At 45.2% G+C, this 144179-nt stretch overlaps 1 protein-coding gene across 4 annotated transcripts; it reads right to left on the bottom strand.

Moving 5' to 3' along the window:
* Window positions 1–45201: 45201 nt before the first annotated feature.
* Window positions 45202–83988, bottom strand: JDP2 (Jun dimerization protein 2). Of its 4 annotated transcripts, XM_063091048.1 has the most exons (5): window positions 83534–83591; window positions 75647–75748; window positions 74415–74638; window positions 53036–53140; window positions 45202–46302 (listed from the first exon to the last, which is right to left on the bottom strand). In XM_063091048.1, the coding sequence occupies exons 3-5, from the start codon at window positions 74613–74615 to the stop codon at window positions 46117–46119; spliced, it is 492 nt and encodes a 163-aa protein (XP_062947118.1). In that variant the 5' UTR covers window positions 74616–74638; window positions 75647–75748; window positions 83534–83591; the 3' UTR covers window positions 45202–46116. The 4 variants fall into 4 exon arrangements, with proteins under 4 accessions (XP_062947118.1, XP_062947117.1, XP_062947116.1 ...); XM_063091047.1 differs by lacking the exons at window positions 75647–75748; window positions 83534–83591 and adding an exon at window positions 83919–83988; XM_063091046.1 differs by lacking the exon at window positions 75647–75748 and having other exon boundaries at window positions 83534–83589.
* Window positions 83989–144179: the final 60191 nt, after the last annotated feature.

Here is a 144179-nt window from a genome sequence, read left to right as displayed (position 1 = left end):
GTTTTCTTTATTGCATATGCCTTTTTGTATAGTTCAGTGTTGAATAAAGGTGTTGAGAATAGATATCCTGGCCTTGTTCCTGATCTTAAGAGATAACCATTTGGTCTTTTACCATTGCATATAATGTAAGTTATAGGTTTTTTTGCAGATGCCCTTTTGTCAGGTTGAGGAAATTCCTTTCTATTTCTAGTTTTTTGAGAGTCTTCATCCTGAATGTGTGTTGAATTTTGTCATTTACAAATGACAAATGCCTTTTCTGAACCTATTGATATAATTTGAAGGGTTTTTTTCTCCTTTATTCCCTTATTATGATGAATTATATTGATTGATTTTTGAATGTTAAACCAACCTTGCATTCCTGGGATACACTGTACTTGCTCATACTTCTTAGTGTCTTTTAAAATTGAGATATAATTTACAAATCATGATATTTACCCTTTTAAAGTACACAATTTGGTGGTTTTTAGTATATTCTCAACCATCACCACTATCTAATTTCAGAATATTTTTAATCACCCCAGAAATAAACTCTGTTAGCAGTCACTCCCTAGCTCCCTGCAGGTACTAACATATTTTCTATCTCTATGTATATTTGCCTACTCCGGATGTTTCATATAAATGGAATCATATGATATGTGGCCTTTTTTGGTTTTTTTTCCCTTAACATAATGTTTCCAAGGCTCATCCATGTTGTAGCTTGTATCAGTACTTCATACTTTTCTATGGTCCAATAATATTCATTTGTATAGATATACTACCCTTGTCCATTCACCATTTGGTGAACATTTGGGTTGTTTTGAAATTTTGGCTCTTATAAATAATGCTGCTAAAAACATTTGTGTACAAGTTTTTGTACGGACATACATTTTCAATTCTCTTGGGCATATATCTAGGAATGAGATTGGTGGGGTCATTTGCAACTCTATGTTTAACTTTTGAGTAATTGCCAGACTGTTTTCCACAGCAGCTGCCCCATTTACATTCCTATCAGCAAGGCATGAGGGTTTCAATTTCTCCGCATTCTCACCAACACTTGTTATTTGTCTTTTTGATTACAGTTATTTAGTGGGTTGAAGTGTTACCTCATTGTGGTCTTGATTTGCATTTGCCTAATGACTATTGATGTTGAGTGTCTTTTCATATGTTTATTTCCATTCTATATCTTGTTTAGAGAAAAGGGACCAATGTCTACCCAAATCCTTTGCCCATTTTAAAAACAGATTATTTGTTTTTTTATTGTTGAGTAGTGAGAGTTCTTTATATTTTTTAGATACTAGATGTTTATTAGATGATACATGATTTGCAAATATTTTCTGTGGCTGTCTTTCACCTTCTTGATAGTGTCCTTTGAAACACAAAAGTTTTAAATTTTGATGAAGTCCATGTTATCTATTTTTATTCTTTGGTTGCTTGTGCTTTTGGTGTCATATATAAGGAACCATTGCCTAACCCAAAGTCACAAAGATTTGACTGGCCAGTTAGTTCAGTTGTTTAGAGCATGGTACCAACCTAGCCAAGACCAAGGTCAAGAGTTTGGATCCTCATACTTGCCAGTAGCCAAAAAAAAAAAAAAAAAAGAACATAAAAGAAAACTTGAAGTCACAAAGATTTACATCTATGTTTTCTTCTAAGAAACAGTTTTAGAACTAGTTTTATAGTTTTAGGTCTTACATTTAAGTCTTTGATCTGTTTCGAGTTAATCCTTGTGTGGTGTGAGGTACGGGTCCAAATTCATTCTTTTGTATGTGGATATCCAGTTTTTTCAGCACAATTTGTTAAAAAGACTATTCTTTCCCCATTAATGGTCTTGGCACCCTTGTCAAAAACATTGAATGACTATAAATGTGAGGGTTTATTTCTGGACTCTAATCTCTTCTACTGATATGTACGTCTATCCTTATACCAGTTCCACACTGTCTTGTAGAAAGCTTTGAAACTGGGAAGTATGGGTATTTCAATTTTTTCTTCTTTTTCCAGATTGTTTAGGCTACTCTGGAACGCTTAACAATATAAATTATAGGATCAGCTTGTCAATTTCTGCAAAAAAGGCAATTGGAAAATGATACAGATTTCATCAAATCTGTAGATCAATTTGGGAAGCATTGCCCTCTTAACAATAAATATTGTCTTCCAATCAACAAACATGGAATACTTTCCCAGATCTTTGGGTCTTTAATTTCTTTTTCTTTTCTTTCCTTTTTTTTTTTTTTTTTTTTTTTTTTGGGTGGCTGGCTGGTGTGGGGATCAAACCCTGAACGTTGGTGTTATCAGCACCATCCGCTAACCAGCTGAGCTAGCCAGCCAGCCCTGGGTCTTTAATTTCTTTTGATGACATTTTGTAGTTTTTTTAACATACAAGGCTTATACTTTTTTGGTTAAACTTAATCCTAAGTATTTTATTCTTTTTAACATAAATTCTTTTTCAAGATGCATCTTTTAATATTGCCTTTCTCTTATAAGGTTACATAGTATATGTTAGTGTCTTATTAGGTTTGTCCTTTAGTCTTCATACTAAGGATGTAAGTGGTTTATTCACCATCCTTATGACATTGGAGTACTCTGAGCTTGTCTGTGAATTTACTTTACTAATGAGTTATGCACCTTCAAATGTTTTCTTGCTGCTCCTTAGCATCATCTTTCAAATAGAAGAACTCCCTTTAGCATTTCTGGTGAGGCAGGTCTAGAACTCCCTTAGCTTTTTTCTTCCTTTTTTTTTTTTTTTTTCTGTCTGGGAAAGACTTTATTTCTCCACTATTTTTTTTTTCAGTTTGTAAGAAAATGAAATTTATTGCTTATAGTTTCAGAGGCTAGGAAGTCCAAAGTCCAGGGAACATACCCAGTGAGGGTGTTCTTTGGTGGTGGCTTTATAGCAACCCAGGGGTCTCACATGGAAGAAAATGGCAGAGCAGAAGAGAGAGAACTTCTCATGTGATCTTCTCTTAAAGCCCTCAGAACCATGCCCATGACTGCCACTAAACCATCAATTTAATCACCTCTTCAAGGCCTCACCTTTCAATTACCATAATAGGAATTCCCACACTCAACAGTTATGGTGGAAATTGAGCTTCTAAAATATAGACTTTGGGGGACACAATAAAATCAATCCACAGCATTCTGACCTCTGAACTTCCATACTTGGGATATTTTCAGCCATTATTTTCTGAAATATGCTTTCTACATCTCTTCCTTTTACTTCTCCTTCGGGTATATCAGTCATGCAGAGGTTATTTCCCTTGATGGAGTCCCACATTTGCTGTATTTCTGTTTCCTTTTTTCTTATTCTTTTTCTTTCTGCTCCTCTGGTTGCATAATTTCATGTGTTTTATCTTTGAGCTCACCCATTCTTTCCTCTGTTTGATTAAATCAGCTGTTGGAGCTTTCTATAAAGTTTTTCACTTCAGATAATGTATTCTTTATTTCTAGAATTCCTATTTGGTCTTTAAAAATGGGTTCTATTCCTTGGTCAAGTTTCTCATTCCACTCCTGAATTATTTTCCAGATATCATTTAATCTTCTCCCTGTATTTTCTTGTGACTCCCTGAACATCTTTAAGAGAGTTATTCTGGATTCTCTGTCAGACATTTCATAGATCTGCTGTTGTTCTGCTTGCATTGCTGGTGCTTTGTTGGTTTCATTTCATGGCAACATATGTCTCTGTTCTTTCTTGATCTTTGTGCCTAGGCATTTAAGGAGACTGCTGTTTGCTGCTGATTCTCTGGTGATGGCTTTTTGAATGGATTGTTAATCACTTCTGGGTCTTGGCTGTGTAGAAATTCTGGCCCAGGACTGTCTTTCCTGCAGATTGAGCCACCTGCAGTTCTATTGCCCTGACCAATTTCCACTGAGACCAGCTGCCCACGCTGCACCCAACGTTCCTCTGGTGGGCCAGCCTTTCTCCTGCATTCCAACCACTTCCAATGAGGTACCGTGTACATGTCCTTCCTGATAACTCACTGGCTTCTGGGAAGCTCTTTCTTCTCCAGTCTGTTGTGGCCGTTGGCTCCTATGTGGGCCCAGGGGAATCCTGTCAGAGGTTTTTATGGCCTGCAGGCTAGTGTGGTACACTCCAAAGCCCTCTTCTCCTCTGCAGACTCCAAGCAGGTTTACGTGAAGGGTGCTGCTTTTTATGGCTTTGATCTCTGTATAACAGCTGGTCCCTGCCTCCATACCGAGCTGGCTCAGAACAATAGGCACAGTCCCCACACCCTCTCACCATTGCCTCTCACGCCTTCCTGAACTCTGCAGGTCTCTCCTCCTCCCCCAGCTCCAGTGGTTCCAGATTGACAGTCTTTGCTTTTTAATAGTTGTAAATTGATTACTTGTGGGGAGATAAGACGCCAAGAATTGCCTATTCTGCCATCTTGATGATGTCACCAGGAGCTGTCTTCCTTTTTGACATAATTTTTAAAATTATAAATAGAAGTGTTTTCTCAATTTCATTTTTTGATTGTTCATTACCAATGTACAGCAATATCATTGATTTTTGTATGTTGATCTTATATCTTGCAACCTTTGTGAACTTCTTTATTAGCTCTAATATATACATATTGAATCCAACAACATATAATATAGGGAATGTGTGGATTCTTTAGGATTTTCTGTATAAAAGGTCATCTCATCTTGTCAATAGAGATAGTTTTACTTTTTCTTTCCAATCCGAATGCTGTTTATTTTTTTTTCTTATTGCCTGATTTTCCTGGCTAGACTGTCTAGTACCATGTTGAATAGTAGTTGTGCAAATGGATATCCCTGTCTCATTCCAGATCTTAGTGGGAAAGCATTCACTCGGTCTTTCACTATAAGCATAACGTCAGCTGTGGGTTTTTAACTGATGCTCTTTATTATGTTAGAAAAGCTCCCTTCTGCTCCGAGTTTATGGAGTATTTTTATTATGAAAAGCTGTTGGAATTTGTCAAATGCTTTTTCTGTGTATATTAAGATAATTGTGTGACTTTTATCCCTTATATTAATATGGTGTATTACATTGATTAATGTTTATATGTTAAACTAATCTTGTTTTCCTGGGATAGATCCCACTTGGTCATGGTGTATAATCCTTTTTATATGTTATTGGATTCAATTTGCTAATACTTATTGATAATTTTTACATCTATATTCATAAGGGATATTGGTCTGTACTTTTATTTTCTCGTGTCTTTGTCTAGCTTTGGTATTAGGGTAATAGTGGCCTCTTAGAATAAGTTGGGAAGTGTTTCCCCTCTTCTAATTTTTGGAAGAGTTTGAGAAAGATTGGTATTAATTCTTAAACATTTGGTTGAATTCGCCTGTGAAGCCATTTGGTCCTAGGCTTTTCTTCATGATGGTTTTTGATTACTAATTCGGTCTCTATTTGTTTTTGGTCTGTTGTGGATTGATTGAATCGTGTCCCCCAAAGTCCATATATTAGAAGCTTAATTTCCACTGTAACTGTTAAGGGTGGGAAATCCTATTATGGCAATTGAAAGGTGAGGCCTTGAAGAGGTGATTAGATTATAGGACCATGCCGTAGTGAATGGATTAATAATAGTGGTCAGGGATGTGGTTCTGAGGGCTTTAGAAGGAGAGTGTGTAAGAGTTTCTCTCTCTCTGCCCTGCCATTTTCTGCCATGTGAGACCCCTGCATTCATATGAAATCACCACCAAAGAAGACCATCAAACAGGTGTGTTCCCTGGACTGTGGACTTCCCAGCCTCCAAAACTGTAAGCAATAAATTTCATTTTCTTACAAATGACCCAGTTCCAGGTATTTTGTTATAAGTAACAGAAACAGACTAATATAGAAAATTGATACCAGAGAAGTAAGGTGTTGCTTTCAACAAATACTTGAAAATGTGGAAGCAGCTTTGGAATTGGGTACTGGGTAAAGGCTGGAAGAATTTGAAGGAGCAGGCTAGAAAAATCCTAGCTGCTGGTGGGAGTTTAGAAGACAAGAAAACCAGGAAAAGTTTGGAACTTATTAGAGACTGGTTAAATGGTGGTGACTGGAATGCTTATGGAAGTATGGACTTTAAAGACCATTCTAAAGAGGTCTCAGATGTAAGTGAGAAGGGACTTACTGGAAACTGGCACAAAGATCACCCTTGCTATGAACTGGCAAGGAACTTGGCTACATTCTGTTCATGCCCCCAAATTTTATGGAATATTGGACTTCAAGGTGCTGACCCAGGGTACTTGGCAGAATAAATTTCTAAGCAGCAAAGCATTAAGAAAGCTGTGTGGCTACTTGCGACAGCCTATGCCGAGTTATGGTGGCGAAGGCAAGACATAAAGTAAGAATGTATAATTAAAAGGGAAAAAGAGTGTAAAGATTTGGAAAATTTGCAGATTGGTCATGTGGTAGAGAATGAGAGAGAAAAAAATTTTTAGGAGAAAACTCCAGTGGTGCAGCAGAAGGACTCGTTGCTAAAGACATCAGCATGGCTATGAGGCAGCCAGTTGCTAATAGGCAAGACAATGAGAGAAAGGCCCTGGAGGCATCTCAAAGATCTTGGAGGCTGAGTCTTCCATTACAGGTCCAGAAAACTAGGAAGACAGAATGGTCTCAGAGAACAAGCCTGAGGCACACAACATGGGCTCGCTGCCCAGTGCCACCTCAGAAAGCAGCTTCCCACACCAGCACCCCAGCTGCTTTGGCTGCTCCTGCTGTAGCTAAATTGGTCCCAGGTGTAGCTGGACCAATAGCTTTGGAAGATACAAGCTGGAAGCATTGGTGGCATCCATGTGGTGTTAGGTCTGCAAGCTCACAGAATTTCAGAGCTGTGGAGGCTTGAGAGCCTCCACCCCAATTTCAAGGGATGTATGGAAAAGCCTGGGGGTCCAGAATGAGCTCTATTGCAGGAGTGGAGTCACTGCAGACAGCCTTCACTAGAGCAATGCTGAGTGGAAATGTGAGGTTGTAGTTGGAGCAGAGAAACCCTATCAGCACCATGCCTAGTGAAACTGTAAGAGTGGGACTGCCACAGACACCCCAGAATTATAGAGCTTCCAGTGTGCAGCACCAGCCTGTGAGAGCTGAAGTATGGCCTTGGACCAGGAAAGCCATAGGAGTGGAGCTGCCCAAGGACTTGGGGACCCACCCCCTGACCCCACCAGCATGCAGAGGATGTCGAACATGAAGTCAAGATATGTGATTCTTTATCCTTGACATTGAATGCCTGCCCTGCTGGGTTTTGGACTTGTTTAGAACCTGTTACTCCTTTCTTTTGGCCTATTTCTCCCTTTTTGAATGGGAATATGTACCCTATGTTTGTCCCATCATTGTATCTTGGAAGTAGATAACTTGTTTTGATTTTACAGATGAGACTTTGGACTTTGGACTTTCTGAGTTGAAATAAGACTTTGGAGATGGAATGTATTTACCTGTGAGAAGGACATGAATTTTGGGGGCCAGGGGCAGAATGCTGTGGATTGATTGAATTGTCTCCCAAAGTCTATATTTTAGCAGCTCAATTTCCACCATAACTGTTGAGGGTGGGAAATCCTATTATGGTAATTGAAAGGTGGGGCCTCGAAGAGGTGATTAAGTTGATGGTTTAGTGGTGGTCATGGGCATGGTTCTGAGGGCTTTAATAGAAGATCACATGAGAAGTTCTCTGTCTCTGCTCTGCCATTTTGTACCATGTGAGACCCCTGGGTTGCTATAAAGCCACCACCAAAGAAGACCCTCACCAGGTATGTTCCCTGGACTTTGGACTTCCTAGCCTCTGAAACTATAAGCAATAAATTTTGTTTTCTTATAAATCACCCAGTTCCAGGTATTTTGCTATAAGCAACAGAAATGGACTAATACACAGTGTATTTGGATTTTCTATTTCTTTTTTATTAAGTTTTGGTAGTTTGTGTCTTTCTAGAAATTTGTCTGTCTCAACTAGGTTGCATACAATTTTTTATAGTATTCACTTATAATTCTTTTGATTTCTGTAAGATCAATACAGGTTCAGTATCCATAATTCAAAATGCTTGGGACCAGAAGTGTTCTGGTTTTCATATTTTTTTCAGATTTTAGAATATTTGCATATACATAATAAAATATCTTGGGGATGAGACCCAAGTCTAAACACAAAATTCATTTGTTTCATATGAACCTTATACACATAGCCTGAGGTAATTTTATACAATATTTTAAATAATTTTGTGCATAAAACAAAGTTTTCATTTTATTATCCTTTGTGGGCATGCTTGTGTGGGGGACTCTGGGCTTGCTCAGGAAAATATACAGTGCAGCTGAAGGGAGTTGGGAAGGTCTTTCTTTTCTTGGGGATGCTAAATAAACTATGTATTGTGCACCTGCATTTAGACTGCAACCTGTCACATGAGCTCAGCTATGAAATTTTCCACTTGTGGCATCATGTCAGCACTTGAAAAGTTTTGGATTTGGGAGTATTTTAGATTTTGAATTTTCAGATTAGGGAGTCTCATCCTATAGTAATTTCCATCTTTTATTCCTGATTTTAGTAATTTGAGTCTTGTCTGTCTTATTTTCTCGGTCAGACCAGCTAAAGGTTTTTCAATTTTGTTTATCTTTTCAAAGAACCAACTTTTGGTTTCATTGATTTTTTTCCTATTGTTTTTCTCTTCTGTAATTTATTTACTTCTGCTCTAATCTTTATTATTACCTTCCTTCTGCTTCCTTTGGGTTAGTTTGAGCTTTTTGTAGTTTCTTAGGGTAAAAGGTTAGGTTATTGATCTGAGATCTTCTTTTCTTTTTCTGTCTTTCTTCTTCTTTTCCTTTTTTTTTTTTTGCATCTGGCCAGTACAGGGATCTGAACCTTCGACTTTGATGGTATAACACTGCACTCTTGCCAACTGAGTTAACTGGCCAGCCCCTTGAGATCTTCTTTTCTAACATAGTTGTATACAGCTATAGATTTCTCTCTAAGCACTGCTTTAGCTTCATCCCATAAGTTTTGGTATGTTGTATTTTTGTTTTTGTTTATCTCAAAGTATTTTCTAATCTTCCCCTGTAATTTCTTCTTTTACCTATTGGTTATTTAGGAGTATGGGAGTTTTTTGTTGGTTTTTGGTTTTCTGGTGGCTGGCCAGTGTGAGGATCTGAACCCTTGGCCTTTATGTTACAAGGCTGTGCTCTAACCACCTGAGCTAACCAGCCAGCCCTCTTTAGAGTATGTTTTATAAATATCCACATATTTGTGAATTTCCCACAGTTTTTTCTGGTATTGATTTCTAATTTCATTCCATTGTGGTTGGAGAACATACTTTGTATGATTTCAACCTTCGTAATGTAATTGAGACTTGTTTTATGGCCTAGCATATGGTCTTCTCTGAAGAATGTTTCATAGTGCCCTTGAGAAGAAGTATGTTCTACTGTTGTTGGGTGGAATATTCTATAGGCCTGACTTAGGTGGTTTAGAATGTTGTTCAAGTTTTCTACTTGTTGATCTTCTGTCTAGTTGCTCTATCTATTAATGAAAGTGGTGTATTGGAGTCTTTAACTATTATTGTTGAATGGTCTATCTCTCTCTTCAATTCTGTCAGTTTTTGCTTCATGCATTTCAGGGACTCTCTTGTTAGGTGTATATATATTTATAATTGCTATGTCTTCTTGATGGACTGACCTTTTCATTATTGTTAAATACCCATCTTTGCCATAATAACAATATTTTTCTATTTTGTCTGATATTAGCATAGTCACTCCAGCTTTCTTTTGGCTACTGTTTGTATTACATGTTTTTCCATTCTCTTACATTAAACCTATTTATGTTCTTTGAACTTAAAGTGTGTTTCTTGTAGACAGTTTGTGGCTGGGTTATATTTTTTATTCATTCTGCCAATCTCTGCCTTTTGATTGGAGTGTTTAAGTCATTTCTATTTAATGTAATTACTGATAAGGTAGGATTTATGTCTGCCATTTTGCTACTTGTTTTCTACTTGTCTTATGCCTTTTTTGTGCCTCTGTTTCTTCATACTGCATGTTTTTTGTTAAACAGATATTGTCCAGTGTATCATTTTTATTTCCTTGTCATTTCTTTTACTGTTTTGGGTTTTTTTTTTTTAGTTATTTTCTTATTGGTTGCCCTGGGGATTACAATTAAAATCTTTCAATGATCCAGTTCAGATTAAAACAAACTTTAACTTTAACTTTGTGTATTATTATCTTTAATAATATACAAAACTTTATTCCTATATAACTCTATTTCTTCCCCCCTCCTTTGTGCTAGTATTGTCAAAAAATTACTAAATTGTATGCTATATGTCCATCAACACAGATTTATAGTTATTGCTTTATACAGTTATTTTTTAAATAAAATTGGAAAGAAAAAGTATTATAAACAAAATATATGTTTATATTGTCTTCTATATTTACCCAAGTAGTTACTGTTACTGGTACTCCTTATTTCTTCCTGTGAATTCAGGTTGCTGTCTAATGTCCTTTTATTTCAGCCTGAAGAACTCTCTTTAGTATTTCTTGTAGGGTAAGTCTGACAGTAAAGTATTCTTTCCGTTTTTGTTTATCTGGGAATTTCTTAATTTCTCTTTTACTTTTTAACAGCTTTATTAAAATATAATTCACATACCATACAATTCACCCATTTAAAGTGTATAATACAATGGCCTTGAGCATATTCACAGAGTGTGCATCCATCACCACAATTCATTTTAGAATTTTTTTTTACTCAAACAAAACAAAACAAAACAAAACATAAACCCTGTACCCTTTTGCCATCAGCCCCAAATCTCCAAACTACTCATACCTCAAGTTCTAGGCAAGCACTAATCTATTGTCTCTACAGATTTGTCTATTTATTGATTGAATTGATTTTATTAAAGAACCATCTTATGATTTCATTAATTTTCTCCACTTTGTTTGTTTTCTCTGTTTCTTTGTTTATTGAGTGTAGTTGTAGTTTATTCCTTCTGATTGCTGTTGATATTTCAGTAAATGAATATACTACAATTTATTTATCTGAGTTGTTAGGCATATCTTTGATAATAAGTTCCTAGCGTTTCAATCCTATTCTTTAATTATTTTTTATTTTTCCCCTTCACAATTGAATGTCCAGAAAACTGACTTACATCCAATGAGTAAAAACTTGCTGCTCACAGAATACTCAATAGTTTTCATTTTTTGTCTCAGTTGCTGGAAGGTTGAGAGATCTGCAATTATATTAGCACTTTCACTTTTCTAGTTTTACTTTCTTAAGGAAAAAGAAAATATGCAATCAAATATAAAATAATTGCACAGAAGATCTGCTATAAAAGAGACAAGGTTGCTGAGACTGAACGTTGACTGGCTGAGAGAACCACCAAATATCCCTCACCTCTCCATTCCCATTGACATGACAGTAAAGAAGTGCAGTAAGGAACTGACTTGTGCCAAGATTGATAATGGAAGAAAGGGGCATCAGCAGCCTAAAGATTCTTATGTATTTCTAGAAGGCTAAAAACAAATTGTCAGAAATATGCATTTTTTATCTGATGAGCAAAAATCCAATTTGGCATATGAAAGGAGACTAACTATAGAGAGACAATGGTACAATGGGGAACTATGCAGCCATTAAAAATGACATTGCAAAAGAATGATTAAAAAATTGTAATGATGCACAAAGATGTTCATAATACATTGAATTAATATATTAAATTAATAGTATAATTTAACATACAATTATTTAATATATTTTTTATTATTTAAATTAAAAAGCAGGCTAAAAAACAATATATTCATCATGTTCATACTTTTCTTCAGAAAATACAAATATATTTAATTGGAAGCCTATATACCAAAATGGTAACAATGACACAAAGAGTATACCTGTTTTCTCTACTAACTATGTTGCGATGGTTTGAATGAATTACCCCTGAATTCGTGTGTTAGAAATTTAATCGCCAATGCAACAATGTTAGGAGATGGGGACTAATGGGAGGTGTTTAGACAAAGCCCTCATGAATAGATTAATGCCATTATAAAAAGGGCTCTTGGGAGTGAGTTTGGTCTCTTGCACTCTTGATCACCCACCTTCTACCATTTGATGACACAGCAGGAAGGCCTTCTCAAGATGCTGACACCTTCATCTCGAACTTTCCAACCTGCAGAACTGTGAGTTAATAAATTTCTGTTCATTATTAATTACCCAGTCTCAGGTATTCTGTTATAGCAGCATGAAATGGACTAAGACACACACATCCTATAAAAATAATAAAAACTACTTAAAATTATTACACATCTACAAGAGACTGGAATTTTACAATATCTCCATACAATTCTAAGACTGTGGCTCTTGCGGAGGGGAGCAATGGCAGTAGCATGGATGGATTGGTGGTTTTAGCTCAATAAAGCTGATGAACTTGTGCAAGACTAGCCGCCCTTCTCTCCATCAGCCTCAGGTGTACATCTACCAGGCTTCACAATGCACGTCACAAGAAATTCTCTCATCAACCTGGTTTCTTGGCAAATAGAATGTAATTTGTCTTAACTTATATGGTCTCCATGTTCGACATACACGTTCCCACATTGTTCATGTTCTCTTCTGTGACCTTCTGATTTTCCTTTAATCTAGTTTCCCCCACGGTGGAGGTAAACATCCTTGAGAGCCTTGGTGACAGGATTAGTGGCCAGTCCCATGGAGCCTCATTAAGTGCCATTCAGGAATAGAAGGATCATTTTCCCCTGTCAGCCATTCTTTTAAGTACATAATTCACATAAATAAGAAATCTCTGATGAATGTAGTTGTAAACAGAATCTGGTGGTACTAAATTAACTGGAATGAATTTAGAAGGCATTTTATTTGTATTACCACCCTGGAAGTAGTCAGGAGAAAGGACATAACAGCCTCTCTGTGCTCATTATCATATTCAAGGAGGTATCTGCAGGATGCAAAATTATTATTTTGCTCTCATTCTACTGGTTGGTGTAGCTTCTTTGACTCCATGTAGATACATAGTAGGATTAGGGGTTAGGGGCTGAGAAAACTGATGCACCAATGGGCTTTCAAATTCTGTTACTATCTAAAGATTAATTTTAAAACCACCTTCCATCTCTCATCCAAAATGGACTGAGCCCACGTACTTGACGTGAACATCCCAGTGAAATGAAAGGGAAGACATGCAGAAAGGAACAAATCCATAACAATGCTTAATAATGGGAGTGAGGAATGTGAGCAGGCCAGGAGACAGTCTCAACAATTTCCGGGTACGGAAAATGGACAGGACCATAGTGAGAGAGAAACTGTGGTGGAAAGAGCCTTGGCTGGAAGTAGTAATGTGCAAGAGCCAAGACTGGAGTAGGAAATGGGGCAGAAATTAAGCTGTGCCATACAACATGATAGCCACTAGCCACGTGTGAGTACTGAGCACTTGAAATGTGGCTAGTCTGAATCAAGGTGTGCTGTAAACGTAAAATGCAAAATATATACCATTTTGAAGACTTAGTCTAAAAAATTATAAAATATCACCTTAATAATTTTTGTTGAAGTGATAATATTTTGGATATATTGGGTCAAGTAAAATATTACTAAATTTTTTTTTTCTTTTTAAAATGTGGCTTCTAGAAAACAAAATTACATATGTGGCTTGTATTATATTTCTATTGGACAGCACTGGTCTAAAGGAATATCTGAGCAAGTTCCCTATACATAACCTACCCCCAATACAGAATGGAGTTTACCCTCTGGGTAAAACTAGAAAATTCAGACTAAAAATATTCACAATTTTCCTGGGAATGAATAGGGTTCCTAATAGGCATATTAGCAGTGCGTGAGTGTGTGTTTGTGTGTGTGTGTGTTGACTGTACTCTGCTTGTACTCTGCCCCTGTGCTGGAAAGTGAAACCTGACACACTACACATTCCACCCACATATACAGAACTTACGTCAAGAAGTCTCTGAGGGAAGCAGATCTATACCCAAGAAACCCACAACATCCCCTCTGTTAATCAACCTAGTCCTTCATTCCTAAATATGATGGGACAACCAGGGATCATCAGGTTTATGAGGGAAATGATCACACAAAAGAAAGGACACATACAAATAAATAGACCATTGACCCTAAAGAAATAGAGCTAATTAATTTGTTATTATTAATTTTTATGATTAATAAAAGCTAGTTGAACAAGACATTACAATCAGAGGCAATGTGCAAACCTTAATGAGATTTTGGATTTTAATACATTATGAAGTTCATTTTGTGACAATTAGGAATATTTGATATATAGAAAGTATGTTAGATTATATTATTAAATTTTTATTAAATTTGTTTGGTGTGAAAATGGCATTGTGGTTATGTCCTTTGTCTTAGGAGATGCACAGTGAAGTATTTAAGGGTGATTATCATGTTATCTACAAGTTCTTTTCTTTTCTTCTGGCGGCTGGTATGGGGATCCAATCTACAAGTTGTTTCCTAATGGTTTAGAAATAAATATGTGAGCATGCATGTGTGTTTAAAAATGGTGAACCTAGAAGAAAGGTATATGTGTATTCACTGTTCTATTATGTCAATTTTTTGATTGGTTTGCAGTTTTTTCCAAAATTAAAAAAAGAGTGAGAAAAAAGCTACATGATCTTAGTTGGAAAAGCTATTGTTCTTTTGTCACTGAAATAAAATGACCTAAATCTCCAGTAAAACCAATAAAATCTATGTAGTTTTTTTTTTTTTTTTTTTTTTTTGTCTTTTTCGTGACCGGCACTCAGCCAGTGAGTGCACCGGCCATTCCCATATAGGATCCGAACCCGCGGCCGAAGTGTCGCCACGCTCCCAGTGCCGCACTCTCCCGACTGCACCACGGGCTCGGCCCAATAAAATCTATGTAGGACATTGCAGTCTGGATATGAAGCAAACCAAAATGTAATACAATTTGAAGCAATGGTAGAATGCAACAAAAAATCCACTTGACATTTGATGTTGGAACAATCCCCTTCAGGAAGCTCAGTTTTAATGGCATAGGATTACGTTTCCTTGTCTACTGGCAAAACCTCACTATTTAGTTCTGCAGTAAAGAATATTTACACAATAAACATATTGTAATTCCTGTCTGCTACTCTCAATTATTTTTGTTTTTTGGCAGATGGCCAGCACAGGGATCTGAACCCTTGACCTTGGTATTATCAGCACCACACTCTAACCAACTGAGCTAAATAGACAGCTCTGTTTTCAGTTTTTAGAAACAATCTTTGAACAAGTATGGAAGACTAAATTATAGTACCAAGAGGGTAGTGGATTGAATTGTGTCCCCCGCAAACTCACTGAAGCTTGAATTGTGTCCCCCAAGTTTTATATATTAGAAACAGCCTCCACTGTGACTGTTAAGAGGGTGGGAAATCCTATTATGGTAATTGAAAGGTGGAGCCTTGAAGAGGTGATTGGATTGTAGGACCGTGCAGTAGCGAATGGATTAAAGATGGTGGTCAGGGGTGTGGTTCTGAGGGCTTTAAAAGAAAAGGGGAGTCTGTCTTTCTCTCTCTCTCTGCTCTCTCTGCTCCGCCATTTTCACAATGTGATACCCTGCCACCACCAAAGAAAGCCTTCACCAGATGTGTTCCTTGGACTTTGGACTTTCCAGCCTCAGAAACTGTAAGCAATAAATTTTGTTTTCTTTATAAAATACCTAGTTCCATGTATTTTGTTATAAGCAATAGAAATGGACTAATACAGTATGTAAATATGATAACAATCTCATCATTGACAAAGTAATGGTAGAATCTAATATGGCATAATGTTACTTATGGTGGTGTGAATTTTATTATTCTCTTGTCTGTATGTTTGAAATATTTCACAGTTAAAAAAATAACAGTAATTGTTCAGCTGACCAAAGTCAGAGATAGAAATAGGAGATATCAAGAAGATATTTATCATAAGTTCCCCAGAAATCAGACTCTGAGACTCTAAGACTTGGGTACAGCAGGTTTGTTGGAGAGTATTCTCAGGAACATCACCTGTGAGGGCTAAAGGAGGCAGGACCAGGCAGTGGAGGACCTAGCTGGCTGTGCTGTAGATACAAGGCCTCAGGTAGTGCTACAGGAATCTTGGGAGGAGCTAGATGGCCCTTCAAAGTTGCACCATTGAAGTGAAAGGGCTGGCTGGGCCATTACAACCCACCACACGTATGGACTAGTCATTGGATGTGGACTGACCTCTGAGAGGTGGAAAAATCTCAGCCGAGGTATCTCCCTTCAGCCATTCCTGGAGAAGGACTGAGCTAAGATCTGTTAGCTGCCAGCAGTACCAGAAGTTGGGGGAATGAGGGCTATCTTAGTCTGTTTTCTGTTGCTGTAACAGAATGCCGCAGACTGGGTGATTTATAAAGAAAAGTTTATTCAGCTCATGGTTTTGGAGGATGAGAAATCTAAGAGCATGGTGCTGGCATCTGGTGAGGGTCATCCCTTGATGTATAGCTTGTGCAAGAGAGAACTCACTTTATAACAAAGCCACTGCCACAACAACTAACCCACTCCCATGATAATTGCATTCATACATTTAAGAGGATGGAGCCCTCATGGCCTAATCCCTTCTTAAAGGCTCTACCTCTTCTTAACACTGTTACAATAGCAAGTAAGTTTCCAACACATGAGCTTTTGGAGGACACATTCAAACCACAGCAAGGGCCTTGGTCCTAGAAGGCATTTGAACAGTGCACCACAGTATCCACTACAAGGTGGAAGAAGTCTACCTGTGTGTATTTTTCCCAACTTACATTGTGTGAACGAGACATACTGTAAAAGGTGACGGACCAAGAAATAGAGATTTAAGTATATTGTTTCAAGTTATAAAGATTCCAATAGACTAAAAATAAAAGTATAAATAAAAATTGGGAGGGGGGAAAATGAAGTGAGATATAATTGGGTTAAATTCCTCAAAATTCAAAGTAGGGAGAAGTCTTTAGATAATATTTAAATTAGATGAACTGAGAAAGAGGACTATAAACATATTTGAGAATTCTGGATATAACCACAAGAACAAAATCCAGATCTGATTAAAACTGTTTACCTCTAGTGAGTGGGTCTAAGGGAAGGCCTGGAAATGGAAAAATCTTACTTTTTCTTTATCCTTTTAGTAGGTGTTTGAAATTTTATTACCACATATATGAACCATTTTTATAGTAAAGGACAGTAGCAACAATAAAAAATCTCTACCTTAGGAACCACTTGGGAAAGGCGTCATTCACCCAACAGATAAAATGAACTGGTCCTATCTGGTCTCTCCCATCTCATTCCTGATCAAAAACTACTGCCAGGAAAGCATTAAATGACCAGTCTTAAAAGGGACTCTACAGCTATAAATGTTTTTTTGTTTTATTTGTTACTTTTTATTTATTAATACAAAAATTTTAAACCTATTTATTTACCATTGTACGCCTTACAGTTTTGGGTGAATTCCATATGGCCACTTTTTCGAGAGTTCTCATTTTGGTTTTGTCCTGACCTGGTTAGCAGATCCTAAAAGAACAGCAGCTTTCAAAGACACAGAGATAGGAGGGAAGCTTCCACAGCCCCATCCTTCAGGCTTCCTACAGGGGCAAGAGCTACTGGGGCCTGGGAGTTGGGGTTCCAGGGTGTCCCAGCTCCACACGGCCCGTGCGACTCTCTCGGAAGCTTCTCCAGGGCTCATGTCTTCCTCTGTGGAGTGGGAATAAGAGCGGCCACACATGGGTTTGCTGAGAGAGTTAAACGAGATGATGACTATAAAGAGCTTAGCACCGTGCACAGGGTCACCACTTCATAAATGTCAGCTATGTTAGTGTCATTGTCGCTGTTATGTGTCACAACTGTTCCTGGATTTCTCTGGAAAAGCTCAGGGAGATGCCATCTGCAGGCCTCACCATGCATTTCCTCTGTGAGGAGCTCAGCCCCAAGGACAAGAAACGGTCCCAGTGCCTCAAACAGTCTCTGCTCTCAGGACAGAGGCAACGAAAACAACATTAGACCCAAGTCTCTGACTACTTTAATGACATCGAGAGCCCAGGCTGCACAAAGTTCCCTGACGTGGCCTGAGAGCCCAGTGCTCCTGGAGAGTGTGACTGCTCAGCCATTTGCTGGCCCAGATATCCTTGTGCCAACAAAGCTTGACCATTTCCTGCTGTGTTCAATGGTAGAACAGATTACCCACACAGAAAGTTCTGCTCACTCCACCCAAAATGCTTGACAGGAAGGCAGCAGCCTAGGTGAATTCTACATTTTCTGTTGACAGCCCTCAAACCATAAGGTTCAGTTTCCAGTTAACTTGAAAAAAAGCAACCAAAAAAAAACCTGTCATGGTGGTATGCACACCCAGAAATTCAGACTGGGAATCACCAGGTACAGGGGCTTCTAGAAGTCGAGGCAAAGGCAACACAGAGCCTGTGCCTGCTACTGAGGTTTCTTGGTCTGAATCACCCAGCACAGAGGCCACCAGTGGTGGCTGTGAAACTCTAGCCACAGTTAGAAATCTGGCTGACTCTAAGGAGGCTCCTGATCTCATCTGTAGAGCAGTTTTCTAATATGCACAGGGGTTGGGGGAATATTTTAGAACTTCTATGTATATTTATTTTGATCCAAACAGAAAAAAGTAAGAAGGAAACTATGCTATGATCATATTTAACATATTAGTACAAGAGCAAATATTTATCTTGTAAAAATATTTATATACTGCTTTATAAACAATTATACATATGCTTCATATTTATATTATAAATATACATATACAAAAATTTTTCACATGCACAAAAAAATTAACAGATGGAATACATAATCAAAGAGGATTGGAGATCACAGCTCTGCGGGACAATGTCCCAGCTCCCTAACGTGGTCACTCTGCTTTCCGGCAAGCTTTCTAGCCAGGAGCTGGAACCACGCTCTAGCTGCTCTGGCTTATTGAACTTGGCACCCACCATTCTTCCCAACTCTGCTCTTCTATTCCTGCTGTTTTGTCTGGATTGTTCCCTAACCCCTCTGGTCTAGCCAACTCCCATTCATCCTCTAGGCCTCCCCTAAGTTGCCATCCCCACCGGGAAACATCTTCTGACACCCCAGTGGGATGTTCTTGGGGGACCATCATTGCTTGTGCATTCCTTTATCATAGCATTTACATCTCATTACCATGACATTCTATCCACATGTTCATCTCACTCACTCACTATGAGCAGGAATGTCTTATTTGTCCCTGTTCCCCAGTACCCAGCACACTGCCTGGGCCTTAAATGACCACTGGGGTCTCTTCTCTCCCATTCACAGTGCCATGAAGGCTCCTGGCTAAAACCCTTCGCAAAAAAGAATTGAGTCTTCTCCAGAGTCCCATTCCTTCTGGGGCTTGAGTCAAATTGTGACCACCAGGCCAAGGGTCTCCCTTCCAGAAAGAGAGGTAAGTTCCCCTTTGCCAACATGCCCCCCTTCTGGACTGTGGTTCCTCTAGCGCAAAGCATAACCAAGGACTTCCCCTGGTGGCTCTGTCAGAGACCGGGTTGAGCGAGCTCCTTCTGCAGAAATTCGATAACATCAGAGTACGGTAAGGGTTCCAGGCAGCAGAGTGTCCTTCTCGTGTGACTGGAGCAGTGGTCTGAAAAAGAGAGGAAGGCCTCCTCTGGGTGGGGCCTCCCCAGGCGTGGGGTGGTGGGCTTCTCGGGGTTTCTCGTCACTCCTGCCCCTCTGCATCTGCTTCGTGTCCCTCTTTCTCTGCACACTGGCCTTCTCCGTGTCTCTGAAGATGGACACCCTCTGGCCCCTAGTTCCCTGAGCTAGCATTACCTCAGTTCAAACCATCAGAGGAGTTTGAGGAGACCCTCAAAGTCAAAATCCCAAATGGGGAGAGAGACTCTAATGGGTCCAATTTGAGTCAGGGGTCTGCCCCTGTGCCACACAGTCACTCAGAGGGAGTCAGGGGCTGATCTTACAATCGTGGCTGCTATGGCCCATTCCTACAGGGTGGCTGGGTAGTTCTCAGAGATGGGGGCATTATGGCTGAGCACACGCTCTCAAAACTGTCATCTGTAGGAAGTAAAGAAGGAAGCGGAACAGAAATATAAGCTGAGTTTCTATAGCGTGCCGGGTGCTTCAGCAAATGTCTTAAAAACAAGGAGTTGGCCCCCTGGAGAAGCTGTGAGGGACTGAGTAGGTCTCATCCAGGTCCCCAACAGTCCCTCTGCACCATGCCAGGAACTGTGAAATGGGGCCAAAGGTGGAGGAGACGCTTTTCAAGGGGCTAACAGTTCAGTTGGGAAAATCACAAGGGAGTCTGAAGTGGCATTAGAAAGCCCGGTGCCCCTTCTGAGCCCACCCACACCCCATCCATCCTTCAAGGCCCAGATCACGTCGCTCCTCCTCGGTGAAGCCGTCCCTCACCACCAGCTTTGGTGCGGAGGGGACACAGGGTGGTGTGGTAGAGAGAACCAGAAACTGGTCCTGGCTCTGCCACTAACTCACTGTGTCACCTTGGGAGTGGCATTCGTCCAGCCTCAGTGGCTTCATCTATAGGCTGAGGATGCTTGGCCTACGGTAGGGAAGCTCCTTAAAACATTAAGAGTCTATGAAAAATGGTATCTGCAACTCCTTGGAACCTCTTTAGAACGCGAAGTCTATGCAACATGATTCCTTTCCTAATTGTCTCATTGTGTATTCGTTCAAGGTGAAATTGCAATCTGGATGATTGACCAGGAGCATGGGCTCTGAGCACGCAACCTGCCCGTGCTCTGCAGCACCTGCTCACTGGCAGAATGATCTAGAGTGGATTGACTGACGGCTTCCTGTGGTATCATAGGCTTTGCAAAAATAGAAGGTTTCCCACCTCCAGTGGTTTTGCACACCTGGGAGCATATCAGCTCTGGACAGTTCAAGTGACATCTGCCTTTTCCTAGCTACGTCTGGGATCGTCGCTGGCATTATGGAACAAGGTTCTACAATTCTTGAAAATTCAAGCCTGCAGCTTCTGTTGCTGCTACCAGGATAGATGCCAAACTTGGAATTATAAGTTAAATAAATCCTATCAGTGACATCATGTGACCCTCTGGACTGTTATGGGACTGGAAATCTGCCAAATCTTCCATTACCTTAATGTGTGAAGAGAAACGAGTAGAGGTCCTAGGTATTTTCAAATATCTTGATACTTTATAGAAGAAGGAGAAGAAGAAAAGAAAGAGCAAGTGGAGGAGGAGGAGGATGGGGGAGGGGGAGGAGATGAAGAAGAAAATGGCACTGAAATTTGCCACAAAGAAAATAAACCAATTATTAAACCCTCAGGACTGGGCGGTGACTGTAACACGGTATTACTACAACCTCACGCGGTTGGTCTTTGTATACTGATGATGTCGCCACTTTCTGGGCCTATAGATAAAATCTCAAGGTGTCAATGTCAGATGTCAGCACTTGGAGGTGCCCTGAAACTACTCAGAGGAACAACATGAAAGGAAACCCTTGTACATTGAGATTTGAACTATTTCTCATGCCCATCTCTGAACAGACCCCATTTGGAATTGGGTTAAATGAAATCAAGAGTTTTATGATAATCCCCCCCCCGAAAGGGTGGGGGGATCTAGTCTGACAGCCTGAATTGAATCACAGCTCTACCACTTGCTGGCCATGGGACTTTGGGCAAATTGTTTAATCTATCAGCGCCGTACTGCCAGTATATATATCGCAGAGCTGTTTGGAGGGTTCCATGATTTATGACTTGGGTACATTTGGTGAATGGCAGCCACTGCCATTATTAATATGACCATAGACAACACCCTGTGAATTGGTTGTGAGTGCCCTAAGGGCAGGGCCAGGTCATGGTCACATTGGCCTTTACGGAGGTGCCCACCACAGTGCTGGGCACCTGGTGTTTGCTTGCTGAATTGGATTGATGAATCCCTGGGCCAAACTGCTCACGTCCCTATGAGGGCCCCTTCTTGGAGTGCGAGAGGCAAAGAGGTATCACATCGTGTGACAAGTCTTGGGGGTGAATGTCCAACAACCTCACTAATTCCCTCTCCAGAGCCAAGAATAACTTAACTCCATGACCAGTCATTTTTGCAGATTTCATTTCACTGGCCAGTTTACTGAGGCTCACCAAAGCCACGCTCTAAAACAGCCCCCAGCAGCTTAGCCTTGCAACTATGCGGAGACACACCAATGAGTAATTCCCCACACTGCCCCTCTCTGCAGTGTGATAGAGCAAGGGCCCAGCACTTTGACTTATGCATGCCAAGGTCTACAGGCCACTTCTCCCAGGACACATAGTGAGTGGGCAACTGAGCTGAGTTTCCCAGGAACACTTTAGGTATCACAGAAATGGGGAGATGGGGTGGTGGAATCTCCCCATCTGTGAAGATAGGTGACATCAGCATGGCCTGCGACCATCACTCAGGCAAGAGAAGGCATCAATTGTAATGAGACCACCATGCCCGCCCCCCAGCAAAATCCTCTGAGGTCAAAATGAACATGTGGACATGGACTGGGTCCCCTAGTTGTGGAAGGAGGGGGTACATGTGCACCTGCTTATGTGAATCTTTAAAAGATACTTATATAAGATATCTCTCTGTGACCTGATTTCTTTTAAATAGTTCCAACTTTCTTTATCACAGTGTGTATGTGTGTATGTGTATGTGTATTTATATATAAAGAGATGAAAATTTCTAATAGTGCAGAACTTACAATGAAGATCAGAGAGAAGCTTCCAGAAATAATAATCTCAGCTACCATTTATTGAACACCTACTATGTGCTGGGCCCTAGCCAAGCACTTTACAGGCACAGTCTCATTTGAGGCTCACACCACTCTGTGAGGTGGGTGTTAGAAGGACCCCGTTTTACAGATGAGGAAACCGCAACTTGCGCAACATCACATCATATTAAGAAAGGAACAAAAGTTAATACCATAAGCGTAGTTCACCTATGATCAAACCATGAAGACTGGATGGAAGGAAGCCCAGAAAAATGAAAACAGTTGATGTGAAGGGGTGATAAGATTACTGGGGATTTTTTTCCACTTGGTAAATATTTCTGTTTTTGTGTGGTGATGCCTTATACCACAGGGTAGAGAAGTTGATTTCAAACAGGTCTTGGCAGCCTCGCAGGTGACAAAGCAGGAAGCCTGTGGGTACAGGGGTCGTGGGCTTGTCTGCCTGGTGATAAATGCCCGAGGAGAAGAAAAGTGCCCTCCTTAGCGCCTGCCCCACCCCCCGACTCGCAGCCCAACTCCCAGCACTTTCTCAGCATCTTTATTAATTGCTGAGTGTGTGAAGGGAGAGTTTGGGGGAAAACCCTTCTCCAACTCCTTTGGAACCTAACAAGCTTTCTTCTCTTCTTCCCTTTTATGCATCAGTACAGAATTCGGCTGTATGGGCCAGAGAAGCTTCTGGAATACAAATCTTGCTGAGGTCAAAGACTCCTGGGCTTACAGACTCTTCCCTCCTCCTGCAGATTCTCTGTGGCACAGCCTGGGCATACTTCAGCCCAAGCCCCAAGCTGCCTCCTGCTCTCACTGCCTCCTGGAGCCTGGGCCAGAGACAAGATCCCCAGTCCCCCATCCCACAGGTGGCCTGGAGAGTCCCTGGAATCTACACTCTGCTGTAACGAAGGGAGAAGCTAGCAGAAAAACTTTGATCCTCATCCCCCCTAAACTCAGCCTCCCTGGAGGCATCATGAGATGTGCTCTGGCCTCCTCTCCACAATGGGCTCCAAGCCTAGTGACCCTGCAGGTACCATCCCTCTTTTCCTGACCTCCCCTAGGCTCCTTGTCTCCTCATCCCCACCCTGGCCAGCTGGTAATGAGAGCAGTAGCCTGATATACTTGCCCTTATTAAAGTGCCCTTGACATAATATGTTGTCCCCCTGAGGGCATTTTGTGTCACTGGACTCTCATATCCACCCAGGATACCTGGGTTCTATGACTTCATTTCATAGGTGAGAAAGTGGAGGCTCAGAACCATGAGGTGACTTGGCAAGGGCACCAGCCAAGAGGCACCAGTCTGGGATTTCTTGCCCCCGCCCACCCCCAGCAAGCTGGACCATTCCTAGTCTTGTTAAATTAGGTTTCTCATGGAAGGGCAGTTGTGGCATATAAGGGCCATTGTGCTGTTGTTCTGTTCATGGGCACTATCTTCCTCTTAATGTCAGCTGTGGAAGGGGATTTGTAGCCAGGGAAAAGGAGCAACTGGATGAGCTTGAGGGGTTGGGTCTGAAGGGGTGATTGGAACCCCAGAAAGAATGGCCAGGAGCTGACCCCAGACCCCTCCCCAATCCTAATCTTAGCTACCGTCCAAGACTCACAAATACCAGCCACCCAGGGACAGTGAGGTGGGGAAAGAAGAACAAAAAAGAGATCACTTAACCCAAGAAATTGTCCCAAAATAAAGACTTGGCTTGTAAGGGAAAACCAAACAAACAAACACTTATTTTGTTATTCCTGGAGCCATCAGATTTTCAATGATCTAATATTAACTGATTTTTCTCTTTTATTCAAGTTTCTTTCTCTTATCCTGTTCAGTTTGCAAGCTATTGCAAAGATTTTGGGAAGAAACAAGACAGAAATTGTAAACAAAAAAATGTGATTTATCATTGTGGTGGTGGTTTGTTTCCTAAGTTCAAAGCCAGGCTCTATTGGGTACACGGGCCCAGAACAGACTGAAGGAGGAGACGTCTGTGTGGGGTCCTCCTTGGGGACCAGGTGCAGAGGCACACAGACAACCTGTGACCGCACACAGTGTCTCAGTTCCACTCTTAAAGAATAGAGGTCCCAACCTCAACCTCAGAGGGCTTTCCAGCCCTGTTCCCGGACGAGCAGTCCCACAGTTCTAAAACTTGCTGACTGCAGGGGAGGCGGAGCACACACCCTGGGGGAGCCCCCAAGACCACTGTCAACCACTTCCTGGGCCCCTTCAACCACTCCAGACATCATCCATTTAGCAATCATGGAGCACCTACTTGTGCCAGGCTCTGGGGAAGAGACTGACCTAGAGTCCATGGTCTAATGGGGGAGACAGATGAGTGAATGATTGTGATTCCATGCAACAAATGCCACAAGACAGGAAGCACAGAGGAAGAGCGCCCGATCCAGACCTGAGGAGTCAGGATTTCTTCCCAGAAGAACTAAAACTTAAACCAAGACATCAAAGCCATGAAAGACAAGCCAGCGGTGGCAGAGCCTGGCTCTCAGGTCCTGTTTCCTCTGCCTCCTGGACACAGAGCAAAACTACATTTCCCAACCTTCCTTCCAGCTGTGTGTGACCATATGACTGAACTTTAATAGAACCTGGACAGTTGAGAAGCAACACAGTCAGGTCTGGCTCATGTTCTTTGCTTACTCACTAGCTAAATGCAGAGAACCCCAAGGTCCCAGAGGAAAACACAACCACAAGATGAAAGGAGCCTGGGTCCCTGAATCATCACATGGAAGACCTGCCCACCAAATAGGAATGTCCTCATGAATTACTGCCTACATGAGAAATAAAGTTCTGTTGTGTAGAGCCATAGAGATTTGGGGTTTATCTTTTACAGCAACTGGCATTTCCCTAACTTATAACCAAATAGGCGTGGAGGATGAAGTATTCCAGAAAAAAATATTAGTAAAAACAAACCTAACTTTTGGAGGTAGCAGTCAACCAAATGGATGGAAAAGAACGGAGGCTCCTGAGCCAAACCAACAGAATCAAACTCTGGCTCCATATTTCCCAGCTGTGTGATCTTGGGAAAGTTACTTAACCTCTCTGAATCTTAGTTTCCTCAATTGTAAAATGAAGATAATGATCCTTGAAGGATTGCAATGAGTATTAAATAAATATACTTAGAATGGTTCCTAGTACATAAAAGGCTTATCAAACAATAAATCCCTTACTCTTAACTATAGGCATTATTAGAATGACATTTAACTAACATGCTTTGGTAACTAGTAAAAGTGACAATAATAATACTGTAAACATTTATTGAGAACTAATCATGTGAGAAAATCAAGGCACAGAGATGTTACGTAATGTGCCCAAGGTTAACAGCTAATAAGTAGTAGATAGAGCTGGAGTTTAAATCCAGGCAGTCGTGGTTGCAATTTCCATGTTGCGGATGAAGGAACAGAGAGGTAGTGTGATTTGCTTAAAGCCACACCATCTCATAGTGTCTGAGGTTGAGGGCCCCAGCATCAGCCATGACTTGATGTGACTCTGTGGGAGTACAGAGCAGCCAGTCTCCTCTGAGTGAGAAACACCATGCTTTTGCATTTTGGCAGGTGTGCTGGTGGCTTTAGCAGTAATGATGCTGAACAAAACCGAACACTGCTCCTTCACTAACTGTGAGAAACCAGCAGGTGGGCACACCCCAGGTCTCTTCTAACAAGCACTCTCAGGTCCTCTCTGGCTGTGATATGGGGGCTGACAAGAGCTTTAAAGAGGCTTACACTGGAGCCACCTCATTAAGTTTAAAAGGCTTCTCAATTTCAGGAAGACAAAATAAACAAAACCAGTTGTAAGAAATGAGGCTTCTGAGAACAAACCTTAGGTAGAAGCCCCAAGAAAGGGGATTGGACATTAGACTTTCTGAGGTTCCAAATGACCACCAGAGGGCAGCAAAGACATTGGTTAGAGAAGACAGAAGCCCATTTAAAGCTCTTCCTAGAAAGGTCCCCAAAGGATGGGAAGTGGACAGGAAAAGCAAGAAAGGGCCTCCTCTGTGACCCAAAGAGCATCCCCTAGACTGGGAATCGTAGCCATCTATAAAAGGATGCCCTGTGGACTTGTTTTTCGGATCATGTAACTAATGCATGGAATTGCAGAAAATTTGGAAAGTACAGAAACATGTGACTCAAACTGTTATAATCCTACCACCAGAGAGAACTACTGTTAATTAATATCTTTTTTTTTTTTAAGATGACAGGTAAGGGGATCTTAACCCTTGACTTGGTGTTGTCAGCACCACACTCAGCCAGTGAGCGAACCGGCCATCCATATATGGGATCCGAACCCGGGGCCTTGGTGTTATCAGCACCGCACTCTCCCGCGTGAGCCACGGGCCGGCCCTGTTAATTAATATCTTAATGAATATCTTTCTAGATAGATGTAGAACTAGATGTAGATATAGCTATAGATACACATATATATAGTTTTTGTTTTATGACATCAACGTCAGTCATGCACAAGTTGGTGGTCCACTTTTAAAAACCCAACAATAAAAATATGTGTAGCCATATATATATATATAGAGAGAGAGAGAGAGAACAATTTTCAATCACTTGCTCACCGGTGAGCCCCTCAAGGGCCAGTCCCCACTGCACCCAGCACAGGGGTGAGGAGGCTGGCACAGCAAAGGGTGGATGGACAGGAACATTGTCCTCTAGGGCCATTGGTCACTCTTTTCACAGTCTGGGTCTCAGCTTCCTGCAATCTCTAGGGAGGAGAGTTGTGGAGCTTTCTAGCTCAAAAATACTCCACTGTGTGAGCAGGAGCTCACAGTTCACTGAATTTCATCAAAATAAGTCACACCAAAGATGTGAATGAGTGGCAGGGCTTAAGGCGTTATCACTTCCTGGATCCATACTGGTACATCATCCTTTAAGCCCAGAGGCACCACTAATGGTGGGGATTCAGGCAGCAGTAATGAGCATGCCTTTTTCTCTCCCAACACAAAGCCTCCAAACCATTTCTTTGTCTTTGGGTGTGACCACTTATTCCCAAAGAAAAGCCTCAACATCCTTACTCTGCAACCCCCTTGCTCATTGTTAAATGAGCTTCAGACCTAAGAAACCCACTGAAAATACAGTGATGCCTAAATTGAGTCTTCAATGAGACAAAGACATTCACCAGGTGACGGGGGACATCCCACCACCTGGATTGATAAGCAACGCTCACTATTCACACGAACGGATAGGACAGCACTGATCCCCCAAGGGAATTCTCTCTCACGTGCTCTCAGGTGAAACAAATCTGAATCTTTTGAATCTCAACTCCATTACGTGCTAATTGTATGTCCTTGGGCGAGTCCACATAATCCTGGGCATCCCAGGGTAGAGCCAAGGTAAAAATGTTGGAATAGTCCTAGAAGAAGCACCAGTGGTTCAGTCTGGCTGGAGCATAGGACGAGAGGGGCTGGGAGGATGGCCCCGAATGCCACACCAGGAAAGGCCACAAGGTTTTAAGAAAGGGCTAAATCATACAATGACATATATCTTCTACCAGTCTCATCAGGGTTATGGTCAAACCCAGCAAAATGCATTTGAGGAAGTGCTTTCGTAAACTAGACATTTATGTCATTGGCATTGTTAAATAAAAATTACAGGAGGCCATTGTTTTGAGCTAAGCTCTTGCACTAGGTCCCAACTAAAAATCAAAACGGAGTCACTCATGCTGAGGTTCCAAGACACCAAACTGAACTAAATTGTTATCTGAACTTCCGAAAGATCAGGAGAGAGAGAGCCGGTTTCCCAAACAGGCCAGTTTCAAGCTTCAGTCGGCATGACAACGAAGTTCCCTCCGTTTCAATCCTTAACCTGAAGTAAGCTGATGTTAACCAATCACTTATTTTTCTATTGTTCTGTCTCCCTGTTTCCACCTTACAAGGAAAGTTGACTTGGGAATGACCAGGCTGCTTTTTGTTCTCTGTCTCTGCTTTCTTCAGCCCTTTTTCTGTCTATAAAGCCAACCTTCACTGCTCGACCCACAGGAACACTTATTCTACTCGATGGAATGAAGTGTGGCCTGATTGCAGAATCACAAATAAAGCACGCTGAGCTCTTTTAACTAAACTTGTTGCAATTTTGATGCTTTTGACAGCACTGTTCTCTTCTACTTGGATGACCATTACTGGCCCCCACAAGCCTCCGAGGGGCGGCACTCCCACTGTCCATCCCCATCATGCCCAGGAGATCATTCCAGTGTGCACTGTCCCCAACATCTCAGATCTGTTGTGGTCATAGTCACAGCTCGGATGGTGGTTCCTTACCTCTTTCAGTCATGCTAAGCCTAGCCAAGTTGGGGTGAGTGGGGTGACTGGGGTGCGGGGGAGAGGAGGGAAGCCAGGCAGAGGGAAGAAAAGAAAGAGACGTTCCTAGCATTGGGGACACCTGGGCACTGAGCAGAGGGATGACATTCACAGGTGAAGCCCCCCGCCAGCTCAGTGCACCCAGGCCCTCACCCTGCTCTGTCAGAAGGGGTCACTAAGCCGGAGAACGGTGCTCATGCCTCTGCTGTAGCAGTGATTTCAGTCTGCCTTCCATGCTAAAATTGGGAGGCGTGTGAGGCACGTAGACCTGGGGCTGAATCCTGCCCCTGCCCCTGACAGGTTCGGCACTGTGGGCAAGTGATGTAAACGCTCTGGGTCTCAGTTTCCTTGCCTGACAAGGGAAAATAATATTTACTTATTCTTAGGTTATTGAGAGAATTAAATGAAATAAGCAAGCACTCAATACATTAAACTAGAATTATCATTACTAAAATTGTTTTGTGTTTAGATCTCTCTTGCTGGACTGAAAACTCCCTGGAGGGCCAGAATGTTATCATACTTATCATAAGTAGCATGGACTTACCCATTAGTCCCAGTACGCACAGTGCCTAGGGCCCATGATACTTTTAGAAGCCCATGGAAGTGTTTTAATTTCTTTTAAAATCAGAAGGAAAAAATGCATATAACCCAGCCTGATTATATTTGTCTTTATCTCAATGTAGTTGTAAAAATACCATTAACATTTTTTTTTTTTTTTTAATTTTTATGGAGGAAGGGTCCCATGAAGGCAAAGTGCGTGGGGCTTGTGAAAGTCAAAGTGAGGCCCTGAGTACAAGGGCTTGGAGTGAGACAAATCAGGTGGGATCCCAGCTCCACCACTGAGCTAAGGGCGTGACCTAGAGAAAGGTAATTTTCCTGAGCTTCAGTTTCTTCATCTGAAGAAAGGGTCATCTTATTAGATGACCTCCCCAGTCATTGAATTCTACCCCTTTTTATCTCTCGTTACATCTATAACTATGTATTCAATGTCTGTCGTTCCCCACTAAGCTGTAAGCTCCACAAGGGCAGGGATTCTGTCTCTCTTCAATTCCTACATATAATATTTACAGCTCTCTCTCTCTCTGTCATGTATTGCCCTAAATGCTTGAAATGCATGACTCAGCTAGGTAGTAGTGTAGCCCCATTTTACAGATGAAGAAACTAAGGTTGAGTGGTCAGGTGACTAACCTGAAATCACACAGTAGGAAGTGGCAGGAGGATCATGGTTTGAACCCCGGGAATTGCACTCTTAACCACAGCCTCTAGCTGAGACACTCAGCCCAGAGCCTGGCAGACGAAAGGGAGAAAGAAGCAGGTACCCAAAAGGATGCATGACCCAGCGGATGCCATCACTTGACGCAATTGTGATACACTGAAATGAAAATTTGTTCCTGGAGAGGTGGCTGTGAAATCGACAAGGCCATGAGCCAGGAGGAAGATGTCTTCCCAGCAGACAAAGATTTTCTATCCATGAAGGGGGGAAAGTTCAGGCACAGAGAATGACCTGACCACGTCGAGCACCATAGAGGCTCCCTCCTCAGTGAGAAGCTGGTCAGCTTGGTTTTCCTGGGTAGGGGAACCAACAAGTCGAGTGGGGCTCCCCAGAGCTCAAGGGTTGTCCAGCCTCAACTGGAACAGACCAGATACTTCTCAACTGGCTCCTCCCCACCTGTTCACTTTGTGTGACTCTCACATGTCCAGAGAAATTGTTTTTTGCATTGCGTGGGAATACCTATTTACCCTGAAACACTGAGATCATACATAATACTGTTTTTTGTAAACTATTTGGTAGAAGCTTTAAGAAAAACCATCAACAAAACAATTAGTATTATTGCTATTATAATTTAAAAATAAAATAAAATGTCAACTTGGATTCAGTATTCCTACTTCTTTCTAGATATCCAAGGCTATTACTGTAGTGCACATACAATAGGTGGCAAATAGTCAAAAGGGAGACCTTTGGCTCCTATCATGTCTCAGGATAAAATTGCATATTGTTTCTGTCAAGTGGGAGAGGAATCTCAGAAGTTCCATGGCATAGCAGACAGTAGTCAGCTATTCACCAAATCCATTTCCCTTTCCTCCTGGGCACACAACTAGGCTGCATTTCCCAACCTCTCACAGTTAGGTGTGACCATGTGATTGAGCTCCGGCCAGTGAAATGCAGGTGGAAATGGGCATTGTTGTGTAACAAATTATCCCAAAATCTAGCAGTTTAAAACAACAAACCATTAGTATCTCACAGTTACAGGATTGGCTTACCTGGGTGGTTCTAGCTTGGTATCTCCCATGAAGTTCTAGTCAATCTATTGGCCAGGACCTCTGAAGACTTGGCTGAGGCTTAAGGGCAGGGTCTACATTCAAGATCACACCCAGGACTGTTGGCAGAGGGCTTCAGTTCCTTGCCGCATGGGTTTCTCCATAGTACTGCTCAAGACATGGCTTCCCCCAAAGTGAGTGATCCAAGAGAGAGAGTGACAAGCACCTGAGATGGGTGCTGCAGTCTTTCTATAACTGAATCTTGGAAGTGACATGCCATCACTTCTGCTGGATTCTATTTGTTGAAAATGAATTACTAAGTCCAGCCTATACTCAAGGGAAAGGGAATTAAGTTCCACCTCTTAAAGGAAGAAATATAAAAAAAAATGTGGATATATTTTAAAACCACAATAATGTGCTATATGCCACATTCAGGCCTGACCATAACAAAACCCTGTGTAGTCTGCTATACTTTCTCCCCATCTGCTAGCTGAATAGAAAGGACTGCAAGGTACTACAGGAGACAGGCACAAAATAGAAGGAAACTGGATCCTGGAGTGACAGCATGGAGGAGAGCCCCCTACTTTGCTGCCATGTGGACTTTATCAGAGGAGAAGCGAACTTTTCTTATGTTAAGCCAGTGAGATTTGAAGTTCATCTGTTAACACAGCTAAATAACACACAAAGTATGAGATTTGTATTGTTTCTTTAAGTCTTATGCCTCTGGGTGTATGTTCTATTTATTAGGAAACAGTCTTTTTTCAAAATAATAGAATTACCTTAGAGAAATGATCCCTTCCATTGTGCAGAGAGGTTGAGAGCCCTGACCTCAGAGAGAAAGAACCACATTCCCTAAGGCATGAAGAAAGGGTAAGAGAATCAAGACACAGAAAGTCAGAGAAAACTGGGGTATCACAGCAGGTGCAGAAAGCTAAGGAAGGTACCTCGGGAGATCTGTAATGAGCACAGAAAAATTCTAGAGCACAGCATCGCTGCACAGGGAGTTTCCATTCTCCTAAAACACAGGGGGAAAGAATACAACAAAAGACAGGCCAAGATGGGCAAAGGAAAGTGATTTGGTAACATCCTTGTTTGAGGGATGTGTGCTACAGAAATAAAAGTATAAATACATAAAGGCATAAATGTATAAGGATGTTCACTGTTTATAGTAGCAGTGGGGGAAAAAAGAAATAATCTACGTGCCCATTGTGATAGTTAATTTCATGTGTCAACTTGACTGGGCTATGGGGTGCCCAGATTAAATATTACTTCTGGGTATGTCTGTGAGGGTGTTTCTAGATGAGATTAGCATTTGAATATGTGGACTCAGCAAAGTAGGTTGCTCTCCCCAATGTGGGTGGGGATCATCCAATCCATTGAGGTACTGAACAGAACAAAATGTGAAAGAAAGAGGAATTTATCCCCCCCCTTTTTTTTTTTTGCCTCACTGGTTGAACCGGGATGTCTCACCTCATCTTCTCCTTCCCTTGGACTGGGGTTCACACCATTGGTTCCCTGGGTTCTCAGGCCTTCAAACTTGGGATAATTACACCACCAACTTTCTTGGGTCTTCAGTTTGCTGATGACAGATCATGGGACTTCTTAGACTCTATAATTATGTGAGCCAATTCCTCATATATTATCCATTCAATCTCTGTCTGTCTGTCTGTCTGTCTCTCTCTCTTTCTCTCTCACTTTCTCTCGATGAATGCACACATTTACAGATATTTATGTATACATGTATTATACATATGTGTACATTTCGATATATGTATATAGACACATATATACATTGCTTAATGATTTTGTTTCTCTGGAGAACCCTGACTAATACACCATCAATTCTGGAATGGTTGAATAAAGGATGGTTTATACATATCATGGTGTGTTGTGAGGGTTAATTCCAGCAGGCCTGGAATTGGCATGAACTGATTTACTGAAGTAAGAGCTGTTCCTGCACAGCACTGCTGGTCAAGGCATTAAACGAACTGATTGATAGTGTTATTTTGTAACTGTGGGTCCGAGGGGTTTCAGGATGGTTTGTACCAGCTTGTCAGCAGCGTTTATTTTTATTTGCACTTGTTCAGCATTGCTTATTGACAACAGTGAGATTGATGATTTGTACTTTGTCTCGGTGAGACCCCTGGAGAACTCTGATGTTGGGGCTGGTAACACAGCAAAAAATATGCCTACATGAGCAGCAGGATATAAGAAGCCCTGATGGAAACTTCATTTTGGGCTTCCTAGTTCTGAGGTGTTCTGTGGTACATCTGTGATCTGAGCAAGAAAGCGTGTCTGGTATGGCCCCCTTCCAGAGGGGGAACAATTGGAGCTTATACCTGCCTTCTCTGGACCCCTTACTGTCTCGCTTTAATGCTGTTGCTTCATTAAATGAATGCTTTTCCTGCAATAAACTTTAGATTTGTGAACATTGACAATTTCGATCCTGTGAATCTTTAGTAATCAGACTCTGCGTAATGTCTACTGTTAGTGCACATAGATGGTCAGCAGGCCCTGTTTTCAAGAAAGCATTAGATCTGCATGTACAGCATAAAAGGAAGTCCATAATGTAACTGAAATGAGCAAGTTGCAGACTACTATGTAAAACATGATTTTATCTTTATTTCTTGTGCGTGTGTGATGCTATATACATGTATATGTAGATATTTTTATAGAAAATTAGTAGAAAAATAAGAAATAAGAAAGCATGTACACCAAATTATGAATAATGGTTACTCTACTTGGGGATATGCAGAGAGGAGTATATTAGTCTGTTTCTGTTGCTTATAACAAAATACATGGAACTGGGTATTTTATAAAGAAAATGAGATTTGCTTCTTACAATTTTGGAGGCTAGGAAGTCCAAAATCCGGGGAACACATATGGTGAGGGTCTTGGTGGTAGCAAGTGACCCAGGGGTCTCACATGGCAGAAAATGGTGGAGCAGAGAGAGTGATATCTCCTCATGCACTCTCCTTTTAAAGCCCTCAGAACCATGTCCATGACCACTGTTTTTAATCCATTCACTAGGCATGGTCCTCAGAATCTAGTCAGCTCTTCAAGGCCCCACCTTTAAATTACCATAATAGGATTTCCCACTTTCTTAACACTATGACAGTGGGAGTCAAATTTGCGGGGGACACTCAATCCAAGGAAAGGGGTAATGGGATGGGCTGCAATATCTACTGCTATGGTTTGAATGTTTTTGTCTCATCTAAAATTCATGTTGAAACTTAATCCCTAATGCAATAGTATTAAGCGATGTGGCCTTTAAGAGGTGATGGAGTCTTGAGGACTCTACCCTCATGAATGGGATTAGGTGCCCTTGTAAAGGGCTTGACAAAAGGAGTTCAGCCCTGTTTTACACCTTCCATCCCTTCTGTCATGTTAGGACACAGCGCTCCTCCCCTCTGGAGGATACATAAACAAGGCACCATCTTGAAACAAGAGACCAGTCTTTTGCCAAATACTGAACCTTCCAGCACCTTGATCTTGGACTCCCAGACTCCAGAACTGTGAGAAATAAATTTCCATTCTTTATAAATTACCCAGTCTGTGGTATTTTGTTATAGCAGCACAAATGGACTAAGACAGAAATCAGTACTAGAAAAGTGGGGTGTTGCTATAACAAATACCTAAAAATGTAAAAGTGGCTTTGCAACTCGGTAATGGGTAGAGGCTGGATCCATTTTGAAGTTTGTGCTGGAGAAAACCTGTATTGCAGTGAACAGAGTATTATGGACATTTCAGGTGAGGGCTCAGAAGAGGAAAGCTGTAGAGATAGCCACAGTCTTAGGGATTGTCTAAGTGGTTGTCAACAGAATGCTGGTAGAAATATGGACAGTAAAGGCCATTCTGATGAGCTCTTAGACAAAATTGAGGATATCTTATTGGAAACTGGAATAAAGGCCATCCTTGTTATAAAGTGGCAAAGAACTTGGTTGAATTGTGTCCTACTGCTTTATGGAAAGTAGAATTTAAGAGCTATGAATTAGGACATTTAGTGGAAGAAGTATCTAAGCAATGTGCTCAGCATGCTGCATGGCTTCTCTTACTGCTTAAGCTGCCACAGGCAAGCTTATAGTAAAATTCAAGAAAAAAATGATTTAAAGATAGAATTTATAATTAAAAGGGAAGTAGAACATAAAGACTGGTAAAATTCTTAGCCTGACCATGTAAAGAATAAAAAGCATGTTTAGTAGAGAAAACTAAGGGTGTGGCCAAGCAACCCTTTGATAAGGAGATTTGTATGGATAGAAGGAAGCCAGATTCTATTAATCAAGAAAATGGGAGAATGACCCAGAAGGCATTTTGGAGATCTTTGAGGCTGCCATGCACATCAGGCCCAGAATGCCAGAGCCTTGAGGGAAGAACAGTTTCAAGGGAGGAGCCCATGGTTCCCAAGGGACTTTGGGACTTGCTGTCCAGGGCCTCCTCCTCAAGCCTCTGCTCCATGCATTCTGGTTTCGCACTCCTTGGCAGCCTCATCTATGGCTCAGGCAGGCCCAGGTATGGCTCAGATCACTGATCCAGAGGGCGCAAGTGGTGAGCCTTGATGGCATCCACATGGTGCTAACTCTTCAGGCATGCACAGTGTGCACAAGCTATAAAGGCATGGTTACCTCCTCATAGATTTCAAAGGATGCCTCAGACAGTCTCAGGGCCCAGGCAAAGAAATGCCACAGGGGTGGGACTACCACCAGAGCAATGCCTAGTGATGCCATGGGAGCAGGGTCAGCCCCAAGCCCCCAGAACTGTGGAGCCACTGGAGTGCAATCCCAGCCTGGCAACTCCACAGGCAGGCAACTCCAGCCCCTCAGAGGTATTGTAGTGGATTGAATTACATCCCCCCAAAATTCACTGGAGCTTGAATTGTGTCCCCTGAGTTTTATGTATTAGAAACTTAGCCCCCACTGTGACTATTAAGAGGGTGGGAAATCTTATTATGGTAATTGTTCTAGTCCATTTTGTGTTGCTGTAACAGAAATACCTGCAACTGGGTAATTTATGCTGTAACAGAAATACCTGCAACTGGGTAATTTATAAAGAACAGAGATTTATTTGGCTTACAATTTTGGGACAGCTGCATCTGCCATGGGCTTCAGGCTGCTTCTGTTCATGGCAGAGAGTGGCAGGCAGCTGGCAGGTACGAGCAGATCACATGGCAAGAGGAAGCAAGAGAGAGAAAGCAAGAGAGAGTAGAAGTCAGAGTCAGCTCTCAGGGGAACTAATAGAGCGAGAACTCACTCATTAATCCCCCCTCCCCCAGGGAGAGCATTAATCCATTCATGAGGGATCCACCCCCATGACTCAATCAGTTTCCAACACTGCCACATTGGGGATCAGATTTCCACAGGAGTTTTGGCGGGGACAACACATCCAAACTCCATCAGTAATTGAAAGGTGGAGACTTAAAGAGGTGATTGGACTGTAGGAGTGTGCAGTAGTGAATGGATTAAAAATGGTGGCCAGGGGCGTGGTTCTGGGGGCTTTCAGAGAAGAGGAGAGTCTGCCTTTTACTCTCTCTGATCTCTCTGCTTCCACCATCTTGCAATGTGAGACCCCTGGGTCATGGTCGCCACCATCAGATGGACTTTGGACTTCCCAACCTCAGAAACTGTAAGCAAATGTCATTCTTTATAAATCACCCAGTTTCAGGTATTTTGTTATAAGCAACATAAACGGACTAATACAGGTATCTATTTCTTATTTTACATGATTAAAAAAAAGAGATGGAATCATATACCTTTTAAAAAAAATAAATAGGCTTTATTTTGTAGGGCAGTTTTAGGTTTGCAGAAAAAGTGAGCAGAAAGTACAGAGTTTCTATATACTCCCTGTTCTCCACCTCTGCCCCCTCCCGTACCTCTTCCCTGATAGTTTCCCCTATTATAAATATTTTGCATTAGTGTGGTACATTTGTTACCATTGATAAGCCAAATGATATATTATTATTAACAAAAATCCACAGTTTAAGGCCAGCCTGTGGCTCACTTGGGAGAGTGTGGTGCTGACAACACCAAGTCAAGGGTTAAGATCCCCTTACCAGTCATCTTTAAAAAAAAAAAAAAAAATCCATAGTTTAAATTAGGGTTCACTCTCTGGTTGTACAGTTCTGTGGGTTTTAGCAAATGTGTAATGTCATGTATTCACCATTACAGTATCATACAGAATAGTTCCACCGTCCTAACAGTCCCCTATGCTCCATCTCTTCATTTCTCCCTCTCTACACCCTGAACCCCTGGCAACCACTGACCTTTTTACTGTCTCTATAGTTTTGCTTTTTCCAGAATGTCATATAGTTGGAACTATACAGTATGTAACCTTTTCAGCCTGGCTTCTTTCACTTAGCAGTATGCATTTAAGTTTCCTTTATATCTTTTCATGGCTTGATAGCTCGTTTCTTTTTATTGCTAAATAATATTTTCTCTTATGAAGGTACCAGAGTTTATTCATTCACCTATTGAAGCACATCTTGGTTTCTTCCAACTTGCGGTGATTATGAAGAAAACTGCTGTAAACTTTAGTGTGAACATAAGTTTTCAACTCATTTGGGTAAATACCAAGACATGTGATTGGCTGATTGTGTGGTAAGAGTATGTTTGGCTTTGTAAGAAGTTGCCAAACTGTCTTCCAAAGCAGCTGTAGCATTTTGCATTCCCACCAGCAACAAGTGAGAGTTTTTGTTGCTCCACCTCCTCACCAGCATTCGGTGTTATCTGTGTTTTGGATTTTAGCCACTCTAACAGGTGTGTGTTGGTAGCTCCTTGTTTTAATTTGCGATTCCGCAGTGACTTGTGATGCTGAGCATCTTTTTATATGCTTATTTGCCATCCATATATCTTCTTTAATGAGGTGTCTGTTCAGATCTTTTGCCCATTTTAATTGGGTTGTTTGCTTTCTTATTGTTGAGTTTTAAGAGTTCTTTGTATATTTTAGATACAAGTCCTTTATCAAATATGTGTTTTGCAAAGATTTTCTTCCAGTCTGTGGCTTTTCTTTCCATTCTTTTAATTATAGGTCATTTTTAACCCTTGTATGTTTTTCAAGTAAATGTTTAAATAAAGAAGATGAAAGTAAACAGGGATGGTTCAGCTTAGTTTAGCCACCCCTTCCTGGCTAGGCTACTTGTAAGAACCCAAATGCCCCAAGGGATCACACCGAGGAATGTAAGCTGAAAAACCTCACCAACCTTTCCCTCAGGCCGGATATTGAACCCAAATGCCCCAAGGGATCACACCCTGATCACATAAGTCCTTCTCGGCCACACCCCATCATGGCGCTGGTTGCCCTCTAAGTAGGGATTGTATTTTAAGCCAATCAGCCTTCCCTAAAAGCCCTATATATATGTGTGGGTGCCGCCTAATAAGCGAGCTCTCTCCGGTGGATCGTCAACTGGTGTCGACTCGTCCTTTCACTACTAGTATAAATTTCCTTGGGAGGAGGAATAGGCAGCAAAATGAAATCCACACCCGGGTGTTATACTTGTAAACAGTTCCATATTTATGTAACTAACTTAGTAAATCCCATTAATTATCTATCAGTTTATGATGAAAGAAACCCACTTTTTCACAAGTCCTTATTAAAGATCTGCAGTCTGGTACGTGGGAGGGTAGAAACTGCTGGCTCCAACGGGCCCACATGGGTTACCTGCCCATGGGTGGGGAGCCCACTCAGGGATGGAGGTCGCCTGCAGGGCTCCCTGCCCCTCCACCTGCCTGGCCTACCTGCCAGGCCCCAAAAAGCTCTTCTCTAAGAAGCTGAATGTTTCACTTGTGCTTTTTTCATGACCCACTAGTGGTGACCTTGGACTCCCCTCCTTTCACAGTTCCCCTCCCTTTCTAATGAGGGAAGGGATGTCTCTGGAGCCTGAGCTGGAGGCTGCTTTAGAAGTGCAAAGGCTTCAGCTACTTGAAAGACATGCACTTAAGGAAAGTCTCTCCAGGTTTGCCCTGTGTCTTCAAAGAGGAACAGAGCTTTCTCAGAAACCCTGTATAATGTCAGAGAGTTCAGATGCTCAGGTCTCAGGCCCTGAGGAGGTTCTTCTCGGGCAGTGTGATGCAAATCTGGGTTTACAGAAGGGTGGACTGAATCTTTATTTTGAGAAAAGAAAGGTAGAGGAGAATTATCATACCCTTCACGTTTGGGCTATAAATACCACAGTAAATAGGGCTGGAAGGAAGGAATTAGGGCCTGAGGGGAGCTTAAATCCACTGAGCTTGTGACTGGTTTGTCAGAGTCTCTTCTCTCAGGAAGGATCATCAAGCCAGGATTGAGGGACTGTAACGGTCACAAACTAGACAAGCCACCCCGAGGAAGAGGTCACTGCTGCGGGGACAGCCTCCTGGTCACCTAAAAGAGGCAACTATGAATTGGCCGAGGAGAAAGCAGTTCATGTGCTGTTGGGCTGACCAGCGGGGATCAGTGGCCAGGACTGCTCTCAAGAGACTAAAATGTTGACAGGAGAGGTACCCTCAGGGACAAAATGCTAAGACGGTTACCAAACCACAGTGTGTGCCCAGTCCAAGGGGGGTTTATTTCCCGCAGAAGGAAAGTCACTGACCTGACGTAGAAGTCTCCTCCCTGTTGCCCTAGACCTGCCCCTAGTCCAGCCCTTACCATGTGGGTCTGTCTGCCTCCCCAGAGACTGTGCCCTTCCTGATGGCAGGGATTCTGTGGGGCCCACATTTGTCTTCCGGCTTGGAAGGAGCTCAGTAAATGTTGGTCGAATTGAATCCAGGTGTGCTAGCTGTGTGATGTTGGACAAGTCTCTTATCCAAGCCTCAGTTACCTGATCAGTGAAATGGGACTTAAAATTATAATACCCACCTCACAAGAGCCCAGCACATGCTAGGTACTCAGCAGAAGTTAGTGTCTGTTCTTTAGTTCCATCCTATCTGCTGCAATTGTGCATGATTTCTTCTTTACAGCTAGGTAATATGAGCCCATAAACTTTTACAGTCATCATCTGCCTTTTAACTCAGAAGACAATGTATCAGTATATTAAAATGAAAGTTTTGACTGAGACATGAAGACACAGTAGATGTGAAGCCAGATCACCATGTGCAGACTGTATAAATTTAAAAAACCAGGTCCAAGATGATTGGGCCATTATCCAGTTTGAACATATAAAACGGCTCCATCCAGGCATGGAGAAATGCGGGGGAGGCATTTGCAGAGCAATTCTCTGGACAGAGCCTGCGTGGGGCTGAGCCCTCACCTTCACAGGCAGGAGAGAGGAGCTGCCACCTCCTGCCCCACAGGCCACAGGACGAGGGGGCTCCCATGGGGCCACTTGAAGAAGTGGTTGTGCTGGGCTGAATCTGTGTACCCCAAGTGTCTCTGGGCAAGGGATGGCCAAGTGCTTCCCAGGGCCAGGTGTGGACTGTCCTGGGTTCTGTCCAGCAGGCCATCTAGATGATTCTGGAATACACCAGCAAGAAGGTGGAGATGAGAGACAGTCTCTTGGGGCTAAGGAAAGTGCTACCTACCCAGGTAGAGGGACATGCAGGAGAGTGGTCTCTAGAGACAGAAACCTCAGAAGCACCCACAAAAGGACCTAGGAAAGAAAGAATCAGCTTTAAACATGCGCCAAGACCAGGGTACCCAAAGCCAGCTCAGAACCCCGACAGGTCAGGGTCTTCAGGCCTGTTCCCACCCCTGCTCCCACCTCTTGCTCCATCCCTGAGAGGGGTCAAAACTGGCCATCCAGCTTGGGACAGCAAGTGGGAGGTGACATGTGAGGAGGCACTGTCAGGTTACACCTTGCTCACGTTTGTTCAGAGCTGGTCATGCATTAGAGCTGGAGGCAGAGGATTTTAAATGGAGCACAACTGGTGGCCAGTACAGACCACTCAGGTGAGCAGTGTCCTTCAGAAAGGCAGAGGCTGACGCTTAAATGTAACTTTGCTGCCAACGGTTGAAAGCATTAGGAGTCACTTCTTTAAGAATTGCCCACAGAGCAAGTTCAGCAGCCAAACAAGAAAATCAGCCTCTCACAACATTTAGTTTTTAAGCAAAAACAGTATGCCCCGCTTAATTAACATCCTTATTAACCATAATTTAGCTATCCCCAAAGAATGAAGATATGCCAGTGATAGAGTTTGGATATTACTGTCCCCCCAAAACTCGTGTGGAAATCTGATCCCCAATGTGGCAGTGTTGGGAGTGGTTTGGGTCATGGGGGCGGAAATAAACCTCTGTCCTTTATAAATTGCTCAGTTTCAGGTATTCTGTTATAGCAATACAAAAACGGATTAATACAGCCAGTATGGCAAACAAGATCACTTCAAAATTTCAGAACTTTAATGTAAGGAGTAAGACTAGCATCAGTTCCATTACTTTATATTTAACGTGTGTATGTGCATGTATCTGTGAATAAATGTGTGTATCTGCGTGTGTATCTGCATGTATATCTGACGTGCACAGAACTGTTTGCCTGTGTCTGTGTTGTATCACACATCTGTGAGCCTGTGTGTGTCTTGTGTGTCTGTGTACTGTGTGTGTTGACCATCTGCCATGTGCCATGCACTGTGCCAGGCACTGGGAATGTACGTACCACTGAGGGACTCCATCCTCACAACACCTACACGGGAAATAGCCTATCTCACCAAGTAGTAAGAAGGGCAAGTTAAGAACCTCCAACTTTTTTTTTTTTAAGATGACTGGTAAGGGGATCTTAACCCTTCATTTGGTGTTGTCAGCACCACACTCTACCATGTGAGCGAACCGGCCATCCCTAGATGGGATCCGAACCCGTGGCCTTGGTCTTATCAGCACCACACTCTCCCAAGTGAGCCACGGGCTGGCCCTAAAAACCTCCAACTCTTAATTTCCTGTCATGATAGACAGAATAATGTCCCCCACCAAAGATGTCCATGTTCTAATCCCTGGAAACTGTGACTATGTTATGCCACATGGCAAGGAAGAATTAGGTTGCAGATGGAATTAAGGTTGCTAATAAGCCGACCTTAAAATAAGGAGAGTGTCCTGGATTATCCAAGGTGAGCCCAATGTAATCACAAGGGTCCATAAAATATAGGAGAGGGAGGCAGAAGAGTCAGTGTCAGAGTGATGGGATGTGAGAAAGAATTGACCTGCTGTTGGGAAAAATAGAATAATTTAATTGGCCCCCTTGCCTCAGGTCCGGTTGGGGGTAGTGCAGCACATTCTTTGTAAACAACTTGTGTGTGGGTGGAGTTAGTGCACATGCGCTGCGCTGCCACTTGGCTGGCATCTACTGCCTCAGGCATCCGCCATGTGTGGCCATGCTCTCCAACCTAAGCCTCCAAGGATAGACCTGCACGTGAAGAGTTTGTGACCCAGTCTGGACAATGGGCTTGAGGGGACTGTGAGCTCCAGACCCAGCCCTAGCTCTACACCTGCCATTGCTGGCTTTGGAGATGGAAGGGACCATAAGGAAAGGACTGCAGGCAGCCTCCGGAAGCTGAAAAAGGCAACAAAGTGGATTCTTCCCTGGAGCCTCCAAAAGGAACACAGTCCTGTCAATGCCTTGATTTTAGCCCAGTGAGAACCATTTTGAGCTTCTAACATCCAGAACTGTAAGATAACAATGTGTGTTGTTTTAAGCCATTAAGTCTGTGGTAATTTGTTACAGCAGCAACAGGAAATGAATACACCTGTGAAAACTAGGTTCATATTTTTAAAAGGCTCCCCCTTTGCTCTGCTTCCAGTCCAACCGAGAGGTGCAGTGGAACTGCCTTTCACACAGGGGTTGGGTTGAAAAGTCAGCATGGAAGGAGCAAGTCTAGAGAGTCCAAATTAACCTTGAACATGCCTTAATTGCCCATTATGTAGAGAGCAGGGGCCAGGATCCACTGAAGTAGAGCAGATCAGCCTTCCCCAAGGTGCCCTCGCCCCAGGGCACCCTCCCCCAGGGGCATGGACCAGCTAAACGATTCACACGCTTTGAATTGTTTCTCTCTTCCTCTAGCCTCAGTTTACTCATCTGTAACATGGGAATGATATAGCACCTACCTCCCAGCAAGGTTGTACGGACCAGCTGGGACAGCACATATACAGTGGCAGGTGCGCAGAAAATTCTCAAATGCCAGCTGTTATGATGAAGCCTGTGGCTACCCACAGGAGGGGGGCTGTGGTCCTGGTGAGAGGACAACACCATGGGCAGTCTCAGTACAGCACGTGTCACCAGTTATGGGAGTCAGGCCATCCACATAGGCTCAGTTCTGGAGATGCTGGTTTGTGGCACCCAAGCACGGGAGCAGAGGAGCCACAGCCAGAGGCAGGTAGCAGTCCTGCAGGAATGTCTACCAGGTCATTTGAAGGACCCCTGTAAGTCCCCATCTTTGTTTTTCTCATGGCTTAAAAAATGCTGAAGGATCCCAGCCAAGGGTTTATTGTGGCTGCCACAGCTACGGTGAGTGACCAGGCTGCTTCAGGTTGTTCTTGACAGAAAGCATCATTGTCAACTAGTTATCTAGCCCCAGTGACAGAGGAGGAAGAACGCATGATCAGAAGGGAGGAGAGTTGGGGTCAGCTCCCAGTTCTCCTCTTTTTAGCTGGGTGAACTTTAGCCTTTGAAAGCCTCCGTCCGCAAGGGAACTAAAACCACCTATCCCACTCACCTCACAGAACTGTGACAGCGAATGAGATAGCGTGCGTGACAGTGCCATGGAGTGTCGAGTGCCGAGGAAATGGCAGTTACTCTGTGCATGGCACTGTGCAGCTGCTGCCCTGCAGGGCAGATATTCAGCTGTGCAGGTGACGGGGTAGGTGAGCCACCCACGCCCTCTCCCCTGGGTCAGGCACACATTTGCCAGGATGGCTGGTTCACTCCATGGTCATGGGACAGCCTGGAGCTCTACCAGCCTTCCAGACACTAAATCTATCACCATGGCCTCGTCAGCTTCCTGTTCTCATCAGGTGAGACATTCAGCCATGGGGACAATCACAGAGTCAGATGTATGAGAGAGTCACAGGATGTATTAGTCTTTTCTGTTGCTTATAAAAAAATACCTGAAACTAGGTAATTTATAAAGAAATTTATTTCTTACAGTTTCAGAGGCTGGAAAGTCCATGGTCCAGGGGGCACATTTGGTGAGGGCCTTCTTCTGGGTGAGCTCTCCACAGGGTCCCGTGGGTGACGCAGGCAATCACATGGTGAGGATGACAAGAGCTCTTTAACGTGATTACTTGCTCTCCTTATAAAGCCACAAGTACCACTCCCGTGACAGCCCATGTAAAACATTAACCCATTATTGCACGAATGGATTAATTCATTCACGAGGGCATAGTTGTCAAGATCCAATAGCCTCTTAAAGGCCCCACCTTTCAACACTGCCATAGTCTGATTTCCCATCCTCTTAATACTGTTATAATGGGGATCAAGCTTCATAAGTTTTGGGGAGACGTTCAATCCACAGCATGGGAGGGAAGTCATGGGTCTTTGGGGTCTGGATTCAAACACCAGCTCTGTCCCTTGCTAGCTGGTGGCCTTGGCTAAGTCACTTACCCTCTCTGAGCCTCACTAAAGTCATTTGTAAAATGGGAGGGATAATGCCTATTTTGTGCTGTTGTGAGGAGTAAATAAGACTATACATGCTTGTCACACAATAGGTCTTCAACCAATGGTGGCTGCAAGTTTAATGTTCCTGGACCTCTAATTTCCCATCTGTGAATTAGGGACAATTGCTGCTCCCTGGCAAGGCTATTGTGAAGATGAAATGAGACAATGTATGAAGCAAGCACAGGATTAACTCATTACTGTAGGCTCCATGAGAACACTCGGTGCCTTTTAAGGTGCCTGGCACACACACAGTAGGCACTCTGTCAATATTTGTACAGTGAATGAATGAACTAAGTGCTCTCAAAATGATAATGGCAGATTACTTTAACTTCTCTGAGCCTCAGCTTCCTCATCTGTAAAATGGGCATATTAATACTTACCTGGGAGGGCTGCTGTGAAAAGTAAGGGCATAAAGCAGATGCTCCAAACTTTCTCCAACACTGAGAATGCCTTGCACCCAGTTCCCTAGGCAGACACCACACGAGGCAGCTGGGTAAGTAAGAGCAATGTTTACTGAGCGATACAGGACTGAGTACTATGAAGGGTTTACAAGGATGGAAATGCACCCCACCCCCAACCCGGCCACCCTGATACCCCCAACACCCAAAGACTACAGTACTGAGGAGTTACACATAATTGGTAGATATCTGTTCGTAACAAACAACCCATAGCATATTTATACTGTATCACATCGAGTGATTATAGAATCCATATATATATTGCTTGTATAAAATCTTTTTTGTAAAAAATATTAAAAAAAAAAAAAGAAAAAGAAAGTATAAAAAACATGTGCAGTTGAAAGCCCTGCCAGGACAGCCAGTCTGTAAACATTCAGTGAGTGTGTGCTTTGGAAGGGCGCCCGCGCCTCAGTGCCCACAGCAAACTCCAGCAGGGCCAGCGAGGGTGTGCCCGGCTGCCACCTCCTGGGCAGGGCCACACTGGACCCAGTGGCCAGGAGTGTCAGGGCCCAGTGTGCCCCTCTCTGGCTTTGCATTGGGGCCAGGGGGCAGGGCTGGGGACAGACGGATTGCAGTTTCACTCTGAGTTCTATCCTCAGTTGCCTTTTGGTTGCAACTCACGGCTTTTCCTGGCTGCTCGGAGGTCCCTCAGGCGGGTGTCCTGGCAGAGAGTCTGGAGCAGTGTCAAGGCTGCCTGGGTGGGCGTCTCTGTGGCCCAGGTGCCCCTGTCCTGCCTCTTTCAAGCTGGGCCCCAGGCAGGACAGCCCTACCCTTGGGTCAACTTTGGTCTCAGCGCTTGGTCCCTCTGGGTTTCTTCAGCCCCCTCGTCCCCTGTGTGGCTGATCTGAGTTTCACAAAAAAGCCTGGCCCGTGCTGGCTGTGCTGAGCCTCATTGAATAGTTTGTCATACACCAGGGAAGGGTCCTCTGGGACCCCCTCCTCTGCCCTCTTCGTCTCTCTTCCTCCTCCTCCCCCTCTTCCTCCTCCCAGCCATGGTCACTTCTTCTCGAGCTGCTCCAGCAGCGGGTTGCCTTCGGACTCGGGGGTCTTGACGCTGTCGGTCCGAACGATGCAGGTGGGGCGGTGCCGGTTCAGCATCAGGATGAGCTGCTGCCGCTCCTGCTTCAGCTCCTCGATCTGGGTCTTCAGCTCCGCGTTCATGAGTTCCAGGCGCTCAGACTCCTGTGTGCAAACACACAGACACGCTGTAAGCTTTCACAAGGGACCGGCTCTGCCTGTGGGTAGGCACGGGGCACTCGGGCTGGCATTTGCGTGTTTTCTGTCTGTTTTCTGCTAGGTGCCCGCTGGAGGAAGCACAGCACCTGCTATTGAGCTCCTGTGTTAACTGACTTTCTGCAGGTGGAGCCAATCATACCTGCGGCACTGGCCCACGTCACAGTGGGATGAGTCCAGGTTATATTCTGGGGCTAGCCTGGCTCATGTCCTGCCTCTCTCCCCTCCCTCAATCCACTCTGACCTCAGGCCCTTTGCACAAGAAACAAAGGGTGAGAAAAGATCAGAGGCCCAGTGGGTCTACAGCAGGTTCACGGAGGGTCCAAGGAGAGGTCCGAGGTGGCCTGTAGATGGCAGTGTAATGGCGAAGCACTCTGATGTGTGACAAATGTGTGTTGGGGATATTTTGACCTGTGGGACGAATGAGCCCATTGTGGTCATGTCACATCTCCTAAAACATGTGCTTCCTGGCTATTAGTCTATAATTATTTAAACAGCCTCTTCCTTATCTCCTGTAATCTAGAAGCTTTGCCCACACAGGCAATCAACAGTCGTCCTGCAGAATCCAGAATGAGGTTTCACATAGACCTCAGGTGAGACTTCCAGTGAACTTCCAGCTCAGCTGGAGAGGCTCCAGGGGAAGGAAGGAACACTTCTGATTTGATGTGAAGATTTTATATGTTCATAATGTGCATAGGTGATGGGCATATCAATTCAAGGCTTGGGGTCAAACAGTAGAAGAGAAAAACATCTGAATAATTTTTCTTGGATTGTGTCTAAAAACTTATAACCAGTTTGAGAGTTGAAATTTATTCAAGGGCCAGCCAAGTTGTAGACCAGTGGTTCTCCAATAGGAGTGATTTCACCTCCCAGGAGACATCTGAAAATGTCTAAAGACATTTTTAGTTTTCACGACCAGGGGGAGGGTGGTATTGGCATCTGGTGGGTAGAGGCCAGGGATGCTCCAAATATCCTCCCATGCACAGGACAGCCTTGCAACAAGAGCCATCTAGTCCAACATGTCACCAGTACAGAGACTAAGCCAGCTGTAGTTGCAACCACGTGTGTGTGACAACTAGATGAACCATGAGCGCACGAGCTTGTCCCTCCCAGGGGCGCTGCCATCCACACACCAGCCAGTCTGACCGAATTGTTCCTTGTGCTCATCTCTGAGGGGACCGCACGAGGGCCAGGGAATTCAGAACTGCAGGGATACACAGGCCTCGTGACCAGACACGGAGAGAAAACAGCCTCAAAAAAGGAAATAAATGCTCAGAGGGGAAATATTAAAAACCAGTGATGGTGGTTTTTAGTTCAACAGGCAGAGAGACACAACTGGGAAGCTGGCCTGGCCCACTGTTCTCAGAATTTTGAGAAAAGTCCATCTCTGAGGTCCAGGAGAGCCCCCATGTAAAACCATAAAAGTCGGTGACCACTCAGTCTGGGGTAGTTAAGTGCCAATTCTAGCCACCTGCTCACTGGGTCTCACTAGCTGGTGACCCTGGAACTTCTCACAAACCCTCTGACTACCCAGTTCCCTCCAATCCAAGGTTTTAGCTCCTTCTTCAAATTCTCCTGAGCATCTGCCTCCAAGTGTCTCAGGGGAGGCCACTAGACCATGAGTATTTGCTGAGGACCTGCTGTGTACAGTGAAAGCTCTGGGGGAGTCCAGAAGCCATGAGCCCCCAACACAGCTTCTGTGCAGCTTCCCCCTCTAAGGGGAAGAAGAAATCCATACAGCAAGACAGAGCTTACTGTGTGGCCATCAGCCAGCCAGGTTTAGAAGGCCTTCAGAGAGGTCCAAATAGTGGCTCTGACCTTGGACTTGAAAGATGGGTTGACTCTGCTTGGGTAGAGAAGGCTAGAGAGGGAACCTCAGGTAGGGAGCCCTAAGTGAACAGGACACAGACATGGGAAAGCTTAAGATGTGTTTAGAAGACGAATTCCACTGTGATCACAGCTCACTTTAGAACATACTAGGGTATAAAGCAGGGAAAAGGGGTTTAGAGCCGAGCGTAGCTCTGGAAAGCTTGTAAGTTTAGAATCAGAGTCTAGAACAAGTTTCTTAACTTCTCCAAGCCTCAGTTATCTCATCCATAGAGGCGATGATTATGGGGATTAAATGAACTCACATGGGAAAAGCACTGAGTAAACCGAAGGATTAGAGAGGCTTAAGGATTTTTTTCTTTAACATATGAGCAAGAGAATAGTATGAAAAACAAAGAGGACAAGAAGAAAAGGGAGACATTTCAAAGAAACATGGGCAGGTCTCAGTGACTGCCTGGATTTGGAGAGGGAAGAAGGCAGGGCAGAGAGCTGACCAGGAGCCTGAAGGAAGGGTCCAGAACACAGCGTGGGAGGGGTGCTGCTCTGGAGAGTGATGCGAAGGGCAAGGGAGGATTTGGTTTTAGGTACCGTGAGTCTGAAGCTAAAACTGGACAAGCAAGGGAAGCATCTGACTCACAGAATTCAGTCGTACTGCACAGATCGACCTCCTTGAGAACACTGCATGTCAAAGCAAGCCTCTAGGCGGACATCTGAATCACACACAAAGACCAGCGCGACGTGGGGCAACTCGCTTCCCACAGGCAGTTATCACAGGAAGGGCGTTCCATTCTGCTGGTGTACAAACGTTAGAGTATATCATGGAATATCCTGAACTCTGGCTGTCGGAATGTAACTAACTGCTTTTTAGTTTTATTCCCTCTGTACTCAAAGAGTTATCGGTTGGTGCTACGTATTTATGTATTCTGTAAGTATAAGTTGAGTTCAGAAGAATCTTTTTTTAACCATGATTGTAGAAGTGGATTGTAGCCTTATAACAGCAATCACCTGATTTGTTTTCCTAATTAATGAAGGAACCGGGCTAGGATCTTTCTGTTAATCATGAAGTGAATAACTGTATTTTTGTTTATTGTTTTGCCTTCTGGTAGATATTTATTGCCCTGGAGAAAATGAAACCATTTGTTGTTTTAGAATAGACTTAGCACAAGTTAAGATTCTGCCTCCTATGCTGTGGTCATCAAAAGCAATAGAAAAAATATAAGGTGAGGGGCTGGGTGTTCTGGCTTTTCATCCTGACTGTGTGAACCTGGCCAAGTCACTTCCCCTCTCTGGGCCTCAGTTTCCTTCCGGAAAATATCATGACTGGCCCTGGAGACTTTAAGCACTAAGATTCTCTGATTCTATTTTTAAAAAGTTACCCTAAGGGACATAAAATAGAATTCCACTAACTTTCTGTAAGAGTTGGGAAGCAGCCCGGTGTGGCCTTCCAAGCCCAAGATACCTGTCTGGATTAAAATCCTGACTGCTACTTGCTAGCTGTGCCACCATGAATATGTTTCCCAGTTTCTCTGAGTCTGGGAAACCTGAATAGAGCACTGGGCAGTAGAGAAAGCGCTGGGTTCTAGTCCTGACTCAGCCACTATGTAACCTTGAGCAAATCTCTAATCCCTCAGGATCCTCATCAGTATAACGAGGCTGCCTTGCCACCTCCCAGAGTCACCGTGACCATCGAGGAGAGAGTGGCTATGAAGAATGCAGAGTGCCTTGGGAGTGTGAGATGGTATTATTGCTACCGATATCCAGAGAACCTGTGTTAGGCACAGCAGGGTGACAGCAGCTGCTCCTGACAGTAGAGAGAGGAGGTATTAAGGTAGCCCTGGGGCCTTCAGGGAGTGGACCCGACCCATCCAAAGGCCAGCCTGCTGCCTGGGGTTCAGGGCCTCAGCTGGTCTAGGCAGGTGAACTCTGAGACACAGTAAGAATCTCCCAGGGGTGGATCTGGGTGTCTAGGGGTCAAGAGGGGGAGGGTGACTTACACACACACACACACACACACACACACACACACACACACACACACTTGAATATATCACTTTGTACCTCTGAGCCTTGTAAATATTTTACTTATTAAAAATTAATTACAGAGAATCCCTCAGGTCTTCAGGCAATGGCTGTCAACACAGCCATCTGCACTCATGCCCTAAACCTCACACCCAACCTCTGCTCCCAACGCCAAAGGGGAAGAGAGAGGCACGGGGTAAAGGGGGTAAGGAGGTTGAGGGGAGGACGGGGCTTGTCCAGATAGTGCTGCCCAGATCTCCATCCCAGATCCAGAGGCCGCTCACTTCTCTTCGTCTTCGCAGCTACATCTTCTGTCACTGAGACAACACACACTTGAGAGAGATCTTCCTGCTCTATCTCAGCTGCCCCAATGCATGCCCCACACTGCAGCCAGAGGGATCTTCTGACTGTGTGCCTCTCTCCTCCTGAAACCCTTTGATGGCTCTCATGACCATATAATTCACTAATAGGGACACTTGTGAGAGTGAAAAAGGGTGCTATCAATAATTAGGCCAGAACAACAGGCATAAACTGGGATTGTCCCAGGCAGCCCAGCATACAGGATCACCCTTCACATTAAGGATCTGGGCCCTACCTGCCTCCTTCGTTCTCCCACTTTGTACCACACTGACATTCTTTGCAATGCCTTAAACACATCCTTAAATAACAACTCTTATGCTATTCCTGGTAACCCCCTACATCCCATGCCCTTCATGTCATTAGCTCCTACTCCTCTTTTATGTCTCAACTGAAGAAGTCTCTCCTCCACCCAGACTAGGACAGGGCCCCAGCTGGATGTTCCCACAGCTCGCTGCGCATGCCCAGTGTAGCACACAGCACACATTACTACTCCTCGTTTCCCGTCTGCCATCTCACTGCAGACACTGCCCGCTTGTCCACTGCATAGCAGGCACTCACTCAACACTTATTGGATAGGCGGTGGATCAGCAAATGGATGAATGAATCTCAGTGCACCACGTGCTAGCAGTGTGACCTTGGGCAAGTAACTTAACCTCTCTGAGCTACAGGTCAATCTCTAGAATGGGGATAATTAATATTTATCTCACTGGAATGTTACAAAGGTTAAAAATAAGACATATGAAATGCCTGGCACACAGTAGTGCTCAGCAAGCGTTACTGGAATGTGAAGAGCAGCGGGCACTGTTCATTTGGCACTGTTTACTGCGCTCGTGAGCTACTGGTGTGCTGTTTACTCAGGCGTATCTTGCCTGCTAACTGGCTAACAAGCCCTTGAAGGCAGGGATCTTATGTGAAGCTTCTCTGTTCCTCGCTGTGCCTCTCCCAGCTCTGTCCCCGGCAGGTACTTGGTGCTGGACATGAGGTATGTGACACTCCATCCATCTCAAAGGCCAGTGTCTTGGAAACTTCTTGAAGACTTCCAGCCCAGGGTTGTACTACCATCTCTTCCAAGAGAGCTCCCGGCTGTAGGAGTCTAACTCCCACCTATAATAACCGCTCTCCTGCCCCAAGTGCTCACAGCCTGGACATCTACACATGGGCCCACGCTGTCTACACGTGTGACTTCAGAATAGTTCTCTGCTTGTTGCAAGCATAAGAGATCCATAGAGCACCGGTGTCAGAGAAAACCAGGGCCAACCCAGCCTTGTCTCTCCAGCTGCTACTGGGACTGCGTCTGCTCCTTCCAGTGTGTCCCCAGGGCACCTAGCACAGCATGGGACATTTAGTACATGCTTAAAAACACTTGTTGAATCAATGAATAAATGAATGAATGAATGAATGAATTAGAGCCAGTATTGCAGAGTGTTAAGAACAAATGCTTTGAAATTAGCCCCAGGCTTGAATCTCAACTGTACCACTCAGTTGCTGAGAGAACTGGGCAAGTAACTGAACTTCACTATGCCTCAGTTTCCTCATCTGTAGAAAGAGAATATTGAAAGTACCTACCCCATATGGTTATTATGCCAATAAAATAAGATGATATATACACAGCACTTAGCACAGTGCCTAAATTTTCAAATGTTAGCAACTATTGTTAATTATTGTATACTTATAGAATAGTACCTGATCCGTTATGTTATTATTATATATTGTTACTGTTATTATTTAGTAGTGAACCAATGATTAGGGGTTGGGATACTGGAGACCACTGGCCTGGACTAATTGGCTTTCTGGTTATGTTCCCTCACTGCCTTCTACCATACTGAGATGCAGGCAGGTCTAAGGGACAGGACTCGGGGGACAAAAAGAATAATGCCCTCCCTGGCACTTTCCAAATGAAAGGGCAGGTAGAGCCAGCAGGAAAAGCAATCCTTGGCTGACACCTGCATACACAACTGACCTCTGACCCCGGGTACATCTTCAGTGGGGCTGACAGGGCAGCTAGATGCGATGCAGGGCTAGAGGGGCCATGAGCAGCTAAGGCACGCAGCTTTTCCCTGTGCCCAAGTAGCTGGCCCAGTTGCTATGTCCACTTCCCACATGCATGGCTTCATTAGGAGCCACCCTAGACAACTAGCCACCAGAGACCAAAATGGGCAGTAGCAGTCCTAGGCCATCTGGGTCAATCAGCCCCAGGGGTCTGACTTCAACAGAGAGGAACTTGGCTCTTCCCTCCTCTGGGCTTCCAGGGGATCGCGCAGGCAGGAACTGCTGCAGGCTGCCCTCAGTTGTCTAGGTTCAGGGAGGTGGTATTAGACAGAAAGCAGGGAAGAGCAGAGGGGCTGAGGCTGCTTGGGCAGCTGCCAGCAGACACACACTGATTGCACAGGCGTCTGTGACATCTCCTGGTCCAGGGTGCACAAGCGCACTCCAAAGCATGGGGCGGCCTCCCCATCCAGCCAGCTGCCCTGCTCACCCGCTGCAGAAACTCAGTGCGCTCCTTCTTCTTGTTCCGGCATCGGGCCGCTGCGACTTTGTTCTTCTCCCGGCGCCTTTTCCTCCGCTCCTCTTCCTCGTCTAGCTGTGAGGGCACAGAGCCACCGATCAGACAGTGAGGCAGGCCTGGAGTGCAGCTTCTCTCCTGACACACACACACACAGGGACCGTTCTCCCTCCCTAACCCACATCTCGGCAGAGAGCCAGCAGTCCTCGGCTTCCAGCCACCGACTGGAGAGAAGGATATGTGTCCCAGCCAGTCCAAGGATCCTCTCGGGGTAGGTGGGCATCCTGAGGAGGAGTCTGGGTCCCAGAAGGGCAGGGCTGCTTGGGTTCTGCCACAGCTCAGCAGGCCTAGAGCCTGGCAAGTCTACCCACATAGAGGTGGCACCAATGGGCGGTGATGACCTCTTCTCCTGCCCAGCCCAAGTCCTCTGGCCACGATTTTCCAGGCCAGTGGTTCCCAGGCACTTCCTTTAAAAATGCCTCAGGCCTGGACACAAGTTTCACATTCTGCCCCTACCCTTTCCACCTCCCTAACGCCCTTCCCTCTTGCCCTCTGTTGAGATTTTAAACCTTCACTGCTCCTCCACACCTGCTATTCCTCCCTCCTGGTCCTTCCAAACACGTGGTCTTCTCCTTTTGCTGCTAACCTGTCTCCCCAGCCTCCTCACCTGCTGTGATCCTCTTCCTTACCTTTGCATATGCTTCCCTCCAGGAGACCCACTAGAGAGAGCTGGAGGATCCCAGGGCACAAGCCAGACACCTCCAGAGTCTCCAGGCTTGTTTCTCCCTCAGCACATTTAAAAACATTCACCATGCATGAAACAGGGCCCACTACATGGGGAGGGGGAAGCTCACTGCCCGCCTACATTGACTTTGAATCAAAGTCACAGTTATTATTGTTTCATTAGTAATAAAAAGAAGAGCTGCCATCTGTTGCCTCCTTTGGTAAATGCTTTAAATACATGTCATTTAAATCCTCACAGTCAAAGTCCTATGAGGAAGGTACTAAAACTGTTCCATTTTACAGATGGTAAGACTGAGGCTCAACAGTTCAATCTGCTCAAGACTGTGCAACTAGCCACAAAACTAGGAAATGGCAGAGCCAGGATTCAAACTCAGATTTCTCCAGCTTCAAACTTACTGCTCTTGACCACAGGCCCACACTGCCCCAGTCCATCAGGAGTACTTTGGTGTGGCACCTATTGCTGTCCATTACCTATCAGGAAAATCTGGAGGATGTGTAGAACCAGCTGGTCTGGGGACAGCCCAGAGTCAGAGGCCACTAGAGAAGTCATTGGATTGCCCTGGGCTTGCCAACTCTCTCACTTCTTGAGCTGGGCAGTGGTGATGGGGGTGAATCTGGCAGCCTGAGGCCTGGAACAAGGTCTCCACGCAAAGGGCTATAGGCCAGGAAAATAAACAGCCTCTCTCCCTGCACACTCCCAGCATGCTCTAGGAGCTCAGGATGGACAGCATGGGCCTGGGCCCAGCACCTCAGCCATCAGCACAGACCCTGGCAGGGCAGTCCTCTTTCTCCTACCCCCAACTCTGAGCTTCTCCCTGAGCCACTCCCTCCCCACCTGGGAGGCTGCTGGAGAGGCGCCTTGTCAACACCACCACACCCAAGCACCTCCCAGCCCCTTGGCCTCCTTTGAAACTGAACCAGAAGTGACAGCTCCTCTGGCTGACCCGCATCTGGGAAAATAGAAACCTGGCTAAAATGGATTCCGCCCAACCTCAAGCTCACCCCCAACAAGGCCAAGGTGACCGTGACGACAGGCAGAGGGAAGGAACTGGAGGAAGTGGCTGGCAGTGCAATCTCCCCTCGGCCAAGAGGGTTTGCCCACAAACTGCCAAGGTGATGTGTCAGCCTGGGCACCGCCAGGCCTGCAAACCTGCCCCTGAGCGGCCTCAGGAGACACAAACTCTGTCCTCCAAGGCCAGCTCCCACCCCCACCCCTGCACAGGGCCTCATTCCACAGAGAGTTGGGGACACATGGAAGCTCAGCAGCACAGGTGAAGAGCTCAGCACTGACAGGAAAAGTGAACCGACCTACTGGGCCAGGATGGCCCCCAGATGGGGTCTGCTCCCACCCTCTCTCCAGCTGCATCGATCCCACCTGCCATCACCCTCTACTCCAAACATCTCACCCTTCCCCAAGCCATCCAGACCCTCCCAGCCCTGACTGAGGTGACCGGCCTTTCCTGCTTGGTAAACTCTTACTCAACCTTCAAGAGTAAATGTCACCTCCTCCAGGAAGGCACCTTTCGCTCCCCAGATAGAATGAACTGCTTTTTCTGTGCTGCTACAACAGTCGGAGTTTCTACCACATTCCACCACAATCCTTGGTTTATGGAAGTACCTGTCCTCCCTGCTAGTCTGGAGGATGGGGGCTCTGAGCATCCCCAGTACCTGAAACAGAGCATGGCACTTAGTAGGTACTCAACAAATGTTATTCAGATGAATGAAAGGAATAAAGGAGTCCAGAGAAAGAGGCCACAGGCTTGGATTCCTTAATTATAAAGTAACGCATTGCCCATGTTTACATCTGCATAACCTTTTCTCCAGCACCTTCTCTGTCTGTAGGAGGCCAGCAAAGCTTGGGGATTAGGGCCTGCCTTCCCCAGGAGCACACTGGCTGAAGGCAGAATCTAGATTCGGGGGTGCAGGCCCCTGATGGCTGTGCATGACTCCTTAGGTCTGCATGACTCCTAAGCAGGTCTGGAAAGAATCTGGGATGTGTGCTTAGGCCTAAAGCCCCCATTTCCACAGCCACCACCAGCTTCCTGGTCCACCTGGGACCTTTCCTGCACTCATGCCCCACCTTGGCTGACCCCTCCTTCCAATAAGGTAAGATACGGCCCCAAAGACCCATGGCCACATCTTCCCCATTGAAACTGTGCCGCATCACCCCTAAATCCTCCTGCTGCTGTTTAAGAGATGCCCAGATGAGATGCAGAAAAAACTCTTGAGGCCCTAGCAGAAATAAGATAGGAGTTTGGCAGGGCCCCCAGCCTTCTCCACCCGCTACCCCTGGCTAACTCAGGCTGGTTTCACCCATGCTGAGTGGTCTGCGCCCCCGACTGCGACCATGTGGTCCTCTCCCCAGCCCTCCTCCAGGCTCTTCTGTTGTCCCCAGAGTCAAAGCTGCTGTCTCCTCCTTCCTGTGCTTCCTGACTTCTCTAAAGCATTTGGACATGAGTGGGTGAGATGGCAGAAAGTGTTTTCACCACACACAGCTCAGACATTTAAAACCAGAACTCAAAAATGGGAGATGACAATTTTTTTCTGCAGATACAACTGGAGGAACCAGGATGTTAGAGGAGGAGGCTGCTTGACACTCAATACGTTTAGAGAACCAGGAGATGGGGCCTGCGGGATGGGAGGGGCACATACTCCCCCTATTCTCAAACGTACCTCTGGCTCTATTTTACCCCAATTCCCAGGAAGGCCCAAGGGCAAAGCTGTCTGTGTCCTGGCTGAGAGCAGTGCCCTGTGTCATACTTTGCATGGGAGGGAGGGACTTGGGCACCCAGACCAAGAAAGCCCGTGTGTCGACCAGCCCCTCCTCACCCAGACCACTCCTCAGAGAGCCTGTTCTCAAGCCCCTGCTGAGGGGCAGGGGGACCCCAGCCCCTGGACAAGGTGTGAATGGCTGACCTGAGCTGGGTATATTTAAGGAGGTGCGCACTCTCAGGGTCACACAAGTGCGAGCCTCCTTAAATGTCATGCCACGGGCACCCCACCAGGTGAATGAAGGAGAGAGGCAGAGACAGACACAGAACACAGAAAGACAAAGATGGGTGGAGAGAGACAAGAGAGAAACACACAGAGACATGGACAGAGGCCGACGGTATAGACAGAGGGACAGATAGTGAACAGACAGAAAGCACACACAGAGAAAGAAACTCTCCTGGTCCTCTTGATTCCACCCCTAGCGAGGCCTGACTCTGCTTGCTGACTTTGGGGTCCATGATGGATACCCCTGCATCCATCCATGGATAACTCCTGAAAACTCCTCCTTTGCCCTGGAGGGAGTTTGAGAAGTTTTCTGCCCCTTGCCACTGAAGGATGTCTGGGACACCATGGTTCCACCCTTGCGAAGTCAGGTGATGCCAGGGGCTAATGAAGAAGCAGAAGATGGTCCACAGCAATCCAGGGGAGAAATTCTACCCAGGAGCAATGCTTCTAGAACTGCTGGGAGAGGGACAGAGCCTGAATGCAGAAGAGCCCTTAAGCTGCAGCCAACAACAGGCAGACAGAGGTGGGTCACCTCGGTTGGTATCAAATCCCCTTGATTAGGGGGTCCCAGCAGAAAACAGATGGTTCATTCAAAGGAGTCCCTAAAGAGAGTTTAATGAGGGAACTACCTAGAGGGGTGAACATAGCTTTGGGAACCCGGAACCAGCAACAGTGAGGAGCCACAACAGCCCAGGCTGAAAGGGCCAAGTCAGGAGTGAATACTGGAACTGGGGAGAGTCACTTAGCCATGAGAGAGGATCACCAGACAGAGGAACACAGCCACTGCCCAAAAAGTGCCCAGCAGGAGAGACTGGAGAATGAATACCCCAGACTCTCTCTGCCCCTGCTGGTGCCTCCCTTTGGCCAAGCCCAACGGGAAGCCAGCATGTAAGGGACCCTGGGTAACGCAGTCCATGGAGATAGGCCACCTGGGGCACAGAGAGGGAAGGATGGGAAGGGATCTAATGGGCAAAGGAGATTATCCCATTAGGGGCTCTGTCTCTGTGATCCACATAGACCCACCCAGTCCTAGCCCCAGCCAGGGCTGGCAGGCAGGAGACAATGACAGCGATGCCAGGAACCCCTTACAGGGATCATGGTCTTCCCGATGGCTAGCACTTACTGAGCACCTGCCAGCAGCCAGACCCTGAGGAAAGTGTGGTCCCTGACAGCAGCACCAGCCTGACCCCAGCACTTGTTAGAGATGCAGAATCTCGCTCCCCACCCCAGACCTGCTGAGTCAGAATCTGCACGTAATAGGATTCCCAGATGATGCGCAGGGAAGTTTGCTCCGGGGGCCAGGAGGGGCTGCTTGAGCTTCTCTCCCCAGACACATTCCTCCCACTGTTGTCCTCATTTCAGTAAACACCACCACCATCTACCTGGTTATTCAAGCAAAAACAAACCTGGGAGTCATCCTTAATCCCTCCCTTTCGCACAGTCCACTTAGCAGGTTGCGATGATTCCACCTGCAAAATACACCCACATCTCTCCATCCCTGCCGCCTCCACCCTGGTCCAAGCCCTCGCCACCTCTGCCCTGGATGACTGCAACTGCTCCTAAGGGCTCCCTCTTGTTAAAATGTGAGTCAGCTCCTCTACTGAAAACCCTCTGAGGGCTCCCATCACATAGGAAACAAACTCTGGGCTCCCATGTAGGGCTCACAGGGCTGGGGACAGCTGGCCCCCCATGCCTCTCTTATCTTCCTCTACCCCTCAGCTCCAACAACAGGGCCTCCTTCCCTTTCCTCAAAATGCCAAGTTCCTCCTTGTCCCCAGGCTTTGTGCCTGCTGTTCCTCTGCTGGGACTTCTTGTCAAAGCCTCCCCTGACTACTCCAATCTAAAATAGAGCCCCTCCCCCGTTATCATCTCCCCGTTTATCTCCTTCAAGGTACTTTTCAGTAACTGCACTTACCTTTTTCATGTATGCATTTGCCTGCCAGTTGTTAGCTACCCACAAGAACGTTAATCTATTTATAGTTAATCTATTTATATAAATATCTTAGTCTATCTCCTTCACTGCTGTCACCCAGCCACCAGAGCTGAGCATGTCACAGAATAAGCCCTCAATAAATATTTATTAATTAAATCAACAACATTTAATTCTCCATCTCAGTAAACCTGCTATGACTGTTCTATTGTCCTCCCCACTTTAACAGATAAGAAAACTAAGGGCATCAAGGCTGCCTGGATGGTCAATGACAGCTCAGGATCCAAATCTGGCCTTGTGGCCCCAGGGCCTGAGCGCCTCCTGCTCCTGGGAGGGCAGGTGGTCTGTGTGTATCCCCCATCCTGGTGACGGAAACATAAAGCAGAAGCAGAAGCTTCCGGGCCGGCCCCGTGGCGCACTCGGGAGAGTGCAGCGCTTGGGAGCGCAGCGGCGCTCCTGCCGCGGGTTCGGATCCTATATAGGGATGGCCGGTGCGCTCACTGGCTGAGTGCGGTGCCGGCGACACCAAGCCAAGGGTTGATCCCCTTACCAGTCACAACAAAGACAAAAAAAAAAAAAAGAAGCAGAAGCTTCCAATGCTTCTTCCTGTTTGGGTTTTTTTAAACAAAAACATGTTTTTTGCATAATGAACATGAACGTGTAACATTCAAGCTACACAGTTTACAGGAGGGGCCACGTGGATCCTCTCTGGCCTAACACTCACCCGCTCACCGTGGTCGAGTTTCTCGGGTCCTGTCTGCAGGCCACTCAGGTTTTCCACAGTGGCAACTGTTGCCCAGGTGTGACTTTGAATTCTAGCTTTTCATAAGCATTTTCAAAAACATACGTTGTGAGACCCATGAAGAGGCAGAATGAGAAAGAGAAATGACACTTTCAACCCAAGGCACTGAGATGACAGAAGCTCTCACGGGGATAAGGCAGTGAGGAAAAAGAGCAACAGAGCAAGTGACAAGCAAAAACAGGAGACCAAACAACCCTGGCACTAACTACAGCCATGAAGGTGTGAAGGGCTCAGCTCATGCTGAGAAGCATAGCACCGGGAGAGGACAGGCTTCTCTGAGCTCGCGGCGTCAGGGCTGACACAATGGGCTTGGCAGGGGAGAGAGTCTTCACGGCCTGAAGTCCCTAGAGACTGCTACAGACCGGCCGTGTGCTCCTGGGCAAGTCACTTGGCCTCTCAGAGCCTGCTCTCCTCCCTGGCACATTGAAGGCACTGAGCCCTGCCACACAGCATTGTAATGGGGACTAAGATCCAGCCCAAGCCAATGCAGGAAGGGTTCTGTAAATGCCCGCTTTCCTGCCAGCCTTCCCAGGTGGGCCAGGGAGATAGCACTAGTGCTAGCAGCAGCACACTCCACCTCCCGCACCCACAGGTGGAAAGGAGACCTGGGGAGGAGGAGCAGGGTGAGGTGCTGCAGCGTATGCTGAGTTGTCAATGAGCAGGCCTGCAGGAAGAACTCTGCAGCCTCCAAATCTAGCACTCAGGCCTAGAGCAGCCAGCCAGGCCCACCAGGGCCCCCCCTGCATGGAGGAGCCACATTTCAACACCAGGGACCCAGGAGCACCCTGGGAAGTAAACACCCAAATACCAAACATACCAGACATTCCCCCACATAAACATGGCTGCACTGAGCCAGGGGCTGCAGTCCCTCCCCACTTCCCACCCCCCAAGCATCAACAAAGTAGGGCAGTCCAGGGGCAAGACCTCCCTCCCCTGCCTCTTCCCGCCCCAGCAGGGAGGAATGAGGAAACCTCAGGGGCCCTGCTCCAACACCCTTGATGACCCCCTGCAGGGCACAGGGCCAGGCCCTCCCCACCAGCATCTCCCCTGGGGTTGAGCTGCTGGAAACTCTCTGCCCTCCTGTCTCTCCCATCTTTTCTCTAGCCAGGCCAGCTTACTAAAAAAGCCAATTCCTGGACCAGAGCTGTGAAATATTGGGCTGTTTCAGGGAACAGTGGGCAGGGTTTTAAGAAAAAAATTGAGACTAATGGTCAGTCTAAGGCTGGGGTTGCAAACTCAAGTCACCTCCAGGGGCCAGGAGGGCTGGATGGGGCTGTGCCCCCTTGCTGTCCCCACAGGAGGGGCACCCAAATAGCCCCAGTGCCATGCAGGCTGTGTTGCCAAATCTTCCAAGTTTTCAAGACTAGCTGAAAATACACATGTTAAAAGTAAAATCTCCCTATTTTTAATGCTGGCAACTAATTCCATTTTGAAAGAAACACCGAATGAGCCAAACAAAATACATCTGTGAGCTGTACAGGTCCATGGGCTGCTGATTTATGACCTCTGGCAAGTGACAGGCCCTGACAGGGTCTGTCCTCAGAAGGGTCTAGCTACCACAATGCCCTGCTCTGCAGCCTCGGACAAAGCAGTTCACCTCTCCAGTCCATGGCTCATCTTTAATAAACATAACAGCTGCCCCTTCTCACTAGCCCTCAAACAACTCTGCAAGGTGGGCTTAGGGGCCTCATTTTACAGTGAGAAACTGAGGCTCAGCAAGGCGGAGTGTCTGCCCCAGGCTGCCAGGCTGGGAAAGACAGAGATTCGTCTCCGTTATATCGGGGGGCATCCCAGACAGTTGGCTGGACCAAAATCTCCCAGGGTCTCTTCCAGCCCCGACTTCCCTCAAGGGCAGTGGTGGCTTGCTTGAGAGGAGAGGAAGTGGGATGTGGGAAGGATATCCCCTTAACCCCTTTTAAGAAGTTTCTGCTTTCACAGATTCTTAGTACCAGCAAGGGGCTCTCAGCAAGCACCTGGGCCAATCCCCAGATTTTACAGATGAGGAAACCAAGGGAAGGGAAGAGAAGGGAAAGGCCTGCTCCAAGGCTCACGTTTGCAGGGACTGGGTCCTCGTGAACAACTCCAGAGGATACTGCTCTGTCCCTCCTCCCGGGCCTCCTGGCTCCGCCTGACGATGCACCATCCCCCTTTCCTGAATTCTCTATGCCCGGGACCCACAACATTGGACATGTCTGTCCTCTGACCTTGACTCTGCAGTGTCTTGCCTGGATCTTCCTCCCATCCCTGAAGGCTCACCTCTTCCAGTCCCCATGCTGGGTCGCTGCTCTCTCACTCTATGCACCAACCATGGGTCAGCGTCTGCATCTACATGTGTGGTTTCAACTGTCTCCTGGACACAAATGCCAACCAAGTCTTTATTTTCAGACCCAAACATCCAAGTGCCAGCTGGATGCTCAGTATGGATGCCCCTCAGCCCCTCATTGTCTCTGTCCTCAATTGGCCACTTCACCTCCATCCTCCACCACCACTGGCACCACCACCCGCTTGTTCCCTGGAGCTAGAACTGAGGCCCCCTCACCCTTTCCTCTCATTATCTCCGATTCTGATCATATGGCCCTCCCATTCTATAGCCTACACCTTCCTCAGATTGGCTCCCTCCTGTCCATCCCCCTGCCACTTTCCAGGCCCGCTCTCTCTCCTGGGCCACTGAGACACCTTCCTGGGCAGCCTCCTGATCCTGCATGACCGTCCTCCATCTCAGCCATTGGAGGGATCTTTCTTTCTTTCTTTCTTTTTTTTTGTCTTTTTGTGACCGGTAAGGGGATCACAACCCTTGGCTTGGTGTCATCCGCACCACGCTCAGCCATTGAGCGCACTGGCCCATTCCTATACAGGATCTGAACCCGCGGCAGGAGTGCCACTGCGCTCCCAAGCGCTGCACTCTCCTGAGTGCGCCACGGGGCCGGCCCAAGGAGGGATCTTTCTTAAATGCAAATCTTGACCTGGTTATTGGTCGTAGAGAGGAGTTCCTCTTTACCCTCAGGATATAGCCCCAAACTCCTTAATATGTCCGACAAGCCTCCCCATGACTTGGCCGCACCTGCTGTGGTCTCACCTCTCATCTATCCCAACCCTACACGCTGTGTTCCTGAAACACTGAGCTTCTATACACCCCACACTTCCCTGGCCTGCATGCCTTGGCCCTGCTGTCCCCCTTGGCTTACTTCTCATGTCTCCTGTACATTCAGCTCCAGTGTCACCTCCCACAGGAAGTCCTCCCTGATTCTCATGTCTTTTGGGCTGAGGAGGTATCCCTCTGCTCTGAGCTCCCATACAACTCTGAGCTTATCCTGGCCCCTACTGTGTTGTACTCTATCCTCAATTTCTGACTCCTCCACTAAACTGGGTGTTCCAAGAGGGCAAAGTCTGTGTCTTGTTGACTTTTTATGTGCTCAGCACCTTGCAGAGTTTGTAGCAATTAGCAGTGCTGAATAAATGTTTGCTAAAGGGAGGGAGGAGGGAAGCCTGATCCACAGAGCTGGTGACCTGGACAAGACCCCAGGACTCCTGACTCCCAGTTCAGTGCTCTTTCCACTTCATGCAGCTGCCCCCAAAGCCAGGATATAATCAAACACATTCACCTATGAACAAACCCACACACTGGATGCTGTGCTCACTCCAAGCAGCTCAGCCAACCAGCAGGTGAAGGCTCGGAACAAGAGCTGGCAGAGGTAATGGCTCCACCTGCCAAGATGATTCACTGGGCTCTTGCAGCCAGGGGCATGGGTGGATAGGTGATTGCTCAGCAGCTCAGCATCTGCAGGAAATGGTGGGAGAGCAGGGCTGTCAACTAAGCTCCACCCTGAGCTTCTGGAACTGAGAAGACCTGGAGACCCTGAATCCCTGCTGCATCCTCAGGTCAGGAACTCAAGTTCAGAGAAAGGGAGTGAGTGTGTCCAGGTCCCTGGGTCAGACGTGGCAGGATAAACCAGAACACCACTGCTTTCTGAGAAGAGGCAGGGGACACCTTCTTTATGAACTGAAAGCCTGACAACCTGCGATCTTTGTTGGGCATCAGAGCCACAGGTGGACCCACCCAAACCAACTTCTGTGTCTCCTCCCATCTCAGCAAGATGAAGCATTTCACTGACCTTAGGCTTACCAACCCCCTGGTCCACAATGTCCTCCTTCTCGGTTAAGAGAACCCATAAAACAATAGGCTGCTGAGGTGCAGGGCTGGTTATATGAACAGAATAGGGAAGGGCAATTCTCTCAAAAAGCAGCAGAGAATGGCCCATTTCCACTGCTAAGAAAAGACGGCCATTGTGTTTGGAACAAAGCCTGAACAAGCTGGCTGGGCAGGGTGACATCCATTTGTAGATGGTCCTGCGACGAAAAGAGCAAACACTGTTATCACAAAAGTGAGAAAGAGTCCGGGAGACATAGGAGAAAGCATGTTGGCTCAGGCAGAAAACCTAACATGGAAAAGAGAAAAGAGATGATGATTGCTGAGAAATCCTTTTGCCCAGAGAAGAACTATTCAGAGAACGAAGTCTTCTGTTGAAAAGTGTCTGTTTCAAGCCCGTTTCATATTTATGGTTTAGTGGGGTTCGGTTTCCCACTGGGCAATCTACTTTCTTGCCCAACTGACAATTGCTTCAAAAGATGAGAAAAGGAGAGAATAGCAGCCCCTGTAAGACTCTCACCACCTCTAAAAGACTGGTCGGAAGCAGAATACATCTCGCAGGGGAAAATGCATTTTCTTCTCAAGGAGTTCATAATACAGTTGAAATCTATTCTTTAACAACAACGACAAATGAGTTAATATGTCTTGATTACACTGGGTCAAAAAATGGAGACAAGACCTCCTGCAAAATGACTCTAATCTACAATTAAATGAAAATGCAGTCGTTGCACAGAATATTTATGAATAGGGCTGTTCTGAAACTCCCGAATTGGCCAAAGTAGAAGAACCTTTCAAGTGTCATCTTATTAAAGCCTTTGGAAGTCATTTGTCTTTCATCATGAAGGTGAAAGACAAGGTCCTTGGCTTAATTATTCTCCACCAAGGCAGTTCCGTTTAATCTGTATGCAGGGTGTACAGCTAAAACACCATTTCAGCCAATTTCTTTCAGACACAGGCACAGATAACACACAAATCACCCAGCAGAAAGGCGACCTCTACATCGAGGGTATTAAATGCCAGCTAATGAAAATACCACTGAGGTGACAGGTCAAATGAGTTCACATCCAAAGACACCTGGCCTGGGGGTTGGAAGGGTGATTCTATCATGAGTGATATTTGTAAGGACATAGATGCAATTAGAGTTAAGAGAGGGGTAAGGAAGGACTTTGCCACACTGAGGCAGATGAAGTGGGGCAGAGAGCTCCCCCTCACTGGAGCTATGGAGCGACTCTACAGTTCTTAGAACACAACCACTGCAACAGCAAAAGAGGGCTCCTTTGGCATCAGAACTGCTTAACTGATTCCCCCTTCTAAAACAACAAAAGAGCCCACCTTACTGACAAAGCTCAACAGCTGAATTAATGGAAAAGTCCAGTGGAAATAACTGATTTGGAAACTTTAAGGCGTCTGCTGACTCAGAGAGCAACCCTGTCATATACAGATCCAGGTGCCACACGCATTAATGAATACCTGATGGCAGGTGGATCCTTCCAGGAAGCCTGAAGCAAGTTTGGAGAAAAATGTGGTTTTAGATCCTTATAGCCATTCTCAGATAGAATCACTGCCAGTCAGAGCTGGAAGGGACAATCAAGTCACCTAAACGTGAGAGAGCATCAGAATCCCCTGGAGGGCTTACTGCATCACAGATTTCTGAGTCCCACCCTCTAGAGCTTCTGCTGCAGTCGGTTTAGGTTAAGACTACTGAACCAGGGGTTTCAACCAACGGCTACAGATTAGAACCACTTGCCAGTCCCACCCAGACCAACTGATTCGGAATTGGTTTTTCTCTCAGGTGGATTCTAATGAGTAGTCGGAATTAGAAACCACTGTTCAGCACCGTATTTCCTCCTGAGTTCTGTACAAAATCCTATCAGATTCCTCTCTTTGCTTCTGGATGGCTACTAGCTATAAAAAAGAAAGAGGAGATTCACACACACACATACACACACACACACACAAATCGGGGGGGGGAGGGAAGAAGATATAACAACCACAATTACTTGAAGTTGATACAACAAGCAAACAGAAAGGACATTGTTGGGGGGGAGGGGGGGAGGGAGAAGGGAGGGAGGTTTTGGTGATGGGGAGCATTAATCAGCTACAATGTATATCGACAAAATAAAATTAAAAAAAATAAAAAATAAAAAATAAAAAAAAAAAAAAAAAAAAAAAGAAAGAGGAGAAAATGCTCCCTAACCAGATCCTGGCTTCTTCACTGCTGTTGGCCTAAAAGGGGGTTTAATAATCATAGCTACTAATTCTGGAGCACCGCTACACACTGGGTGACTTGCATACATTATCCCATTTAATCCTCTCCATATCCCTGTGAGGCGGGTACTGTCCTTCCCTGTTTTTAAAACAGCTTTATTGAGATAAAATTCACACATCCCATATAATTCCACCACTAAAGCACACGACTCAACATTTTTTAGTATATTCACAGAGTTGTGCAGCTATCACCACCATCAATCTTAGAACATTTTCATCACCCCCAAAAGAAACTCCACACCCCCTAGACCTCCTTCCCCATTCCTCCCATCCCCCAGCCCTAGGCAACCAGGGGACAGCTTTTACTTCCTGTCTCTATGGATTCGCCTATTCTGGACATTTCATATAAATAGAATCATGCAACAAGTGGTCCTTTGTGACTAGCTTCTTTTACTTAGTATAATGTTTTCAAGGTTCATCCATATTATTACATGTATCAGTACTTCACTCCTTTTTATGGCCAAATAATATTCCATCGTGTGGACATATCACATTTTATTTATCCATTCATCAACTGATGGACATTCGGGTTATTTCGACTTTGGGGCTATTATGAATAATGCTGCTATGAATATCCATGTACAAGTTTTTCTGTGGACATGTTTCCCTTCCTATTGGGTATATATGTAGGAGTGGAATTGCTGGGTCAGATGATAACTCTATATTTAGCCTTTTGAGGAACTGCTGGACTATTTTCCAAAGAGGCTGCACCACATATTCCATTCCCACTAGCAGTTTATGATTACAACTTCCCCACATCATCACCAATATTTGTTATTATCCCTCTTTTATTATAGTCATCCTAGTGGGTGTGAAGTGGCATCTCGTTGTGGTTTTGATTTGCATTTCCTTGATGGCTAATGGTGTTGAGTATTTTTTCCTGTGCTTTATAGCTGTTTACATATTTTCTTTGGAGAAATGTGCATTGAGATTCTTTGCCCATTTTTGAGCTGGGTTGTTTTTTTTATTATTGAGTTGTAACAGTTCTTTACATAGTCTAGTTACAAGTCCTTTATCAGATCTTTGATTTGCAAAAATCTTCTCTCATTTTGTGGATTTTTATTTTGTGTCCTTTGAAGCACAAAAGTTTGTGATTTTGATGATGTTCAACTTATCTATTTGTATTTTGTTGCTTCTGTTTTTGGTGTCATAGCTAAGAAACTATTGCCTAATGCAAGGTCACAAAGATTTATGGAAATTTTCTTCAAAGAATTTTATAGCTTTTACTCTTAAATTTAGGTCTTTGATTCATGTTGAGTCAATTTTTGTACATGGTGTGAGGTAAGGGTCTATCTCCCCCATCTTCACAAGGGAGGAAATTGAAGCTCAAATGTCTAATGACCTCTCCAGAGCCAAACTATTCCAATGCGGTGTGCTGCTTTGCTACATTGTTTCCAAAGAGTCAACAATTTTTATTGGTGGGGGTTGGAGGGTTGGCAGAGGGCAGAGAAAAGGGCTTTAGAGGCAAACTATGGAATAGCTTGTCACCCAGAGTATGCATATGCACTATGCTTAGTAAAGGAGGATGCTGCAGTCACAGAGCCGAGCAGTTAATGAGCCCCAGCATATGGCAGGATGTGCACAGCCTCAAGGAGCTGCTAAACTCAGCAGAAGCCTAGGACCTCATTCCCAGCACCTCTGTAGCCTGCCTGAATCTGTCCATATGTCCTTCCAGGTCTCTGTGCTCCAATCTCAGGCCAAGTTGCTTTGTGCCTTTTGGGCAGGTTGGGGGGTGTGGGGAGACTTGAATGGTTCCACAGTTGTTCAGCCAGATGTGGCTCACCCATGAGAGGACTTGGTTTCCCAATTCTGAGTCCCTACTGCCAGTGGATCTGGGGACACCAAAGTAAGATGACCAGCACTGACTAAAGAGGCCACTTCAGAGGGTCACTAAAAAAACTGATGGTTGATGGGACTCCAGCAATGACCTTAACACTACAGGAAACAAGATAAGGGGTCACACAAGGCAGTTTAGGGGAAAACAGAGGATTGAAGAGCCTTCTCATTTACAGTTCATAATGATAACTAAAACTCCAGCCACATCTAAACTGCATAAACAACCAGAAACAGGAAAATCTGCTTGCTCCCCTGAAGCCCAAGTCATAGGTTCAACACATTGGAAAGGCCAGTGCTGACAAATAGGTCATTCGCTATCGCCTATTAAAGTGGACTTGGTCCCTACCAGAGGTAATTTACAGACATAGTGCATCACAGTCAAGGTCATTTCTACACACTGTGTTCACTTAATCTTCATAATGAAACCCTGTGAGTTTTTGTTTCCTTGCTTTACAGATAAGGAAAGTACTGCTCAGAATGACCAGCTAACTTGTCCAAGGTCATACTGGGAATGAACACTAGAGACAGACTTTTGAACCCAGAAGCTTGAACCCAAGCCCAGAGCTCTTCCCAGGCCCCAGAAGCAGTCCCTTTGGTTAAGAAGCCAGGATGGTGCCCTACTCCCACAACACCTAGGCACCTCCAAACACTCAGGCCACCCATTTCCAAGGGCAAAATACTCTCAAAGAAACGAAAGCCTAAGGAATGAGTTTCTGAATCGACAATAAAAGCTAACTTGCATAATCGACACATATGCAAAGTTAATCACAATCCTACCTTGCATTTGTGTGTCAGGCATCATGGGAAATCTTCACTTGCATTAGTTCATTTAATTATCATAGCAACACTAAATAGTACAGAAAATCTAAGAAGCTGCCACAGGACTTCCTGAACTTTTCAGAAGTGTCTGATTTCTGCTAAGAACATACAGATCCAGCTGTGTCCTTACCACCACCTCTCCAAGGGACCCCAGGCTAGGACAAGAGCAAGTGTGACCAACCTATGGTTTTAAATAAAAACTTCAGAACCCTTGTGAATGCTCGGGATATGGGATCAAATAAGACTCAGTTCCACAGGGGCCAATGTTAAACACATTTCATAGCTGCCTTTAACTATCACTGATTCTCTGATTTAATTGTTAAAAAGGAAAAGCTAACAGCTCTGTAAAATGTGCTAACAAAATGATGGAACTAAAGTAGAAATTAAGGATTTCAAAGATGAGTTGGGAGATTCTGTTCCAAGAAAGGATAGATTGGATCTCTCTGCCAAACAAGTCTGAGACAAAAAAAGCGTCTGAGTCAGGGGAGAGAGGGGCAATGCTATTCTAAAGAGCCACAAATTAAAAACCAATTACGCAAGCCTTGCTAAAAAATGTCAGTGGGCTGCCTTTACGTTTCAAATCACTAAAAACACAGGCATGCTTAGGCCAACATTTACCCAGCACTTCAGCTGGTTTGTGGCAACTTTTTATGTTCAGGCTAAACACGGATGATCATCTTGGTTTCTTTTATGAACAAACTCTGGGAAGATCACCTGTGGCTGAGAATGAACAGCCTTCCAAGGCTACCCTAGTGGCCACAGATTCCAAATCACACTTTATCCAAAGGTAAAAACCTAAACGTTCTACAGGGGCTCTAGCAAAGTCAGGAAATCACCAATGTGAAATTCACAAACAGCTAAGTCTCTTCTCCTGCTCTGAAAATGACGAGGACAAGGATCCAGTCCCCAGGTGGAATATGTGCAGGAAACCACCCATGATGGTATGTGCACACCAATTCCTCACACAAAACCTTCAGAATGCTCCCTGACATGGGTCAGAAGAGCCTGAGGAGAGGTATAAATGGTTTAGGGTCGTGTTCTAAAATGTATCTGAGTAATCTCTGAGCCTAATAAATATACAGATTCCTTGGACTCTGTCTTTGAAGATTCTAAGTCCATGGGCCTGGGGCAGGGTCTGGAAACCTATATTTTTAAGAAGTTTCCCAAGCTGTTTTGATGGTCAGACAAATTTGGGAATGGTTGGTTTGATTTTTGTTCTCTTTTTTTTCTGCTTGAAGTCGCTTAAATTCAGAAATAGAAAAACTAATGAACGATGCTTGAAGGTAAGAATTGGGAGATACAGCAAGCAAGGGAAAGAAAGTTTAAGTGACTTACCAAGTTGACACAGCTAATGATGTTCAAAACAACAAACATGTATTAAATATATAATCCATGCAACTCTGGTAGAAGTAAAAAGAAATGTAAGACATAGTCACCACCCTTGGGACCTTAACATGGGACACCAAACAAGCTATGTGAAGGAGTCTGAGTGTAAGGCGACAGGGAGTAGTGGGGACTGTGGTGAACTAAAGACTGCATGCTAATACAGTGAGCATCTGCTCCTCAGCTCCAGCCTCTCGTTGCTTGTAAGGGTGTGGGCTCAGAGTGGCTAAATACTCTGGTTTTTTAAAAGAAGCCAGAAAGTCCTTATTTCCTGGCTTTTAAATATAGCAATTCATTTGATTTAAAAATAAAAAGAAGAAAGAAAGAAAAAGAAAACCACAATGTGAGGGCCAAACAAGATTCATCTGCAGGCTGACTCCTGCTCCTGGAATGACAGTTTGCAACCTCTTTCCTAAAAGTTCATCCAGTCCAGCATCTCTTGAACTCTTGAGTCCCCTCTAAAGTACTGCAGAGAGGCCCAGTGGGTGAGGGGTCCCATCCAGCAGGAGAAGTGAGTGCTTGGTGTGTGTACATGTGTGTAAGGGTGGGGCTTCTGGCCTCCCTCCCCTCCCAACCCAAAATGCATGCCAGGCCCAGAGGCAGGGTGTGGCCACCCAAGCCACAGCAGCCCATTCAGGGATGACCCAGGAAGGGCCAAGATCTTCAGGCCAGTAGGGACTGGTTGGTTGAGGAGTCCAGCTTTTAGGGGCTGCAGAACAAGAAGTGAAGGAAGGAAAGCTCTGGAGAAAGCCAGAGAGCAAAGTTGTTTCGAAAAGAAATATTGGAAGAGAAAGAAGAAGAGGCAAGAAAGAAGCAACAGCTTTAAAAGTCTCATAACCCACAACATAGCGTCCCCAGAGTCCCTGGCCAACCATCTAGGTGAGCAGTCTTGCCACTGTCCATCCCCTTGGTCTGCTTAATTTTTCTTTACAGTACTGATCACTATCTGACCTTTTATACTGTATATTAATGTGCTTATTTTGGGATACCCTCACCACAATATACAGCTCTAGGAGAGGGGAACTTTGTCTACTCTGTTCGTAGTTCAGTTCCCAGTGCCTGGCACAGTGCTTGACACATAGTAGATGTTTAACAAATATTGCTTGAACAAATAGACTGCAGGCAAGCAGCTGGCACCAAAACAGTTTAACATTATGTGTCAACCATATAATAAAAACAACATCAGCACGAAGCCCTTTATAATTCACAAAACCTGTTGTTTAACATAATTCCTCCAATGCTCTTTTACTGAACTGCTTCATACAATTGGACATGGCCCGGAGACCACTGGCCTCTGCGAGGTGGACAGACCAAGACCCAGCTTCGACAGAGCTCCCTACATAGCAGCTCAGCCCACATGATCTCTGGGGCCTGGAGACGATGAGGCTGTAGAAATGCAGGGCTCAGCACTAATCGGGTCACGTCATCAAAATGATCAAGTGTTCTGGGGCCAGGTTCATCTGGCCTCTGCAGCCTGCTAGAGCTCTAGTTAGAGGCACAGGAGACAGCAGAGCATAAGGTTAAAGTTTTGGCTCTAAAATCAGGCTGCCTGGGCTCATTTCCCAGCTAGTGACCTTGGACCTCTGTAAGCCTTGTTGACCTCACCCGTGATGTGAGTACAACAACAACGATAATGACTTCATACGGTTCTTGTGTGAGATAAAGGAGGAACTTCACAAAAAATGCCCAGTACAGTACCTGGTGCTTAGCTCAGCGCAAGTGAGATGCGGCCGGTATGGTATCACCACGATCATACCACCACCATCATCACCACCCAGGCCACAGTGCTGCCACTTCCCAGCAGTGTGACCTTGAGTAACTTAACCTCCTCCCTAAAACTCAAATTTCTCTTCTCTAACATGGGGATAACCCGATCACCAGGACTGCGTAAGGAATAAATGAGATCATGCATGCTAAGCACTTAGCACAGGGCCTTGGTACATATTAAATGTTTAGTAAATGTGAGCTAGTATCTTATTATTATTCAAGAAACTTTTACTAGTCTAAAATGCTGATGTGAAAATCCACTAAAGGCAGTTTGCCATATGCAAATAAATCTTCAGAGTATGGGTTTGTCAGCTGCGAGTTTCTTCCCACCCCCTCTGGTTTGTAGTTGCTCTGAGAAGTAGCTCTCCCCAACCTTTGGGTCTGACCTAGGAAGCATTCGGACGTCGGTTGCCAGTGCAGGGCTGGCCTTCCTCTGCGCCAGCACAGTCTCTGCTGCTCCATCTGCCTCTTCGCCCCCACGACACTGCTACAGTCTGACAGCGAGGGACAGGACATGCAAATATGCCCTAAAAATGGCTTGTTATTTTCACAGCCTGCTTGGTGCGTGTTTGTGGGGGCCTGTGAAGACAGCGCATCACTGTCGGGTACAGGGCATATGCCACCAATTTAGGGTGGTTGTGAAATGTAAAAATACCCAACCCAAATAAAGGCCTTTTCCCCAAGAAGCAAGCTGCTCCAGGACCTTCTGCTGAGGACAAAGGTAATAACTCAGTCCCCCAGGCAAATCCCAGCTGGGCCAACCCCTGCCCGAGACATCAGGGTCTTCAGCAACCCCACACACAAACTCAGCACCCAATGAAACTGCTCAGCTACTGGCTCAAAAGGGCAGTTGTATTGTGGAATGACCCAGAAACAGACACTTTCAAGTTATGGGTTTGGGAAGGTGACTAGCAGAGGGCCAAAGACAAGGGTCCTCCATAAAGAAAACAGAACACTAAATAAGCCAGGAATTGCCATCAACAGCATGCTGATTTATGAAATCAATTCAGAAGACTATCATCACAGTCAGCTCTCACCTTGTTATCAACAGACTTTTGTGGGCACCTTTAATGTACCTCATCCAAGTACATTGAGTGCAGTCTTGAGTGCACACGGCTATAGTAAGGACCAGGCAGTCGAAGTAAATGAAGGCAGCAGGTCATAAGGAAAGCAAAAATCAACAGTGCCAGCAGGATCAAGAGTACTAGGGAGGTGTGGGGGTCTGCAGCAAACCAGAGAAAGGCAAAAAACAGAGCAGCTTCTCTGTCCATTTAGCCACTGCCACACAGGAATGGGGCATTTTTACATCAAATTTTCAAGTAAAATTGGTTCAATTTCTTTTAAAACACTATGCATGCCAAACAAAACACATCTGAGAGCCAGATCCAGCCCACAAATGGCCAGTTTGCCACCCCTGGCTAAGCCCCCAGCAGCCTATCTTTGCAGTTTCTTTTTTTTTTTTGGCAGCTGGCCAGTGCAGGGATCCGAACCCTTGACCTTAGTGTTACAACACTGTGCTCTAACCAACTGAGCTAACCAGCCAGCCACTTTTGCAGTTTCTATGGTACACGTGGGGAGAGGGGGAGCTGAGCAGCAGTTGCATCATATCCCCACCCCTCCCCTGCTGGTACCCAAACACCTTTCTCTATCCAAGAGTCCCTCCCTCCAGCCCTTCCAGCCCTCAGAGATCCACATAGAGGCTGATCTCCTCCCCAGATCCACCTTAAAGGCTGAGCCCCCCTCCGGGCACATCTCCGCCTGTGAATACTCCTCTGCTTCCCATGCCCTCCCCATGCCAGCCTCCTCTCCACCTCCCACCTCTGGCTCCTTCTCTCTTCTAGGGGGCAGATACTCTGTCAGGCCTCTGAAGAAATGGCCCTGCTGGGGACCTCACTGGGGAGGCCTTTGGATAAATTGCCAGCCCTGGGCAAGTGATTGGGGGCATGCACTGCACTGATACTCAGCCACGCTGGGGACTTCCATTTCTCACCAGTCCCTCAAGAAAAGCTGCTCTTCTGCAAGTCAGGCTCGTGAGAGCTGTAGGTGCAAGAGACCTGAGGAGGAGCTGCTCCGTGGTGGGTGCCTTGCACACACTATCTCAGGCAGATGATGCTGGTGACTGAGGCTGTGCCCAGCTCTGGCAGCTCCTTGAGAAGGGAGGCCACACCCCCCACCTTCCAAGTTCCCTTGAGACTGGGGTCAAGAGGGGTGGAGGCAATGATATGACTAATAATAATAATTTTTAAAGATAGCCCAATATCGGCATCCCCTTGTACACTTTTCAAAACATGTACATTTCCATTAACATCCCAGAGAGATTTCCAAGATATTTTTATCCATTATTATTGTTATCAGTCTTCCCCTGCCCCTTGAACAACCAGAAACAGGTTAAGCATCCTGCCCTAGCCGAGTGCATCTCAAACTTGAATGTGTCCATGAATCCCTGGGGATCCTGTTAAAGTGCAGATTCTGATTCAGAAGGTCTGGGGTGGGGCCTGAGGTTGCACATTTCTAACAAGCCTCGGAGTGACACGGATACAAATGGTCCTCAGACCACATTTGAACAGCAAGGCTAAGGTCACATGGCAAGTTTAAGGTGAGACCTTGGACTCTAACCCAGGTGTCCCACCCCTGGATTCCGCCACCAGGGCTCACTCACCTCACTTTTCACGGGTTGGGGTCTCTTGCCCAGTTTCACCTCCAAGAAGTGCAAGGGGGCGATCATGGCCCCGATGTTACGGATGTCAGCGTATTTCAGCTCCTCCACAGTCAGAGCCGAGCTGGGGAGTCCACTCAGGGGGCCCAGCCCTGGCAGAGAGCCTGCGGTCACAGAAGGGTCTGGGATCTGCCCAGGCATCATAGCAGGAAGAGCGGCAGGCCAGCCTGGAATGGGCGAGGGAAGAGCAGGACAGGCACGGTCAGCTTGAGGGGTAAGAGCAAGCCCAGCATCTCCCCAGGACCGTCCCTTCTTTCACCAATTTCCCCCCCAAATCCCTTCCACACCCACGTGCTCTTCCTGCCCTTAAGTTCTTCCTGTTACAGAGAAAAACTTGATTAATTAATTCGCACCGAGGTCATCCTTGGCACTACCAGGAGCGTTTGCCTTTTTTTTTTTAAGGCAACACTTAACCCAATCATAGTTGACATCTATTCAGCATTTGCTATGTGCCAGTCACCCTGGTAATCCTTCCAGCAGCCTCACTAGACTGGATCAGAGACTATTACACAGAGAAAGAAGCCTAGGGTTAGAAAGATGACTTGCTCAAGGCGGTACACAGTTAAAACTGGTGGAGCTGGGATTTCAGAGACAACATACTGCCTCAGAAGAGAATGAATTACAATGGTGGGATCTCAAGCACCTTTGCACCTGTTTAAGCGAAAGCTATTTTTGGTCTGGCATGATGCCTCCCTCAAATCACACATCCTATTCCGCATACTTGTTAAGACACCCTGAATAGGAGATGAAGCAAATCTAACTTAAAGGTGTGTGTGTGTGTGTGTGTCTGTGTGTGTCTGTGTGTGTGTGTGTTGCATGAGGAAGAGATTGAGGCAAAGGAGATGAATTAATTAGCATGTGCCTTCCCAGGGGAACCCAGTACCAGAAAACTCCTCCATAGCCTTCATTCTCAGAGCAAACACGTATTCCAGCTCTGCCAAACCCAAAAGGTGTACAAGGGGAAACAGATTCAGGCATGAAAGGAGGATATAAATGAGACAGGTCAACACCAAGGCAATTTTTATTTCTTCCTTCCCTTTACTTGGGAAAGCTCAGGGGTAAGAAATGGTCATTTCAAAGCACCGATGGCAGGGAAGAAAGCTTGTCTGCCAATAAAGCCAGACTCATCTAGTCCCTCAAAGGGCTCTGACCCATCCATCCTTCCAATTACTGACCTACTATGAGCCAGCAGACACTGGGAATATGGAGCACAGGATTAGCTTCTAAGCAGCCTTGTAAGTAGCACTTCAGTACAAAACCACTGCTGGACTCCAGTCCTGTAAAGAAAATTATTCCCCTTTTTCCCCACCTTTCTGCATAGGGCCATGAAATGAAAACCACCACTGTCTTAGAAACCCTGAGGGAAAATCTTCGGCTTATCCTTCCATCTTTACCTGTCTGTTCCCATGGACAGGGATCTATTTGGTGAGACAGAAGAGATCTGATGTTCATCAGACCATGTTTCTCTATATGGCCACACTGTTCTTGGGCTATTTGCCTCCTACAGGAGTGACCCTGGAGGGTGACCCACAACCAACTGCCCCCTTTCAGGGTCTCAGGTCTGGATTTCAAGAGAGGGGCATAAGAAGCCCATTTTGGCCATGAGCGCAAGCCACATCCCCCACCACTATTTCATTTTCGAAAGTGAAATCTGGTTCCCCATCCAAGTCCTGTGTCTGTATCACAATAGGCTCTGCACTCCAAGGAGAAAAACATGTGAGTAATTTGCACCCTCAAGCCACAAAGATGCCCACTGGACATCACTTTGTTCAAAGAGAGGTGCATGTGAACAGTGGACCGGCTACTTCCTCTTCAGCACATCTGCTGCATCTGTACACGGAGCCACCTGCACCCAGCTCCCTGCCTTGCACCCAAGTGTGTATCTGGTGCCGCCAGGCTCTTTCACCTGTGCTCCTGCTACTCCACCTCCTACATCTGGTCCCCTCAGCCCCTCCTTCCCACCCCACATCCTGTCTCTCCTTCCTTAGCACTCACTGTCCCCTGGACCATCTCAGAAAAGGATCTGAGACTCATTCACAAAGAGTTATAGTCCTAGAGCTGGAGGAGGCCCTGTGCTCATCTAAACCACATCCTCATTTTGCACATGAGGAAAGTGAAGCTCAGAGAGGTTAAATGACTTTCCCAAGGTCACACAGGTAGAGAGGGACAGAGCCAGAGCTAGACTCCTGGTCCCGGGATTTTACAACCAATGCTTTCCTACCCTGCCCTTTTTCTTTCCCCTCCAGGGGTCCAAGAGGTGTTGATGCCTTTAGCAGAAGGAATGACCTTCTAATGGTGGGCATACAGATACGAGCCACAGTAGAGAATCATTCTCTTGCACAGAGACCCCTCTACTCTGCATCCCACAGAGATCCATGTACAGGGAGTTCCCTGAATAACCCTAGAACCTCATGGCAGCTTGAGTGGGAGCCCAGACATAGAAAGAAACAGCCCCTGAGACCCCTCACATGTGGGCGCTCAGTGTGCTGTGACCCTCCCTCACCCTGAGCTGGACTGAGTCCAGGCTCAGCAAGAGAGCCACCCCTGCACCCCTGGGAGCTGGGCCTGCAGTACAGAAAGAGCTGTAGGCTTCCATACCAGGAGGCTGCTCCAGGGCACCGTGGATGAGCCGCACCCTCTGCCCTTCTCTAAGGAGAACAGGAGAGGGGCCAGTGCAAAGATCCATTCCTGTGTGGCAAAAGTGTGCCTGGGCCCAACCATGTGGCCACTTGGCAAGTGGAGGGGTGACTCCAGGTGGCAAGCAGCAGTGGTGGCTAGCTGTCACCTGGGTGACCCCAGCGGCTAGCATCATTTCTGGCACAGAAAGGGTAATCAATAAATACTTGTTGAAGTAATAAACAAATGAACAAATGATAACGAATTCATAGCAGAGCAAACCTCAGTGAGTGGGGTAAGGATCTGCCTCTGGAAGCTTAGATGATCATTATCAGGCCATAATTCCACCTCCAGGCTATTCATTCCCACAGTAGACCCCAAGAAAAACACTCCAGAGGCTTCTGTATGTTTCCCTGCCTAAGCCATTTCTGGGAGATGGAAGCCAGACCCCACTCTGTTCCGGGAATGATAGGCTCTTCTTGCAGCTTCTGCTTATTTTCATACAGATGGCACAAATGAGACACTAACAAGTGATCTCCAAATATAATGAATTTTCTGCTACTGTGGAACCCCCTAGAGGGGTAGCCACCCCCTGGGAGCAGTGGCCCCATAAATTCTTGCCATTCCTGCTCCCCTGTGAATCTACCCCAGTGACAAGCCTCACCCAGGGGACCAGGCACCAGGCTTTGTTTGTAGAAGCAAAACTCCCCCACTCTTCTTTTCTCCTGCAAAGGAACCCCTAACTGCTCAGATACAAACCACAAAGTCCTTAACACATGCCATTCCTACGAGACAACCATAACAGCTGACATTCACCAGCGAGAAGTCATCCTAAATGTCTCTGGGGTGGGGGGCAGAGGATGCAGGAGATGAGCAGCTGCCTCTCATAACTGGATCCTCATTCACTGGAAAGAGCTGGCTGACGATCTGGGGCTGAAAGGCAACTCCAGTGATTTGAAAAATGAAACAATTAGATGTGATTTAGGGATCTATAAAAAAAAAGGGGGGGTGGGAGATGAAGGTGGTGGTAGCAAGACACCAATAACAGCCAGGAGGAACTTACCCACTTCAAGGAAGACACAGGAGAGATGACAAGAGGTGAAATCATCTCCCAGACTGGTTGTTCCATACGGAAACAATTTAGTAGGAAAAGGAGAACTACACACTAAAAGCTTTAGGAGAAAGGACAGAGTTTTTTCCCTTCAGGGCTCAGGAGGTGTGAAAGGCAGATAAACACCCTTCATGTTTCCATTAGTAACTGGGATGGATAAATAAAGAGCAAGTGCTATACACTGGCAGAACACCAAATTGGGAAACGGGGCTCCTGCCTCAAAATGCAGGCCTAGAATCCAAAAAGACGTTGGCAATTTGGGACACTGACCAGGAATAAGTTGGAAGCTAGCCAATGAAGAAAAGCTGGGTAATGCGAAAGTTCAAGACGGGGGCTGACAAGCAAGGCATGAATAAGACAGAAAAGGCTCAGAAGGTCACAGTGGACCTACGCTGTTGTCGAGCCTGAGATTATGGGTGATTAGATACATCTCCTTAAAAGACAGCTTGAAGAAAAACAGGGACCAGATGGAAACAAGGGGAAAGAACTTAAAGAAAAGACCTGGCATCTGTATCTCTGTACTCTGATTTCCTCAGGAACTTGTAGACACACAGTTGGGGCGCTTCATCGAACAAGCAGAAGAAAAGCCACAAAACATTTCAAGCCCAGAAAATGTGCCCTATTGGGAGATATTAACATGAAGAGTCATTTAAGCCAAAAGAAAATGTAGATGTAACTTATTAAGCTTTTTTCCTCTTATTTTCTATGTTCTACATGTGAATCAATAAGATATCTTAAATCTTTTTTAATGAGGGTGTTTATGAATAAATAAATCTTTTTTTAATTAAATCTTTTTTTAATGGGAGTGTTTATGAATAAATAACAGTCTTGCTTTGGTGGGTCAAACTTGTAAACAAGCTATTCTTATTAGAAAGTGCCCAATAATCAGCACCTTAATCCAGAATGGCAAAGACAGGTTAAGAGGAATTTAGGATCTGCATCATGAACTTTCTGTCCATAGAAACAAGGACTTAAGGGAGACTGTATAATCCCTGGGCTTCTTTGAAAAGGTTAGTTCCTCCCTAGGCAAGCAGCTGGCCAGGGCTGGCATTAGAAACCAGCAATAATGTGCATGTGGGTGCAGACAGCTTAAAGCTCAAGGCTTGGTGTGAACAGAAAGTGGAGGTGAGTAACAGTAGGTCAAGGGGTGAGGGAGTACACAGGGGCAAGCCCTAGGTGCAATAGCGGATTAGAAGTCAAGGGCAGGGGCCAGCAAGAGAAGCAGGCCCCTTAGGACTGAGACTTGTGATAGTTTGAGCACAGTACAAACTATCGTGAATTTTGGAGAATAAAACACCAAACCTCTTCTTGGAGCTAAGGAGTCATCTGGGCTCATCTCTCTGAATGATGAATCTGAATGAAGTAGGTCAACAAGCTTCCAAATACAAAGAGATCCAGAAGATGAGGAGTGAAAGGATGGCGAACGCTCCAAGACAGAAAATAAGGGCAAGTATTGTTGGGTGGGAGGGGGGAGAGGGAGGAGGGAAGGAGGTTTCAGTGATGGGCCACAATAATCAACCACATTGTATATCAACACAATAAAATTTTTTTAAAAAAGAAAGAAAGACAATAAACAACTGCTTCACAGAAAAAAAAAAAAATAAGAAAATAAGGGCAAGTGGCAAAAGACCCCCTTTACATGGCTGTCCCAAGCTCTGCAGGCAGGAGAGCGAGGTAAGCTAAAAGTGGAAGATTTGGAGCCAGCTCATCTGAGTCTGAATCCCAAGCTCTGTCCTTTTCTAGCTGTGTGACCTTGGGCAAGTTCCCTAACCCCTCTGCGCCTCATTTTCCTCAGCTATAAAGTGAGAATAATAACGTTATTCGCCTATAAAGCTGCTGAGAGGATTAAATTAGTTAATACTTGGAAAGCACCTGGAACAGCGCCTGCACATAGTGAGTATGAAGTCAGTGTAGCCACGAGGGCCTTCCCTCCTGCAGGGGCACTAGTGCTAAATGACCCCTTGGGGTCCTTCTGGATTGTTCCCATCTAACAGGGGTCTCCCTTTCCTACAGTTATGATGAGGATTCTCCTCAGAGGATTCTCTGCTCTCCCAACTTTCCAGCTCTGAATCCCAAGGGGGTAGGGACATTCTGCATCCTGATAACAACTGCAGAATAGAAGCACAGGATGCCAGGTCAGGGCTGGGTACAAAGGTACAGGAATGAGGCCTGGTACCTGCTCTTTGCCTTGGTTTCTTCTAAGGTGTCCTCCACCCTGCAGGCCAGAACACAGCTGCATGGATCACTGGCAACAAGGCACTGCCAACAGGCTGGGTTTCCAGAAGCAGAGGGCCAGCATCTCTGCATCCTTCAATCTACTCCATACCTGTGCGGCTTGGAAGGGGTCACTCCTCGAGTTGTCATAAGAAGACAGTGAGGGGTAGCTGGGTCAGAAGTCAATGCACACTGGCAGCCATGATCCCTGAATAGCCACCCCAGCCACAGAAGAATTTGGAAACTTCTCCAAGGTGATTCCTGCATAAACACAGCTTTGTCCTCTGCCTAATGTAGGTGCTCAATAAATACACATGGAGTCATTTCTGCCAGGAATCCTTATCCTGGCCAGTGAAAAGAGGCTGGGGAGGTACTGCAACTGGACAAGTGCTCTATCCTGTCTTTCTGCCTCACTCTGGCTCTATTCCTTGGTGGCAGGAGTTAATAACATAACACATAACACACACACACACAGTGTGTGATAACTACATTGGTCCTTTTTTAAAAATTGCCATCAGCCAGCCTAATGCTTTCGAAATAGAGCTCCACAACTGAATCCCATGGGCTGCAGCAAGAAAATAGACTAAAACAAAACCAAGAATGGTGGGCTTTAGCCGGGCCTCCCACAGCCAGCAGTAAGTGTATAGAAACACAGGCTGAAAATTCCAAGCCTGGTTGCTAAGGCATTTGTCTCTGCTGAGTTTCAAGAGGCCAAACCACACACACACACAAAAGTGCATACACACATAAGCACACACACACATACACACAGGCACACAGAGCTTGGCAGCCCCTAAGTTCCAGAGCTGGTAACACAAGCCACGGAACCGACTGCCAAGACAAGCAACAGAACGAGCCAGGCCCAGTTTCATTGGCCACCATACGGTGCATATGGCCCGGGACGCAGCCAAAACAGTGTTCTCACCCTCCTCAAAGGCATAGGAGACCCTCTGTTTTCAAACACACCTCCATAGAGCCTTAATTAAAGGAAAATGGAAAAATAATGTGCCTGCTGCTCTCTCCCTGCCTATGTAGGTATGTGCACACACATACCCACGCACACTCACTCTATTTTTCTCTTTCTCCCATTTTGGTTTCAAACATAATTCACTCACATAGAAAAAAAGCAAACTGCATCCTGCAGCAGAAAAGCAGAAAAGAATGTAGCTTGCCTTCAGCCCTGGCTCTGATTGCTCAAGTTGAGCTGGGGCCGAATGAATGCAGAGCAGGCCAGCCTAGATTCTGTGTTGGCCCCTTCCTTTCCAGAGTGGAGCTGGAAACGGAGACATTTGAGAGACAGCCCATTGCAACACCAATATCCCCACGACAAACAAGGTCCAGAGAGCCTAACCCTGCCAAGGATTCTGCAGGTTGGAAAAGATGCCCACACATCCTGCAAACAGGTGGGGGAGACAACAACAGACTCAGGGACCCAGGAGGAGGACTGTTTCCCAGTGGCTGTAAGAACTAGGCTGTGAATGACTGGGGAGACTCCTATCTAAACCCTTTCTAGGGGACATTGTCACTACTTATTAGTATACCTCCATGGAGGTGGCTGGACCCAACCTAGGAGAAAAGCCAGAGGCCACCACACCCATGCCTTACTGCAGCCCTTCACATCACACAGCACCCAGCTCTTCAGGAAGATTCTGGAGCTGCCTGCAGCTCTGAACCAAAGCCAAAATAGAAGGGGAACAGAAGAGTCTTTGAGAAATCCATCCTCTCTGTTTTGAATAAGGCAAGACCTCAACCACCCACAAGCATGAGAACAGATCTTGCTTCTCTTCCCTGGTCCTCAGGTTTATATAAAACCAGAGCCATGCTCACACCTGATACCTGGTTAAACTCTCCCCTAGAAACCTGCAAAGGAAGATAAGCCATCCATCCAAGCTGCAGCCAGATTTGCTGCAAAGACGAAAGCAATGGGAGGTATTTTTAAAACCCTCAGGGAAGGGAGATTGGGGAGGGGGGAGGTAGTATGTGGAGACCGTTCCTAGCAAAGAGGGCAAGCAGGTATCCACACATGGTTCAAAGCTTCACAGTTTCTGATGTTCCTCAAACTAAGACCCTGGGGAGAATTAACCAAAATTTAAACCTGGGTAAACACACCCAAACAGTCTGCAACCCTTTCTGAGACACAGACCTGAGTACATGTGGTCAGGCCACAGCCCCATGCCCTGGATGCCACTAGGGAGGGTAGCACACTGGGCAAGGGTCAGGCCATCCTGCAACTGCAGCTGACCCCAGGGGTCAGTTGATTTCTCCTTCCACCAGCCTCTTCACCACTAGCCCTGGGTATGGCCCATCCATCCCTGCAAAAGAGCCAAGGCCTCCTCAGCTTCTCGCTCTTCCTACTGATTCAGGCAGGAGAGAGCCGTCTACACTGGGCTGGGCAGGGGAGAGGCTGGTTACCTGGACAAGCCGGCTTGCTTCTTTACGTAACCTGGCATGAGAGACGGTGAAGCCCAAAGGAACCCGGGCCACCTGTAGGCCCCCTGCTACTCCAGAACCCCTGAGCAATGGCCCTGAGAGAAGCCCTCTTCACTGGATTAAAGCCCCGAGCCCTTCTCAATACCCTCCTCCGGGTCCGGATCCTCCCGGAGCTGCGCTTCCTCCCTGCGAGGGAGGCGGCGGAGGCAGCACTTGCCGGCAGGTCCCTGTCATCCCTCCACTGCCACCACCACTACCCCACACCTCCCTGGCCTTTCACCCTCCCTCTCTCCACCCCACGGCCCGTCTCCCGAGGCAGTTTTCTCCCCACTCACCCCGCCTTCCCCGCCGCCCGAGGAGAGCACCTCCCTGTAGACGGGCGGGGGAGGAGAGCGCGGGTGGGAGAAGGAGCGAGCGCCCCGGCGGCACGCGGAGCGGACGGAGCCTGCCGTCCCGGGGCGAGAACCAAAGGCGAGCCACCGGCTCCCGGGCGCCTCGCGGGAGGAGCCGGGCTGCGGCGCCCCCCGCCGGCCGAGCTCGGGGTCCCTGGCACTGCGGGAGCCTCTCCGCGGGGCGCGGGTTCCGGAGCTCGGCGCGCTCCGCCCGCGCGGGGGCGGCCGTCCCAGGTGCCCGCGGCCGCCCCGCCCCGCCCCGCCCGGCCGGCGCCCCCGGCGCGCGCCCTCGCACCCACCGTGCAGAAGCCGCGGGCGGAGGCGGCGCCCCCGGGGCCGGGGCCCGGCTGCAGGCGCCGTGCCCACTCCGCGCCGCTGCCGCCCGCCGCCCAGGCCCGTCCCGGCCCGGGAGCCGCCGCGGCGCCAGCCCCGCCGCCGCTGCAGCGTCCGCCGCCGCCAGCGCCCCCCGTCGCGGCCGCCGAGCGTCCCTCCCGCAGGCTGTGGCGGGCGGCGGGACGGGTTGCATCAGCCCCGGCTATATAGCGGCCCCTGGGCGGCGGGGAGGGGTCGGGAATGCGGAACCGGCCGAGCTGCCAGCTCCAGACGTCAGAGGGGGACGGAGAGGAAGGGAAGGAGGGGACAGGGGAGGAGGGGGTGTGGATCCGGCGCTTCACACCCACTGACCTTCACCTCCCCCGCCGCCTCGGGCGCCCTCTTCCCGCGGCGGCTCGCGCTCGTCTCCCCGCAGGGGCGGCCCCGGCCCCGCAGCGCCCGCCCGGGCTGCATCCCGGCCCCGGCTCTCCCACCCCGCGGTCAGGAGCGCGCGAGCGGGCAGGACGCGGCGAGCGGTTATGTAAGCGCACCCCCGCGCAGCGCCGCGCACCGCCGCCCGGCGCGCACCGCCAGGCAGCCGCGCAGCTCCGGTCGAGCGGAACCGGGAGGCGGCCGCGCGCGAGGCCGGAGCCCCTGCAGCCTCCGCTCGCGTCGAACCATCCCCCCAATCCTTAGCGCTTCCCCCCCACACACCCCGAACAGGGGGAGGGAGAGAGAGACAGAAGATCCAGCAGTTCCATCCCTGGCCAGTTCAGGACTGAGAGAGGCGGTGGTCTCACAAGCCTCTCTTTTTCCACGGAGAAGGGTAGGTAGAGAATAAAGGCATGGGGGCCTCCACTCCTGCCGGCTAACCCACCTGCCACCACAAGCGCCCTTAAGCCCTGCCCCCCTCTAGGGCTGCAGCCTGAGGCCACTGCTTTCTCTGTGGCTGGCACCGTTTGACCCGAGCTTCCTGCTGTGCTCTAGCTGGCTTCTCTTCTCCACTCACGGACACACCAGTGAGCAGACCCCACCCCATTGTGACTTAAACTGCCAACTCCACTCCACCCTCCATCCTCCGAAAGAGGTAGAGGGTAAAGGGGACTCCAGAGGAGATGTGACATCCCTGGTGCCCTCCAGTATGTCAAGGGACACAGGCACAGAGCCCTCGGGCAGAACTGAGGCACCAGGGACCTTGGCACCATGGTTGGCATCTCCTACTTCCAGACCCCCTGGGTGCCCAGCCTACCTTTCTCCCTAAGCCAGATAGGAGTGATGATATTTATCCTCAGTGACCTTCACTCTCCTCAGAGTGATGTCAGGTCATCACCCACAGAAGAAAGGAAGTGAAAGGAAAAGTTCATGCCTTCTTGAAGTGCAGATGCTCACAGTGAAAGAAACAAGCCCGAAACAGATGGGAGCAGATGAGCAAAGCGAGCAGCACATCTCTCTCCCATGTGAGTACAGTGAGGTTTGATTTTCCTCATTTCCCCAGTGCAGTGAAATCTTTCTAGACAAGACAACTGGTCTTATGGAAGGAAAGACGGACCGAGTCCCAGCGACATTGCCTGATCATTTCCACCTCTACCATCAGCCGTCCCCCCTCACAGCACTGATGTGAGCAATAAGAAAGTAAGGCCCTGAACGAATATACACTGGAAAATGAGTGGTAATTTGATAGTCTCGTGGAAGAACATGACTCTCAGCCCCAGAAAGGCCAACTACACCTTTACTACAGCATAAAGATCAAAGCTAGGCACTATGAAACTGCCTTATGATGTTTCTCCTGTGAGACTAGGGTCTGGACGTTTATATGAAAGAAAACACTGAACAGGGGCAACGTTACTTTATGCGTCTTTGGCTGGGACTTTGAACAAACTAAACCGATCTATGTGCAGGGACTAATAATTAGTGTGTGTGGTTAGAGCAGGTCCTCTCTAGGGCCTACTTTGGACTGTAGCTGGGCCACCAGCAGTCCTACTAGACCTTTGCTTCCCCCAGAATTAAATATGCTACAGAGGTGGCATCAGTGGGTGACTTGGGGGTCTTTAGCCCCTCCATCTCCCTATGATATTTGTTTGATCTCCCCCATTATTTGATATGGATGTTTTTCAGTTTTATATAGGATGCTATGCAAACACAGCTTCAAGACCTCCCTTCCAGCCACATTGCCCCCTAGTAGGCTTCTTTTCCTAGTTACCGCCTCTGGGAGTAGCTGGAAGGAGAGGACATAAACTGGCTCCTTTATTGGCCTGCTTCTCCCTGCAGTTGCTGGATGGAGCTGACCTGCACTGCCTGTTAGGGTCAGACAAGTGACCCCACCTAAGAGTTTGAATTTGGGTTTCCTATCATTTGCAACTAGAAAAACCTCGATTAATACACCCAGCCCTGGGTCACATATCCTAAGTGAATCTGATAAGACTAGGAATTTTATGGATCTGCTGGGAAGAGAAGCTTCCAGAAGCTAGACCTGAAACTGTCAGAAGCTACCACATGAAAGAGGTCTACTGAGAGTGGAGCTAACACAAAGAAGTGTAGAGAAGAGAAGATCCAAGCCACAGAGGGAAAGCCGGATCAAGTTCCGATGATGTCTGAGTGCCTGAGTCCATTCGTGCCTGACACCATCCTGACCTCTGGAGCTTTCAGTTACAGGAATCAGTAAATTGTGTCTACCTAGCAAGCTTAAATTTAGGTTTTCTATTACTCATACTTGCAACTAGAAAAGTCCTGATTAATACACTGGGTTTGATAGTTCTGGCTTATTTGGACTATTTCATTTTAAAGCTTAATGGACATTGGTCAGTCCTAAGCTCTTTGCAAAGAAGAAAAATGAAATGGTAAGGTAAAGTAATTAATTCCCCAGACCTGTTCCTCCAAAATTAAAGAAGAAAGTGAAAGTTCTGAGTAATTAACCAATCAACTAGTCTTTATGCTAGTATTTACTGAAAATCTGTTATGTGCCTGTGAGGTACACGAAGTTTAAGACATGATTCCTCACCTGTCCCCACCTCCCATTTCATTAGGAAGAATGACTTAAAAACTCGTGAACAGCAAGACCAAGAGAAGCTAAGAGCTAATTATGTGTCACAGACTATAAGCACTGTAGGAGTTCAGGTAGGATACTGCTCCATTCTCTACTTAAATTGTGTAGACCCGAATTGCGAACTAGTAGCTGGCAGGCTGAATCTGGCTTTGCTGGCTCAACCTTAAATTTTTTAAAAATAACATATCAAAGATTACACACAAAAATCTAGATTTCTACCTTTAAAAAAAATTGGTCAGACAACATTGGGCACATGTAATACTTACAGTAGGCTAAGTGTTGCTGCAGTAGCAAACATCCTCCAAAACTCAGTGGCTTAACACAAGAAAGGTTTACTTCTCACCCTCACAAGACAACCATGTAGCTAGGTGATTCTCCAGGGTAGCTGTCCTATAGGTGACAGCTCAGTGTTGTACCTCTGTATCAACAAGTGCATTCATGGTCCCCATGGCAGAGAAAGAGAGAGAAGTAGAGAGGGCCAAGCACCAGCAGTTAAATCTTTCCTCTTGGAGTGAAAGACATCACTTTAGCTTACATCTCATTGGCCAAAGCAAGCCACATGGCCATTCTTAATTTCAAAGAGGCAAGGATGCTCGGTCCTCCCACGTACCAGAAATTAGTGAAAAATTAATATCTGCCACAGCATGCACTCCCTTATGGCAGCAATGGGCTGGAGCCCACTAGAAGCTGCCCCTTAAAGATGGAACTTAAACACCCCAGTTGGACAATCTCCACCCAGCCTGCCTCATTGAAAAGGCCTGCCTGGTCCCTGGGGGCATTTAATTTTGCAAGTCCTGGTATATACAAAGCCAATCTCAATTTCAGTCTTTCAGGTATCCCTGGTGGATACGTGGTCTTATCAGAAATTTTTCAAAAATATGTTTGGTCTGTCTAAAACAAAGACAAGAACATATGTTATAGAGAATTCTTAGGATGAAAGACAGGATAGTATCATAAAATCAACCAAGCTGAGACAGGCTGTTATATATTCTGCAAATTACAGAGCTCTGTTTATGGTGATTCCTTCCTCCTCTTCTTCCCTTCATCAAACACCTACCAGGAGAGACCAGGAGAAACGAGCCTCCCATGCTCTTCCCTAGGGTAGGAGAAGTTACATGGTAGCGATTTTGGGGGGCTGTCCGGTTTAAAGTTTAAAAGAAAAATATATTATTTATATATGTGAATGAATATACATATAGAGGTTTTGTATGTGTTCAAGGCTGAAGGATTTGAGAAGAAAATTTGTGAGTTGGGAATGGGCAGGCTTCTCTTCCAATAACTACCAATGAGAATTTTATAAAACACGTCTAAAGGTTTAAGAATAAATTAGCGCCTGTAGAAAGGCAGCCATCTCTGGGAAAAGGTCAGCATCTTCTCTTTAATCTCCTTACACAATAAGCATTTAGAAGTTGAAGAGATAGTAATGACTTGGTTAAAATTCTGGGGCAGGTGGGGCTCGGGAGAGGAGGAGTGCAGTGGATGTAAGTTATTCTCAGAATTCCTTTCTTTGGAGAACCACTCCTCCCCTCCTCCCCATAGCCCTGGAGGGGTGTTAATCCGAGTGCCTCCTCATCCCTACCCAGGCGTGGGTGTGTGACCTGAGTTGGCCAATTAGAGTAGTCCATGGAGTGGGTCAGGGATGGGCACATGACCCAAACAGAGCCAGTCAAAGTCTTCCCTGAGATTGCATGTGGGAATGCTAAGAAAGGAGCACCTTTCCTTTAAAACACTAGCGTAAGAATGTAGTTTGTGGCCATTTTGGGTGTCATGTGAAAAGATCCTGACTGAGAAGGAAACCAAAACACAGAGGATTAGAGAGCGAAGACATGTAAAGAGAGAAACAGCCACAAACATCATCACTTGAGTCCCTAAATCTAACAGGCCGTGTGAACATGCTGAGTCAGTCTTTGGACTTTGCAGTGATGGAGTCAACACATCCTCTTTTTCTTGTTAAGAAAGTTTGAGATGGGTTTTCTGACACTTGCCACCAAAAGAATGCTGAAGAAAACATCAATAAAGTGATCCAAAGTCAGGCTAATAAAGGAGTGCTGAGCTGACACCGTGGGATTTTATCTGTTTCTATTTTTGCCTCATCCATCAAAAATGCCACTCAACCTCTGAGAGACTAAATACAGAACTGCACTGAGCTGCCTTCTCACAGCACAGGGTTCAGTGAGTCACTGAAATAATTTAGCCAGACAACCTTGTCTGAGTGTTTGCTATGAGCCATGCACCATGTGCTGCCCTATTTGAGGAAGCAAAGCAAAAAGAAGATATCATCCCTGCCCATAAAGGATGACAGACTAGAGGCCCAGGAAGATGAATGATATCCACAAAAATGGGGAAATGAGGACTTGACTGATTTAGGGAAAACCTGATGCATTCTATTTCCAGAATATTATGTTTTAAAATATGCCCTGAAAACATCTGGATCTCCCCATGTTGGGGATATCACTGTGTAAGTCATTCATAAATAAGGGGTCCCTAAGGTTGACACCAAGATTGTGAATAGAATGACCAAACTCCTATAGATCAAAGATGATGTTTTTGTCATATTAAATTTCAAATCATAGAAGATGAACAAATAAGTGTTGAGTGATAAGTGAGTGAACAGAAGCTGGTCTAGGACTCAGTCTTAGGAGATGCTGATAATTAATGAACTGTGGAAATAAGAGGAGGCAAAGAAGCTGAGACAATGCATGCCCCAGCAGATAGAAGGAAGAGAGGCACAGTCACAGAACCTCAAGGCTCCTCAAATGCCCTCTTCCTTAACACTGGCTTCCCCAGTCATGAAAGTCAAAATGGGTTGTCAGAAGAGTCAAGTATGACACAGAAATAAGACCTGAGATTAGTTTATTGTATTTGCTCAGATCTGGAAGGTACATTATAGCCTTAGAGATGTACAGTCAAGAGGCCTCCCTCAAGTTATGTTTAGAAGAAGGATTTAATCTGAAAATGCAGACATTAGACATTATGCTACAGTGTTTCCACCCAGCATCCACACGATGCTGCTTTTAGTGGGACTGAAGATTCTTCTCCACTTTTTCCTCTCTCCTTAATTCCTGTCTCCCACTGCCAGCAGGTGTTGCTATAGATTAATCAGATGCCTCCTTAAAATGTTTGGACCTCAGTTTCCTCATCCATTAAATGGGAACAATAATGATGCCTACATTAGAGGGTTGATATGAAAATCAAATGTAATACTTGTGAAGCACCATATCCATACCTGACACATGTTAAGAGCTCAATAAATTTTGCTGTATTCATCATCACCACCATCATCATCATCATGACCATCAACATTATGTTTCAGCCAACCTAAGCTCTACTGCTAGTAGCCTTCTCAGATTTGTCAGATGCACCGTGATTTCTCCGTCTTCTGACCTTAAGGAACATCTGATCATTATGCTATTTAAGATTTTTGCTTGAAGTTACCTTAGAGACAGGGACAGTATCTTACATTTTTAAAATTCATGTGCTGAGCTTATGGTTGGCACTCAATAGACCTTAAAGAAATGATGGGCAGGGACCAGGAAATAATTTCTTTTGTATCGTCAAAAATGTTGAAAGCAGTCTGGGCTCTTGGCACTAAGAGAATATTCATTGAACAGATGCTGAGCAGAGGTATAATTATCAGTCACACCCTGAACAGTACAAACTTGTAGAATATTAAAGCGAGGAAGGGGCCATAAGTGACGGATGAGGAAGTTGAGGCCCACATTGATGACACAGACCTAGCTGAACAAAACTGACGATAAGAATAATCCTCAGGACTCTCCTACTATGTGTTTTAAAAGAACCACCAATAAAAAGTTATTTTAGCAAATGTTTATTGAAGGGGAAAAAAAGTCCCCTAGGTTTTCTGCGGGAGGTGACGTTTCCTCTTACACTCAGCAGTCTTGGTGGTGTGGCAAGAGAGAGGTGTGGGAAGGAGCCAAGAGGGCCCCTATGACTGGGCTGTTGTGTGGGCCTGGGTGGGGGAGGGGTGGGATTGTCACTTCTAGGCAGGAGGTTCTTCCAGCTCCAGGTGATCTGGGCCAGGTTTTGACACTTGCATTTCTAAGCACACTGCCCTAAGTCAGCCAAAGTGTGCCTTCCAGAGAGCGCCGCTCCTCCAGCTCAGTACTGGGCTCAGAGAAACTCACCCCTGTAGACCAGAAAAGGTTCCCCACTCATTACCTGGGGAATCTGCTGCCTTGGGAAAATTAGGAAAAATGGTTAACAATCAGAACGCACTCCTGTAAGAGGAGACATCTCTGAGCTGGCCTCAGGGATGGGGCACTGAGGAAGGCCTTGGGACAAGGGCTTCTTTGGTAGCCCTGGCCAGGCTCACAGGCTCCCTTTCAGGCTCTATGCCCACAACTCCCCTACCCTCTGCCTCCAGCCAATGTTTCTCTACTGCTTAAATACACCTCCCTAATCCTCTCCTTCCTCCTTTCTAAAGACTGCCTTTCCTTTCAAATACTTCTTCAAATGCCAGCTTGTTATTTTTGTGCTCTCCCTTCAAGATCCTTCCCCAAGAGCTCTGACTGAAAGTATGTTTCAGACCATAGGATTGAATTTTTACTTATTCTTTCCTTTGGTCATTCATTCATTTGACAAATATTCGATTATCTATATGATAACCATATAGAACAAGACTCATGTCACCACAAAATGACAAACAAGGTTGGCCCAATTCTTAGGTGAATGAATACCTAAGTAAATAACTACAAGTGTGCAAAGGAGAATTAAGGGGTGTTACGAAACAGGTAGAAAAACCATTGGAACCAAACTTCCTCTGTCAGAAACTCTTTATCCAAATCAGATTGGTGCCCCACTCACTGGCACAGGAGCAGGCATCCTTTAAAAAGCCTTCCCGGGGACTTGTTATGGAGTGGAGGAAGTCTCTTGTACCTTTCCTTCTTCCCAAAGGTCAGAGTTCCAGTGCTGCAGGGAATCTCTTCAGACTGCACTGTTTAGACATAATCCTTCCAGACCCATTGGCCATCTTGGTGGCTCAGATTGGTACCACGTATACCATGGCCATACACATGGTTTTCACCTAGCTACCTGGTCTTTTGAGATTGATGCATCATACAAGACAGTAGAGTATAGTAGTAAAGAATGTGGACTCTGCAACCAGACTGCTTCTGTTTGCATCCTGTCTCTGATGCATACTAGTTGTGTGGCCTTGGGCAAGTTACTTAGCCTCTCTGTGCTCAATTTCATCATCATTAAAAAGGGATGTGTGTGATAATGCCCAACCCAGAGGTGTACTAGAAAGATTTAATGAGTTACTGCCCACTTGGAACAGTGCTTACTACATAGTGAGGGCTTAGGGAGGCAGCTCTAGGATGCTATAGTGTGGACCTCCCCTCACAAAGTGTCCGGCTTTGGCTCCTAAAACCCAGCCTAGGTCAGTTTCAGGCTGCTGCTTGCCTGGAAAGACAGGCTGGAACTTAAAGCTAAATAGACAAGGGCACCGAAGCCAACTAGATGTGCTGTGTGTTGATCTTAACTCTGTAATACCAGAAGCCAACCCAACTGCTCATTGCTCAAACAATGAGAAGGGAGCCCAGAGACCTGGTTTTGAGCAGGACTCACCTACTCCTGACTTATTATATGGGTCTAAACAAAGATCATTTCTATGCTTCAATTCCATTGTTTAATGGCAAAGAATAATATTCATAGAGTCATGGAGTTTGAAATAAAATTGACCTTAGAGGAGCTGGCTGGCTAGCTCAGTCAGAGCGTGGTGCTGTAACACCAAGGTCAAGGGTTCAGATCCCTGTACCGGCCAGCCACCAAAAAAATTTTAAAATAAAATTGACTTTAAAGATGCCATATTATACCCCCCCCCCCATTTTCCATCTAAGGAAACTGAAAAGTCATGTGACATGGGCAGCCTATGGTGGTGGAAATAGTGCTAGATTCAAATCCCAGGCTCACAGCTTCTTCTCTTCTTTGAGACTCATTATCCTCTTTGGTAAAGTGGAGATAGTAATTCCTATTGCTCAGGGTCACCCTGCACACGAAATGAGACCCCATGTGCATGCACCTAACCCAAGGCCATTCCTGTGGTTGGGGAGGTACTCAATAAGGTGGTCCCCAGTGTCACGTGACAGGTTGGTAACCCCTTCCTTACCTTCATCACTGGGTTGCCAAAAGAATAAAGTAGAGCAAGAAAGACTCTGAAAACATAAATACTACGTAATCGCTCTGTGCTATTAATTGGACGTTAATCATCCAATTAAGACTTGCTAAACCCATTTGGGAAGCTGGCCAGGGTAAGAGGAGCTAAGGGGTTAATGTCCATGGGTAAACTTAGTTTCTCGCACTTGGAGGTTTCTGGTTTTCGCATTTTGGACTGTCAAAGAAGAAAGAGCTTTTCCCAGCCATGGTGCCTAGTAAGCAAGGTCTCAAGTAGAAAGCTCCCTTGAGGAGGGTTTCACTGCCCATTGCCTTTCCTCCTGCTGTGCTACTGCAGCAGCAAGGTAAAGCACATGGTGACTGGGGCTTGGCTGCTGGCCTTCTCTGAGAGCAACTGCAAATGTTACCAGTGGGCCAGCCGCTCAGGCACCTCTAGGTGGAACAGATGCACCCTCTCCCAGGGGAGGGTGGGGGCGGCTCCCTGCCTCAGGAAAGTGTGGAACTGCAGCCAAGTGCCTTCACTGTACATCTAGCCTCAGTGCCATCCAGAGATGAGACAAGGCCCACAAGCCCAGAGTCAAAGGAAGTCAGCAGCTAGGTGCTCTCTGGAAGGCAACTGTGCTCACCACTCTACCACCAACACTACCGAGTGCTCTTTAAAAGACTACCATGAGCAGTAAAGTAGGAATCAAAATAAAACAAGCCTGGCAGAAATTTAAAGCCTGCTCATCAGTGGAAGAAGACAGTTTCTTCTTTACTCAATTCCTAAGATCAAGGGACCACAAACCTCTTCCTTAGACCTCTTCCCCTCACATCTCATCTGCTAGGACTGAGTCACAAGCCCACCTCCAGACCAATTCCTGCCAGGGGGCTGGAGTGACTGTGATTGGTTTAGCCTTGAGTCACTTGGGGGAGGCTTGGGTACCTGCACTAAATAAATTGATGTTCTGCCAGCAGGGAAGGGGGAGGTGGGCTGTTAGAGATGCAACCAGCAATACCTACTCCAGTCACCTGTTCACATCCAGCAAAGGCAGAAAGCATTGAAACATACTATAATGAACATGGCTTTGAAGCCAAAGAGCTGAGTCCAAATTGTGCCTCTTACCAACTGAAAACACTTGAGTAGGACTGCTACAGTTTGAATATGCTCCCTCCAAAATTCCATGTGTTGGATACTTAATCCCCAATGCAACAGTGTTGGAACCTTTTGGAAGGTGTTTAGGTCATGAGAGCTCTGCCCTCATAAATGGATTAATGCTGCTATGAAAAGGGCTTGCGAGACTGAGTTCTCTCTCTTCTGCACTTCTGCCATGTGGGAATACAGTGTTCATCCCATTTTGTCCTTCTGCCTTCTGCCATTTGAGGATGTAGCAAGAAAGCCCTCATCAGATGCCAGCACCTTGATCTTGGACTTTCAAGCCTCCAGAAATGTGAGAGAATAAGTTTCTGTTCTTTATAAATTACTCAGTCTGTGGTATTCTGCTATAGCAACACAAAATGAACAAAGACAGGGACTCTTAGCCTCTGAGAATCTCAGATTCATGTAACAGGACTGTCATGAAGTTCAAATGAGGTAATTTAATATTCATGCAAGACCTTTGCAGACTTTAACATCCCACACTATAGGACACCTTCTGTCATAGTTATCATTATCAGTGGAAAGTGGGATGACACCATTAGATCTTCTATTAAAGACAACGTGTTTGCAGTTGCCTATTGGGGGTATTCACTCCTCAGTCTTTTATAGGCTATGGCCAAGTGACCCTTAGTTTAAAGATGACTTCTTGGCCTTTTGGGCCAACGCTGGCTGTATTAATTATTATATGAATTATATGAATACTTAGCTCATTTTTTTATCTAAAAGCGATATATCTCATTGAAGGTTCTTAGGCCCTAAAAAGTATGTGTCCTTTAAAAAAAATTCTAAATCACAATGCAAAGTACTTGTATTGATATGTACATGTATAAATTCCAAACACAATTATGGCATTAGAACTATTTGGGAAAATGTCCCATAAATATTAAATGAATTTAAAGTACACAACAAAATGTTGAAGTTTATTAGTGGTTCTCAGCTAATCTCTCAAAGGCCATGGTGCTCAAAGGTGGCTGCTATGGTCAAGAGATGATAAGATCCCCTGAAGACTGCACACTGATCTTAGTCTAATCTAGCACTGAGCTTTCTTCCTCAGAGTGACATTAGAAACAGAACAATGTTTGGTTGATTAAGGAAAGAATGGGGACCGGGGATCTGCCAGGCTACTTGGGCAAATGAGACATGGCTTTATCACTGTTTTTCCTGCCTGATCCATTGGAAGGTCCCATCAAGAGGCATTTTTTCTGGGCATCAGAGCATGTGTGGGCCTTAAAGCTATGGCTCTGAGAAAGATCTTTTATCTCAAAACACAGTGGAGAGATGTCATCCTGTCAGGCATCTGATTGTCTATCCTGAGTGTGAGGAATTGTTAAGGCCAAAAGGTAGCAAAGGTTGATTGATTGGAATCAGCTCTTAAAAAGGTTCACTATCTAAAAAGCAGCTTATATTGATTGAGCATTTACTCTATGCCACACTCTGCTCTAAAAGCTTTAGATTTATTAATTCTCTTTATCCTCACAGAAACCCAAGAAGCAGACACTATTATTATCCTCATTTTACAGATGAGGAAACAGAGGCAGAGAATGTTTAGCCAACCTATTGATGGTCACCGCTAGTTAGGGTGCAGAGCCAGGAATCAAACCCAGAGAGTCTGGTTCCAAAGCCTGCATTCTTAACCATACATGTTAAAGTGTTTCATGTTGCTTGTTTTTTTTTTTTTTTTTGTCTTTTTCGTGACTGGCACTCAGCCAGTGAGTGCACCCGCCATTCCTATATAGGATCCGAACCCGTGGCGGGAGCGTTGCCGCGCTCCCAGCGCCGCACTCTCCCGAGTGCGCCACGGGCTCGGCCCTGCTTGTTTTTGTTTTAAATAGACTTTCTTTTTTACAGCAATTTTAGGTTCACAGCAAAATTGAGTGGAAGGCACGGAGATTTCCCTTATATCCCCCACCTCTCCTACTATCAACATCCCACCGCAGCGGTACATTTGTTACGATGGATGAAGCTACACTGACACATTATTATCACTCAAAATCCATAATTTCCATAAGGGTTCGCTCTTGGTGTAACAGTCTAGTGTTTGAACACTATAATGACAAGTATCCATCACTGTAGCATCACACAGAACAGTTTCACTGCTGTAAAAATCCTCTGCCCTCTGACAATCCTTCCTTCCTTCCCTCTAACAGTGGCAACCACTGATCCTCTTACTGTCTCCATAGATTTGCCTTTCCAGAATGTCATATAGTTGGAATCATACACTACACATTTTTAGATCGGCTTCTGTCACTTACTAATACGCGTTTAAGTTTCCTCCGTGTCTTTAATTATCTTCTTTTTTTTTTTTTTTTTTTTTTGCAGTCCCCCGTGTCTTCATATGGCTTGATAATTCATTTCTTTTTAGCACTGAATAATAGTCCACTGTGTGGATGTGCCACAGTTCATTTATTTACTCACCTACTGAAGGATATCTTGGTTGCTTCCAAGTTTTGGCCATTATGAGTAAAGCTGCTATAAACATCTTTGTGCAGGTTCTTGTATAGACATAAAAGTTTTCACTTCCTTTGGGTAAATACTAAGGAACATGATGGCTGGATTATATGATAAAACTATGTTTAGTTTTGCAAGTAAGTACCAAACTATGTTCCCAGTGCCTATACCATTTTGCATCCCCACCAGCAATGAATGAAAGTTCCTCTTGGTCTGCATTTGGTGTTATCAGTGTTCTGTATTTTTCCCATTGTAATAGGTGTATGATGGTATCTTGTTTTAATTTTCATTTCCCTGATGACTTACAATGTTGAGTATCTTTTCATATGTTTATTTTCCATTTGTTTATCTTCTTTGGTGAGGTGTCTGTTCAGGGCTGGCCCTGCGACCTTGGACTTCCCAGTCTTCTTACTGGGTCCTCACATTGTGGAGGGTATAAGGGAGCTCTCTGGGGTCTCTTTTATAAGGCACTGGTTCCATTCATAATGGCTCTGCCCTCATGGACTACAGTAATCACTTACCAAAGGCCCCACCACCTAATACCATTACATTGGGGGTTAGGCTTTCAACATGTGAATTTTGGAGGGACACACACATTTAGTTTATAGCAACTGGTAACCTGCTCCATTTATTTTGGGTAATAACGTTATCTATCACTGTGATCATGAGACATCTTTAGGCATCTCCAGTTATCTTAAGGGGTTTTATTGAAGACTTCAAAGCAAACATTTTTTAAATTGAATTTTGTATCCCAGATAAATGACCTTTTACAAAAGTGATATTAGAAAAACAGAAGAAAAAACAAATAATAACAACAAAAAGCAATAGAGTATCTCAAGTCTAAAAAGACTGGAAATCACTGTGTTGCTGTTTCATATAAAATGTGTACTTTTTAGGATGCAGGTTGATATTTATTCCAGATAATGAAATCCTGGAAGGGGAAGGGGTGCCTCTTCACATTTAGACATTATTTAGACATTATGTGGGTTTTCTTCCCAGGGCATTCAGTGCAGAAGTGGCAGTGGAGGGGGTTACCTCTGTCATGGGCCTCATTCATATTTCCTATGGCTAAGTTCATACATCTCACCATACATGGGTGGCTCTGCTCACAGGGTCAGACTGAGACGCAGCATGCTAATGGTTCCAGCGCGGGCTCAACAATCAGACAGCCTGGGCTCAAATCAAGGTGCCACACATCCCTGCTCAGTGACCCCAGGCAAGCCACTTAACTTCCCTGAACGTCAGTGCCCCCATGTGTAAAATGAGTCCTCCTCGTACCTCATGTGACTGTAGTGAGGGTAAATGAGGCGTATATGGTCCTTATCACAATGCACGGAGTGTTGATGAGCTACTCCATAGTCATTATTATGAATCCTGCATCCTATTTCCTGGAAAATATACAGGAAAAGAGAGCATTCAGAGTGGATCAAGCATCAAGGCAAGGCAGAAGGGAGACAGAGAAAGGCAATCCACAGAATATTGCCATGTACAGGGGAGGTGTGTCACCTCCCTTCGGGCCCTGAGTCAAGTGTCACTGATGCTCAGGGAATGTCAAGGGGCAGGCTTATTCCTGGAGGTCAGCAAAGAGACTTCCATGCCTAGCCAGGAATAAAAAATATTGATTCTTGGGTTGAATCCTGGAAGCTCAAGGTGTCAAAGCCAGAAATGTGGTGGTCCCATAATCTAGAGGGTCTCTCAACCCAGCCTCAATCAACACTGTCGGCCAAGAAGGCATCAGTTTGTCTCTGGAAACCCCCAGATCAACATGAGATTGGCTCTAGGAGAGGTTGCCATGACAACCAGGGGCCAGTTCAGCTAGTAAAATTTGACCCCCTCCCCTCACCAGACACACACAGAGAGGCACACTCAGACCCATCTCTCAAGGAGCCTGGCTTTCTGAGTGGCAGAAGTTAGGGTCCTGTAGGTAGGACAGAGCATGTGACCCTGCCGTCTCCACTCCACCCCACAGCACTTAAAGCTCATGGCTCCCAGAAGCCTTCTTAGATTGTACTTGAGAGGGATGGAGGCACTCTCAGGATAATTGCCCTTCTAAAACAGCTCACTGGAAATGATCAGCCTTAGGGCCCCTGAGAATCAGGGGGAATCAGGTAGGAAGCTAACTTCGGGCTCATTCACACTTGGCAAATTAACCACTTTCATTCTGCCCCTCCCTCTTGCCCCTCAGGCCCTCCCAGAGGGTGTCCTCCCAAAGGACTGGTCTATTAAACTCTCCCCACTTCAGCGTTATAAAACAAAAATTTGGGGGATTATACTTCTCAGGGGCTTTTGCATTCTAATGGAGACTTTAAAATTGAAATCCTTTCAGCCTCCTTTATTTAAGGAATACATCTCTTAATGGGGGAACCTTGGGCTCCCTGGGAGTGGTGTTAGAGGAGGGGTTAGAAAGCAAGAGGGAGATGATTCAGGGACAAGGTGAGAAACACCCTTACCAAGAAGACTGTAGTTCAGGTTTAAAGTCCAACAGGTCTGGATTTGCGTCCTTCCTGGATGACCTTGGCTAGGAGCCTCAGTTCTCATGTCTGTAAAATGGGGACACAGCATTGAAATCATATGGCTATTAGTACAAAGTCTGGCACAATGTCCAAGGTCTCAAAGTAGGACCAGCCAAGAATACTGTTGTACACCCCCAGCCATGACCCAGGATTGGTTCTGAGTCTGGCCTGGGCTCGGGTGTTTATCAGTAGAACTATGTCCAGGTACCAAGTTTAGACAATGGTAGAGAGAGAGAGGCCTGAAAGAAGGAGCAAATTAAATAGCCAGTACTTTGATGCAATTATGTTTTTAAGTTGTTTGGGTTTTTTTTTTCTCCCAATAGAGGAAATGGAGTAGAAAAAAAATAAATAAAAGCACTGGGCACTTACAGTAGGGAAGAGAGAAGGTGCTAAAGGGGACAGAGAAAGGGAAGCAGGGAGGACCACCTGTCCAGTCACTGCTTGGCCTGGGGACTCCTAAGACACAAACACAGCTGGGTAACATGAGTTAAGGGAGGGGAAGGCAGAGGACAAAGGCCTTGCTTTCTCTGCAGGATGTCTCCAGGTGTGGCAGCGGCCAGTTTTAATATTAATGACATGCAACCGGCTGCTCTAACTGAGTTGATTTTTAACACTTCCGTAGCTGCTAGTCGCAGAGGATGTTGAGTGAGGAGAAGAATCCCAGTCAATCTGGGGGAGATCTAGACTTGAGACCAGCCTCCTAGCACCCCCAGCCCCAATAGCTGACTTTGCTAATGGGCCCACCACCCTTCTCTTCAGGGGGGCAGTGGAGGGGGGCAGAGAGCTTGGTCCATCCCGCCCTACCACTGCTGGCTGGGTGCTGGGGCAATCCACTCAGGCCTTGAGCCTTGGTTGCCTCATCTGTGTAACGACAGGATAATTCTGCTTGGATGGATTGACAGGTTAAGGGTGTCATGCCTATGAAGCAGCTTGCACAATGACCAGGGGCATATAGGCACTTGACAAACTCCCTTCTCTGACAAGTCGAAGAACAGATTCTCCCCACTCTTTTCAGCTTCTCCCTACACCCCTGCTGGCAGCCTAAAGAGAGATTTTGTCAGGCATGCATGCTATTAGCTGCAGACAATGGAAAACCCATCTACCGATGGCCTAGCTAGGTGTTCATCTTCTTCAAATAAGGACAAGTCTAGAGATCAGTAGCCACTGGTCTGGTGCCGTGGCTCAGCAATGTCTGGACTGCTGTCTCTCTGATTCTGCTGGCCCTTCCTTCCTGGTTAAAAGATGGCTGCCACAGATCCAAGCATCACAGCTCAATTCCAGGCAGGAAGAAGAAGAGAATGGGCAGCCCCTTTTATTAAAAAGTAACATTTTTTAGTTCCTTTTATAAAAAAGCAAAAAGGTCCCCAGGAGCCCCCAACAGATGTCTCATTGGCATGACTGTGTCACGTGGTCACTTCCAGCTGCCAGCGAGGCTGGGAAAATCAAATTTACATTTTCCAGGCTGTATTGTACAAGCAGGCAAGGAAAAAAGAGACCAGGAAGGGTAGTTGAGTAAGCCATGCATGCCACAGGGTCAGCCACCACCCTGCACTGGCTTAAATGAAGTGTTTCGTGTATCCATTCAACAAGCAATTATTGAGCAACTATTGTGTGCTCGGGAATAGAAATGTGTAAAATCAGACTTGGTGCTATGGGGTGATGTGTGCTTGACATGTCTATGTGCAGGGGTGTGGGAGCAGTATCAGACTTGGGGGGAGAGGGTAGAGATGATTCCTGAATGGGTGCTAACAATGACTAGGAGGAAAGGCAGGTATTTGAGGGGGGAGAAGGCAGGCAGGCTGCCATGCCAGGCAGAGGGAACAGCATACGCAAAGACCTGGCAGCTAGAAAGATCATCGCAGGCATTCAGGGAACTGAAAGAAGTTCCCTGAGGCTATCGAAGTTCATTCAAACAAGAAAGCATCAAAAGCAGGCCCCACATATGTGTAGTGAATAAATTTGACCAGCAGGACAATTAAACCACTCCTTCCAACGGGGGAGATGAAGCACCAGCAGCCTCTTTTTTTTTTTTTTTTTTTAAATCTATAACAATTTTTATTAAAAGAATTGGATCCATCATAATTACATAATGTATTCACAGTTATATATGACTATTATAATTATATATGACTAAAGCCTTATATAGTTCCTTTATATAGCCTGTTCAGAGAGGAGTGCTAATTTTATTTCCACCTCCTTTATCACCTTGTTTTATTTTCTCCCAATTATATATTCTCTAATATAGAGGAAAATGATGAGAAGTAGTTTTTGGTTCTAAAGGATTCCTGGCTACAGGATTCACCCTTAATTCCTCTAAATAACGAGCAACTGCGTGTGCCTCTCTGAGATCAGGCTTACCTGCTCAAACTCAACCAAACTCAACTTTTCAGAGACACCTATTGCAGGCAGTGCCTGCTTGCATCAAAGGATGGTAGTTCGTTTTGTAATCCCAGAATCATGGAATTCAGAGCCAGCAGCCTCTTTAAGCACAGAGGTGTCAGGAGTACAGAGAGCCAAGGGGTCACCACTGCAGACAAACTCAGCTACCTCTCAGCCATGGTCATTAGGGAGAGGAGAGACTCCAGACCCGGTGGGCTGAGCCCCACGGCCAGGGTGGGATTTCTGCCTTCCCAATAGTTTATGGGAGGCCTTTCCAGCCTCGGTCTAGAGTTCTCTTCTCCTGAGACCTCGGCCCTCACTCCCACCCCCTATAGTAACTCCTCACCTTTCAGATTTCAGTTCTGGTGATGTTTTCGCATGGAGACCTCATCTGACCAACCCCACCCTGACATTTGTCAACTCATGGACACTCCATGCACCAGGGATCTCCACTTTGTAGCTGTTACCACAAGTGTAATTTTACATCTACAGGTGGTCCTTGACTTACGATGGCTTGGTTTAGGATTCTTTAGGATTTAGGATTTTTTACTATGGTATCCATACGACCATTCTGTTTTTCACTTTCAGTATAGTATTCAATAAATTAGATAAGATATTCAATATTTTATTATAAAATAGGCTTTGTGTTGGATGATTTTGCCCATCTGTAGGCTAATGTAAATGTTCTGAGCACGTTTAATGTAAGCTAGGCGAAGCTATGATGTTCGGTAGGTTAGGTGTATTAAATGCATTTTTTGATTTATTATATTTTCAGTTTACAACAGGTTTATCTGGATGTAACTCCATTGTAAGTCGAGGAACATATGTATTTGTGTAGCTTTTAAAAATGAAAAAAGTGAATGACTGTTTCTACTGGTCAACTGTGAGCTCTATGAGGGCAGGAACCAAGGCTGTTTTGCCCACTGCTATATCCCTAATCTCTAGCTTTGCACCCAGCACATAAGAGGAGCTCAATAAGTATTAAGAGCTAGACCATATTAAACTGACAGTATCTAACCATTTTTACCCTATAAAATGACAATTGCATATGATCCATCCTAACATTAATTGAATGAATAAGTAAGATTTTTTTCCTGAGCACTGTCCACTGAAGCATGGAGTTCAGTACAAGAAGGGTCCACCTTGGGTCTGTTCAAAAGGGCAGTTTTCCCTGAAATAATAAAGAACAAAATATCCAGTCCCTGCCCAAGGTCTAGACTTGAGCAGTGCTGCTCACACTTCAGTGTGCATGCAGAGCCCCTGGGAATCTGATTGACGTGCAGATGCTGATTCGGAAGGACTGGAGTGGGGCCTGAGATTCTGCATTTCTAACAGGCTCCCAGGTGATGCTGATGGGGAAGTAGCCAGAGCGAGGGAGGCCAAAATGCAGACGTGGAGCTGGCTGTGAAGGTCCTCACTGTCATCCAGGGAGCTTCCACTAGGGCTCCTCTCTTTTCTTTCAAAATTCAGAAATTCATTTGAAAAGAGATGGGACTCCAGGTCATTACCATAGTATGTCCATTGCGTAGAAAAGAAGCTGGGAAAAATGAGCTTTCCAGATCACTGAAACTTAGCCCTTCAAATGCCAAAACTGTTTTTCTTCTAGCTGTTGGTGGTAGAAATGTTTCTAATATTACTAAATACTATCTTGCCTTCTTAAATGGAGTAAGTTGGACATAACCCAACTCTTGCTTCTTTTCTCTTCCTTTTATAAGAAAATTGTTGGTGGAAGATGTCATATACACGGATAAAACATAGATGTACAGTTTAAAGAATGTAAATAAAATGAACACCAATGGACCAACTACCCAGTTAAGAAAATGAATATCACAGTAGTGTCTTAGAGCCGCCTCCTTCTCCGTAAGAAGTAACCACTACACCAAGTTATGTGTTAATCATATCCTTGCTTTCTTTATTGTTTTGCCATAATATGAATGCAGCCCCAAATAATATAATTACTTTTGTCTGTTCTTGAACTTTATGTAAAGTGAATCCTATTTATGTATTCTCTTGTGATTAGCTCCTTTTGTTGAACATTGTGTTTTTTAAATTCATCCTTGATGCCATGTGTGGCGTTAGTACATTCATTTTCTCTGCAATATAATATTCCATTGTAGACACTACCACAATGCATTAATTCATTCTACTGTTTGATGGATATTTGAGGGATTTTGAGTACTATTAGAAACACTGCTGCCATGGATTATCTGGTACATGTCTCCTACGATCATTGCAAGCATTTCTCTGCCCATACTTAGGAGTGGAACTGCTGGGACAAGAACTCTGCACATGCTCAGCTCTATAAGGTGCTGCCAAAATAGTTTCCCAAGTGGTTATTCTCCCACTGGTAATGGGGGCTCCCCATTGCTCCGCATGATCACCAGCACTGCATACTGTCCCACTGTTTAATTTTTCCTAACTTTTCACGATGCCTGAGGTTTTCATGACCCTGCCCCCCCATTCTCGTACTGGCCTGTAATACAAAGTTGTTACTGTTGCACTAACGGGGCTTGGATGCTAGGTTCTGCTGACTGCTTGTTTTTCTAGTTTGGTCTCTGCCTTTAACACTAACAAACGACCTTCCTCTCGTTGCCATCAAGTCCACATTCCAGCCATCAGGAAAGAGAAAGGGGCAAGAAAATCCCTTTACAACCACTTCCTGGAAATTGCACACATTCCTCACATCTTGGTGGTTGAAACTTGGTCACTCGGCCCATTTAGTAGAAAAGAGTCTGAGAAATATAGTCTTTGATCCAGGTAGCCATGTGCCCAGCCAAAATTTGGGGGTTCTTTTACTAAAGCAGAAAGGGAGAACGGACATCAGGGGAGGCCACTGGAGGTGTCCGCCACAGCAAGTTCTTAGCATTTTTGTCTTTGGTACTGGGATATGACCTTTGTTCTCTGTCATGGCTCAGAAAAGTGTGTGTGTACAGGGTAAGATATTCCCCAAACACAGAAAAGGGGTTTGGAAGCTAGACAACCAAAAAGAATAAACAGAGAACACAAAAATGGTCACCCACTATTTCTTCTGCCCTTACAATATCTATGGGAGGTGTATAAACTGACTCACGTAGTACTGGAGCATTTAAATGAAGGCATTTAGCAGAGGAGGATGCAGACATGGAGCAAAAAGAGATTTGGAGGCACAGCTGGAAATAGAGGATCTGCGCCATGCAAATGTTTGTTTTTGTCACAGGTTTGTGGGACCAGGACAAGAATTCAAATAAAAACCCATATAACATGTATCTAAATATTTAAAAGCTATAATCAAGCTAACGAATTGCTAAATAAAACAGTCTTATCCTTCTACCTTCGTAAATATACCTTCACAACATTCTGGAAGGCTGACTGTGAATTTAGAATTTTCAGCTCCTTGGACCAGGATGTGGGAGCACAGAGCAGGCAGCTGCAGCTCAGGCCTGCCCTCTTTAGTTCCCACCTTCACCCAGGGCCTTGCCACATGTGCATGCTGACACCAGCCTGCACCTCCACCTTCTGTCAACTGCCTGCCCCAAGCACCCGTCCTTGGCCACCTTGAGGAGGTAAACTGGGAACAAGCCCACACGGGCCCTGGAAGTGGGCCATTTGGGCAGAGATTCTGGGGTCAGTACTGGGAGTAGGAGCTAGAGTGGGATAACAGTGGGCATGGGCTCTGCTTGGTCCTGAGAACTTCTTACCCCAGGGACAAAGGAAGGCCAGGGCAAGGATCCCCGAAGGGTCCTCTTGCCTGGATCTCAGGGTGGTATTGGGTCACATTGTCACATTGACTGGGCAGGCTGGTTCATAAAGTGAATTGAGAATAACTGAGAAGCTATTTTGAGAGTTTTCCTAGTAGATCTGGGATCTGAAGATGGCCTCTGCATTACTGGGTATGGGAGAGGAATTTCTTTAGCTGTGACTGCAGCGGGGGAGGATTCAGCACGTAATGCATTTCTCCTTGCCTCTGGAAACAGACCCAAACTAAAAAACCCAAACCAAAATAGAACAAAGCAAAACAGAAATCTCTCTTCCTTCCCTTGACACACTCAGCCTATTTCTCGCTTTCCTCCTGCGCCGACACCCTCCAATCAGCTCTCTCCCTTCCTCGTGGCTCTGCGTCTCCTGCTCACTTTCTTCCCTCCGCCCTCCTTCCCTGGCTCGCTTCCCAATCCCTGCCATAGCGACAGGGAAAACAACACAACATCAGGGCAGATGAGAGCTGAATTTCAGAGCCCTTCTGAGAAACGCAGCCTAGCGGGGGACCAGGAATTTCCATAACAAAACAGACCAGAAGAAAATCTTAAAATACTGGAGTGGTGATGAGGAAAACTTTGGGGATGGAGGAAGAAGGGGCATTCCAGAAGCCCAGAAGAGGCTGACATGAAAAGAGTAAGGACGGGTACTCTGGAAAGTTGGTAAAAGGCGAATATAGTTCCCTCCAATGCTGCACAGCCCATGAAAATGCCCAAACACAGTCAACATCCTGTGGGATGAATTATTAGCAAAGGGAGAAATTCCCAGGTGGGGAAGTTGATGGAAAGAAAACTAAGATCCCCCTTGTGAAAGGAGCGAAAGGGCTAACACTTTTGTAAAGTGGAACCCAAGCATTTTGGGCCTGGTGGGATGGTAAGGGGTTAATCTCCCAGGGAGCAAACCTGAGGTAGGTTGGAAGGTTGTGGCTCCAAAATTGGTTTATTTTAGAAACGAGGAAAGCTGATGAATGTACTTCTGGCCACAAGACAGGACAGGTGAGAAAAAAGAAAGGAAGGAGGCCTGGTTTGTGTTTCCTGGAAAGGGGGTGTTGTTACGGCTCTCCTGGGGAACACACACATGCCTCTCGTAAATGTATATGAGCCCTGATGACTTGGCACATGCTCACCGCCCTAGCATGTTCCCGGTGGCTGGCTCCCTGGTGTTCTGGCACTCAGGCTGCCAACACCTGCCAACAACAAGGAAGCTGGGTACTGGGGCTACAGCTTTTGGAAGCTGCTTATGAAACAGATGACTAAGCCCTGGGGGCAGGAGGAGGGTGCAGCTAACACCTAGCTCAGCAAGTCCTTAATCCAAGGCAGCCTTGACCAAGTGCCAGCCATGTGCCAGGCTAGTCCCAGGGATGTGAAGACGATGAGGCGTGGTCCCTGCCCCAGAGGACCAGGCATGCCCATAAAGAACAGTAATCAGGGCATGAATCCACAAAAGAGAAGGATAAAGAGGTTGGCAGTCGAATGATTTCCCAGGGTTATAGTAATGGAAGAAGGATGGAGAGCTTCTCCATTCACATAGTCTGGCTGAGGGCTTTAGACTCTTTCCAAAGCACACCCTCTTCCTCATGCTGTCCTATCCAGCGAGGCTGGCTTCTGTCACCTAAGTGGCCCTCAAACTCTCCACCCTTCTCATTTCTCATACCTGGCCTTGTTCCAGGCTCTTTGCACTCAGCACTCTGAGGCAAATTTCTACAACTCAGGTGCAATCAGTTTATTCCCCTCCTTGAAAACCCTCTATGGTTTGGAATAAAGGCTAAGCCCAAGGTCCCTCACACTGTGGAGCAAAGCTGCCTAAAACCCAGGGGTAGAGTGGGCTTCAATGTCGGTTTGACTCAAAGACTCAACAATGTCATCACAGCCTCTGCTTCTTTCTGGATGTTGTCCTCTCTGCCCTCCATGGTGTTGTTGTCATGCCCAGGCAGGCTTTTCTCAAGGTGACAAAATGGCTGCAGCAATTCCTGACCTCACACCCATACTCCATGCCATGTAGAAGGAGAAAGAGAGGGAGAGCTACTTTCCCTGAAGTTTCCAGCAAAGTCTTCTCCAGTCTCTCAGGTTGGAATTGGGTCACTAGCCCAACCTCAGGCAAAAAGGGATTTTGCTGATTAGTTTGTACTGGGGCTATATGCCCCACCCCCAAGGCCTGGGGTGGAGTCAATTTCCTCCAAAGTGTATGGGAAGTGTGGGGAGGGTGGATATTCAAAGAAAGAATAGACGCTGAGGAGGCCACCACAGTGTCCTCTACAGCACCCTTCCAGCATCCCCTCCCCACAAGCCTAACTCAGCCACTTCCTGCTCCCAAACAAATTGTGTTTTTCAATGTCCCTTCACCTGGGATGCCTTTTCATTCCTCTTGCTCAGCAAAAGCCTTGCCCATGATCACCATCCCTATTCTTTAGATATTGTGATCAACTTAAGGACAAAAACCAGGTTCTCATTCACTTCCAGTATAATGCAATACCTGGCACACAGTAAGAGCTCAACAAATACCTGTCAAGTGAATGAGTGCTGCTGATGAGACATTAGTATTTCCAAAGTCTACCATAAGAAATAATGTGTCTTCCAAATCTCTTCCCGAAGTCTAAAATGTAACAAATACAAGCAGAGTTGTAATGTGTAAAGCTATGATGAGTTCAGATAAAGGAATGTTGAAGGGCAGGAGTTTGACCAAGTGTCTCGAGGGTCATGCCAGAAAGAAGGCTTCCTCACAGACTGGCAGGACTGCTTTAGTTCCCTTGGCAGGAACATATATTCAGAAATGGAAAGGGATCGGGCCATCAAAGCCTGATCCATTAATCTTCTAACCATTTAGACTATCTTACTGGGAAGAGATTACAATGATCCAGGCATTCCCACCTGGCTGGCAATTGCAATCCATTATCCCTTAATAAACTGACTTTCCAGTTGGCCATTCTAATCTGCTTTTCGTTAGCGTGGATTGGTCTCTGAGACCAAAATTGCCTGTTGATTCCCCATAGGTATTCTCTTCTTCCTTAGTCACAGAACTCCCAAGTTTTAGCTGGCCACACAGTCACCTATAATGCAGACTGAGGCTGAATGCCTCCCTCGCATCTAGGTAAGGCCTTGTGACTAAATTCTGGCTGGGATGTAAATAAAAGTAATATGTGGGCAACTTTTTGAAAGTGCCATCAAAAGGGAGTAGTGTTTGCTTCTTTTCTTTTCCTTTTCTGCTGGCTGCAATGTGGATGTGCTGGCTGGAGATGGAGCAGTGATTATGGACTGTTGAGGAATTTGGTAATGAAATCCGTGATGGTGGAGCAACAAGACAGAAGTGTTGGTTAAATAGTACCACAAAGTGCCACATCACATAGCCCTCAAGGCTTACGTAAACATTTACTTAAGAGAAATGCATTTCTATTGTTAAGCTAATTTCATTAGCAGCCAAACCTAATTCTAGCCTAATACAGTCCCCTGGAGCTGTACTGTCCTGTACATGTGCTTATTGAGCACTTGAATCATGACTAGTACAAATTGTGATTTGCTGTTAAGTGTAAAATCCACACTTGATTTTAACTTAGTATGAAAAAAAGAATGTAAGGTATCTCATTAATCATTTTTTAAATATTTTACATGTTGAAATAAGTTTATTTTTTATTTTTTAACTTTAATAACATATTTTCTTTAATGCAATATATCCAAAATATTATTATAGATGTATTGGGTTAACTTTTTTTTTTTAATGTCATTACTAGAAGATTTTAATTTACATTTTTGGCTCATACCGTTTTTCTATTGGAGAGTGCTTTCCTGGGCCTTGCCACCTCTGTCTATACTGATAATATCAGATTATTGAACCACCAAAACTGAGAGATGAATCAGAAACTGGACCCACACTGACCCACCACGGCCCACACTCTAATCTGCTTCTGGCTCTATCTTCTGCTCACTGGATTCCCTCACCCCATTTGCTAAACTACCTTATCTGCAACCAGAATAGGTGTAAATCTTGGTACAGAACAGGCTAAACACAGAGGAATGAGAAGAGAAAACAGGAGGTGACCAGGAAGTTTGAAAGGCACGTCTGGGATCCAGGCTGCGGTGCCTAGCTAAGGCACCAGACCATCCACACGTACATAAACCACTTTTAACAGCAGCAGAGAACTAAATTTTAGCCATGCCACGCCTTCTTGGAAGGCCTCAGAGAGGGATTTTGTATTTGGACCTCCAGGAGAAATACAACCTTCTATACACATTCCAATTGATCTGAAGGAGTAGCAGCAGCTTACCCAGGCTCCACGTGAAGATGTCCAGCTAGGGCCATATTAACCCACGTCTTAGTCAAGAAAAGCCATCTTGAACTTGCTCAGGCAATAAAAAAACACTTCCAGGAAGAATCCTGGGGTATCCACGGAAGCCACAAGCAGCAGGGCTTCTCAAGGAATTGAAGCCCAGGAACTGGAAAGCCTCTGGGAACCCAGGCAGGGTCTCTCTCTGCGTCTTTCATTTGCACTTCTGCTTCATTCTCCTCTGTCTGCAAACCAAACTTCTGTGCTTCTCCATCTCCCCCAGCACAACACGCACACACACACACACACGCACACGCACACGCACACGCACACGCACGCACGCACGCACACGCACACGCACACGCACGCACGCACACGCACACGCACACGCACGCACACGCACACGCACGCACGCACGCACACACACACACGCACACGCACACGCACGCACACGCACACACACGCACACACACACGCGCGCGCACACACACACGCGCACGCGCACGCGCACGCACACGCACACACCTTCCTCATTTATATCTCCACCATTCAGGGGACCAAGTCAAACCGGCTGGCTGTCTCAGTCTGCGAAATCCTGAGAATCCAACTGGCGAAACCTTGGGCAAGTATCCACCTCTGGTCTACAGGAACCAGGTGTCAAGATCACAAACTTTATACCTGGCTGTCAGAGACTTACCTCTTCTGGTGACTTCTCCAGAAAAGGGAGTCATCGTGAGCTGGGCAGGTAGCATCGGAGGTGTCCCTCACAACCTGAGAGCTGTCACTGCTGTACCCCATGCTGAAACAGCATCACCATCATCCCCGTCCTCATCAGACCCAACACTTACAATGTGTCAGGTGCACTTCTAGCACTCAATGTATATTACTGTATTTAGTCCTCGCAACAATCCTATTTCACATGTACAAAATTGTGATTGTCCCTATTTCACGGATGTAGAAATTGAGGCATCATGTGCCTATGGTCACACAGTTAATTAAGGGCAGAGCTAGGAATAAACCTCAAGAGATCTGTCTCCAGGGTCTGAGCTCTTAAACTCCACATTCTACTCCCTGGAAGTGCCGAGATGCTTTGCTGTCCTGGCAAGCCCAAGAAGAGTGGACATTATCTTCCTCCTCTGTGGGTGAGCTCTGTCTCTCCTTGAAGCAGAACATCACGTCCCCCTCCTTTGGGGGTCCCCAGGTTTCTATTAACATCTCTGTGGTCTCTGGAGGGGTGATCAGTTGTGAATGATCAACCAGGGAGGAGCATGTTAGGGGAGGCACGAGAGACCTCAGTCACGCAGAAGCAGCAAAGCCCGCACCCCACCAGCACAAATCCTAGATGGGATGAGAAGCTTGGGAGAGGCACTTCCCTGGTTTCCCAAGCAGTGCCATGGATCTTTGTCCTTCCTGTCACTGGGCTAGATGCCCTCAAATGTCATGGGCCGGCCTATTTCCTGAGCCCTCAGGAATGGGAGAGAAACTACAGCTGCAGGCAGTGTTGGGGGTGACACTAGCCATGTGAGCCACTCTCATCCCTTTCCAGTCTCTTCCCCACCAGCAACCAGAGTGGATATTTCCAAAAGACAAGCCTGATCATGTATGTCTCTCTCCTATTGATAAGACGTATTAGTCTCTCATTACCTTAAGGCCAAGTCTGGATGCCTTTGCAGGGCCCACAAGAGCCTGCAGGCTCCAGAGCCTCTCCCTGTCCTCCGTCCTCATCCCTGCCACTCTCAGGCTCACTTCAGCCCTCGGCCACACACACGTGACATCTTCTGTTCTCTGATGACGGTCCTTCCACCTTCCTTCACACTGTTCCTTCTGCCGGAACCTTCTTTCCCTACTCTCCTTCCATCTGACTGGTTTCTTTAGGTCCCAGCTTAAATGTCATGGCTTCAGGGAGGCCTCGGTGATACCCGAGCCCCAGCCAGGACCCTGTTTTGTGATCTCACCATTCCTTGGCTGTTTCCTTTGGACCACTTCTCACTGTCTGTGATCAAACATCCTTTGTGTGTTTCCTGTTCCATGTTTTTCTCCCACCCAGACTGTAAGCCCCAGGAGAGCACAGCCCAGATCTAGCAAGTTTCCTGCTTTATCCCAGCATCTGAGTGGGGACTCAATAAATATTGTTTGAATGAATGAATGAAACAGAAAGGGATCAGGAAACTAACAATATGAGACAGAACAACCCTGGAAGCAGAGTAAGACGGGATCACAGAAATGTGCACAATAGCCAACAACAGACAGAACTTAGATGCTCAGGAACACAGGGCATGAACCCAGGGACCAGAAATTCTCCTGGCTTTTCTAGAATGTTTGCAGGGATCTCCTCTGAGAGGTGCTGACCAGGATTTGGGTAGATTATAGTACACAGAGGGACCAACCTAACACTCCCATGCAGGAGCCCTGTTCCCAGTCCTGCTCAGAAAGAAGATGACACTGCAAAGGAGCCACTCTGCTGGTTACATGGAGGCTTCTGTCTGGAATAGTTCCAGTTGAGCAAAATTTGTTCTGCACTGCTGGGTCACAGTTTTTCTGACTATAAATTTATATCTGAGCAAATCAGATTCTTGCTGAGAATAAACATTCTAATCCCCAGTTGCAGGCTCAGCATCTTGGGAAGGCGGAAGAGTCCAACACAATGTGGCAAGAAGGCAGAGGGCATTCCCGTGCTACTGCACTGGGCTTCCCGTTCCTCTCCTGCAGAAATCAGAGACTTGAATTCATGACTGAGATCCTGTCCAATGCCAAAGGTCCAATGCCAGTGTGACTAAATCTTTAGAAATTAAAGTTGCCTTTTAATTTTGCCAAAAGTCATTTACCAAATAGTAAACAATAATAATAAACCATGCTAACTAACTTTTATAAAGTGATTCTTATGTTCTAAGTCCCCTGTCAAGCTCTTTTCACCTGATCAGACCATTAGGTTCCAGCTGAATGAACTAAGCAGAACTAAGCATTACCCCATTTACATAGGTGAAACCAAGACCCAGAGATGGTAAGTAATTTACCCAAGATCACACAGCTGGCAGGTAGTAGAGTAGGGATTTGAGCCCAAGCAGAACAAATACTTCTTTTTTTAAATTATTTTTATTTCTATTTTTTTATTAAATTTATTTTATTTATTGAATCAAAATCGATTATACATATTTTGGGGTTTGAACATTGAGATATGTTGATTAAATCAATATTACTAGCATATATATTGTTACAAATCATAATTATTCTTTATGCCCCTTGTCCAACCTTTCCCCTTTCCCCAGTCCTCCCCCTCCCCCCTCTAATTGCCCTAGATTTCTTCTCTCCTTCTGAAAGAATAATGGTTACTCTGTTAACTTGTTACCTAGATGATCTGTTCAATGCTGAGAGATGTGATCAGGTCCCCCAATATTATCGTAGAGCAGATGCTTCTTCTGTCACTCTGAAATGGGTTTTGTAGAAAGAGACATCCTCTTCTTTTCTTTGTCTCTGCTGGTGACTGTTCTTGTGTGAATGCACTCCAGTGGCTGGCGGACCATCTGTGTGGTGGTTGTGGCGTCTAGCCGCTTTTGCAGCAGCCATGGTTATTGTGGTGGCTGTGGTGGGCCACCCATGTGGAGGTGCTGTTTTTGGCATGCTCCTTGGCACTGGTGATATGTCTGATTGTGGGGTGTGTTTGGTCCCCTTATCCATGCCTCTGGTCCCTGGCGCCATGTGCCTGGTTGTGGGAGAGGGGTCCCATCCCCTTCTCCATGTCCCGGGTCCCTGGGCAGGCCCCGAGGTACTGGCGCAGTGTGCCTGGTTGTGGGAGGAGGGTCCGGTCCCCTTCTCCATGCCTTGGGTATCCAGGTGGGCCCCGAGGTGCTGGCATTTTGTGCCTGGTGTGGGAGGAGGGTCCAGTCCCCTTCTGCATGCCTCTCGGCAAGGCGGGCCCTGAGGTGCTGGCATGGTGTCCCTGGTTGTGGGAGAGAGGTCCAGTCCCCTTCTCCTTGCTTCGGGTCCCTGGGTGGGCCCCGAGGTACTGGCGTGGTGTGCCTGGTTGTGGGAGAGAGGTCCAGTCCCTTCTCCATGCCTCAGGTACCCCGGGCAGGCCTTGAGGCACTGGTGAGTATGCCTGGTTGTGGGAGAGAGGTCCAGTTCCCTTATCCATGTCCCAGGTTCCCAGGCAGGCCCAAAGGTGCTGGCTCAGTGTGCCTGGTTGTGGGCGGGTGTTCCAGTCTCCCACTCCATGCCTCGGGTCCCTGGGTGGGCCCTGAAGCTCTGGCATGGTGTCCTGGGTGTGGGAGAGAGAACCATTCCCCTTCTGCTTGCCCCAGTTCCCTGGGTGGGCTCCGAGGTGCTGACATGTTGTGCCTGGTTGTGGGAGAGAGGTTCGGTCTGTTTTTCCATACCCTGGGTCCCTGGGTGGGCTCCAAGGTGCTGGCATGTTGTGCCTGGTTGTGGGAGGGTGGTCTGGTCCCCGACTCCATACCCTGGGTCCCTAGGTGGGCCCCAAGGCGCTGGCTCAGTGTGCCTGGTTGTGGGAGAGAGGTCCAGTCCTCTTCTCCTTGCCTCGGGTTCCCAGGCAGGCCCCAAGGTGCTGGCGTGGTGTGCCTGGTTGTGGGAGGGGGTTCCAGTCCCCCTCTCCATGCTTCAGGTCCCCAGGCTGGCTTTGAAGCACTGGTGCAGTTTACCTGGAAGTGGGAGTGGGATCCAGTCCCCATATCCGAGCCTCCGGTTCCTAGGCAGGCCCCAAGGTGCTGGTAGTGTACCTGGTCTGGAACTAATTTTTTGTCCTTTGCTTCTAACATGGGGAAACTTCCTGTGGGAACCAGTACTTGAGCTGTGTGGTTGTTTAAATTGCTGCTTTGCTGCTGTTTCCCTAGGGAAGGCTTTTTGCGCAACTCAAGGTTTAATGGTTGACCTTATAGGTACTTCCGACTCTCCAGAGACCCGGTGGATCTGTGTTCTGTAGAATCTCTGATCTGGGCCTGAGTTTTTTCATCAAACTGCATCCCATGCAATTCTGCATTCCTGACCAGTCTCCTCTGAGTGGTCCTGTGCTGATTTGGGGGCAGATCAGCTGTCCTTGCTGTGTCCCAGTGTTCCCCTGGTGGGCCTGTCTCACCCACCGCCTGTGCTACAAACAATTCCCATGGGACGGGCCCTGCGCCGGTCCCTTGCAATGACTCACAGGCCTCTGGATGGCTCCCTTTTTTAGTTGTTCTGGCTCCTCGCTCCTGTATGGATCCATGGGAACCCTATTAGTGGTCTTGCTGTCCTGGGGGCCGCCAAGGCCCTCTTGTTCCCTGCTGTGTCCAAGTAACTCCATCTGAAGGGCACAGCTGTGGCTTCTGCCAGCTCCTGCTCCATGCACTCAGCAGCTCCAGCCTTAAAGCAACCGTGGCCTGAAATGCTTCAAGCAGTTTTTTCTTTCTCTCATCGTAGTTTCTCCCACCTTCGTGAACTCTGTAGGTCTCTCCTCCTCTTCCCCTGAGCTCCAGTGGCCCCGGTTTGGCTGATGTTAGATTTTTGTAGTTGTAAATTTGGTTGATTTGTGGGAGAGAGTGATGCTGTGGACCGTCTATTCCACCGTCTTGATTGGATCCCCAGATACTTCTAATTACTACCATCTTCTGCCTAACCCAGTGCTCAAACAGCTGGGGATTAGTTTAGACACTCAGGTAACTGAGTCAACATTATGAATGAAAAGCAGTAAGACTGATCTGTCTTGCCAAGGAACAGTGAAAAATGAGCCACTGAATCTTCCTGCAGTGGCATTCAGTACAAAACAGGCAAGAGGTGTTAGAAAATCAAATAAGTAACAACAGGGTGTCCCAGCTACATAAAGGCTCAGTGATCTGGAGAGATTTTGATTCTGCCAGTAGCACCTAGTTCTCACAGCACGGCAGGGGTGTGTGTGTGCGTGTGTGTGTGTGTGTGTGTGTGTGTGTGTGTGTAGGGGGCAGAGATTTGCTTACCACCGAGCCACGAAACATCAGAATCTGAGGTTCATCCACACTGTCTAAACACTCTCTTGGGGCAGCTGGAGATCAGAGCATAGAAAACCCCGCATGCAGGCCACGTTGCCAGCTCCCTGAGGGAAGCCCTGCACCCCCCAGCCTCCCGTCTGCAGCAGCTGCCCGGCTTTAAGCCCTGCAATGTAGGGATCATAAACGCAAGTGCTGCAAGAGGCAGGTAGAACTGGGCGAAGTGGGAGGTTGGGGACTGCAGCTGATTATTGCACTGTGGTCAGACGTTTCACTTTTTTTTTTTTTTTTTTAAGATGACTGGTAAGGGGATCTTAATGCTTGACTTGGTATTGTCAGCACCACGCTCTCCCAAGTAAGCGATGGGCCAGGCCTAGATGTTTCACTTTAAGATAAATAGATAACTCAGACTTGATTTATCCCAACTTTTGAGTGAAATGTGTTAATTTTTAAATATTGAAAACTAATTTTTAAAAATTTCTTAAACCCATAGAAGGACAAAGAATATACATGAGTAAGCAAGATATAGCCTGAGGGTCCTTTGGTTGTCCCTGTTTTCTGTGTCATCATGAGGGGCTGCTTTTTTATTAGTGGACTAGATATTAGAATGCCACCACAGCCTTCTCTACTGATGCTCCATCCCCTGCTCCTTTGGAGGATGCTAAATAGTGAATATTCCAAGTCATTCTTAATCCATTTGCTGTGCCCGGGCCATCTCAGGGCACATTGAGCCTCCTCTGTGAAGAAAAGTAGCAAGGCTCATGCAGACCACTCCACTGGGACAGGGCAGGGGGCCCCGGAGGTGAGTCTGGAGGGGGTCCACCAGGAGTTTTAAGGATCCTTGTCCCCTGGGGAGTGTAAGGGGGTCTGCTCCTATAAGGGTGGGAGTTGGGGGCTGATCAGAGCATCAGGTTCCAGTGAGCCAAGGAGAAGGGAGGAGGTGTCCCCACCTCCACCCCCTCCACCAGAGGCTTCAAGGCCAACTCTCCGGCTCTGACCCCTCCCCTACAGGAGGAGGCCCAAGACAGGGTTGGACAAGGTTCTGCTCTTGCTCCGGGGAGAGCCCTGGAGTTGCGAATGCCTCACAGAGGAACACACTGATCTCTGTTTCGAAGGCCCAAAACAAAACAAAACAAACCCCAAATTCCAAAACCTACAAGCAGATATTCAAAAGAATCTGACTTTGTTTTCAAACTCTGGTTCTTTTAAAAGCAAATGGACACACTTCACCTATGTAAAATTCAGCCACCTGGCAACTCTGCAGATCTCTGTGACCTGAGCTGGTCAATTATCCTCTCTGAATGTCACTTCATCTATGAGGATGAAAATCCCCGCCCTGCCTACTAGACAGGACTGCTGTGGGGCTCAAATGAAATATGGTGTAAGAAGCACTTTCCAAATCAAGAAGTGCTTTATAAGTGTAGATTGTGATTATTTGAAACTTTTACATAGCTGAGAATGAAGACTTAACCCCCCGAAAGCCAAATGGTTTTCATAAATGCCATGTGTTAATGTCTATCATTTATAGGAGAGCACTTCAGGTCCTCACTTTGGGTCTATTTATTCTCGCTTCACATGCAATTTGAACAAACTTGATTTCTAAGTAGTCAGATCAATTACAAAGGGGCAAGAGGCTGTATGAGGCACCCACATAGCAGTCTGAAGTAAAAATTACCCAATAACTATATATATGTATACGTGTGTTTGTACATATATGTGTGTGTATATACATACATATAGAGTTATATAAAAGTAACTAAAATCTGTACTTTATTTGGATTCCTTAGTTTTTACCTAATCGTCCTTTTTCAGTTCCGGAATACCATCCAGGATGACATATTACATTTCATTGTCATGGCTCCTTGGGCTCCCTCTTTCCCTGCTGTTCTTTGTGGAAGGAAATGACTATGCATAACCCACATGTAAGAAGTGGGGAGTTTTTTCCACCTGCTTGAGAGCAGAATATCTACATAAATTATTTGGAATTTTTCTGCGTGGTTGATGTCTCTCTTTTCCATCAATGTATTTACTTCATCATTTATCAGTGGAGACTCATGGCTTTTATACTTTGGGTTATAATCTAATGCTTTTTTATTTATTTCGTAGTCCAAATTGTTTGCTTTGGTCACTGAGAGTTCCTTCAGTTGGTTCCTGTATCCTTTTCACAGATTCCCATCAATGTGGAGATTTGGGGTTTTTTTTTTTAAAGCATTTTCTTACTTCCTGGCACTATGAGATTCTCTAAGCTTACCTTGTACGTTTCGTACCCCAGCCCTAGGGTCAGTGATTTCTCCAAGAGGCACTGATTTCTTTCATTGGTGAACGGTCCTAGAAACCAAGATCTGGGTGCTTTGTGTCCTCATTGCTCCTGGGGCATTGCTGCTTCTACAGCCTCTCAGCTGACAGAGCAAGGAAACATTTGTGTGTATACGAACCTGTGTATATACAGATATCTATAAATATTTCTATATGTAACAGTCTGCATCTATATTAACCCAAGCAGGAGTTCATACGTATGTCTCCAACGTTAATCCATTACCATATGGGTCATCTAGCCTCCTCTCTTGCTTATCTGGACACTCTTATTCCAACACTGAGAAACCTGGCTCCCATTATCCACCATCAAATTACTTAGTTTTTCAATTCCTTATATATGTATAGTAGTGTCAGAATTGCTAACCTGTACCTCCTTGGAAACAACCTATCCACTGTGGTACAGCATGTACGTGCATTTCTCTTCACCTTTACTCTTGCAGACTCCGCCCATTTCCAAAGGTACTTAGGTCAGCACCTTTTACTCCCATTCTCTTCCTTGAGGTCGTTTCATGAATTTTTAATACAATTAGATTCTTTTGTAACAGTCTGCATTCCATCCTGGGATGTCTGACTTCCTAAATTATTTTCTTTCTTTCTTTTTTTTTTTTTTTTAAAGTTGACCGGTAAGGGGATCTTAACCCTTGGCTTGGTGTTGTCAGCACCACGCTCAGCCAGCGAGCTAACCGGCCATCCCTATATGGGATCCGAACCTGGGGCCTTGGTGTTATCAGCACCGCACTCTCCCGAGTGAGCCACAGGCCAGCCCCTAAATTATTTTCTTAAATTTACACACATTAAAGTTCACTCCTTGTGCTGTAAAGTTCTGTGAGTTTTCATGGATGGACCTTGAGAGAATTATATTAAGTGAAACAAGTCAGGCACAGAAAGAGAAATACCACATGTTCTCACTTATTGGTGGGAGCTAAAAATTAATATATAAATTCACACACACACACACACACACACAAAATAACTGGAGGGAGGGAAGAAGACATAACAACTACAGTTCCTTGAAGTTGATACGACAAGCAAACAGAAAGGACATTGTTGGGTGGGAGGGAGGAGAGGGAGGAGGGAGGGAGTTTTCGGTAATGGGCCACAATAATCAACCACATTGTATATCGACAAAATAAAATTTAAAAATAAATAAATAAATAAAATAAAAATAAAAAAAGTTCTGTGAGTTTTGACAAATACATAATGTCATGTCTCCACCATTACAGTATCACACAGAATAGTTCCACCACCCAAAAAGTCCCCCGGGCTTTATCTATTTGACATTCTTCCCTTACCCAAATCCCTAGCAAATGCTGATCTTTTTATTATCTCTGTAACTTTGCCTTTTCCACAATGTCATATAATTGGAATCATATCGTCTGTAGCCTTTTCACACTGGCCTCCTCCATTCGGCTATATGCATTTAAGTTTCGTCCATGTCTTTTCATGGCTTGATAGCTCATGTCTTTTTATTGCTGGATAATATTGCATTTTACAGATATACGACAGTTTGTTTATGCATTCACCTGTTGAAGGATATCTTGGTTGCTTCCAATTTTTAGAAATTATGCAAAATGTTGCTGTAAGCATTCACAAGCGGGCTTTTGGGTAGACATAAATTTTCAATTCGTTTGGATAAATATCTAGGAGCATGATTGCTGGATCATATGTACGACTATGTTTAGCTTTGTAAGAAACTGCCAAACTATCTTCCAAAGTGGCTGTACCACTTTGCATTCCCACCAGTAATGAATAAGAGTTCCTGTTGCCCCATATCCTCACCAGCATTTGGTGCTGTTTGTGTGTGTGTGTGTGTGTGTGTGTGTGTGTGTGTGTGTGTGTGTGCCATTCTAATAAGTATGTAGTGGTATCTCATTGTTATTCTAATATGAAATTTCATAATGATAAATAATGTTGAACATCTTTGCATATGCTTATTTGTCATCTGTGTATCTTTGGTGAAATGTCTGTTTAGATCTTCTGCTCATTTTTAAATTGGGTTGTTTTCTTATCTTATTGGCAAACCCAACATTACCTAGATTTTCTCCTATGTTTTCTTCTAGAAGTTTTATAGTTTTGCATCTCATATTTAGTCATGATACATTTTGAACTAATTTTTGTGAAAGGTGTTAGGTCTATATCTAGATTCATTTTTCTGCATATGGACAATCTATTGTTTCAGCACCTTTGTTGAAAAGACTATCCTTTTGCCATTCAATTGCCTTTGCTCCTCTGTTGAAGATGAGTTGACTGTATTTGTGTGATTATATTTCTGAGCTCTCCTTCTGTTCCACTGATCTACATATCTGTTCTTTCACTGATACCACACAGTCTTGATTACTGTAGCTATATAGTAAACCTTGAAATCAGATATTGTGAGCCCTCCAGCTTTGTTCTTTTTCAGTATCGTGATGCCTATTCTAGGTCTTTTGCCTTTGCACATAAATTTTAGAAGCAGTTTGTTGATACCTACAAAATAGCTCACTGGGATTTTGATTGGGATTATGTTATATCTATAGATCAAGTTAGGAAAAACTGACATCTTAACAATGTTGAGTCTTCTGATTCATCAACACAAAATAGCTCTCCACTTATTTAGATCTTCTTTGATTTCTTTCATCAGATTTCTGTAGTTTCCACATATAGATCCTGTACATATTTTGTTAGATTTATACCCAAGTATTTCATTTTTTCCCATTACTATTTACAATACTAAATAATATATTTTTAAAACTTTAATTGTTCTTTGTTGGTATATAAAAAAGCAATTGACTTTTGTGCATTAACCTTGTAGCCTACAACCCCCCCTATACTGCTAATTAATTTTACGGGTTCTCATAGGCTTAGTTTTTGGCTTTTGGTTTGATTTTTTTATTTGTTCACTTGATTTTTTGCTGTTGTTTTATCAATTCTTTAGACTTTTCTAAAAAGACAATCAAGTCATTTGAGAATAAAGACAGATTTTTTCTTCCTCCCCAATCTGTACACATTTCATTTTGTTTTCCTGTCTTATGTACTAGCTAGGACTCTCAGTACAAGAGTGGTAACAACAGACATACTTGCCTTGTTTCCAGCTGTAGGAGGAGATCATCATGTTTCTCAACATTAAGTATGATGTCAGTTGTAGGCTTTTTGTAGAAGTTCTTTATTAAGTTGAGGAAGTTACTCTCTAACCCTAGATTGCTGAGAGTTTTTATCATGAATGGATGGTGGATTTAGTCAAATGCTTTTTCTGAATCAATTGATATAATCATACAATTTTTCTTCTTTAGCATGTTGATGTGTGAATTACATTGATTAATTTTAATGTTGTACCAGCTTTGCATACCTGGAATAAATCCCACTTGGTATTGCTGTATAATTCTTTTTGTACATTGTTGGATTTGATTTGCTAATATTTCGTTGAGGATTTTTGCACTTATGCACATGGAAGAGAGTCTTTAGTTTTCCTTTCTTGTAATGTCTTTTCTGGCCTTATAAAATGAGTTAGGAAGTGTTCCTTCTGCTTCTATTTTCTGAAAGAGGTCATAGATAAGTGGTATCATTCTTCCTTAAGTGTTTGGTAGGATTCATCAGGAAATTATCTGGGATTGGGGCTGGCTGGTTAACTCAGTTGGTTAGAGTGTGGAGTTATAACACCAAGGTCAAGGGTTTGGACCCCCACACTGGTCAGCTGCTTTAAAAAAAAAGAAGAAGAAGAAGAAAGAAAGAAACAAAGAAAAAAATTATCTGGGACTGGTGCTTTCTTTCTTGGAAGATTATTAATTATTGATCCAGTTTCTTTTAGTAGATATAAGCCTATGTAGACTATCTATTTCTCCTTGAGTGAGTTTTAGTAGTTTGTGTCTTTCAAGGAATTAGTCTATTTCATCTAATTTATCAAATTTGTGAGCATAGACTTGTTCATAGAATTCCTTTATTATTCTTGTAGTGTCCATATGATCAGTAGTGATGACCCCTCTTTCATTTCTGATATTAATAAATTTGTGTCTTCTGTCTTGTTTTTTTGGTTAGCCTGTCTAGAGGTTTATCAATTTTGTTGATATTTTCGAAAAACTAGTTTTTGGTTTAGTTGATTTTCTCTATTGTCCTGTTTTCAATTTCACTGATTTCTTCTATAATTTTTATTATTTTTTCTGCTGCTCGATTTAGGCTTAAATTACTCCTCTTACTCTAGATTCCTAAGGTAAAAGCTCAGATATTTCTGCTTTTCTAAATATATTACTTAATACATATTGTATCTTTAGATATTTATTCTTTTCTAATGTATGCATTTAATGCTATAAATTACCCTCTAAGCTCTACTTTCACTGCATCCCACACATTTTGATAAGTTGCATTTTCATTTGAATTTAGTTCAAATATTTTAGGTTTTCTCCTGAGACTTCTTTAGTCCATATTTTATTTAGAACTGTGCTGTTTAATCTCCAAATACTTGTGGATTTTCCAGCTATCTTTCTGTTACTGGTTTATAGTTTAATTCCACTGTGGTCTGAGAACATACTGTGTATGATTTTCATTCTGTCGAGTGTGTTTTATGGCTCAGAATGTGGTCTGCCTTGTTGAATGTTCCATGTGTGCTTGAGAAGAATGTGTACCCTGCTGTTGCTGGGTTGAGTGTTCTATAAAAATCAACTAAACCAAGTTGATTGGCAATGCTGTTCAGGTCGTTTATATCATTACTGATTTTCTCTCTGCTTGATCTATCAATTACTGCAAGAAGGGTGTTAAAGTCTCTTACTATACTAGTGCATTTGTTTAATTCTCTTGCCATTCTATCAGTTTTTGCATTGTATATTTTGATGCTCTGTTGTTAGGTGCATACACATTAAGGACTGTTGTGTCTTCTTGGACAACTGACCCTTTTATCAATGTGTAATTCCTTTCTTTATCTCTGATAATTTTCTTGTTTTGAGGTCAGCTTTGTCTAAAATTAATTAGCTACTCCAACTTTTTTTTTTAGTGTTAAGATGGTGTGTTAGTCTGTTTTTGTTGCTTATAACAAAATACCTGCAACTGGATGATTTACAAAGAAAAGCAAACTTTATTGCTTACAGTTTCTGAGGTTGGGAAGTCCAAAGTCCATCTGGTGGTGGCAACAGTGACCCAGGGGTCTCATTGCAAGATGGTGGAAGCAGAGAGAGCAGAGAGAGAGAAAGACAGACTCTCTCTCTTCTTTTAAAGCCCTCAGAACTACATCCCTGACCACCGTTTTTAATCCGTTCACTACTGCATGGTTCTATAGTCCAATCACTTCTTTAAGGTTCCACCTTTAAATTACCATAGTAGGATTTCCCACCCTCTTAACAGTTATAGTGGGGGTTTCTAATACATAAAACTTGGGAGACAATTCAAGCTTCGATAGTTTTGGGGGGACATAATTCAATCCAATACAGATAGTGTGTCTTTCTCCATTCTTTTACTTTTATCTTACCTGAGTCATAATATTTAAGATGGGTTTATTAAAGACAACATGTAGTTGGGTATTGCTTTGCTTTTTATCTACTCTAACAATCTCTGTCTTTTAATTTGCATATTTAGACCATTCACATTTAAAGCGGTTATTGACATAGTTGGATTAAGTCTACCATGTTTGTAACTGTTTTCTACTAATTGCACTTGTTCTTTGTTTCTTTGTCTTTCTTCTTTTTTCTGCCTTCTCTGAGCATTTAGTTGAGCATTTTTTCTGATTCCATTTTATCTCCTTTGTTAGTATATCAATTACACTTCTTTAAAAAATTTTTTGTTGTTGCCCTACAGTTTGCAATATATAATTACAACAAATTTAAGTCCACCTAAACAAGGAACATTATGCTACTTGACATGTAATGCAGATACCTTATAACAATTTCTCTTCCTTATGATATTGCTGTTACTGATTTCACTTATCCATATGTCAATCACCTAATACATTGTTACTACTGTTACTTTAAACAGTCATCTTTAAGATCAACTAAGAATAAGAATAAAATTTTATTTTACTTCCATTAATTCCTTCTCTAGTGCTCTTCCTTCATGTGGATCTGATCCTATCTCATTTTACTTCTCCCTGAAGAACTTTAACATCCCAGTAATCCTCTGGTGATTAATTTCCTCAGGTTTTGTTTGTTTGAAAAATTCTTTATTTTTTCTTCACTTTTGAAGGATAATTTCACTGAATATAGAATTCTGTTGGTGGTTTTTTCTTTTGACACTTTAAATATTTTTACTCTACTGTCTTCTTGCTTGCATAATTTCTGACAAGAAATCCTCTGTAGTTATTTCCTTGTTCCCTGATAGATAAAGTGGATTTTTCCTCCAGCTGCTGGAAGATTTTCTCTTTGTCTTTAGTTTTCTGAAGTTTAAATAGAATTTGCCTAAGTGTAGATATTTTTGGTATTTATTCTACTTGGTATTCTCTAAGCTCCCCAGATTTGTGGTTTGGTGTTCATCATTAATTTTGAAAAAATGTTTTGCCATTGTTACTTATAAATATTTCTTCTGCTCTGATATCCCAGTCTTTAACTTCTGGTATCCCAATTATGTGAATATTACATTTTTTGAAATTATCCCACTCTTCCTGGATGTTCTGTTTTCTGGGGGTTTGATTTTTCACTATTCTTTTTTCTCTTTGAATTTCAGTTTGGAAAATTTCTTTTTTTTTTTAATTTATTTTTTAATTGTACATGTTTATGGGGTACATACAGTGTGTCGTAGTTTGGGGAACTGCTATTGACATATCTTCAAGCTCACCGATTCTTTAACAGCCAATCCAGTCTACTGATGAACCCATCAAAGGCATTCTTCATTTCTGTTACAATGTTTTCTTTTTATTTTCTTTTTTTACAGTGTTCTCTATTTCTAGCATTTCCTTCTGATTCTTTCTTAAAGTTACCAGTTTTCTGCTAATATGTATTATCTATCTGTTCTACCATGCTGTTTATTTTTTTCATTAGAGACTTTAACATATTAGTTACTTTAAATTCCCAGTCTGTTAAGTCCAAGGTCTGTATCATATCTGACTCTGGTTCTGATACTTATATAGCCTTTTTAAATTGTGTTTTTTATTGCCTTTTAGCATACCTTGTAATTTTTGTTGTTGTTGAAAGCTGGACGTGATGTGTAGGATAATCAGAACTGAGGTAAAAATTCTATGTTAGTCTGGCTACAAGTTGGGCTGTGTTTAATGTTTTGTGGTAACTGTAGGTGCCAAAGCCTTCAAATTTCTCTAGTATCCTTGTTTTTGTCTCCTCTACTGTCTTTTGGCTTCCTGAAGAACTCCTGCTTAAATAGAGTCTTTACTTTGCAGCTCTTTCAACTTTAATCCATTGTTATTATACTGGAACCCTGTTGATATGGTGGTAAGTTGTGAGGAGGGGAAGTGTTATATAATCATACGGTTTAATTTAAGTCCTGTAGTGGGTCTGTATAGCTAGGCTGTTACCTTTGCAAATGTTTTTTAGCTTCCCCCAATTCTTTAGGTGAGATAGGAAGGTTAAAGGGGGCTGGAATTGGGTAAATGCCCTTCTTTCACATAAGCTAAGACTCTGCTAAAGTCTTTTCCCCTGGAGAGTAGGCCTTTGTTATGGAGAATGGTCTGCGTGTATTTCAAAATGTATAATTTCCCTTTCCCCTGCCATAGCTACAAAGGGCTTTTTCTTGGCTCTTCAATGTGAGAACTTGTTGGAGTTTCTGGAGATAAAACCCACAGAAGTATGGAGGCTCCTAATGTTGCAACTCCCAGGACTTTCATAATAGTTCACATTCAACCTCCAGCAAATCATCAAATTATTATTTAAGTGTTCCCACCAGTTTATGGCTCTAGCAGTTTCTGCTTTAGGTAAGTTGATCTCCACTGTATTTCTCTGTATTCACCTGTCTCTCTAGATTTCAGAGTGATGGTTTGCCCTGCAACCTCAATACTTTGATAGGTCCAATAAAATTTGTTGATTTTCAGTTTGCCCAGCTTTTTCTTGTTATAAAGACAAAAGTGACAACTTTCAAGCTGTTTACATGTCAGTGCTGAATCCAGAAGTCTATTGGGGGTTTTTTTTCAATAAAATAATGTAAAATTCAAAATACGTAGCAGTGTGGACCTACTTAAGGTGGGGTCAAGGCATTCTATACAAGATCGTAAGAGCAACAAAGTACTAGGAAGGGCACCCTAAGTCACCAAGAAAAGGCTAAATCATGCCCCAAATACTCTACTAAATGAAGCAAAGAAGAAAGTATACACTTTTTAAAGCCCATTAAAATTATTTAATTTTAAGTTTGGGCACCCACGGATTAAACTTTTTGACTCTTAAAAACAGCTCATCCTGGGGTGCCAAATACCTGAGGTTTTACCACACAGGCTCAAAATAGCTGAGGAAGAGGTTCTAAATCAGATTGAAGTTCTCTTTTTCATCCTTATTATTGCAGAAAACGACTATACTTTAGAAACTTATACATAAATCAGCCTCCATGTAAATGGCCCCTGGACCAGATTCCTTGTGGTGTCCGAAGGTTGGGTGCCCAGTTCACTCCTGAAGGGAGAAGCACCCTGCTCTTCTCTGACCTGCAAATCTTCACGTGGCTTCTTCTCGCTCTGACAGGAAAAGCTGGCCTCTCAGAGTTCCCCGAGTTATCCTGGGAGCTGGGTTGTGAAGCAAAGGTGCCATACCTGATGTGCTAATGAATTCGTGAAGCCAAAGCTGCTTAGTGGAATGAGGTTAGAGGGGGGTGTTGGAAAAGAACCTTTCTCTCCTTTCTTAAAAAAGTTGGCCTTTCTTTTTGCAAGTGGGTGTACACACACACACGCACACTCCGGTCCTGTAACCTGAAAAACTTTCACTTTCCAACTGCCCCAAATTACTCAAGGTAATTTTTCCATCTCTGAGATCTCAGAATGTTCAGGTCTGGTCTGATTTCTGCCCTTCCCCTTCTGGATCCGATCCCCTTTCTCAAAATTCAGTTTTTAAAATTGGTCTCACATGCATGGCATTCCTTACTTTTGACATGTTAGAATCTTCTCTCCTTGACTGAAAACACCTTAAGAACGGGGCTTGTGTTCCTCTTAACTCTTGTATCTTCCCAAACTCCTGACAGCCACAATGCCTCACCCAAACACACTCAACAAATGCTTATTGTTTTCACTTATTCCTCTAATAATAACAATAGATGACACATTTTGAGCACTTACTATGTGGCAGGCACTGTTCCAGGTACTTCACATGTGTATTACTTCATTTAATCCTCGCAACAATCCTAATATTACCCCCATTTTACAGATGGGGATACTCGTGCACAAGTTGGTTAAGTAACTTTCCCCAGGTGACAGAGCTGATAAATCATGGCAGAGCTGAGGTTTGAACCCATATCTGACTCCACTGACTATCTTCTAAACCACTCGGCTACCTTGCCTCCCTCAATGCCCATAAGACCCTGAAATGATTTATCGATTTACTTCCCCCAAAGCTATCGTTTACTGCCATAGTGACAGAACAATGGTCTGGGATGTAAGATGGTTTTCACTTTCCAGCAGGTTTTTGTCTGTCACTATAACTGCATCACAAATAAGCTCCATGGTTTTTGTTCTCACCCACGCAGTCCTCACACTGCCGGGAAGCCCCAGTGTGTGTGGAAGGCATTGCAGGGACAAGGAGGTTCAGTTGACTCATTTTCAAATTTGAGATCTAAGGGAGAAAAACTCAAACTTATGACACTGGTGAAAAGCAAGGACATCATCACAACCTCTGACTCACACCACTTCTTGTCTCATTTTCCAGCTATCAAGAAATGGGCCACATGGCTATTTCTCCCATGTGGGCTTCTGAGTCCTGGTCTATCCAGATGGCCCTGCGAGCCACAACCTGAGGCACACCAGGAGCACAGTGCTGGGGGCTGCTCTTTAGCTTCTACTACAGGACTGGGAGAGGGGATTGGCAGCCAAGGTCAACGAGCTACACCAGAGGAGCCTCTGCTTAAAACCATCTCCTCTGGGGTTCTGTAGGTTCTCGGATCCTGCTCTAGAGCAGTACAGGTCACATTTTAATATGCATATGAACTATTTAGGTGTCTTGTTAAAATGGAAATTATGGTTCAGTAGGTCTTAGGTGAAGACTAATTCTGCCTTTCCAACAAGCTCTCAAGGAAGGCTAATGCTGCTGGTCCATGAACCACTCTTTGAGCATCAAAGGCCTGGATTTGCTGAACCTGTTCCAGTCATTTAGCTCTTGAAGAGTACTGAGACTTCAGGTATAAGAATAGCCTCTATTTTTAGCTTTGAAGAGTTAGTAGCAGGAGTGGTGGGGGGCAAGATGGCATTGGCAATGGAAATAGCGGTGGTGGTGGTGTGGTGATTATAATGGTGCTGATGATGGTGGAGATGATGGTTATGGCGATGGTGGTGATGATAGTGGTAGTGATGGTGGCAATTGTGGTGACTGTGATGGTGATGATGGTGGTATTGGTGTCGGTGATGGTGGTATTGGTAGTGATGATGGTGGTGGTGGTGATGGTGACACTAATGCTGGTAGTAGTAGTTGTTATGGTTATAGTGATGATGTCTGTGGCAATGGTGGTAACAGGGGTGGCAACAGTGGTGATAGTGATTAGTACCTTACACCATGTACAGCTTTACAGTTTTCAAAGCACTGTTTCACATGTTTTCTCATGGTACAAAAGAAAGAGAACAGGAGTCACACTCAGAAGACATGAGTATGAGACACAACTCCACCTTCTACTGATTGTGAGATATTTGCCAAATTGCATTCTCTCCCTGTACCCATCATCTATTAAGTGGTTGTAGTGGATTGAATCATGTCCCCCCAAAACTCACTGAAGCTTGAATTGTATCCCCCAAGTTTTATGTATTAGAAACTTAGCCCCCTTGTATTTTCTTTTTATGTATATTGTATTTGTGCAAAGAGAGAATTGTTTGTAATAAAACTGCTTTGTAATATTAAAGATGATGAGTTAAAAAAAAAAAAAAAAAAAAAAAAAAAGAAACTTAGCCCCCACTGTGACTGTTAAGAGGGTGGGAAATCCTATTATGGTAATTGAAAGGTGGAGCCTTGAAGAGGTGATTGGATTGTAGGACCGTGCAGTAGTGAATGGATTAAAAATGGTGGTCAGGGGTGTGGTTCTGAGGGCTTTAAAAAAAGAGGGGAGTCTGTCTTTCTCTCTACTCTCTCTGCTTCCATCACCTTGCAATGTGAGACCCCTGGTTCACTGTCACCACTACCAGATGAACTTTGGACTTCCCATCCTCAGAAACTGTAAGCAAAAAATTTTGATTTTCTTTATAAATTACCCAGTTCCATGTGTTTTGTTATAAGCAACGTAAATGGACTAATACAGTGGTATAGTCATATCTCCCAGGGTTGTTCTGAGGCTCACATGGGCCAATTCTTAGAAAGGGTTTACATACTACAAACAAGCAGGGTTTCTAGATTCTGGTTCTCTTGATCGGGTGCCTGGTGAAGAAGAAAGGGGCCCTCCAGGGGCAAGACAGCAGAACTTGCAAGCAAAGACTGTGGTGTGATGTGGGGAGAACCAGATGGCCCCTGGCCTGTGGGCTGATCACTTTGTTTGAAACTCCATCATCATCAGTTGGCTTTGTGGAGCTAGTTGCCCTCTTCTTTTGTCCTTTTATTGAAGCATGCATATTTCCAGAAGAAAAGTCTGCCCATTGTAAGCAAAAGGACCTCTGTATGTGGAGGGGGAGGTCTGGAATCTAGCCCCAGCCAAGTCAACACCTCTGTAGATAACAGGGGCCCAATATCTCCCTCCTCCTTTGTCCTCCCCCCTCTACCTCCCCAGTGAAATAAAGGGGTTGGACTGGCTGTCTCCAAGGGCCATTGCAGTTGCAAGAACCTGTGGTCTTTGATTTGGATTTGGGTGGGCTCCCTGGATGGCCTTCCTCTGCAATAGGGCAGACAGCACAAAAGCCCAGTTAGATGGCTAGAGTCCCAAGATCCCATAGCCTGAGCCCTAGTTTACCCCAGAGCTGGCTTGGCCAAAGGCAAAGAGAAGCTGGGCCTGTGGCAATGCCAGGCCTCAGCCAGCACCTGCAGCCCCAGAGCCCCACAGCTTCTCGTTAGGAAAATTTTGTTTTGAAAAGGTCCGGGGAGAAATTTATTGCTATAAGCTGGAAGTTGGTTGGCCACATTAAGAACTCAGTTCCCTACTTCCCTTGGTCCTACTGGCTACAAAAGGAGCTTTGTCTACTGTGGGGTAGCCAGTCCAGGATGTGACCACCAGACAGAATTCAGCCTTTAATAGGCTGCAAAGTCTGCTCAGAAACACATGACTCCAAGTGCTGCAGCCCCAGCACTGGACACGCTCTGCATCAGTCCAGGTCAGGGTGGCTGGGGCAGGCCTGGATCCAAAGAGAAGGGCCTGGGATGAGCACCAGCTTTGGCCATCTTTCTCCTTCCATACCTCCCATGCCCATCCTGAAAATGAGCAGAAACTTCTGGGAATGTGACTAAGTGAGCTAAGGAATTTTCCTTTCTCTGTGATTCCCTCTCAGGTAATGTTCCAAGGAGCTGTCCAGGGTCTCACCTGGGTCAGGAAAGAGTATGGCTATGAGTAGGATGGGGGGTGGGGGGGCAGGAAAGCTGCCCTGGCAGGAGAGAGGAAGGAAGCAGTAATTTTTTGGCCCTCTGAAAACATTGCCTAGAGGCGTCCTGGATTCTGCCCAGCCTGCAAAAAAGAGAATCATTCAACACTGTGGCTGCCCGAGCTGCAAAGAAGCATTGAAAGGGTTTGGTCCATTCATAGGCGGCCAGCCAAGTGTGTGGCTACAACAACTGTAACATTCAGTAGAGAGGATAAAAGCCAGAGAAGAGATGTGATTGTTTATAGCTGGAGATCAGAGAAGGATGTGCGGTGGCAGGAGCACTTGAGAAGGGAAACAGAGTTTGGCTACACAGACATTCTGGGAAGGGCTTTCCAAGCAGAGGGAACAGAGAGAGTCAAGGCCCGATCCCTGGGAGAGACAGGTGTGCTGGGTGAAGAGCTTGACAAGGCACAAGGTGCACGAAGGGATAATAGGAAATAAATCTGAAAATGTCAATTGGCATCCAATTATGGAGGGCCTCTGACCATGCTAATGAAATTTATTCCACAGGCAATGGGAACATTTTAAGATCTCTAAGGAAAAAAAAAAAAATGGCTTAACTAGGGAAATAAACCAAAATTTGCTCAGCACCAAGGACCAGGCACTCTACAAATGTGATCAAATATAATCTTTGCAGTGCCTCCATGAGGTAGGTGACATAGTCCCCATTTTGCAGTTGAGGAAATTAAAGTGCAAAGAAGTTAGGAATTTGCCCAGGTCACACAACTAATAAGTCCTCATGTAAGTACATGATATTTCATTCTTTCACATGCCTCGTGGATAAATGAGAATGTACTCCACCCAAACTGGAGTGAACGTCAAGGGAGCAAAAGACACTCAACAGTGTAAAAGCAAATGGCTGAGAGAAGAGGTGAGAGGGGAGGAAGAGGGAGGACAAAGGTGGTGCTGTCACTATCCCACCTTCCAGGTAAGGAGCCAGGTGCTACAGAGAGCAGGTGAAACAGATATTAATAGAGGAACCAGAAATAATGACTGTATCGGGATTCAGGAAAAAGGGAAGTATTGTAAGGGTTAGATTTCATGCCATTCAGGGACCTGGTTCAACAGTCTGTGTGAGTCTATTGCCTCTGTGTCTGGTGTCAGGCCTGCGGTCAGCAGATCTGACAGTTGGGGAAAAAGATGGAAGTGGGGAAGAGGAAGGACAACGTGAACCCCACAAGGACAACCTGAAACCTACAGGGACAAACTGAAATCTGTATCTGTCTCCCTCTGCCTCCAATCTCCATGATGTGTGATCCCCTGGAGAAGCTGCACTTGCCTGTGGCCCAGGACACAGAGAACTGGCAGGAGCTGGAGGAGCCGTGCACAGCTCCCCAGCAAGGTGAGTTATATGTCAGTGCCTCTCACACAGGCTGCGACAGCACCTGGCCCCATGCCAACCTTCAGACAGTACCAATGGCTGTTACTTCTTTTCTGCCTCCCAGATTTGCACAAACTTCCTTCATGGCTAACCCCAACTTGGATTCACACAGGGGAGGGGATTTGGGGAAATGTAGTCCCCCTTTAGTTATTTTGATGTGGTACAAATGAATATACTCTGACAAATTAGGAGAGGAACAAAGGCCATTGCTGCAGGTTGAACTCCCTGGAAGCAGAGACTGAGACAGTTTGGGGCACATGATGTTGATTAGCATTGACACTTGTGAAAAGAAGGGGGCAGCAGGCTGGGCAGAGGGCGAAGGCAGACTGCAATGCACATCCAGCAAAACCACCAACCCAGCCCAGAGCACTGTGACCGTTAAAGTGTCCCACGTTGGCCCAAAATAGCCTGGCCTTTACACCCTCACTTCGCTCAGTCACTGGATGCAGCTTGCCCCAGAGGGCATGAGCTCCGGTGAGGCAGCTCTGTGCCACTGAGGCAGACCCTGAGGGAGCGGGCAGCTGGCAGCTGGCCATCTGCTGACCACACTCCCCACAGCTGAGCAGCAGATCCGTTTTGAAGGATGTCTGGGTGGCGCATCTCTGCGTCTGCCAAACTGTATGCATGAGCTAAATCCTGCTTCCTATGGTCCCCTCCAAAACTCATGTTGAAACTTAATTGCCATTGTGACAGTGTTGACAGGCAGGACCTTTAAGAGGTGATTAGGTCATGACGGCTCTGCCATCATGAATGGAGTAATGCCGTTATTGTGGGAGTGGGTTCTTGACAAAAAGAATAAGTTTGGCCTGATTTCCTCTCTGTCTCTTGCACTTTCTTGCCATGTGATGCCTTCTGTCATGTTATGGCACAGCAAGAAGGCCCTCATCAGATGCCACCCCTCAGTCTTGGACTTCCCAGCCTCCAGAACTGTGAGCCAAATAAACTTCTGCTCTTTATAAATCACCCAGTCTGTGGTATTGTTACAGAAGCAAAAAATGGGCTAAGACACTGCTTTCTCAGAGCAGGTAGACAATAGCTGGCATGCCCAGCCGATCTGTCATGACATAGCTTTATTAGCATATTACTTAGAGAAGTGAAGGCAAACTGGGAGAACCAAAAACCAAGACAGGTAAAAGCCATGGCCTCCAGGAGACAAGACTGAATCCAAGGAGAAGTGGGATGGAGGCCTATTTTTAACTGTAAATTTACCTCTATCTTTTATTTTTCTAACCATGTGCATATAGTTCTTCAATTAAATATTTGTGAAGTTTTAAAAAATTTGGATCTGATTCCAAAGCCTCATCCCAGAGCCACAGCCCAGGCAGGCTCACTGGCAGTCATGGACAGGCCTATTCGGAGTGGGCAGAGAACTCTTGCTTTCTCCAGGGGAGGCAGGCATAGCTGGGAGTGCCCTAGCCTTGGCTTGGCAGCAGTGCCGGCCCATCCATTCCTGAGGTGGGAAGCTGGCAAACTCCTTCATCTCATGCCCCAAATGCATGGGCGCCCAGGCTCTGCAAGTTGGGGGAAATATCAGCCCCCTCACCATACGGGATCAGGGGCCTCTTCATTACCACTGGAAAGCTGCTGAATTTGCCATCACGGAGAACAGGGGTGCCCTTTTGAATATCCAGGTCCCTTCCAAACCTTAACATCTATGATTCAGACTCTGAGCAGCAGGGCCACACCACCTGGAAAATGTCAGCAGTTGAGATGGTGGAGGACAGGGCTTCTCCAGTGAGAAGCACTGTTTGAAGGCTACTGGACCAGGAGGTTAATGTAGGAGGGTCAGTTGGTCAGACAATGTCCCTTCTTTAAAAAAAAAAATTTTTTTTTTTAGTTTACAAATGGAATATAACTATAGGACTAAAATTTGGGAAAATAATGAAAAGTTGCCCATAACCCCACCACTACTTCCTTGCCATATTTTCTCACTTCACTCTCTTCTGCATCTGTTCTTTTAATTTAGTCATCACATTGTACACAAATTTTAACCTTTGAATCTTCTGCTAAATTTATGTTATAAGCATTTTCCATGTTGTTACGGAGGCTGTATAACAATCATTTACAATAGTTGCATAATATGAGATAAGTGATTTTGTCCCAGAATCTAGAAACATAGGACTGTGGTGTTCAGTAGACAATACATGTTTTTGGGGTTTTTTTTTAATAAATAGAATGAGTGATTGGGTCATAATTTGTTTTTTCTATTCTCCTACTGTGAGCCATTTAAGAAATCCATTTCCAATTTTCAAACACGTTAACTTATTTCTTTCCTGCACATCCTTCCTTTTTTTCCTTCTTCATTTAATTTCCCCAAGACACCCCCAAACTCTGCTCTTTGCCTGCCTCCCCCAAATCACACTGCCCTATCCTTCATGTTTCATAAACCAACCAGGTGTGTGCTGAGCACAGCGCCGGGTTACCAGCGCTCGTGTTAATGGTGGGTTAGCAGAGTGGGACACATCCGCAGGCCATGCGGGGGTCTCGCCTGAGCTGGGTCCCCCCCAAATAGTTCAGAATCAATGTGTTCTGTCAACACCACTGTCACCATCGAGTATACTTCATCCTGAAATAGTGGCCCAGACCCTGCTGGTTAGTGCATCTGAGCACTTACATTTCTCTTGTGAACTTAAACATTCGAACATCATGAGCATGAAGCATAAACACTCCACTGCCATGGCATTTCAATGAGGTTCTGGGTTTAGCACATCCCATTACTTGGAATTGTATAGATGCCTTTCTACCTGGATCACTTCCCTAGGTCTGGCTCATTACAGCCAAAACAAACTTTGTGTTTTCAGAGCACTTGAAAGGCTGGGGAGACTTGTGTCTGGGCAGCTGGTAGACAACCCCAGGGCCCATCCTGGCTCTGGTTAACTGGACCAACAGTTTAACTGAGCCACTCAAAAGCTCCTGAAGAGGAAACAGCTGAGTGATAAACCATGATGGGAGATTATCACTTACTCACTCCGAAAATGCCCACCCCCCAATCTTCACCTTGCTTTCTATGCTTTGCAAATCATAGTCACATCTGCAGCTCTTAGATGCTTCCCTTGGAGCTAGGAAAAGAGGTATCCTATCTGACAGATGTGACCACCAAGGCCTAGAAAGATAAGATGATTTGTCCAAGACCAAAGAACTAGTCATCCAAGCTTCCTTCTACAGAGCAGATTTTGGTACGGACTAAGTTGCTATAATAAAGAAGCTTAAAATACACCAACCCATGGGTAGGTGGTCCAGGCCACTGGGATAACTCTGCCATCCTCAGTGCAAGCTTCCATTTCTTTTTTTTTTTTTTTTTTTTCTTTCTCATTTACGGTAGTAATATAAAGTTGCTTTTTTTTTTAAATTTTATTTTGTCGATATACATTGTAGCTGATTATTGCTCCCCATCACCAAAACCTCCCTCCCTTCTCCCTCCCCCCTCCCCCCCAACAATGTCCTTTCTGTTTGCTTGTTGTATCAACTTCAAATAATTGTGGTTGTTATATCTTCTTCCCCCCCCCCGGTTTGTGTGTGTGTGTGTGTATGTGTGTGTGTGAATTTATATATTAATTTTTAGCTCCCTCCAATAAGTGAGAACATGTGGTATTTCTCTTTCTGTGCCTGACTTGTTTCACTTAATATAATTCTCTCAAGGTCCATCCATGTTGTTGCAAATGGCAGTATTTCATTCGTTTTTATAGCTGAGTAGTATTCCATTGTGTAGATGTACCACATTTTCCGTATCCACTCATCTGATGATGGGCATTTGGGCTGGTTCCAACTCTTGGCTATTGTAAAGAGTGCTGCGATAAACATTGGGGAACAGGTATACCTTCGACTTGATGATTTCCATTCCTCTGGGTATATTCCCAACAGTGGGATGGCTGGGTCGTATGGTAGATCTATTTGCAATTGTTTAAGGAACCTCCATACCATTTTCCATAGAGGCTGCACCATTTTGCAGTCCCACCAACAATGTATGAGAGTTCCTTTTTCTCTGCAGCCTCGCCAGCATTTATCGTTCATAGTCTTTTGGATTTTAGCCATCCTAACTGGAGTTAGATGGTATCTCAATGTGGTTTTGATTTGCATTTCCCGGATGCTGAGTGATGTTGAGCATTTTTTCATATGTCTGTTGGCCATTTGGAACAAGCTTCCATTTCTGAGTTCATGGTAGCTTCTCCAGTGGTCCTTATCCCCTGCTGTGAGAAGAGGGAAAGGATAGAGAAGCAGACATACATTCCTTTTTTGGGTCACACTCAAATGTGGGTCATTTCTACTCACCCAGTGGCTGGAACATAGTCACACGGACATACCAAGCAGCAAGGGAGGTGGGGTGGCTTTGTGTCTAGCTCGGACTCAGGAGGTCTATCATCAAATGAGAGGAGAATGGATATGGGTGGACGAGCAGCACACTCCAGCACATAGATCAAGGCAACCCCATGAGTGGCAGAGGAAGGAAGCTCAGGGAGGTTCGGTTTCAGCACCTCTGGTTGTCCCAGCGTTTGCTCCCTAGTCACTCAGTAGAGCTCGTGGCCATGGTCTCCCTTTGATGCACCTGGACCACAGCAGTGCCAGGGGACATGGTTACGATTCATACTGTACTGGGCTAAGGACCAAAAAAAAAATTGTGTGGAAACTAGCCTTGCCCACTGGCAGCTTACGTCTTAAAAGGCAGCAAGGCTAAACATAAACAGGACATGCTGACTGAAGAACGAAGCATGAAACCAGTAAGTGACTGGATGGCAAAGTATAGACACCTATACCGGGCAAGTGTGTCTCTTCTAAGGGACCAGTGAAGCCCTTCGACTGGTCTTCAGGCTCAGCCTGCTTCCCACTCTCTACTTCCCACCACCTCCCCGTGCACCGACTCTCCCCACTCCAGACAGCTCACCAGTCGCTCTCTAAGCTGCCACACACACACTTAGCTTCTGCCGTCACCCTGCTGGTCTAGCTCAGACAACATCTTATCAAGAGTGCCCTGCATCTCCCAAACAAGAAGTCGTCACTTCTAGCCCTATAATCCCAAAGCACGTTTTTACATTTACAAAACAATTTACAAATCATTATCACATTGTATTATGATCAGTTGGGCATAAATCTGGGTCACCCCACACAGCCTAGAATAAGAATTTCATCCAATCTTATATATCCAGTGCTTAACACAGTAAATACCTGGAAATAACAGGGCTTAGTGAATGAGTGACTCTTAGAATGGCAGAAATTGACTTACTCCATACACCTGGTGCATAGCACAATGCCTGGTATATAGTTGGTGTTCAGTAAATAGAGTTTGATTGACTTGAGCTTAACTAAAATGCAAATAGTACATCTACCCAGAGAAGCAGAATCAGGTATAGCAGAGACAGGAGCCACAAAGCACTACTTACCTAGCGCCAACACAGTCCGGTTGCACTGACTGGGGCTTTTCGGAGTCTATAGATCCTGTATGGCCAGGTTGGCTCAGCAGAGGCCAAGGCTTGCAGTGCATTTGACAAAGGTTTTCTGGAGCTTGGGCCAACCACATTATATTTTGGGTTCCTCCTCCTTTTCCCTCCCCACACTCGCTCCCCAAGGCTCAGTCCTTGGCCTGCTGCTCTGGTCCCCACCTGCCACCCTTGCTTGGCACTAAGGTAGAGCAGTGAACTGGACAGATAAGGTCCCTGTCTGCATGGCACTTAAAGCCTACCAGGGGACCACACTAAACTAAATGACCCTGAAGTGACATGCTCAGCTGTGTCTGTCACCTTGAGGATAGCATATACCTTCAGGACACCAGGCACTTCACAGTCAGTACCTAGACTCAGAGGACATGAGTGTGAGTCTACCACCTGAGTCGTAGACCTGCCACCTGTCAGCATGAGCACCGTTTATCCTCTCCAAACCTGTCCCTGCATCTATAAAAAGAGGTCAGTAACAACACCTGTTCTGCCTACCTTTCAAGGTTAGGCGAGGATTAAATAGGGTATTTGAAAGGGGTCTGTAAGCTTTAAAGTAATAGATATTGCTTATTACTGTTGTTATAATTAGTACTGTTCTTAAATAACTCTTCCTCCTAATTTTTTCCTCTGATCATCAGTGGTAACAACATTCTCCTAGTCCCCAAGCCTAGAGGATATCTGTTGTTTCTGTCTTTCCAGAACCCTCTCTCCCCTTCATCACATACGGAAGCTTGTTTTTCCTGTCCGCTGGGCCCAGAGCCCTCCATGTCCTTGGCCGCAATGATTGGTCAAGAGATGGGCAAATGACTTGAGGCAGCCAACCGGAGTCCTTCCTGGAATTTACTCACCAAAGTTATGAAAGAAAATGGCCCTTTTCTGCTGGGAGGGTGTGAGTCTGGGGCTGTCAGCAACCCCTAATCTCATCACGTGGAGAAAGCCTGTTTGAAGAATGAAAGGAGAAGAAAGAGGACTGTACCGTGGATCCAGCTGTTCCTAAATCCAGCTGTAACCCCAGACTTCCCAGGCGCACAAATGAAGACAATCTCTCTTTTACTTAATCTAGATTGAATTGGGTTTCTGTTATTGAAAAACATGAAATACTCATGAATAATGCAAAACTCAAAACTTAGGTGGTATGTTCTGTTTGTCCCTTTCCTTCAACCCCAATGTTTAATCTGCTGGAGCCCATATTTGTCCCCTCTGCTACATGTTTCTGCCACCTTCCTGGCCGGACTGTCTTTGTCTCACCCCTGGAGGCACCTGGTGGGGAGAGCTGTGGGATTCAAGCCGGGCATAGCTGGGGTAAACCCAACCTACTACTTACTCATTGGTCATGTGGCCTTGGGCTTCTCTGGCCCTCAGTATCTTCATCTGTAAGTGGGATAAACAGTCCTTGCCACACAGGGCTGCTGTGAGTGTGAAATGAGATGTCCCCAAGGGCCCAATGGGGACTCAAGAAGTAGCTGTTATTCCTATTTTTACAGTGTCCTCCTTGCTCCATCAGTAGGGGAAGGTGATGCATTATCCTGTTTGCAGTTGGGGGCCTTGATTATCCTTCTCTGAGCTCGAACATAAAAACATGACCATGGCCCCATCTGAGAAAACCGGGCCCAGGCAGCTGTGGATGCTTGGGGGCCACTGGGTGGAACAAGAGATGATGGAACAGCTGGAGGAATGAGGCTTGGGCGGGGGTGGTCTCCCAGCACCAAGCAGAGGTGCCCTCAGTGAGGAAGCTCCAGCCTCTGCAGCAGCCAGTCAGAGGCAAATGCCACTGGAAGGCTGAGGCGTCCACCCCTGGAGAGGCCGGGCCATGGGCTCAGGTGGAGACCAGGATAAAGGGCTGGTCGTCAGGAGGAGAGTCATTATCCTCCCAGCAGAGGCTGAGAGTAGGTCAATTCCTAGAGACCTAGTATATTAAAGATTTACTATGAGAGTAGAGTTGATTGGCTCTCTACAAAATAACTAAACTTGGAATCTATTCTTTCTTGTCTTGACCACTGATTTAGCTTATTCCTGAAGAAAGAGAACAGGGCCAGGAGTCTGGCATCTGAGATTCCAACTTCATTTGCAATGGATGAGCTATTGATCTTGAGAAAGGGGTCTCCCCTTTCTGGGCCTTGGTGTCCTCCCCTGTAAAGGTGGATGGGAAGGGAGGCATCAGAAATTCTCTAAGGTCCCTTCCAGTGCCAACATTCCAAGTCCAGCCCGTTGTCAGGCCCTAGGGGTTAATCAGGCTGGGCCCAGACCCCCACCCCCCAAGACTGAACCAAGGGCTTTGTTTTCAAGGAATTCAAGGCAGGGCATGGGGAGGGGGCATTCCTGGGAGGAATGGTGGGGTGTGCATATGGAGGTGGGTAGTCCGGGGGACATTCTCTCTACTGGACAGTGCTACCTCTGTGACACCGCTGCATGGAGAAAGGTGACCCAGGAGTTAGGGGTGAGCGTCCCTGTTTAACAGCTCTCCATTTGTTTACCAAAAAAATATTGTTCCATCATAAAAATTCCCAAAATAGTTCCCTCCCTGCCCAGACTGACTGGCGGGCGCCCAGCTTTGGAGCCTGGCCGCACTGGAGACACGCTCTCTTGGGGAGGTGAAATTAGCTGGGAAGGTCGGGAGCTGCAGTTTGAGGACCACCAGCCCCACACGTCCTGTGAGGTGGGGCCTGGAGGATTAAAGCCACAGCATCGTCTCTCTGGAAGTGACGGGATTTCCCCCAGAGGCTCAGCAAGCTTATTTTCAGCTAAGAAGGGCTTCCTCAGCTCTTTGTGGGGTAGGGGCACGTCTCACGGGCTGCAGGTGAGTCAAATGCTTTAGCCTCTGCTAAAATGCTCTCTCCCACACTTTTATTCGGGCCAACACCTTCTCTTCCCACTGGTCTTAATTCACATGGCAACTCTTTGGAGAACCTTTTTCTTAAAGCTCTTTCCCCAAAGTGGCCTGAATTAGGGCTTTGGTTATAGTCTCACAGAACTGTTTTTTGCCTTTGGAGAACTTACCACTGTTTGTACTTCCAAATATGAATATTGATCTTTCCCATAATCTGTTAAGTCCTTGGGCATAGTACTTAGTACTCAGTACTTATCCCCAGTGCCTCGCACATGATAGGTACTGAGTAAGTATGTGCTGGTGTCAGACGAATGCTCCCTCTATCTGGAACCCCAGACATCTCCCAGTGGCATACCAATCATACGGGTCCTGTGTCTATCTGGAGAGGAGCAAGTGAGAGAGGGGGATAAACAAAAATGATTCCATCCATCCCTCCAGCAAATCTCTCCCTCTGCCCCTTAACCCAACCTAACCAGAGCAGAACCCCAAATAGGAAAATGAGCCATAGTTAAGCGACAGATTCACTCACAGACGACTGTTGCTATGGCACCCAGAGCTTTCAGCTGCATTGCCGAGCACAGGTGGGCAGGCCTCTCATGGCCTCCTGGAGGGCCCCGTTGTCATGCCTAGACTGACCCTGTTCCTACCACCCCATGCAGTAAGTCTTTCTTAATCTTATGCAAAGTGAAAAAAGATTCATCCTTAGAAAATGTAGCTACGTTCACTGATCCACAACATGCAGTCTAAGCTAAAATAATGCCATGCCCGCAACCCAACTTTAAGACAAGGCCACATACCACCTCCCGGGAAAAGAGAGGGAGAAAGAGGAGATAAAGTCATCTGAAGAGTGAGGATGTTTCCTCAGGGCCATTCTACTCAGCGAGGGAAAAGGTGGCAGATGTTCCCACAGCTGGTCTCAGTTCCTTCAAAGCCTGGCAACTTATGGAACCTTCAAGTAGATTTTGATGTTTAAGATGATGTGTATTTTTCATATATCTTGGCCCCTAAATGCAAGGCAACTACTTTCTGCTAGACAAAGCTGTGTATATCCCATTTTAATAGGGACATTATTTTCAAGAGTAGTTTTACTGGACATGATTTTCTTCTTTTCATACCGACTTTAGAATAGGACACACAGAACCATATCGTTATTTGCATCTGTTGTGGGAAGATCAGACCATAGAGCCAAGCAAAAGAAAAACAATCCCCTGGAATTCTACCACTGTGCATTTCTGAGGGGCTTTCTTTTTTTTTTTAAGACAAGTGTGTACAAATGTGTATTTATTATATCAATATTTCACAAAGAAAAACTGGAAAGAAGATGTTCTTTTGAAATTTACACCGTTGTGAGTTTCCTTCAGTCTTTTCTTTACAAAGACAATGAGCTTCTCAAACTCCTCTCTGTATTCTGGGCCAATTTTCTGCACTGTTAATATTTGTCCCAGAAAATCTATTTGGCATTCTTGATTCCAAGAGGGTGAGAGTCGGGATTCAGTGGAAAAGGTGGCCAAAGGAACAATGACCAATCTTTCCCCTCTTCACAATTTGGCCTCCAGTTAGTCCTCTATAGGGAAGTGGGCCCAGGATGGCTTTGAATCACTTCCATAAGTCACACCTCCACTCTGCCCACTCACGGGGTGCCAAACTGTACCCCACAGTTGTACCATCTGGGAACAGGTAGGCCTGTGTCTGTGCAGCTGTGCCCTCTTGAGACCAGGTGACACAGGGAGAATTGAAAGAATGCTTAGACTGAGAGATATTTGGAAAATAAACACCCTTCTCTGCCCCATTCAAGCCATTTCTAGCCTCAGATTGTTTCTTCTCCTGGATGAGGAGAAAGGGATAATTAGAAGAGCAACTGGGTTCAGTGCTGAGTGTTAACTAGGGGCTGCGGGGAGTTGGATACACCATGTATTTTGTAAGGGTCTCGTTCCATTTTGCTTTGCTTTCTTCAGTACTTGGTGGTTGCAAATCTAGTCCAAGATTGGCTGCGGATTTGCAAAATCAGTGGTTTTGATTAAGTATTTGGACTTTGATCTTTGAATGGGTGCATACATGGAATTAACCTTAAAAAGAAAACAGCTCTGCTTAGATGGAAGAAATCACAGGCCACTTGCTCCCCCGAGTGTGGAGGTGCTTCTATACCATGGCCAAATGGACTACTAAGGAATTTGATAATTACCTTTTCAGTTAGAATGGCACATATTCACTGCTCAGATTCAAGAATTTGTTTTAAAATGCAACTATAAATAGTGCAGGTACTTCCAGAATTTCTAACATCGGTTTTGCAAATTTCCTGTCCTTATGAATAGCCTGTTGTTCAAAGCCACCCAACCACACTCAGCAACTGGATTCACGTGAGCCAGTGCCCCGTTGCCGCCTCTGTATTTATTTATTTAACAATCTTTTTCCCAAAATAATTTAAGATGGCTTAAGAAATACATGCAATGTAATAAAAGCAATACAATAGGTAAATGAGGAAATAAAGAAAAAGGGGAATTAAGAAGGAAAAAAATAAGATGAAGCTCTTATAGGTGAAGTTTCAGTTCTGCAGATTGTGAGGGTCTGTACATTTGCTCAAGATGCAGCTTTAAATTTGAATATAAGCTTCCTAGTGGGTAAAGCAAAAAAAAAAAAAAAAAAAATGTGGTCAATTATATGGTTTCTAGTGTCCATAAAACAGAAGACAGGTGTTTAAGAGAAGCACAACTACTCCTGGAACAGAGACCTAGGAGAAATTTCTTCCATTGATCCTCATAAAGAAAACAACACTCCTACCATAAAACGAGCAGTCCCATAATTTCATGTCTTTAAACATCCCTCAATGTAGGCTGATAGCTTCTTAAAGAAGGAGTTTGTTAAAAGGCCACAGGAGACCAATACCACGTGGTTCAGACCCACAGCTGATGTGATTCAAGGATAAATTTTAAGAACTAAAAAACCGAGTAAATCGTGTAACTGTCAAACAGCCCTCATCACCTTCGTTTCTCTGAGCCAAGCATTCGTAAGCATCGTGAGACGTGAGTTTGCGGCTGCTTTCTCCCTAGCCAGCCCTCAGCATGCCAGTTAAACACCACTCAATTTGCTTTAACTTTAGCTAAGACGGGGACAGAGTCAGCGTCCCCGGTGGGCGGTGACTACACCTCATCCCCACCACCCCCTTCTCTTACGGGGAAGACTTGCATGTCAGGTTCTTTCCCTTCCCCTCTTTACCGTCTGGGGCCTAGTTGGGCCCATCTCTCAGGACACTCTTTCTCACTCGTCTTAGACAAGCAGAGCTCATTCCTCACTTGAAATTTTCTAAGTCCCCCACTGTTGCCTCAGACCCGATCTTTTTCCTCCAGGGCGTTCTCCACTCCCACATCTTTTCCCCACTGCCTAAACATATGTGGTTGACCAGATGCCCTGAAAGGTCCCAGGATTCATGTCTATGGAGTTGCTCTGGGGCCCTTGCTGGATCCAGGTTCCAAGAGGACATCAGGTCAAGTGGATCACTCCTCCTGGCTAGCAGGATATGTCTTTCACAGGGTCGCATGGGACTGGGCTGCTAGAATGGCTCCGATATGCTGGTTCTGGGTCGCTCCCATTCACATCAGACGCAGAGCTCAGGGCTCTGCACCTGATCCACCATGGATCATTGGGTTTGAGCTGCATGCATGGGCCTGTGCATCAGCTCTCTCCTGCTTGCCTTCCCCTCCTCCAAAAATATAATTGCCAGGGGACCTACATACCCTATGGTGTCCCCGCTTGCCTATGCAGGCAGTTTCTTTGTCCACTTCATCCCAACTCAAATCTAGTGATTTCAGGAGGAAAAATGTTTCCCTCTTTCTTCTGTCACCCTATTTCATCTGTGAGCAAAATCCCGAGCCCTAATCACATCTGATCAACTTAAATAGTTGGAATAATGATGCCTTGGAGAAGGAAGAAAAAGCCATAAAGTGTAAAAGTCAAACTAACCATGCTCAAGAACCAGGACCACCAACACCCAAAGCCTTCAGAATACCTGAAGATTCCATCTAGAATCCTCCAAAGCCTTATCTACCTTCACTTCTAATGTAAGCTGCTCGCCTCCACCACCAACAGTCACGATAATTAAAAACAATTTCTCATTTAGATTTGTAGCTTTTCTATTTAAGTACTGGTGGTGAAAAAAGTAGTGTTTCATATTTGCATCAATTCCAAATTGGCATTATTTCAACTACAGAGGGGGTTAAACAAGTTTCGAGGATTAACTAAATCATTTATAACATTATTTTGATGAGAAAATGTATTTCCAGTTCCAATAACCACTTTATAGTTGAACTTCTGCTATAAAATTTTAGGGACTTCCTATTCAGTGTCACCCACACATGCGAAAAGCAGGAATTGGGAACACTGACCACCACTGGCAATGAATAATGTCTGAGCATCTAAAGGAGGACAGATTCTTCCAGAAATGGTCATTTTTGTATGCATTTGAAATACTGGTGCAACAGATATTATTACAACAAAAATCCTTTTTCGTGCACA

Source organism: Cynocephalus volans, chromosome 3 (genome assembly GCF_027409185.1).
Source record: "Cynocephalus volans isolate mCynVol1 chromosome 3, mCynVol1.pri, whole genome shotgun sequence".
Lineage (NCBI taxonomy): Eukaryota > Metazoa > Chordata > Mammalia > Dermoptera > Cynocephalidae > Cynocephalus > Cynocephalus volans.
This window is presented reverse-complemented; position numbering and strand designations above follow the sequence as displayed.

Excerpts from the sequence above, each read along its gene's own strand:
- JDP2 (XM_063091047.1), bottom strand. The coding sequence starts at position 74,615 with ATGATGCCTGGGCAGATCCCAGACCCTTCTGTGACCGCAGGCTCTCTG. Across the intron at positions 53,141-74,414 it reads CCCAACCCGTGAAAAGTGAG|CTAGACGAGGAAGAGGAGCG; the intron begins GTGAGTGAGCCC and ends GTGCCCTCACAG. Across the intron at positions 46,303-53,035 it reads GCACTGAGTTTCTGCAGCGG|GAGTCTGAGCGCCTGGAACT; the intron begins GTGAGCAGGGCA and ends GTTTGCACACAG.